Below are 142,391 nucleotides of genomic sequence, written 5' to 3' on the forward strand. Positions count from 1 at the left end.
TAGACAGCTTGAAAAAAAAAACCTTTTATCTCTGCTCTGCAGTAGAGGTGATGATCCCTTTGCACATCACAAATTGTGTTTCAGAATATGTCAAACCCTGATTCATTTACTGTCTTTTCAATTATTTTGATTTAATTCAGCCTGACCTTTGGCTTGGTTCAGGATCTTTTGCAGAAGATCTATGGGATAAAGGAATTAGAAAGCTAACATAACAGTTTGTTGAGGCAGGGCAGTACCCCCGTCTCAGAATCAGCCCTCTATTCAAAATCCTCCCAGTAATTCTACCCCTGGGTAGAAAGAATGGGATTTTGCAGGTGCCTTTTAACACTCAGTCCCTAAAAGACTCTTCATTTCAGTCAGCATCCAAGAACCTTCACAGATTTGGACTGCATGCACACACCTGGGATCCAGCCCAAAAAGGAAACCCACTGAAAGATCACACTTGTTTCTGTTGTCTGATTCTCAGCATCCATTAATCTAAAAGATCTCATTGCGACCTTTCAATACTCAAAGGGGGCTTATAAAGAAACATGGAGAGAGACTTTTTACCAAGGCCTGTAGTGACAGGACAAGGGACAATGGTTTTAAACTGAAAGAGGGTAGACTTAGATCAGACATAAGGAATAAATTCTTCCCTGTGAGGGTGGGGAGGCCCTGGCACAGGCTGCCCAGAGAAGCTGTGGCTGCCCCCTCCCTGAAGTGTTCAAGGCCAGGTTGGACGGGGCTTTGAGCAACCTGGGCTAGAGGAAGGTGACCCTACCTGTAGCAAGACTAGATGATCTTCAAAGGTCCTTTCCAACCCAAACCGTTCTATGATTCCATGTTCTTTAAAGCTCCCTTCCAACCTGAACCATTCTGGGATTCTGTGATTGTAATTCCACTGAATTAGGGCAAATGTTTATTCTCCAAAAAGTCTTTTGAGTCTTTATCGCAGTTCATGTTCTGAGCCCCCAGAATACTAGAACTCTGGTTTGTTTTAATAATGTTAAAAACTGTTTCAATTTTTAAGGGGTATAACTATTTGTGGAGCAATACTGTGAAGGGAAACAGCAGAAATAATACAGCTGCATCTTGTTCAGGAGGAGAGTGGGGAAACACTACAGGCTTGCCATTAACACTAAAAGAGACCATTTCTGTGCTCTCACTTTACTCCTCATGCTAACACATTTACTCGTACTTTAAAAATATGAAAGTTTTTTAACACAATGCATAACTGGGCATAATTCAACACTAGCAAATTTTAAAGGCAAATACTTTTCCACCGTGGAAGTAGATTGGTGCTGTTTATGAAGCATCAGCTATTCTGCAACACAGTCTCAGCTCAAGGCCATCGTTCAACACAATTGGTAGGAGCCTCAGACTACCTCCCTGCAAATCAGCAGGATTTTTTGCCGCCCAGAGAAATGCAAGGTGCAACAAAAAGATACTTTCTACCCAAATGGTCTTCTAGAGTAACTAATGCAAATTAAGTCTTCAAGTGACTGATGGTCCTACCTCAAAACAGTGCCCCATTTCCTGACAGTAGCACCCAGCGGGAAGGTGCTTGCTGCACTTTGTGGAGTGCTGGCCTGTGTTCAGGATGACCAAACTCAGCCTTGGACTGCAGCATAGCTCTGCCTTGCTGGGAGTCTTCCCTGTGGATTATTTTAATCATTATTTCACCCGATCTCTCTGCAGGGTTAGGTCCTGAGAGGAAGAGTTGCAAGACAGCACAGATAGTTATTCTTTTGGCAGTTGTTTTCCAGTGACACAGTTTCCCTAGATCATAAACAGCAGCTGAGCTTTGTGGCTGCAATCTCACTGGCAGAACTGCCAGCACCGACAAAACAGAGCCTCGCACATTTTTGTTAATCAGTCCTCTGTCTGCAGGTTTATCTGTGCTGCCCTTGCACACAGGCTTGGGATCAGGCCAGTACTCCAGCACACCTTGGCCCCTTTTGCTTTCATGGCTGAGAGCAGCTGGGGAGATTTTCAAGGCTTTTCTGTGATTCACAGAAAAGAGCATTCACACCAACCAATAAGCTAGCTTTGAGATCTCACAACCTCACACCAGTTACAGCCTAGACTTTGCACCTTTTCTTTTGCTACCATTAGTCCTGGTACTCTTTTTTTTGGTGAGAAAACCAGCCAATACTCTGATAGATTTTGTACTGTTTCAAGTTTATCTATCTTTTACATGTCTGGGGTAAACCTGATAAACCAGTTTCTGCTGCTGTTACACAAATGCTATGCATTGTTCTGCTGTACAGCACAGTAATTTTTATCACTGATCTTGCACTTTCATAGTGGTTGCTCTTAATTTTTAAAGCTTTGTTTAAAATGTGAATGGCAAACTTGTGAACAGCTCTGTGTGGAGACAGCCACTGAGGAGAACTGTCACATTTAGATTAGATACAAGAAAGAAATTCTTCACTGTGAGGGTGGTGAACCACTGGAACACATTGCCCAGAGAAGCTGTGGCTGCTCCCTCTCTAGAGGTATTCAAGGCCAGGCTGGGCAGGGATTTGAGCAACCTGTCTAGTGGAAGGTGTCCCTGCCTGTGGGGGGCAGTCTTTAAGGTCCCTTCCAACCCAAACCATCCTGTGATTCTATGACTCAGCTGGAGCAACAACCTACTTACAAGTAAAACTGGATTTGTAAAACAAGGGATGTTGTCATCTTTAAGGTTATATACATCTGTATGTATCTTCAGAAGTTTGGAGATGGGAGATCTTGCATCCTCCCAGCAAGGAGAATAAGAGTCAGAATTGCTCCAAAAGCTTTCTTGGTTAGCCTTAAAAAAAAAAAAAAAAAAAAAAATCTCATTTTTGGACATTTTCAATGCTGTGGGCAGAATAGGCACATTCTGCTTACAAGAGCTACTGGCTGAGCATGACTGAACAGTCAAGAATACAGAGTAGGTGTAAAGTAACTGATGTTCTCCTGTTTTCCTACAGAAGTCCTCTGTGAGGTCACTCACTGATAGCTGCCTCTATTTTAAACCTCAAGTGATAAATCTGTCTCTGAGCTGCTTTTTCTACAACTTCATTGTCACAGTTCCCTGGCAGCTAAAGAGGATTTACCTTCTAGCTGATGAAGTACCCACTTGTGCCAAGACAGCTCTAACATTCATCCAACCTGGCTTTGAATTGTTTCAGCCCACTGACCCAACACAGAACTAACCTAATTAAAAACAAAACAAAAACCAAAACCAACCAACAAATAAAACACTTTCTGACAGACAGCTAGCATAGCTCAGAGAAAGGTTAGACAGCAGCCAGAGAGAGTACAAGGGGCAGGTAGGAATGCAAGAGCAGGTGTAGTAGGGCCAAAATGCTGCAGCCAGATGTTAGACTGGCTCAGGCAGGGACACCCTTAGCTTCTCCTCAAGCTGAGCTTTGCTCACAAGAAAGAAATTAGGTCCCTGGGGTATGGCTGCATTCCCAGGAACAACAGTGCAGTAAACCTAGGATTACCACATGAGAACTAATACCTATTTATGAAGTATGAAAAGGAAAAATATCAGTCACGGACAGGACTCCATACTTTTAGAAGAATTTCATGTCAATGAACTTAAACATGTTTCTCTGTCATTATAGGTATGTGCAGCAGATGGAGAAGAAACAAAATTGACAGAGGATAGGAAAGCTAACTTTTTTCGCTATTGGATTTGAGGTGTCTCACTTACTTTCTCCATATAAGTATACTCAGTATAGGCACACTTCGAGATATGTTGGGTCTGGAAGTAGAGAACTCCACTGGACAATAAAAAGTGGCATATTTCTGCCCCTGTTGGGCCCTTTAGTGTTCACATGGGCACTGGGAGCACCACTGCCCTGGGAAACACTGGGCACCACCACACCGCAACCCCACATCATCAGTAGCCCTGACCTGAGGAGTCCAAAGGATGCACTTGCATCACTACTATTGTTATCTGGCAGAACATAAAATTCAGCCTCACATTTCATTTAAAGCACAAACATGACCTTTGAAATTGGATTTTGAACTGTACCACAGTCAAACCTTCCTGCTGCCATAGGAAACCTGCTCTCTCCTTATCTTAGGGCAGGTGTTCCTCCCTGTTGTTGAGATGAAAAAAGAAAGACAGACAGAAAGACAGACAGAAAGACAGACAGAAAGACAGACAGAAAGACAGACAGAAAGACAGACAGAAAGACAGACAGAAAGACAGACAGAAAGACAGACAGAAAGACAGACAGAAAGACAGACAGAAAGACAGAAAGACAGACAGAGAAAATCAACATTATGTGTCATATCCTACAACCGCTGTTCTTTATTTGCTGACCACCCTTGTCTGACACAGTGAAATGGGTGCTGCTGGCAAAAGGAGCATGGGAGGTCTTAAGCACAATTTCAGAAACAACAAGATGAAGATTGTAACACAAGAAGAATTTGTGCAAGAACACAAGAGAATGACTTGTAATTGGCATGCAGACAGAGCTAGGAGTTCACAGAATACCACATATACATTTATATATACAAAAATAAAACAAAAAAGTTATGTATATAGCCTACTATATAATTTAAGTTACATATACACATAAAACTTACTATATAACTTGGTTTAGTTATGTAAAAAACCAAAAAAGTTTCATATTTGTAATTGACTTTGGCCAGTTTAAGTGTGGTGCTTTGATGGTGTGGTATTTTAGTTCTTTATTCAGGTGTTTCACAATAAAACTTATTCATGTTTCATTTCAGAAACTATAAACCAACTTAGATCAAGAAGCAAATCATGCTCAGGCACCTTCAAGATGAGATTACAATATGTCTAATTTATAATCCAAATTTCATTTCTGCAATATTTTATTAATACCTGTTCTTTTTCTGGAAAATTTTCTGTTGTAACACTGTTTACCACTGATACCAGATTATACATGAAAATTAACAGTGTTTGAAAATGACTGAATTTTCTATAGGAGAAAATGAAATATTTGTAACTATTATTTTTAATGTTATAAATGTGATAATTGTTAACAGTAGCCACATAAGGGTTTCATTTTATATTTATGTTATTTTCTATTTAGTGATGCTCTTATCCACCTTTCTGATATGTTGTCACATTTGCTACCAGCACACCTAGTCCTTGTATTAGGCAATAATCTACCCTAGTCAAAGAGAAATCTGAGCTACTGCCAATCTAAGGCAGCATTCCTCCACCCCCTCCACAACTTTTGCTTACCTTCTAGGCTTCCCCACTGTAGGTGTTTAGAAATTTTTGAACACAGCCTTATCTTCTTGCTTAATTCTTGTCACCCACTTCTCTGATGTGTTTCTGTGCTCCCTGACTAACTGCAAACTCATCCACAGAGAAAAATATATTATAGTGTATTACAATATACCTTACAGAGAAAATGCCATTGCACAACAGGCCTTTTTCTAATAATACTTTCACATCATTCTCCATGAGACTGAGAGGCTTTTGCCATGCTAATAACAGTTCTATCGTCTTGCAATTTTTATGCTTGCTTGATAGCTTCCAGTCTCCTAGCACCACTTTTCTTTAGTGTCTGGAAATTGTCCAGATTTCACATTAGATAATCATACAGCAATACTCTCAGCACCAGAGAAAAGATCAGAAGAAGTGCATTTTCAAGAATAAGTGATTCAACAAAAAGATAAAAAACAGCTAAGGAGATACTGCATGCCTAACACTGTGCATTCATTTGCATAATTTTACCAGCTATTTTTATTCACAATACCCCATCAGAGCCAGAAAACTGCAGAAAAAATCAAGTGCGGTAAAATAAGGAGTGCAATTCATCTAAATACATGCAGCTTTCATCAGCTGTGAGCACTGGTGTCAGTATAACCAGTCCACTAGAACTGATAATGCAAACCATGAAAGAGGAAGAATCACATCTATAATTTGATGTTCACAGTCTTTATAACTAGGTATAGTATGAATGAAGCTTGATTTATAGGTTGAATCTATAATTCTGGAGGCTGAAGAAAATATTACATTGGCTACAGAAATGGACGTAAAACCTTGAAGGCATTTCCTAGTGCCTTTTTCATTTGGTAGTGTATTCTATACATTAGCTTCAACCACTTATTTCCTGCACTTGGGCAAGTTTTCTTGTTGTTGTTGTTTACAAAACCCAGGCTGCATAAGTCCCACTGGGCTTTGTGTCTCAACTAGTACAGCCTCAAGGCTACTTTGATATTCTGCCTATGGCGCACACCACCTCCAACCCTGCTTCATACCCTGTGTCACGGCTGGAACCAAGGTACAGTTTTAAGGCAGCTTCCACAGTGTTTGGGGAGGCTGCACGCACATGGCATATTTTAGCTCTTTCACTCCTGCTCAGCGACTTCATCACAACAGTATCATTGCCTGAACAAAGACAAAACTGTTTGCCAGACAGTACTGGCTAAGTACTAGTAATTCTTATTAAACTACTGTAGTGGAAAGGGGAAAACATGCTTTCCAACACGTGCACAGGTAGCTGAAATAGAGCTTGTGTTTGCACACTTGAAACAGATCTGGTAGCCTTGTCCTTCTGGATCTCTTTGGGAATTTTGCAAACAGCAACATGATTCAACCCAGGTTATATGCTATAAAACCCCATTTCCTTTGGTTTTATTTTGTTGATATGTAAACAAGAAAAGCACACCACCAATCTTAACTTTTTGGACAGATATTTAAGAAGAGTTCTATGAACTCACCTACGTGCTCTAATTACTGCACAGTTTTATATTATCTGAAGGAGTAGCTGACACTTGCCTGCTGCATCACAGCAAAGTATGACCTGATCTGATCCAACCATATTGAAGCAACTCCTTAAGGAGGAGGAAAAAAAAAAAAAAAAGTACACTGTCAAGCTTAATTACATGTAGACTTTTTTTCAGGTTAAGCCAAGACATAGCAGTATTTCCCATCCTACCCTTTTCCTACTTGCTCTACATTGAGCACAAGCTTAATCATCATTCTTAATTAGCTGATTTGTTTTATTCAGCAAGACCAAGTAGTAGTGCAGTGAAATAATTTACATGAGTAAAGTTATTAAAATTTGTATTTCAGTGAAATGCTTAAGAACAAAGCAAGATGGGGATCTCACAGGCTGAGGCAGAGTAGAGCAGAAGCCTTGCCTCAACCTAAACAGCAGTCCTACTGATGCAATCGTGGTAACATTAATTGTTTAGAGAAAAGAATCATACAGTTAAACAAAATTTCTTCACTTTGAAAAGCCTTATCAATCCTAGAATGAAGAACATCATCTCTGATTTTGACAAACTCAAGTTACCTTTAGAGAGAAAATTAGTCCTTGAAAGTTGCCATGACTAATTGCGCTGTTTAGAATCAGCTGCTTCTCTTAATACAGCATAGAAATGCTTATTAACATTTTCCAAATGAATAAATATATACTATTTTAAGACACTCAAAGAATTAAAAAATGGTTTATTTGACAGAATGTCAGCTTTTAGCTGAAATCAACCACATAAGTTTACAAGGAGAAAAAGAGAATTCTCTAAGCACTTCAATTTAGCTAATTATATTAACGTCTCTTACTGAAGAAGTAGGGAGATGTACATCTTTAATTAAATGAACACATGAGTATTTTTTGAATCTATCTAGGGCCTAAATTGCAATTTTTAGCTATAATAAGTTATTTTAGGAAACGCAATAATAGTTTTGACTAGACACAGACATTTTTTGAAATAAACAGTTGGGCAGAAAGAGGCTGAAACTTCTAGTTTTTAACAAAAATTTAATGGTACAATTTTAGAACATGACCGGCATCATATCAAAGACCTATTTTTGAAAAATTCAACACACCAAAGCATGTTTTAAAGTGTTCAGTTCTATCCCAGCTTTACAAGAAATGACTTGAACTAATAAATCTTAAAAAAGGGCAAGAGAAAACAAGTAGGCAATTACTTTTCTAAATAGTATTTTCTCTAAAGATTTTTCTTCCTCCTCCTTCAGCTGGCTGTTGATTATACCTGTAGAAGTGATGGCTCCTAATGTTTACTTAATTACTAAGGGTTTGTAACTAGAGCAGTTCATTTGTGTTTAACAAGGTCCTCACTTTCCAACAAGCACTGTCCACCAACCCTCCCTCCTCCTTACCCAGAGGAATTCCTCTTATCCTTTTGTCTTCAAAATAAACTGCTTTTGGCTACCATTTCCTTTTACTGCACACCTCCCCCTACCACTTTCTCCTTTAAGCAGGATACACTGATCTTGCAATATCCACATAAAGACCTCAGCAATTCAGAAGTATTACATACTTTTCTGGTACAGAACATCTGATACTAACATTCATTTTCCCTAGAACATCCAGGGCTGTGTCACAAATTCCTTATAAACATGGCTGGGTTTGCAGGGGATGAATGAATGGAAAAAGAGCCCTCTATTTAAACGACAGATGGAAGTACAGCCTGGAGCAGCATACTTGTAACAGTGCTAACTCCCAATGCAAGACAGGGTAAGTGGTTTCTCTGCATACTCAAACTGTAGCTTCTTTGTCAGCTGACACAAGTTTTATAAAGCAGAAGCAAATTACTTACCAAACTATTTATGCAAGCTTATTATTAGAGTGAAAGGACTGGTCATACTATACTCCAGAGCTATGCTACAAAACAGAGCACAAATCTCCCTCAAAAACACGGAGAAAAATAGTTTCCTTTTATTCGCTAACACTTTGTTGGGTGAATTCCAGTGGGATACCCTTTTTATCATAAAATCAGGTCTCAGGAAGGCCACAAGGTCATAGTCCCCAACACAATACTACCTTTTAGTGCAGCAAATCTCCCCAGGGTCTTCGCCCAATAGTCTCAGCTACCCTGAAACAGAGACAAGTATCATGCTTAAACGTTGCCTGCAGCTTCAAAACTCCAGCATGGGCACTCCCACATTGGATTGCCTTGGTGCCATTGCTGTGAAGACATGTTTTAGCGGTACCATGAATGACAACCCTTTTGCTCATACAACTGGGCACACAGGCAGCTATCTATACCTGCACAGAGGAAGAACCTGCGTGACAGCAGGGGGCGCTCCCTGAGAGCCCCAACCCAGGCTGTGGGGAGGAGGGGGCACCAGCTCCTGCCACCCCACATTTCAGCAGGTGACGCAGGCCACAGCCTGCCGGCAGGGCTGGCACACCTGCAACGGTGGAGCCTTAGAAAAACACACATGGAGATAGAGGGCCAACATCAAACCCACAGAGACCAAAGTCTTTCAAGAACAGGCGTGCTGCCCACCCCTTCATACTCCAAAAAGAAGCAGTAGGGCCCATGATGCCGTGAGCTCACAGCTGGCTTAGGACAGTGTGACCCAACGGCACCTCAGGGAAAAAGGGCTACCTGCCCCCAGGTACTCACGGCCCCGGGCTGGGTACTGGGGACCTGGCCTGAGGTAAGGTGGTCTCAGGGGTAGGAAGATGGCAGTGGGAACCTGCTCCGCCTCAGCAAGACCCCTGCCCAGCCCTCCCTCACCTCCCTCAGGCAGCAGCCCCTCAGTTGCGGGGCTCTCGAGGAAAACGCGGGGTCCGCCCCCACCCTTCCTGCTCGCTTCCTATTTGCTGCGGCGGGAAGGCGGGGCCGAAGCCGCGGGGAGTGATGTATGGGCGAGGGCAGGTCACGTGGGTCAGCCCCCTCCCCAGCTCGGCCGGGGGCAACTGCAACCGGTTGGCGGCCACGCCGCCCGCCCCCCCCCCCCCCCCCCCCCAGCACCCCGCCTGCCGTGCGCTGTCAGGCGGCCCCGGGAGTGGCCGCGGCAGGAGGAGCCTCGACAGCGCTGCTCGTGGCCCCGCACAAAGGAGTCGGGGAGCCGCATGCAGCGCTCGGCCAGGTCAGTCCGCGCCGCCGGCTGGGGGGGAGCTCGGTGGGGCAGTGCGGCGGGGGATGGTCGGACCTGGGGGGGGGCCGGTTCGCGTCGCGGAGCGGGGAGGGCGCTGGGGCAGCGGTGCTGCTTTCCCCGAGCGAGGTCCCGGGGGGCCAGCGCTCGGCACTCGGTGGGTGGCGATGCGGGTAACTGCTGGTGCGTGGCGCTGAGGAAAGACGGGGAGGGTGGAGCTGTGTCGCGGGCTGGCGGCCGCAAGCCGGCTGGTTCCCTCCGCGCCCCCGCTGCCCCCTTCAGCCGCCCCTTCCCACGGCCCCGGCTCCCCTCACGCACCCTTGCCTTAGCCCCGCCCCTTCAGGCCCCGCCCACCCCCGCTAGGCCCCGCCCACCCCGGCCCGAGGCTTTCGAGGAAAAGACACGGTCTTCCCCCGCTCTTCCTGCTGGATTCCTATTGGCTGCGGCGGGAAGGCGGGGCCGAGCCGCGGGGAGTGACGCGTCGGCGAGGGCAGGTCACGTGGCGCCACCTCCTCCGCCCTCCCCGGTTCGGCCGGGGGCAGCTGGAACCGGTTGGTGGCCGCGCCGGCCGTGCCCCCCCGCTCCCGCGCTGTCGGGAGGCCCCGGGCAGCGGCCGCGGACCCTGGCCGCGGGAGGAGGGGCGGGGCAGGGAGCCCCGGCGGCGCCGCCCGTAGCCCCGCACAAAGGGGTTGGTTGGGAGCCGGGAACGGCGCTCGGCCAGGTCAGTCCGCGCCGCCGGCCCGGTGTCGTGGTGGGGCCGTACGGCGGCGGCGGGGGACGGTTGGTGTATGCCCCTGGGGGGGACCTGGGGCCTGAGAAGTGCGTGGGTTGACGCTCCGCTGTGGGAGCGTCGCCGCGCTCCCCGCCGGCGGTCCCGGGGTGGGGGGGATCGCTTGTTGTGTGGCGATCTGAGGGGGAGGCGCGGCGCTGGGCTCCGAGGGGAGCTGGGGGAAGAGTGCGGGGTCCCGGGGAAGGGGGGGGCGGCTGCCCGCCCGGTGGCGGGGAGGGGCTGTGTGCCGCCGGGGGTGACCGAGATGCCGCACGACTCGTGCTGGGGTAGGGGGGGGCATCGTACCGGGAGGGCAGCGGGCCCGCCGGGCTTCCGACGCTACTGCGGCGGCCGGGCCCGGGCCGTCACCCGGGGAGTGCGGCTCGGCGGGCTGCTGGGCGGGGACACGCCGGCCCGGCGGGGCTGTTTATTTACGTCCTCGCCGAAAGCCGTCGCCCGGGGCGGTCCCGCGGCTACCGCATTATGCAAGCGGCCGGGAGGCTGGGACGGGGCGGACCGGCGCGCCGCCTCCCGGCCGGGAGCCGACGGCAGCGCTGCGCTGTGCGGGGCTGGCGGTGGGGCGGCCGCCCGCGGCGGGCCGGGAGCGCTCGGTACGTCCCGGGGTGCTGGGGGGGGGCGGGCATCCTGCCGTGCCGGTCGGCTCTGCCGGGGGGTGGGGAAGGCTTGCTCTGCTCTTGGGCTCTGCTTGGGACTGAAGGAACGTGTTATAATAGTAACGGCTCGCGATTCAGTATTCTCGATCCCGTAGGGACCACCGAGACAACTCTGGATTAACTTTGTTACCTGCTTCCTAACCAGGATGTTGCAAGAGGCACAGATTCATTTTCCTATTTTTTCTTTTTCCTTTTCAATCAATAGCTTGTCTTGCAGGGTGTTCGTGTTTTAATTCATTAAAGCATGCACTGTCAGGTGGAGATTAGCCTTCAAAGCATTTTAAATGTTCGTGGTAGAGTGAAATGGTTGCTAAGTGGAATTATTTTTTATTATAAAAAATATTTTTCCTTATAGATTTTTATGTATATTTCTATTGTAGCTCTGTTGTCTGTAAAATAACTACAGAAAATACTAAAGAATCAGGAGAATGCTGTTTGTCTTAATAGAAACTACTAAACTGCCACATAATTAATCTCTTAGTAAAGCAGGTTGCTCCTTACTAAAATGAATGCAGGCTTTCCAAACCCTTTAAAAAAAGTTGTTTGTTGTTGTACTGAGAGCTGTGCGGAGCATTATACGTGTTATTTGTCTGTGTCATTTCTAAGTGAGGAATGTTAGTATGATCACAAAGAGCTAAATTACTACCTGGTTAAGATGTTGTCAGCCACACTTCAATAATGAACAACACTACAGCCAAGAGAAGTCAAACTGAGGCTGTTCCGGTTTACTTGCAAATATGCTCCAGCCGTTTTCTGTCTTTTTCAAGAACTTTGCAAAACTGCTGGGACATAGCTAAGAAAGAAGAGTCTGCTACATGGACAGGTATTTTAGAAATGCTGAAAACCATTATGTTCTTGTTATTTAAAACAAAACAGGGCATTACAGGTGAACATAGTATTTTAGATAGGGATCTTGTGTTTGATTACCAGGACCGGCTTGGCCCTGCAAATGGGTAGTTAAATTGGTACTGAATATAGCATCTTAAAGATACTTTTCTCCATTGCTATATATTAAGGTGATGCTGTTTCAGAAATAGTACTTGGGCTTTGCTTCTTTCGAAATGTCAGCATGACCCTATTGGTAAAATTCCTGCCTTTAAATCAGAACAGCATGTCCAAATCTTGTATGCAAGTTTGTTCTCTGTCCAGTGTTAATACTGCAATGCAGTATGAGAGAGCTGCTGACTTTGTGACTGTCCTTCCTCACACAGTCAAGGTGAGGAGGGGGGAAGGAAGAACTTTCTGGTTGTTTGGGTGAAAATGAAGGAGTTGATGCTGTTTCTAAAAATTCTGCAGTTAGAGTGAAAGCATATACTCTGACCTTGTTCTAAAATCCAGGTGTTGTCAACTATTGTTACTTAATTTTAGTACATACCTAATTTGTTACTTTAGATGTACTCTATAATATTCTGATACTTTGTTAGGACCAACCACAAGCAACAAAAATCTTTCTTAATACTACAAGTTTAATTGGATTTGAATAGATATCACTTAAAGGTATAGTCTGAAGTAGCATGAGTTGATATTTTTATGCTCGAGAGTCTAAGGCTGTGATTAAAAATGACAAAACTGTGTCTTAAAACAGCAGTTTTACGTGATTAGGCTCATCTCTCTTTGTTCAGCATACCACCACGACACGTGGTGGATTTTCTATTGCTGCATATAGCACAGCTTTCAAGAAGGTGAAATATAAGTACAGTGCCTTCTCCTGCAGTGCGTGGTAGTGTTGAGATGCAGACTTCCCGAGGGAGGTTGCGGAGGGCTGTGGTGCCCTGCATCAGCCCCGCTCCTGCCCGCCTGCACTCGCAGCTGTCAAATGACTTGTCTGGGACTGGGGCACCTTTCCCCTGCTTCAGGCGGCCGTTGGACCTCTTCTCGGTGTTGCTAGGTCTCATGAGTCTGTACTTCAAAGGTGGAGAATGTCAGCTTAAAATCAGAAAAATAAAAGAAAAACCACTGCAGCCTTCTAGTCCTTACCCTTTTCATCTTTATATGCAAAAAAATGAGTGATATTTTAAAATAATTGAGCATGTATTTACTTTTGTGCAGTAGCAGTAGTCTGCACTGTGGTCTGTGGTGAAATGTAACCATATGAAAGAGCCTGTTTGTGCACAAATTATCTTTATTTTTCTACAGATAACTAACCAAATTCAGTAATATAGTGGTTAAAAATATTCTTAAGAACCAGATGTTTGAAAGTATTAAAATGCATTCCAGGAATATCATGATACCTAGGTACCTAGCTGTCTCATTTTAATTGTCTGTCTAATTACCTTTGAAAAATCCCATTAAGTACCTATAAAAAAATTGATATAACTGGATATTTTTTTAAAAATCACCCCTTAGAAAGATACTTTGTAAGTTGTATTTTACCCTCATTGAAAAATCTGTTTTGTGTTATCCAGTCATCATTAAACATAATGTTACCAAAGACAGTTTTGTGTTGATAGCTTTACATCAGAAATTTCTACTAATAGTTTATTAGACAGGGTTTGGGGGCTTTTGGGGAGGAGAGAGGGGAAGAAATGTAACACAATATATTTTGGTGTAAGTCTGTTGCTTTTTGACTTTCTCATCAGCATGTTGTCAAATACAGATTATCCGCAGTGGACTAAATCCCGGCAAAGGGTCAAGGTCTCGTATGACCTGGGTCGTCTAGCTTCTAAGAGCTTAAATGAAGTTGTTTTAGTTCACACTCCATTGGATGCATCCTAGAGAGAATAGAACTTGCAAAACTTTGGATTCCCCTCATGTACTGGAAGAGCAGCATTTTGCTTCTGCTTTAATCTTGAAGTTATTTTTGTTATGAGTTCTGATTATTTTCAATAGAAATCTTCCCTGTGGGCTCCCCATAATTTAGAAAGCTGGTGTAGAATTTCCTGAGGCTTGGTCTGTTTGTCTCCCCTCTCTTCGCCATTAAATGTCAATGCATATTTTTCCTTCTACTGCTAAGTATAACCAACCATTCTGCAGCCCTTAAAACCAACTCACAATTGATAAAGTCAGCTTTTCATTCAGATCTATCTTAATATAGTTGCCTAAAGTGTTTCTTGCCTAATTTTGAAAGCTGCCTGTCCATACAACAAAAAGAAAGTTCAAGGCCTTCAGGCTTGTCTCTGCAGTAGAAAAAGTATCGCATCGTACTTCAAGCCTGTCTCAGACATTACCCTTGGAGCGTTAGAAGTCAGAGTCTTGCAAACCTATTTGAGTTGCTATTAAAAAATCTCACTTGTATTGAGAGAGAGCATGTCATCTGGCTTTTTGAATGCTATGAATTTTTATGAGTCTAAAATTTCTTTGCAAGCTAGGCTATTATATTCCAGGATTGTCCTGGATTACTTGGTGTGTATTTATCTAAACCTGAAATACTGAGTATAAGATATGGGACAGAAAACAGCCAATACCTCTTAAAATATATTGGAAAGGTTAGGGAGGTTAAGTTGGGGGGGGTGGGAAATAATCTCTTGAAGCTGAAGGGTTGTGAAGGGGTTTTGTATACCACCAGACCTGTAAGCCAGAAGGTTCAAATGAACTTCAAACTTGAGTTACTCAACTAAGTCCATGTTCTGGTATATTTTGACTACAAGCAAAAATTATCTTGGTCTTCCCCATCCACGGTGACCTTTGCTACCTCATTTTAGAGGAAAGCTATGATATTTTGTGATGCATTAACAGTTGATAGTGTTATGTCAGAAGGAGAGTCTGAAATGTCTTCTTTTCTTGTCTTCCAAGTGCCTTTAGCGCTTCATGGCTGTTTGCCTGCATCTTCTATAAGTGCCCTTCTAGAATCAGGAGGGGAGAGCTTGGCTTCCCTATTATTTAGGGAAGCACATTAACTCCTGTCGCTCTTGTACTCCTTCAGGTGTCCATGAGCAGGAGAAAATTGTGAAAGGAAAGCTTTACAGGCAATATTAGAACAAAGAGTAAATTTTTTTTTCTCTTCAGCCTTCAGGATACTATGCTTAAAATCTTTGCTGCTGTTCTTTTGGGTGTGTGAAGGCAAGTAAGTGGATTTCTGAATTTACAAGATTCCCAGTTGCTTTTCTTCCCGTCTACGACCATGAGGAGAGCTTTTTCTTGTGGCAGGGGAACCAAGATTGCACATGATCCTACCTACTAGGCTGTTGCTCTTGGCCCTGCTCTGGAAGCCTTGCAGACAGCCTGTTTTATACAGTGAGGTTGGTTGATGGGCAGGGCTACCTGAGTTCAGGCTTTTGAAGGCAGGTCAGTACAGCCCCAGGACTCAGAGTGCTTCTGCTGGGCAGACACCATTTCTGTGGGAAGGAAACCTCCAGAGATTGTGAAAGGTAAGGGTTTGCTTTGCAAAAGGAGGAAAGTGTGAGAGGGGCTTGAACTGTGACATGGTGGGGGAAAGAACATGTTTCTGTTGTAAAAGCAAGAATCTCTAGGTAGATAAACACTTTTTTTTTTTTTCCAAGTGAAATGCTGATACCATTGTGTGAATATCTACCTGGGTGAGACCTCTCTCATGAGGAAGTGACTGAGATTCAAGCATTCATTGCTTGCTTGCATGCATGTAGTTGCAGTCTGTAAAAGCTGACCAAAAGGAGGAGGTGGGACATAGGATGAGGGGCAGTTGCTTGCACCCCAGGCTGGCATTTAGGCACATGTAGTTGCAGCAGATGTGAATTCAGCTTTAATACTCTTAAACCCAAATGTTGCTTAAAAATGGTTGCTGCACAAGGACTTTTAGTTTGTAAGTTGCTCGGTTGACGATTAGGAAGTGTTTAACATTTTTAACATAACTGTTCTAACTTGTTTCAGTTCCCCTAAGCAGACAGTTATGGTCCTCTGAGCTGAGGGTTCTTTACGTTCTCCCAGAGAGTTCATTGCTACAGGTGTGGTGAGCAGAGAGGATTTTGTTATTCTTTGGTGAGTCAGTGCTGAAAATCTGAAGGATGGAGCGTAGGGTTTAGAAGATCGCCTGACACCTACTGGTCAGGGGGTTTGATGGTCTAGGGTTTCTTGCCATTTCCCTCTGGGAATTAAATTACTCCCATTTCTCAAGAACCATCAGTAACTCTACAGCTAAACTTAGGCTTTTTTCCCCCTAAATACAGCATTTTCGTATTGTGTCTTTTCATATTGTGTAAAGTACAGAATGGATGTACATAAGTGCATGATAATATACAACATAGGTTTGATTCATTAACAAAAAGCAGACCTATTTTTTCCTTGCTGTGTGTTTACATACAGCTCTGCTGGAAGAGATGTTTCTTCAAAATGAGGGGTAATACTTTGACCCTAAACATGAGTGTAAGTGCAAGACCTGTAGCTGCAGTTCTGGTAGAAAAATCATGCCTCTGTTTGGTGATGTAAACTTGGAGTTTTTCTTCTGATATATCCCTTGGGCAGGTTAAATAGATCTTTGAGATAAAATGCCTTTTGAGCAGAATTTTGACAACTTTACAAAGTCAGTTTATCAAAATCTCCTTACAATTAACTACTGTTATATAGAGAAGTAATATTCTTTTGCTAGGTGGTTTAGAAAAGCCCACAGATGTCTTGCAAGTGGGTACACAGAATTTTTACAAGATTCGCTAAAAGCTTTATAGACTTAGCAGGATTTTAGATTTTTCTCTGGGAACGGATGGGTGGTTAATTAATTTGGAGTAAGACAGACATTGCTGGTTTTTGTCAAGTTTAATTTTGAGTCATGTTGCATTGGCTTTGGAAACAGCTTTTTATGACAAGGAAAAGCCTGTTCTTGCTTTGGGGAACTGGGTGGGGGCTTCAGCTGTCACTTACCTGCTTTGTAGTCTTTGGCAAGGCATTTTTGCCTACTTCATCTCCCCTTTAGCTCCTCTGCCTTTTCACTTAAAGGGTGTCTAAGCAAGAACAGTTGGTGAACACAGTCGAGGCCTTGCACTATCCTGTGTCATCATAAATGCAACTAGTAGTTTATATTCTCTGCTTTAAACTGAGATTTTTGTGTCATAAGTCCAGTTTTAGGTTCGGCACTGAAATGTGCTGTGCTTCTGTGTCTGTAAATAACTGCTAAAAATAACTGCTAGTATGTGTCACTTAACATACAGACCACCTAATGACATACATGTGACAAAGTTCATAAAGGGTGTGCCCTTCTTAGAATTCCTGTTTACTAAGTATGCTTAAAGTATATAAAGCTTCAGTAGATTGGGATTTTATCATTTATAGAAGTGTTATTTGTAAAACATTACATGCAGAATTGAACTATATGACCAGAAACATCTATATTGCTACCATTTTCTTGCTCTCATTTTATTCCTGAAAAGGGAAATAAGGGAGGAGAAAAAGGAATGTAAAGTACAACAAGAGTTAGAAAAGAAATAGATTAAGAGAGGAGGAAGAGAAGATCCAAAAGAAAAATTATAGGTGTTTAAACTTCAGACCTTAACTTTCTGATTGCCTGGGAGGAATGAGGATTGATTATGAGGTGGGGTTTTTTTTGTCCTACTTGGTATCTGACTTTCTTCAGCTTTTCTTGCTTTCATGCATGCCCTTTGAAGGCAAGGACTTGTAGTAGAGCTAATGAAAGGTAGATTTTTCTGGAGTGCTGTTAGTTGTTCTTGTCATTATTATTAAAGCTGTCACTAAAGGCTTGCTGACCAACATTGTACTGAAGTAAACTGCTTTTGTCCTGTTCAAAAAAATACAAACTTTCTACTGGCTTGGTTTAAAAAAAAGAAAACAAACCCACAGTGACATAAAGAAATTGATTAGTTGAGAGCATTGCAAAGTTAATTCTGCATATAATTAGTATGATTATTTTGCAGCCCATGTCCAAAGGAATATACTTGGGTCATGACAGTCTGACAGCATCCAGACTTGGACTTTGATAGGACTAATACTTTCATAAGTAATATAAAAGGATGTTTTACATCAATAGTGTTTCTGCTGTAATGGGGAGAATGGGATTCTGCCAGTTTTTTTCCATCAAGTTATTGTGTATTAGAGGAGGGTAGAAAGGTGAAGCAGGGTCAGTCTTCCAGCTACTGTCCTGGCTACAGAGGCTGTAGGCAGTCCCTCCCTGCTGGGATGTTTGAAGACTGCTTTATGCTTCTAGTTGCTGGTGTACCATGTCAAAGGTTGGAATTATTGGTAGGGGAGCAGACTCCAGGGTGGTGGACAACTCGCTGTTTGTGACAGCAGAGTGCTGTCATCTGTCCTGGGTTATTCCCCTTTTTCCTTCAAGGTGGTAGTGTTCATCTATGAAACCTTTCTTGTGTTTTGAAGAGGATGCTGAAGAATAGCGTAGGGAAAGAGTCAGAAGTTACTGCTTGCCAAAGGTCATAACTTTAAATGTCTTATAACTTCCAGTGTCCTCTTTGGGAGCAAAATTAGTCAAAACAGGTTTTTGAAAAGTCTCAGCTTAAGACTGATGAATGCTGTGTGATATTGATACTTACTTGCATATGGTATTTGATTTAGTAGTCTTTTTCTCCTGACAGTGTTGCAACAGGGTCTTCTGCAGCTGGATGCTGTTTTCTGGGGCTGTTGCTGGTTTTAAAGAGCTTTCTGTTTTTACTGCTCACTCAAACAGTAACATCACTAGTGGCTTGCTGCCCTGTTAAATGGTGGGATTTGTGTTTCCTCTTACTTAGGACAGCAACAGATGTTCCTGAAATGTAGTATCTTTTTCCTCCCACTACAGGAGATTTCAGCGATCCTAAGACAAAAGTTCTGCAAGTATGACTTCTCAAGTCACTTTTGAAGTGAGAGGACCATCAGTACCAGGTACCCAAATCATGCCTTCTCCTTTTTGTATGGTTTAACTAGAAAAAAAACGAAATAGAAGAATGTTCAAAGGCTGTCTTGTCTGTTTTCCTCAGAGGCAAAAAACCATTTCAGTTCAAATATCAAAATGGTAAGTCATTGTAAAATACATGAATTAAGAAATTTCACATAGGTATTTGAAAATGAGATTTGGGAATTAATTTTTATCTTGTTCTTCAGACAACAATTTCATAGTGTGCTAGAGATGATGATGGTAACTGAAATGGTTATGATTGTTTTCAAATCAGTGTTCTCTCTCTTTACTCCATGGAAACTAGTATTTACATTCTGGACCACGATAATCAGGCATGCACTGACGTGTTCTGCTTTTTTATTCTCTCTGCATCCCTGTTGAAAGTTCTCCGTAACAAGATGTGACCTCTACTAAGAGTTAAGAACAGGAAGAATAAGCAGCTTAATTCAATATTCTGTTGTGCAAAAATGTGTAAAATCACTTCTGTAATCTAGATGAGATCATGTAGAACACCATGATTTAGTGTTGACAAATTGTGTTTATTACTTTCACCTTTATCTTTAGGAACTTTGAAGGAAGGTCACTGTCCTGGTTTTGGCTGGGATAGAGCTAATTTTTTATTCGTAATAGCTAGAATAGTGCTGTGTTTTAGATTCAGTATGGGATTTGGTGTGAGAAGAATGTTGATAATACACTAATGTTTTCAGCTGTTGCTAAGAAATCAAAGACTTTTCAACATCCCATGTCCTGCCTGTTTGTGGGTGTACAAGAAGCTGGGAGGGAGCAGAGCCAGAGCAATGGACCCAAATTGGCTGGAATATTGTGGAATATTCCATATCATACAACATAGATGTATCAGTATATAGATTAGGGTTGGCAGGGAAGCTGGCTCTTCTGGGATTGCAGTTTCAGGATTTTCTCTCCTCCGGGATTGCTAGCTGGGATCAGGCTGGGCATCAGTCAGCGGATGGTGAGCAGTTGCATTGTGCATCGCTCGTCTGTATATTCTATTATCGTTATTATTATCATCATCATCATTATTTTAATTTTATTGTATTTGAATTATTAAATTGTCTTTATCTCAGCCTATGAGTCTCCTTATATTTACCCTTCTAATTCCCTCCCCATCCCCCAGGGCAGGGAAAGGGTGAGCGAGTGGCTGCATGGTGTTTGGCTGCTGGCTGGGTTTAAACCATGACAGTCACCAAAAGAGTAATTGGTGGTTGCCTAACAGAAGCAGATGAATGTGGGAGCATGTACAGATTGGCAAAATTCCTGTTACAGGCAAATACCAGATGGCAGAAGTGTCTGTTGTAGTTGGAGGGGGAAAAGATGATAAAAACATTTTTTTAAAGTTTTGACATCTGCCCCATGTTAGACCTCTCATGTGTTTCTCCCATTTGATTGGGAGTTTGGGAACTGAACACTGACACACAATGTGGACACAAAACCTTTAGTAAGGAGCAGTGTTTTTATGGCACTCTGGAGAAAAACTTTGAAGTTAAAGAATAAATTGACCTTAGATCAGATGAGGCTATAAAGCACTGGTATAGCTACACAATGGGAGCCATGCTCTTTTTGCCTCGTTTAGTGTTGCTTGTGCTGTTGTGATGACACTTTGCATGTGTAACTTTTTTCTTTTACTGATAATATCTGTAGCAAAATAATATCTGCAGCAAAAATTAGGATTGGGGAGAACTCAATCCTTCCTCAGTGGCTGGTTACAAAGCATTACCTGGAAATACTTATTTATGTATAATGTAAGGAGGTGACACAGAAGGTTGCTTCTGCTTATGACAATATTGATACTGTTGGTTTTGACTGGGGACAAGAGCTTTGAGATGCAGCAGTGGCAAGATGCAGTCTTGTGAAAGAGAGGTAGGTTTTCAGAGCTATCAGAGTTCTACAAGCAGCAAAATTTCCAGTTTATTTAGAAATGTCACGTACTGATTTTGTCAGATCACCATGGTGAGTAGTTAGTTGGTGAGACAAGAATCCTCACCTTGAGTGCTAACATGCTCCCTGCGTACTCATCATTGTCCCTTCCTGTTGATGTCAAAGCCAGTGAGGCTAACCTGCAGGATAAAAGGGCATCACCAGCATAGGAACAATGCTTTGACTCACTCCCTCTAGCCAAACCACTTCTGGAATTGACATTGGTGATGAAGCCTGACACATTGATGTAGGCTTTTACATATTTGTGACATGCAGTGCTTCCTTTTTGCCTCATCCTAGCAGGAGGAAGAGAGTCACTGGTCACAGGCTGTGAGACTCCTTTAGGTCTTCATCAGGACACAGTCCCATACCAAGAAACTGCTAGGTGGCCAAAGATTAGCTATTATGAAATAAAAAATGGAGATTATAGCTCCCAGCTGTACACTCTGCTCCAAGCAGAGAGATTGCAGCATCAGGGAGGCTGTTGCAAGCTTTGAGGCTGGGCAGAAGGCCCTGGAATAGCTTCCTCTTTGCCTTAGCTGAAGGAACTCTGCCAGTAGCAGCGTTGGATTCCCTGGCGAGGGCAGGGGGAGAAGTTCAAGACCCCTGAGCTTAAAACACAAAACCAAACCAAACCCCACTGAGTTTAGAATTGCCTTTGAAAAGGCAGTTCCAGTTTATCATGCCTTTCACTTGTGCCTTTCCTAGGATAATTTAAGCAGCATTTTACAAATCCCGATTCAGCCTCACAGTGTAATTGCTGAAGTGAGTTTAGGGGTGACTGTGCATCTTGTTCAAGTGTTGCCTTGTTGAGTGATAAGTATTCACAGAATGTTTACACGTTTGCTTAAAAAAGACCAGAAAACTATTCTAGCTAGCTGCTACTAAGAGGAACATAATTTATGTGGCATTTCAGAGGTTGGCCAGTGTGTACACTAAGATGTACGAAATGCTGCTATTTTAAAGGGATATTAAAAGAGTTTTAGCTTCTCTTTAGTATCTCCAGTCAGAAATTCTGCGTGGTATTCAGGTGGTCTTCCCTCCTCCCTGCAAAAACAAACCATAACGTGCCTCAGTACAGAGTGGAAAAGGTAAAGCACCTGACCTAGGCAATTGTGTGCAGTGAATTGCATAGTAAGTATACTCATACAGCTGATTTCTGTCTGCATTTATATGCTTACAGCAGGCATCCAAAAAGCTTGTTTTTTTTTAAAAAATGAACCTGAACAAAAGGTTTTATAAAAAAGGGATTGTAGTTCAAAATGTTATCTAAAATTATTTCCATGAGCAGTTTCTAGGAACAAATTATCGTACTTATTTCCAGACCTCTGTAGGTTTTCTGCAACCCTTGGGTCTGCAGGGGTTTCCTTCATAAACAGTCCTTACTAGGTTAACCTGCATAACTGGAAAAAATGGACACAATTTTAGAGGCATAAGGAATGCCTCAAAACTGTTATTTCAGACTTTGAAGTTCCAGCTATGGTTTGGCTTGATAAAAGGTTGTGTATCTTTGTTGTATATAGCTTGCCTACTTTGTATCTTTAGATTATTATTTAGTTACTATCGCTACTGCTTTCCCAGTTTGAGAACAGGAAAGCACTATCATAGATGCTTGTGTCTTGATTTTAAGACTTTTCAGTTATCGATTTGATCCTTGCATTTCCTGTTGATGAGGCATGCAGGGTAGTTCTGGATATCCTCTCCCCTTTTTCTTCAATGCTTTTGCCTACCCGCCCCACCCCCCCACCCCCTGCAATTAAGGGACTAATTTGACTTCAGCTGAATTCACTTATGTCTGCTTTGGTTTAAAAGTGATTTTGTTTGAAATGTTATACTTAGGCATTTCAAGTTAGAGGCTGAAGTAAATTTCAGTATTTTTTAATTACATTTTATTTAAAAGTTACTCAAATACTCTGGTAGTTCTTACATTTTGCATAGCAAGATTAAAAGGTTAAGCAGATGGTGCCTAAATATACTTTAAAGCTTCACGTTTTCTCCTTCTGCAACAGTGTTTTTTCTTGTGTCTAAAAATATTGTTGAAACCCTGTAAAAGCAAAATACTAACTTGTCCTTTCCATTTGTATTTATCATTGTTGTTGTTAGTCATACACATATAGGTTTTATATACAGGGGTAAGTTGCAATGTTAACTTTAACTCCTGGATATCCCAGAATCAAGCGTTCTTACACTACTATAATATTTTGGTTCTTTATGTATGTATGCAGTAGGGTAGACAGAGTGTGACAATTGCATGTGGTTTTTTTGTGTAACAGCATTATGCTTTTATATCCAATAAAAAAACTGAAAGTGTAGCAGCAAAATTCATTTTATTTCTCTCAGGAATAAAATTAATTGGATGTGTTGTCTTGGGAATAATACAACCTCCTCTTTGTGCTTTCTAGATTGTTCATGTGAATTTTAGAGAATATGTTTAGACATGTGTGTTACTCAGTACTCTGTGTGTATACGTACATGTATTAAAAAAAATACAGTATTAAGAAAAAACTAGCTTATCTTGAAAATAAGCATTTTACAGTGGAAATTTTCCTGCTGCATTTCCAGAGATTTTTGAACTGAAGGACGATTTGGAAACCAAACATTTTAAGGGCTGGGGTTGTCAGTACTCCCTCTCTGAGATCCTTATGATAGCAAAGAAAATGCTGTTGTAGTTTGGAGGGGCTGTGTGTTTGGAATTCCTTTCTGAACTGGAAAGAGGGAGTTTAAATGGGTGATTCTGGTATATATATTTAAAATATTTGGAGGTTTCACCATGTATGCTGTACTTAGTAATTCCATATGGGCTTGAGTAATGATGATTGTGGGGTTTTTCTGTTTGGGTTTTTTTTTTTTTAGGAGAGGTTTTTGCAGTATGTGGGAGCTGCAGTGCTTTGGGAAACTGGAATCCGCAAGTTGCAGTGGTCCTCCAAACTGACGATCGGTAAGTTGGGTTTTTTGGTTTTTTATTCCCTTTGAAGTAGCTGGAGTTCTGGAGCAACTAATTTATTCTGGCTTTGAGGCTGTAAACTATTGAGCTACATATACTATTAGTAAACCTGTCCAGAATTTCTTGTGCTACCCTCGAACCTTTTGAATGCTTAGGAACGTGTCTAAGAAAACGTTTAACTTGTGTATGCTTCTCTAATTACAGATGATGCTTCTACCATTGTGGCTGGCATATTTCAGTAGTTTAGCTGTAGACATTTTGAATAAGAAACTGCTATGGGTAATTTACAGTCCCATAACTCTACAGCAAGTTATAGGAGATGTTTATAGAGTTTACTTTCTTTTTAACCTATACAAGTTACTACTGTGGCTCTAAAGAGATGGGGAGAAGATTATTTAAAATGAGTTGCATTAAAACTCTTAAGTGGTTTGTGTGTATATAACCATGAGTGTACGTGAACGAAGTTTTAAATGGAGTGGAGGAATTCAGTGTTTTCTTGAAATGATGCTGCCTATTGCTGTGCGTGTGATGCAGGGCTTGCAGGATGTATTTTTAATTCTGACTTGCTGTGTGATCTTGGATGAGTCCCTAAATTGTTTCATCATGTTTTCCCCCATCTGTTAAATGAAGATGAGAATTTGAGAAGTCTTGCGCTAGTAGAGCACTTCAGATTAGAAAGTGCAATTTCAGTTCCAAGTATTTATTGTGCTTTGTGCATGTTTGGCTAAGTTACCTTGTAAAAACCTTTCTTGCAGCAATACAGGAAACTTTATTTTAGAATATCACTTAGGACAGACATATGTCTGAGGTGGCTGTTAGCCTGTATTTTGAAACTGTTTTTTTTCCAACCCTCCCCACAGTCAATTATGGAAAGCTACTGTAGAGCTTCCTAGAGGAGTTCCTGTTTGGTATCGGTATTTTAAAGGGTACTTCCTAGAACCTAAGGTATGTACAACCTTTTCTATTTTATGTTGGCTCATCCTTAGTAAAGAATTCCCTTATTTGAAGTAAAAAGGATTTTCTGAGTTAAACTTGAGTTTTTAGAAATCCTAAATTGCAACATTTGAAACATGAAAACACTTGTGGGTATACAAGCAGTTCACTTCTGGAAATACATGACCATCTGCTGTTAACTTCAATTATTTTTGTTAAATTGCCTTCTCTTACCAGTGTTAGTGTTTTTAAAATTCCAGTGATAGTGAAATTCCTGACATTATTGTAAAGTTTAAATGATATGGTGAAGTTCTTATTAGTTATAGTGGGGCTGTAACAACTTCTACACTTACAATTGAATACAGACTTCAGCAGGGTGAGGATCTCTAGCATGGAAGCAAGTGATAGCAGGAGAGAAATGGTTAGTGTGAGCAGTAGATAATTTGCCTTATCTACTACAATTTTAAAAATCACTGCAGATTTTATTGGTGAAGCATGAGAAGTATTAACTAGCTTTTGTGCTGCATAATTAACATATGTTAATTTCTTGGAGTGCAAAGGTGGAACAAGGAATGGGGCATCCCAGTGTTTTCTCCAGGTTTGTATATAGGTATTTGCATCACTTGGGGGAAGAAAACCCAAGAGACAGACACAGATGTGTTTTTACAGGTATTGATGTCATAGTTGCATGTGAGTTGAATGTATGCGGCAGTATGTGGCAGTATACTGGTCTGTGAAAATCATAATTAGGGTAAGGGGGAAGTTCTTCAGAGGAGGGATGAGACTGCATTCAGAAAGAAGTTGGACTAAGTTGGGAAAATAAGCAGCTACTCTAACTGTTTTTCTTAATAACAACTACTAACTGTAAGAAATAACCCATTTAAAGTTACCTTTGCCGTCTTTCTTGCTCTATTAATATCCTGTAGCTATTCACCCTGGGCTTTACTTCATTGAAATTGGGATTATGAAGGCTGTAGCTAAGTGTGCAAAGAAGTTATAGAATCATCTGGTCTATATCTTTTCAATATTTTTAATTACTGTCAGTTTTTTGTCAGCTGGACTAGTCTTTCTTTCACTGAAAAAATATTTGACAGAGATATCTCAGTGAAGGATACTAATTTTAAATGAAACACAATTCTGTTTTTTCATTACAGCATGTGAAATAGTCTGATCTAAAACTAATGTTTAAATTGTTATTCTGAGGCAAAAGAAGGGAAGGAAAAGAATAGATTTGTTTTTCTGAGGTCAAAAGTAGATCAGTTCTTACAGCCTAGCAGCTCTGATGGAACTCTTGTATTTTTTGCAAATGCCCATAAATTTAAAATGTAAGCAATAGCACACTTAGTGAGAACAGATGGGCAGAAAATGTGCTCATAGACAACACAGTTTCTGTTTTAACATTTGAAAAAGTTTACGATATGTATTGGTGAGTGTGTTTCTTTAAGTAGGTGCTCTGTATCGTGCACGCTTTATGTACCGTGTGATGCAGAGTCTGCCAAGGTAAGTATAAATTTTATGGAATACCAGCATAAAGAGCTACTGTATATAAAAAGGACGAAAAAAGAAAACCACCCTACAGAACAAAGTGTGTGAATTGCCAGGGTACATGGTTATCCACTTAGCGGTGTCTAGCCTGTACCTGTTAAGTGCACAGGAATTAATTTCTTGTAACAGAGTTTTGAAGAAAAGAATTCCAGCTACAATGCTTTCTTCCTCTTCTTGTAAATTTTTGGAAGAACAATGAAAAAGCAGGATCCCTTTATTCTAACAGGAATATAATGCACAGTATAGTACAAATGAGACAGTATATAGAGGGCTTTAGCATTAACAACTCTGATAAGGAAAAGATACTTCTGAGTTAAATTATCTTGGCTATTTTTATTTCAGTAATTTTTTTCATTAGTCATCTCATAATTAATCTAAATTTTATAGGCTTGCTATATATGATCCCTCAGACACTCTTATATTTTTATATCAGTGCAATTTTGTGAGTCATGGTCTGTATTAGGGTAACTTAAATACATGTGTGGTCTTAAATACATGTTAAAGCCTGAATGTATAAATTTGACACTACATAATTGAGTGAATCATGCTAAAGACAGATCCAACTGAAGTTACTGTTCCTTTCTCTATCAACTGCATCTTTGAAGGTGCTTGAGATAGACATGGTGACAAAGCTGGGGGTGATACATGTTTACACAGAGAAATTATAGTTCTCATATCCAAAATATTGCTACAGACTAGATGTGAAAATAGATATAATAATTCAAATTTTGGAAAAAAACAAATAGGAAAGTATTTTTCTCACCTCCCTTTAAAAAAAAGTCATCATTTGACCTCTGTTAACTTTTGCTTGAAGGATAGTACGATGTCACGGGAAGTTTGGTTTGTTTGCACTGAAGCATTTTGGTGTTAGCATGTTGTGGTTATGTAAACAGAGCATTTTTTTTTTATACCTAATATATTGAAATTTACAGGATTTTTGTAGGAATAGAAATAAATGAACGTATATGCAAAGAACATTTTACTATAAAACTGGTGCAAGTGTTGGCTCCTGCATATCAAGAGCTTTTACTGTTTGTAAACATTTTACGATAACATAAGAGTCATCTTAAGAGTTTGAAAGGAAAAATAAATACATACACTTGATGAAATAAGACAGTAATTTAAACTATTTTGCTTGAGGCTTGTTCTTTTCTTAAACATAGTCTGGTACCAGTTACTTTACTGGGAGGATCTTCCCATGTTTTGTTCTACATATACCTTTTGTTTGTCGGAGGGGGATGACACACCAAAACCCCCTTGTCTGGCATTTAAGTCTTCTGTATACCATATGTTTTAGGAGAATGTTTTTATATGTATTGTTTGCATGATGCATATTTGAAAGCCTTAAATACATACATACCATATTCTGTTAAGCTGTGTTCTATATTTGTTTTTCATAAGCATGCAAGTTTAGGGTTATTTCTTTCATGGAAAGTACAAAATAACTATCTGTGCATGTAGCAGGACTTTTAAAACTGGATTGGTGAATGTTTTTCACACTTGTGAGAATATTGTTTAATTACAGAGGTTTCAAATGAGAAATTACCTTTTCTAAAATGTAAATAAATCCATCTAGTGCCTGGAATATTGTAATAAAGGTGTAACTTAGGTCTAGACTCAGTAATTTCTTTAATATTGGAATGCCTTAAAGCTTTTGCTAGACTAATAAGCCATGGTTAACCTGATAATAACAAAGGAACACCTCTGCTGTGACTGCGCTGAGATAGCAGATTGTGTGTTATCGAAAATACTAGACCTATAAAATCCTTATTTAGCCCAGGACTTCCTGGCAGGTGGCTTATAGGTGCTGTTGCCTTGCAAAGTTAGTTATGATGGCTGAATGGCTTTGGTTGATTGTTTGGTTTTGTGCTTAATTATTCTCTCTTACATGGTACAGAAATCCAGAGATATTTTTGTCAGAAATCCAACATCAGCAGTTAAGTGTAATTCATTTAGCTGTTTCATGTTCTTGAAGTAGATTAATATTCTTGAAACATACTTTTAAGAAATAAAGTGCAGTTGTGTAAATGTAGTTGTGTGGTGTTTTTAAGATATTTTTTTTTCCTAATGCCTACTCTGTTATGTTGCCTTGCATCAGGAAGTTTGGAACTGGCCTCCTAAATTATCATTTAAACATCCATGGAAGTGTGTTCATTTTTTAATTGTACTGAGCAACCCAAGCACTTCATGCAGATTGTGCATCAGACTGCTTTGAACCTCTGGAACATGAGGCTACATAAGCATTTTACCCTTAATTACAAAAGTGCCTCATGACTACTGGGGCATCCCACAGCTTCTGACAATGTAAGAGGACTTGATTTTATTTTTTTTTTTAAGAAAACTCTTGAATGTCCTTTAAGAGCTTTAAAATGGCATCAGATGTTCACCTAAATACAAATCAAGCAACGTAATTTTAATGTATTTACTTTTTTAAAAAAAAAAAAATATTCTCTGTGTTTAGTAGAGAGGGATCCACGCCATACAGTGCCACTTACTATAATCTCAGTGTGCTGCCCACTGGGATACTTGATGTGACATTTGGATAGGTACCCTTTTAACACTGTCCTAGCAGAGGCTGACTTTTTAGGTAATGTTACCATACTATGAATATTGATGACACATAATTTACTTCCGCTACAGGCTGATCTGAGCTGGGCTGTTGTTCAAATGTGGTCAGTATATGCTACTGAAATTACTCGAGTATTTTAACCTCCTTGTAACAATGGCTTATGTTACATGTAATTAAAACAGTATTTAACTGCCTATAAACACAAAGACGGTCTGAGCAGGCATTGTGAGAGGGCTCTCAGTCATGTCTGTGCTTGTTCTCTAATCCATTGCCCTATTTTCCAGGTAGCTTTGCTTGGCTGCTCTTAGTATGGAAAGTGTTGAGGGTTCCTGGGATTAAATGCATAATCAGCCCACTGTATTCCTTTCAGGGGATGAAATTTTGCTGAGTGTATCCAGTGTGTTGTGCTTATTGTTGGGATAATGTTACTCAAATTCTCATTCATAATTTTAGAACCCATGTAGAATTAGAGTAGGGCAAGAAATAATCTGGTATTGGTATTTTAATATGCTATGTTGGGGGTTTCTACAAGGAAAAACCTTTGCTTTACCTTTTGAAGAAAACAGCTTAATCCACGTTAGGACAGACTTGTATTCCCCAGGTTCACAAGCTACAAGTTGTGTCTGTGTTCATGAGTCACTGTTGGAGAGCTTGCAGGCCAGCATAGTGTTAGGAAATGGCAGCCTCCCTGCTGGCAAACACAGGTTTCAGCTTTGGAAACTGAGATTGTGACATGCAAGTGTGATCTGCTGTGAAAGAAGGGGGAAGAAACTTCTCATTATTTACTTTTCTAGAAGTCCGTGTGGCAGCAATTGGAAGATGGGAATTAAAACTGCCCTATAACAGGAATAAACTGAAAACAATAGTATCATCTTATTTTATTTATATTTACATGCATTCTATCTTTAAAGCATAGTTTTAAGCATATGTATTTTATTCTGACATGACCCTTAAGTATAGACATCTCTGAATTTGTTAGAAAAATTAAATTGCTTTTAGCTAAGATTCACAGACCAAACCCATCCCTTTGAGCGATTTTTAAATATTTGGTGTCTGCTGTTAACTCATCCAAAAGCATAGTAGATTAAATGTATTTGATACATGTCAAGAAATCCCATTGTTTCTAAAGAATCTGTTCAATGAGCTGTAAGATAACAAAGCATTATGGTACTGTGTAATTAGACTGTTGAGTTTGAAGCTTGTCTGGCTGTCCCTGTTGATCTGAAATCTATTTAAACAAGAACCTGAAGTGCTGGAACAAGTTGGTGTTGAAACTGGTATGACTGTGGCAACAGTAGCAAGTCTTTTTGGAAATAAGAGTTACTTGGGCCCAAAACACCAAAATGACAAACTCTGCAGCTATTTGACAGTGGTTGTTATGACTGATATTAACAACCATGCAGCGTTAGGGGAAACTTCTTAGGGTGACCGAGCTGGGTATCAGACATGTTCTTGCTGTTAGCTGGCAGTTACCTAAAAGCTTTAACCTAGAAAGGTATTTCAAACTTAAATTGTTCTGAAAGAAGAGATTCAGTTACTGTTCTGATTATCTATCTGAGCCTTGGCTATATTTGTCAACAAATGTAGTCTTTTGAGGGACAATAATTATTTTTCTTTTTATGAAAGAATCTAATTTATACTGCTCCAAATGGAATAGACTGCAGGGGCTTCACTGCTAGCCAGTTGAATTGTATCGTCGTCTTCCTTCTGAGGCAGCAAAATTCCAAGTACTTATGTTTTAATTAGATGGTAAATAATTTGCTCTTCTGTACCACAACTAAAATAACTACGTTTTATAGACTTTGAATTAGTCAAGCAAATTTTGAGGGAGAACCTACCCCTGCAACTGTTAACTGCATGAGTAGATGCTGAGTGCTGTTTGGAGTTAGAGATGTGGGATATGTATTTTCATCAATTGTTGCTGTAGTATCCTAAGAAAAAAGCAAGCACACTTAATGACTTCAGAGGCACTTTTTTTTTTTCCTGTTGGAGACTAAAGTAGCCCAGTGGAGTAGCTGTAAGCAGTAAAGCTTTAACAATTTCATGTAACTTCTCCACCCTGTCAGACTTTTTCACAAGTCATATGTATACCTGACGCATCAGATAGTGTCATCAGCTGTTGCAGGGGTAAGAAACAAGCCTGATCTCTCTTCTTTCTTTCCCTTTCATTCTGTCTCCTTGTCCCCCTTTCTTCTCCTTTTTTCTTTCTTAAATCTGTAAGTTTAGTTCACAACCATCCCAAACAGCTTCATGGGTAGAAAATCAGATATACCAAAAGAAATTATTGCAGACATTTAACTTTTAAATTACAGACTATCGATGGTCCCTGCGAAGTCATAGTTCACACGTGGGAGACTCATCTACAACCACGATCAATTACCCCTTTAGGTATGGGCATCAACTGCATCTGTTTGAGGCATATGCATAAGATTGCTAATATGCTGCACATTGGTTTGGAGGGATTGATAACTATAGTTTTAAAATACTTAAGTTTATTAATGTGTTGGAGGTATAAACTTTTTCTTTGCACAACATGGGCCTTACTCTCAAAATATATGTGTGTATATATATATATAAATAAGTGGCTTCAAAATGGAGTGGATGTGACATTCTTTGCTGCCATCCTTAAGATTATGTGGGTTGTTTTTTTATTAATTGGGAATTGTAATAATTTTCTGTAAGTTTAATTCTTTGAGACTAAGGATCCATATTATTTTTTTCAGAGAAAATGTTGGGAGGGGGAGGGTGTGAAGTCACTGCTGTTAACTACTATTTCATTAGGAAAATTTTAAAGCAAAAATTCTTAATTAGGCTTCTTTAAATGGATTAATATTAATGTAAATGTAAATGGGCTTATTTACCCGGCAATTAAGCAGAAATATATTTTGCTGGAAGAAAAGGTGGCATGCAGACTTGCATACAAGTTCCTAATGCTTTTCTGAATAGGGAAAAAGTTGTTGTTTTTTTTTTTTAAGAGTGACTGAAGTAACCTTTGAATGTAGCTTGTAATTTAGATCTCTTATGCTGCTATGGGATGGCATGTTTCATGCGCTGTCTTTTCGAGGATATGAAAAATGTTATTTCCTCCACACTTAGGAGTTCACATCTGTTAAATACCTTCTGATGCATTGAAAGAATGTCTTTTAGAAATAAGTTGGTATTAAAGAAACTGCTTGCTAATCACAAATAGTACCATGATCACGTTTTTTCTTTTTTTCTTTTTTTTTTTTTTTAATTTCAATTGAATTAGTTGTGTTTCTATTCCTGTAACAAGATTGTTTCTGTATTTATCAGTAACTGATTAGGGAAGCAGCCTACTCTCTGTTAGAGTCTAGACTTTATCTCTAAATTTGGATAACTTCATTCCAAGCAGTTAGGATTTCTTTTTCCCAAGCAATACTCAATGCTTCATAAGTAGACTTTAAGAAAATGCAGCAAAACCAGGATGTTAGCACTTGGTCATTATGATCCTAAATTGTTGCCTGTGGTTATTAAAAATTGAGGGCAGGCCCATGATTCTTCGTAGAGGAAAAAAAAGGGGATTAATGACTGTAGAGACAAAATTTTGTTAAGATTTATGTTTTGAGAAATGTCTAGTTTGTTTAGACTACTGCAATTCTGTTAATGATGGTGAATTTTCTTAGTGCCTTAAGATTTCAATTATTAAAACTTTGGAGAGGGTAAGGATAAAAGTGTGAAATGAGTATTTTGAATATTTCATTTCTGTCACATGGGTAGAATAAGCATTTTAATTTTGACTAACTCAATTTAGAAGTTTTAACTATAAATGTGCAGGACAGCTTTCTTGTATGTTTGCAAGAAACTTTAATGTCTTTGACGCTAACAAAAGCATTTTAGGTTCTAGTAGGATGTAGATATCGGCAAAATACTGCAGCAAACTAGGAAATTAGGCAACCTTCTTGCTTTTCTCAGTTCAGATTACTTTAGGTAAAACATGGCATTTCGTGTGATGATTGTTTTTTGCAGAAAGTAAGAAAAAGCATAAATTGGGAAAAAGCTTTATAGAAGGTTGCAATAAACATGCTTATTCTTTGTCTTTCAGTTTTCCTACATTTTTTAATTACATACACTTTTTAGAAGTGAAATGGAAAAGTAGAATTAATTTAACTTAGCAATGATTCTTCATAATGTGAATACTAATTTGTTTCTTTAATTCTTTTCCCCCTCCTTTTAATTCTAGAAAATGAAATTACTATTGACGATGGATACTTTGGAATCCGTAGTAAGTGAGATATATTGACCTTTACTCTTTACCACATATTTTAAAAGATTAAGTGTTGTAGTTGAAAAACATTTGAAATACTAAGTTTTGACAGGAATTGCCTGTAAGTGATTGTTTTCTCTGCTTATGCAGTTATTTTTATATCCAGCATTTATGAATTCCCACTAAGGCTGTAATCCCTTCTAATGTTAATAAAAGACTGCTAGGAGGAGTTGAAATATTGTCAGTGTGCAGTGTTAAAGGTTGAAACTTGCAAACTTAGATCATGAGTATGTATTTTTTGGAAATACAGAATTAGACTGTTAGCTTTCTCTTAAAACCTAGCCTTAGAAAAAGCTCTTTGTGCCTAGAAAAATATTATCACTTACACTAAATGTACACAGTCTGCCTCTTCAGTTAGTCACATAATTGCCAAACCCTCTCATAAGCTCAAACCTCATGTTCTTGTCTGTGCGTATGTCTCACTTTTGGCAGTTCTAACCCACCTCTCACTTAACGCTTAGTCCTGTGGTACCTAAGGTAACTCTTTGTCATGTCTTACACATCTGTCTTGTCTTAAAGCTTTTCCATTTTCCTGCGTATCCTCATCAAATGATGCCTGTTGCTAGGAACTCTTCAGAACTGCTTCAGCACCTGATCTGGCAGCTTGTGCTTTCTGGCCATCCTGCTTGTAGGCTTTCCTTGTCCTGATGGTGAGGTGGAGGATTCTCCTCCCTGCTTCGTTTCCTCATCATATCTGCTGCTATATCCTGTCCTGCAGACTTACACTGCTTTACTGGTATTGGTTATGATAAGCTGATTTGACACCTGTATCAGTAGAAATGGGGAGTCTCAAATGGTATGAATCTTCAGAGTTTCTGTCAGTGTTATTCCATGTATTGAGAGATCCAAGGACAAGGGAATGTTATGTCTACCTTTGGAGACTTAATTTAGCCCTTGATACTGTAAATAAAATTAACACTGGAATACTTAGTGCTCTCATGCAGGCAGTTTGTGTGAAGCTGGCAAGTATCATTGTTCCTGTTTAATCCCCTTAAAAGCCAGCAAACAACTGCAGTATCTGTTGTCTGTTCTGGGTAGTTCAGAAGAGAAAGGTGAGAGGATGCACTCACCAATTGCTCTGGAAATATTGTTGAATAAGGCTGGTGATAAGGAGGATTGTCTGGAAGACGGTGTCAGAGGAACTGTATATTTTTGTGTATTAAACTGCCTAGATCTCCCTAAAATAAGTTATTAAAGTGTCTTCTACTTTTTGTTCATTTTTTGATAGATGGTATTGAAACTGTGGATGCTGGGTGGCTGACATGTCAAACAGAAATAAGATTACGTCTGCATTATTCTGAGAAACCGCCTGTAGTGATATCTAAGAAGAAATTTAAAACATCAAGGTTTAGGTAAGGGCCTGCTCATCTCGGTTTGCAATTTATCTCATGTTAATCGTCAGTACTAGTGATGCTTTTTTACTTAATTAATGCAGCCTTTAAATTAATTTTGGGTTGCTAATAGGGGTGTACTATCAGGCCAATTTCCAAGTATTTAAGCACTTTGTAAAAATATGGTGATATCATTCAGTCAGTGGTGTGTTTTAGTTACTTCATTTTATTAATGTGTCAAAAGAATTTCTTCTGTTTCTACAAAGGAAGACAAACAGCCAAACAGAACTGTTCTGGTTTCACTGCTGACTTAATACTTTTCAGCTCTTGCCTTTCTGATATTTATTAAGCTGTTAAATATGTATAACGCAGATGTGATAGCACAAGTTAAGCAGTAGGTAACAGGTGTCTTTCACAACTACTTATTCCATACTTGCCTTGGTGTCTCCTGCTTCTTGGCTGGAACTGTAGTGTTCTTAAGTAGTTATCTACTGTTACTTTCAGAGATTTTTTCTTCTTTATTCTTTTTTTTTCTTCTTGAAAAGAGCAGAATGGAAGCAGAAGTTGGGGGAAAGGAAAGGGAGAAGGCTTCCAGGTTTTTTGCTGCTTACTACTTTTTCTCCTTACCAAAGTAAACAGCCCTCTCCATTTAATATATGGTTAATTTTCCACTGGCATTACAGATTTCCAGTCAACATGGGTGGTGGAGATAACTTAATCACTTCTGTTGCTATTTAGATCAGTTTGATGTTTTTATCTGCAGAGGTGTCACAAAGCAGACATTATTATAACTATACGGTTGACTGACAGAAGTGGGTATCTTAGTCCTGATGTTTTGAGGAGTGTGCTATTGCCACGAGTGTTTGATCTCCTCTTCTTGAATTTCTGGGATCTAGAGCTTGCTCTCTCTTTCCTGCCCCACCCCTTCAGCCTCTTTCCTTCCTGCCTGTGGGGTTTTTTTGGAGCTCTGTGGTTGCCAAACTTTATCCCGGTGCACACCATCGTACTGTGTGATGTAGGCTTGTTTTCTGCATCTTTCATAGTTATCTTGGGGGGGGGGGGGGGGGGTAGAAAAACCTTGTCTCCTTAATTAGAGCCTGACACGTCTCTGAATGCATGATGACTGTTACTACTAACAATCCTCAGCAAAAGTGCTTTTTCACAACAGCAATTTTTAGGTAATATGTTAGCCATGTGTTACTCTTACCAATGGGAAAGAGGGGAGCAGGAGCGCTCAGATCCTTTGACAGACTAATGCTTCTCCCACTCCTGATCTTGCATACAACCCATCTTCTTTGGAAAGGATTGTGGTTCCCTGTTTTCTTTAATGGAAAAAAAAAAAAGAACAACCAAACAATTTTGTGTTTAATTGCTAGAAATCAAATTTTGAGCTTGTAACATATGAGCAACTTCCAGCATACTGCTGTCACAATGATTTACAGATCACTCTGTTAACCTGGGAGTTAATTCTGTACCGTGTGCCTTTTGATGGTCTGACACTTGGCTTTGTCTTTTTTTAAAAATTATTTTTATCCCTGCCCCCCCCACCTTCTGATGAGGGGAAGGTTTATTTAGTACAACATTCTTCAGTGAGAATTAATACTTATGTCCTGTTCTCTGCAGCTTTGCAATTTTTTGTCATGTGTTATAGCAAGTAGAGAGATTGCAATTTCTGAAGCCTGATCCTTGTCTAAATTGTCTGGTTGAAATTCAGACTTCATAAGCTGGATGCGTTCACTAGATACTGTTTTCCGCATGCTGCCTAAAAAGTTAGATCTGCCCAGGTAGTTTTTGTGACTGTCACTTGCTATGGCAGTGTCATTTTTCAAGTCTGTGAAGCATGTGTGTTGTGATGTCTCTTTTTGTGAGGGTATTAAGAATGTGGACTTAGTGTAAAGGATTTCTATGATTTGTTTCTTTGAAATATGGCTTCAGTTTTACTAGTGGATTGGCATCTAACTAAATGGTAACTCTTCATCCCATCTGCTGCTTAGGTGATTCAGAAGGGGATTTGAATTACTCATATATGCTTCTGTCACCGGCATAATTTCATTCTGTGTGAAAGGTTTGCTCTGTATAATAATGAATCCAGAGTCTTATATGAAGGCTTATTCTTCTCAGTCCAGGATTTTTCAGAAGTTGCATTCAGTTTACTTCTAAATGATCATTTAGAATTTCTCAAGGGACTTACTAATTACTTCAGGCTATCTTGTTTATGTCTAATAGAATACATTTGTTTATGTCTAATAGAATACATTTATCTGCCTTATCAGTGTTCAGAGAGACTTAAAGTTGTGTGTGTGCATTTTGTCAGCAGTCACCAATGTTCAAGTATTGATCTTGATGATTACTCTATTTTCAGTACTTTTCATTAGCCTTTCAGCATTATGGGTATCAATCTGTGGAGAAAAGCTATTTGGCAGCCCAAATCGTTAGTTTGGTGGAGTGTTGCTTGTCAGACCACTAGGACAATTTTCACATTTACCCAAGTTCCAGTTTTAGAAGTGACTTGAGCACTTAAATCTGACTAAAACAAGATTTAGACAACAGCTGCAAACTCTGACTCTTGTGCTGTCCTGTAGATGGTGGTGTTGAGCAGAATTCTTGTGTTGTATGAGCTTCTGCTCAAGCTTCTTTCTAATTCTTTAGTGTTTCCAAAGACACTCCTATGACTTAACCATTTGTTTTGTATTTCTGGTTGAGTAGAGTAAAATTGACTCTAGAAGGCCTAGAGGAAGATGAGGATGATGAAGAGGGACAAGAGAAAACATCCCCTACTGTGCCTCAGAAAATGGCAAACACTGTGGAGTTCTCCTTAATAAGTAACAACGAATATAAATGTCGACACTCTCAGCCAGACTGTGGTTATGCTTTGCAGCCAGACCGATGGATAGAATACACAATACAAACTATGGAGCCTGATAACTTGGAATTAATCTTTGATTTTTTTGAGGTATGTCTCTTTATCACTAAGAAGCAACTGGTGTGCCTTTGGGAGCTAGTCAATTACTGTCAAGATTTCGCTGTTGGGATAGGGCTATTGCAATATTTTTGACCTTTTGGACTTATGTAAACAACAAGTTATGAGACTACTGGCTACTACCCCATTTTGCAGAAAGGTTTTGTGAGTCTTCTGGATATGGCACAGAAAGTTTTGCAGTTTCTGCTTATTTAGAAGTCGGTAGAGATTAGACTCCAATCTTAGTGTGCAGAACCGCATGTAGTTAGGTTGGCTGGATTTTTATTCTTTACCAGAGCTAGGTTTTGCTGATTCTTCTTGAACCTGAACAGTATGTACATGAACTATCTACATCACAATTAATTGATCTTAATTTTTAAGTTATAAACAAAAGAGATTTCTCTGAACTAATTGGTGCAAATTAAAACTGGATATTTGTGGTTTCTCAATACTACATCTGTTATTTCACACTCTATTTTTTTCCTTGAAAGATCTTAATATTCAAAGTCCTTTTCAAAAGAAAGCAACTTTTGTCTCTTCATACTGTTTATGCAGAAGAAAGTTTTAAGCATTCTCTCTTTGGTCTAAAAATGCCCTTAAGATCACTTAACTACATGTTAGTTGCTCTCTTCCTTCCTTGCAAATAAATACAAAGTTATTTTAAGCATATGTGTTACTCCAGTTTATCTTTGTTCTAAATGTGACTTGGGCTTTTTAGAAGACAGACTATTTCACACATGTAATTTTGATCTGAAAAGCTTATCAAATCTAAGAGTTTTCAGAGACAAATGTACATGAGTTTTGTAGATTTCCATCAACAATTTCGTATTCCTGATAGTAATTTGCAACACACTGTTATATTAAACAATTTTTAGCCTGAAATTAGTATTTTCTGTATACACAGGAAGTTTCTGTTACATCAGTGCCTGTATATGTCTTCCTGAGGAGCAAAGAAGAGTTTATTTAGAATTCTCACCTACATATAACAGTAGGTGTTTTGGTTTTTTTGTTTGTTTTGTTTTTAGGAAGATTTAGGTGAGAAAGTAGTACAAGGTGATGTGCTCCCAGGTCATGTAGGTTCTGCCTGCCTCCTGTCATCCACAATTGCAGAACTCGGAAAGAGTGCTGGAATTCTTACACTTGCTATTATGAGCAGAAATCCAAGGAAGACAATTGGAAAAGTTAGAGGTACAGTTGATGCAAACAGATGTAGATAACTTTACTCAAAGTCATCCATTATCTATTGACATGTGAAGCATTTGGTATTTTTCTTGTAGTGGACTACATCATTATTAAGCCGATCCAGGGATATACTTGTGATATGAAGGCTTCTTATGCAAAATATTGGAAACCGAGAACAACTCTAGATGTTGGACACAGGGGAGCAGGAAATTCTACAACAACAGCTAAGTAAGTTCGTTTATATTTTAATTGGGGGGGGGCAGGGATTATGTTTAGTTTCACTGACATCAATTGAGGAAGTGGACAATTTAAAATAAAAAGCTACAACCCATAATTATTTAAGTAGCTTCAATATCAAATGTGGGTGTTCTCTTAAAGACTTCTGTTTTGTATTTCTGTTGTTTCAATGGACTCTTGTGATATGCTGCATCTAACAAAACCTTTTTCTTTGCTGTTGTTTCAGGCTTGCTAAAGTTCAAGAGAACACTATTGCCTCTCTGAGGAATGCTGCTAGTCATGTATGTATGCACATTTGCACACAAATAGTACCTGTATAGTTAAAACTAGCTTGTCTTATATGCTTAATTTCCATGACTCAGTACAATGAATGGTAATTAAATTGATATAAAATCACATCAAATGACTGTGGAAATTCCCTGAGAGACAGGAAGGGAAGTAATAGCTAGATTAGACTCTCATTCTCAAGTTCCTCAGAAAAAGCAAAACTTCCATCTGATATGTTCTGCTGGTGTTTTAAATACAGGGAAAATTTTAATCTCAATGCTGCAGAGACATAGGGTTGGAATAACTTTGAACAAATTCATAAAATTTTGACTCTGCTAGAGTCTGTCAGCATACTCTCAGGTGGCAAAGGTCTTGCTTGGGGACTGCTGAGTACCTAAAACTGGTGTCCAAAAGTGAGACTTGGGAGCTGAGCTGGTAGAATAAAACAATCCTTTGTTTCAGTGCTTGCTACAATGAAGACTAGGAATCCTAAAATGAGACTTCCAGTTTGGGAGATACTAGCTTCAGGTGCTTAAATTCTGTGATTGAGGTGGTCATTTTTATTTCTTCTGGTAATCTCAGTCACTGAAGTGATACGTGATAAGATTGATCTAGACAATCTAGTGAGACACTGCAGCAGAATAGCTGGAGTCAGAAGCACATTTGGAGGTTCCTTGTTTTCACAGTGAAGAACTGTGGTTACAGTCAGATAAAGATGTTGCTATGAGATCACCTGCTGCTTAACTTGTGGGGTTCCTAAGCCTTTTCAGGTTCTTCACTAATGTAGATTCTTGCCAAACATCTTGTGAAGCTGTTGAAGGGATGGGAGCAGAATCTGGAGTATTATGCTTATTGGCTACTGATTCTGGAGTACTGTACTCCCCAGGAGTCATAGCTGAAAGCTTTCTCTTGTTTGGGAGTCAGAGTATAATTTGAACACAGTGTCTGGAACATGCACTGACTAAAGAGCAAAAGAAAACTGCAGCTACTAAATTACTGTTTTGAACCGTAGTTCTTAATTTTTGGGTGGATGCTGCAGGTTTATAGACAGCTTTTAAAAAGCCCCCAAGAACTGTGCATTGAGGCAGAAACTTACTATGGAAGCTGTCACCAGCATCACCAGTACTTTCAGCCATTTGCAGATTGAAAAGACTGTAAGCCCCCACTCTAAAAATATTTCTGCTGAGAAAATGGCTGAAAAAAGCCTGTCCTATTTTCTTTTTGTACCGGTTGAAAAACAGTATGTGAGTCAGGATGATAATTTGATTAAAGGTATTTTTGGAGGTCTTTCAAATGAGTGATTTACAGACAGTCAAAATAAGTAAAAAAAAAAAAAAAAAAAAGTTTCTGCATGTTTCTTTATCTCTTTCTTTCTGGCCCTCCCTCTTTTCAAAAAGACTGTACTTAGAGCTTTTGATTGATCTTTCATCCTTTTTAAACTTAACAGAAAATAACATGTAGTTGAAAAGGACAGGAGAATACTGGATGCAGCTATTTCTGCTCTTGCACGTTATAACGCTGTGTTCACTATATATTCACTAGTGACTCCAGAAGCTTCTCAGTATATCCTTAAGCTTTGCCAACTTGTAGCAATCCCTTGTCTCTTGGGGAGGGGAGAGGAAGGGCACTGCAAAGGCATCTATGTTTAAAAACATCTTAGCCTTTCTCTGAAGTCAAGCTTACAATACTTGACTGGAGGGTTTACAAGGTTAAACAAGCTATAGATATCAGAGCTGCATTATGGTAATTAAAATACTTTCCCGTATGTTTTCTCTTTTTTCATTTATAATCCAGTGTTGAGTATGATCTAACTGGTAACAGCCAGTTGTGTTCAACTTCTGGTTGATGTCTAGGACCTGTGAATACTTAGTAACTTGTCTGCAGTTCTGTAGTCCTTGTGCATAAATAGTTAATGGCTTTTTATTTTGTTGCATGTGTTTTCAATTTTCTGTAGGGAGCAGCATATGTGGAATTTGATGTACATCTTTCTAAAGATCATGTGCCTATCGTATACCACGATCTCACGTGTTGCATGGCCATGAAAAAGGTAAAGATGATGATAGCTATATTTTGTCCTTAAATGTGACCATTCCAGAAACTAAAATGCCAAGTTGTCATAGAAATAATTGTGGGGAATCAAGGGATGGAATGGAAATAAATATGCAGCATTACTGTGTGTAGGGTAGGGAAGTTGAGTTTTTCCTTTTGATGTTGTAGCAACAGCATTTCAGATGCATGGTTGGAGACTCTTCAAGCCTATGTCGTAGTTATTTTTTAGTGGCTTTTTATTTACAGTTTGGAAGAAAAATGCAGACAACTCCACTATATTCAGTAGCACCTCTGGGACTCTTTCAGACTGTCAGAGTAAGAACTTCTGGTTATTTCTTTTCTGAGGGAGAGTTAGTGTGATTCTCAGCATGACTTTTCACTCCTGCTGATCTTTAAATGTATACTTCTCTTAAGCAGTATACTCACAACAGCTCTTTAGGTCAAACCAGTCTACCTTCTTTGGTATCCCAGTAGTAGTCAGTAGATGGAAAGCAGAAAAATGGAAGAAACAAGGATCTCCTTCATTTAGGGAGTTTGATTAGCCACAAATGGCTTGGCTTCCATTAGTTTTTCTAACTCTTTCTTTAACCCTATTTTACTTCAGCATTTTGCTCAGTCCTTTACCTGTGAGGTAAACAATATACTTCATGTCTTGAGACAGTAAGTGAGGCTGAAGAACTGCTTTTGGATTGCTCGGTGGAACAGAAGGAAAGGAATTAAGACAGAGGTTCTAGGAGCAGGACAATGGCTCTTGAAAGCAAGTGTCTCGTTCCTTTCCTTGCTTTCCTCAGTTGCAGTTGTTCCTTCTTTATTGACAAAAAACTGTTTTCTGCTGTTCTTGTAAGCGTCAAGAGTACTATAACTTAAGAAGCAGTGAACAGTACTGTTACTTGTACATACAGATGTTCCTTAAAAGGTGCTCTGAACAGTGTATCACAATACCTCTTAAATACCCAAGTTTCATGAAGCATAACAATTGGATGTTTTCATAAGAGCAAAGTGACATTACACTCCTTAATAACGAGAGAACCACAGGCATGAGGACTGGTGACTCAAAAAACCCACTGAAGTGCTTTTCCGTCTGGCCTGTTGCACCGAAGCCGGAATACTTGCGTTCAGCAGCAGTGCGAAGAGGGTGGACTGTCTTTTTTGTTCTAGTTTTCCTCCTTTGTAGTTCTGGCAGTGAAAACAAAGACAGCATGGCAGGGCAGACTGCAAGATAAGCTCTCTCTTTCTTCTTGGCACTAAGTCTGCATCATCAAACTCCACATCCATTGCAATATTGCAATTTATAAGAAGTTTGGCTTTGAACAGTTGTGGAAATGGGACTTTGACTAAGGGAAATACATATTCAGTGTATATTGAATCAGTATTGTCCTGTTCAATAAAAATTCCTTTATAGTGAAGAAGGGAAGTGAAAAATGGATTGACAGAAGTTTTTCAACACCAGATCTTTATTTTGGGGGCAGAGTGTGTGTGTGTCAGTTTTACCAGGCCACTTGTCTTTTTTTATTAGTTTCTGAGACATTGGATAGACAATAATAAACTGAACTGCCTTGGGGTGTTTTTTAATGCATTTCTTTACTTGTAGACTTTTTTCTGAATACATCAACTAATCAAGTTTTTACAGAATACATGTGCTAACCTTTTCTGAAGAAAGAATATTGAAGCCTCTGACTTGCGTGAAAGACCAAATCTTGTTTTTTCAAATTGACACCTGTTCTATGCTTCTGAGTAGTCTCCTGAAAATTGACCATCTTACTTATATTATAAGAAGATATCACTTGTGTTTTTATTGATAAAAGAGAAAAAAAATTAGTTGTCTTTAATATTACCATATTAAAAGCATGTAGGCTTTTTTTAAAGTTTTTGGTGATGCTCATGTATTATTTCTCTTCAAAGAAACTGGACACAGAGCCTTTGGAACTGTTTGAGATTGCAGTTAAAGAACTCACGTTTGATCAGCTGCAGTTATTGAAGGTATTGTTACTTTGGGTGGTATGGTCTGCTACATGTAGAATTTCAAATTGTGTATGTAGCTTAGATTTTTTGGAGTAACTATGAATAGTTTGGGAGAGCACAGGTTTTAAAAATTGTAGAACAAGTAGCTAATTCCAAGAACAGTAATTTTGCACCATCATTACAACTTGAATAAATTTCATTACTTATATCTTCTAGAAAGATGGTCTGACACCTTGTGTAGATCCATATCATTATACTAACACTGGTAATTTTTTAAAAATAAGAAGGCCTGAAAGTGGTAGTGTTCATTGAAAGCTAATGCTTTGGAGTCTTTGTTGAAGAAGGATAGGTATCTGTCACAAAGTCCATCTAATTTTCAAATGTTTCCCTGTTAAAAAGGGAGATCCAGATTATGTTGAACTACTCCGTGGAGGTGCATGTGAAGGTGTAGAAGGGCCCATGATTCAATAGTATTGATTGGACAAATTGGCTAGAACTAATTGATTATTTTTATTTAATTGGGTAGCACTCTTATCTTCTGAACAGAAGTGCCCTGCCTACATAAAAGGGGGGTCAGGAGATGAGACTGGGCCACTGAAGACCCAACTGAGATATCTGTCCTCAGTCAAGGACGCACCTGGCTCATCCAAGAACTATGTTTCTTTTTCAAAACAACTTAAAAATTATGTTGTTTCCTCTTTTTGATGGAGAGAGAATTTGAATGGAGCGAGGGAGCTGGCCCTATGCCTGGCCTGATTCTATCTCAGTATATGACTACATTATAAAACTGCTGTTGGCCCTCTGTCTGCACTTGATTGGAAACATGGAGTCTAACACCTGACAGAGGAGGGTTTAATGTTCAGAATTCTTCACATCTTAATGTTAAATTATGTGTGTTTCTACCCTTGAACATGTTTTCTGAATTTTCAGTAAGAACATTCTCTGGTTTTGAGATTTCCTTGGAATCTGTTTTAAAGTTTGAAAGAAAATTGTCACATGTACTAGGATTTCCTTTATTCTTTTACAAGTTGCTAAAATTGTAAGCCTTTAAACTTAAAAACAATTTATAAGGAAAATGAATTACATTTTTACATGCAGTAACATCTGTATGGGTGGAGTATTTGTTAACTTTACTCTTACGCTCTTTAGCTGGCTCACGTGACTGCCCTGAAAGTAAAAGATCACAATGGTATGTACTAGTTTGCAACAGTCTTGAGATTTATTTATTACTGTGTAACGATACGTATTCTGTGGTTGCAGTCACTTGTTCTAATCACATTTGGCTTTTTCCTGCACTTCTAAATGCTTATGTAGTTAATTTTGTTCATGCTGTAGAGTTCTTTGCTGGGAAGTTACTCCCTTGGGAAGAGGGGACAGGAGGGTAAAAGATGAGTGCATAGATAAATATATATTTATGAATATTCATAACAGTTGCCACTAATGTATCCATATTATGCTTCTCTAACTGTACCTCTCTGACAGCTCTTCAGAATTGCTAACAAGAACTTTGTTAACTGCTTTAGGGTGTCTTTATTTGTGCTGTAAATTCTTGGCCTTAATTCATCCCCTTTATAGGGACAGCAAACTGGCAAAGTATCTTGCACATCCTACCTGTCTGGGAAAAGATTAATAATAGGCCTTGGCAGGCAGGGCTGCTTCTACTGGATGTGCTTCAGTGATTGAAATGGTGAGGGATGGGAGAAGCTTTTTCTGATAAATATTCTGGGAAGGCTTTTAATGGGAGACAAAAAATTTTCCCACTGGCAAAACAGGAATTGCCGACACCATCGTTGGGAATAGGTCAGTGTTAAAGAGGGAAGGCTTAGGTAAGAAAAGATCAAAAGATAAGTCTGATTCCATTCTTTACTCTTAAAGGCCTTATGATTTTGAGCCAGTGTTTTCTTGCTGGGATTAGCAGTGCTGATATTTGTTTTGATTCAATATTTTGTTTCTTTTCAGCATCTTTTAAAGAAGAGGAGAACTCTGCTTTTGAAACCCAGCCATTTCCTTCTCTGCAGAGAGTAAGCAGTGAATATAAAGCAATAGAGATGATGATTGCGAAACATGAAAATATGCATTTTTCTTTCAGCTTTGCCCATGTAGCAAGGGATATTAATTTTTGGTTTTAGGCCTTTGCTGTCAATGCTGGAACTGAGAACATAGGCTTTATTGTTGAGCACTGGAGCCTTTTCAGCACTTGAAAGTAATAGTTTGCATATCTTTCAAGCTTCTTAATTCACAGACCCAAGTTGTATGGCTTAGGATACACTCAGTTTTACAGCTGGTTAACATCTGGGCATTGCATTTTAATGCATTGACAATTGTTTGCTAATTTTGAAAAAAAACTTGGCCCTTGGCAGTTCATCACATACTCTTGGCCATCTAGCAGAGCCAGACACAGAGAAATGTTAAGTGAATTTCTGGTATGATCTCAGTTATGACTATTTGCCAACTCAGGGCTTTGTGTTGGCTTATTTTTCACAGAAACAACTGACAATTGTTGACCAAATAAATTTTGATACCATTTACAGTGGGGTTTTTTTTCTAGAACTATTTTTTTTTTCCCCTCTTATTGTTTTTCCTAATGTCTGAACTGTCATTAACATGCCTTTTAGGGGCTTGTTTTATACAATAATAGTGCATTTTATTTGGATTATAGAGATGATTCATATCCAGTTATTTATAGGCTTATGTCAGAGCATGTATGAAATATCCATCAGTTACAGGTCATATGCCCCGCTGTATTTTTTTTTTTTACTGTCTTATCAGATTACTACATAATTACAGAAAATACAGAACTTTGTGTAATAAACTACTGACATTCAATTCCTCTACCTGTTTTGATTCCCCAAATTTAATTTTCTTCCTATAAGAAAGGGTATGTTACTCTCTTCTGTACCTGTTTATAGGGTTAAAGAATCATCTACCAACTCTTCCTTAATTTCATTAGCTGTTAGTTTCACCTTTCTAAGTCAACATACAGTAATTCTTTACAAGAATTTCACATACTTTTGTTCTCATCATCATAATGGCAAGCTCATGGATTTCATGCTTAGGACTATGTGTTACTTAAGATGCTTTTTGCACTCAAAAAAATTTCCTGGAGAAGTAAAAAATAATTTCTTCAGGAGTACAAATGGGTCATTTCTCACACCTGTTAAGGTGAATTGACTTGTATTTGTAATTTGTCAAAATTTTGTCCTTAAGATTTTATCCATTTTTATGTATTTCCTAACTTGAAACTGAAGTAGAAAAAGGTATATATGTAACTTGTGTTAAATGTTAAATACTTAAGGTTTTTTTTATTGTAGTGTTAGATCCCATTGGCGTTAAATCCCAGCGTATTCTCCCAGTAATTACCCTCATGGTACTTAGTTGTCCTCCTTTGCTGTGGGGTCTCTTCATAATGAAACTTTTTTTCAGGTCCTGGAGTCTGTTTCTGAAGATGTTGGATTCAACATAGAAATAAAATGGATCTGCCAACAAAGGGTAAGTAAATGTACATGTGATTGATACTTAGCTGTTGTCATGGCTAAAGCTTGTAATTTGACATGGCAATTTATGAGCTACAAACAAAGGCATAATTTGGGGGGGTTTTGTGACTTTTGTTTTATTATAACCTACTATCTTTAAAACTGGGAGTATAATAGCACCACTCTAGCAAATGAGCAAACTTTTTAAATGATAGGAAAGTATTTATAGGATTCATAATGCAGCTCAGACTGATTTTAGCAGAAGACCCTTTTTTAAAGTCAGTGGATCACAACAGGTCAGGGATGCTATACATGGGAAAAGTGACAAGAAATTCAAACTCCTGGCCTGGTGCAGGAGCAGCTACAATGCAGTGCAGAAATACAAGCAACTGTTTCCTTCTAGTCCACGATACTGTGGACTCAGCTGGATTGCTTAGTGCTCAGTCTAGAAGGAAATGGTCAAGGCTAGGACTGGAAGCCTGGAATGGGGGAATGAAACGAAGCAGAGTGGTAGGTGGAAGTCTGTATGTATGGAGACATACTAATGCTCTCAGAGACAGGTTGGCTGTGGAAAGATTGGTACCTGCTATTCTCAAAGACCAAGGATGTTGTATTTTTTTTCTACAAATCTTACTGTTGCATTTTTATATTTAGAAATAACAATGCAAAATATCTGTACTAGTTTTTAGTGATCTTTTATGGAATTCCTTTGTGTTATCAAAATTAGAAAAGGCTTCCTAGAAACTCTCTCCTTGGATGGGAAGACAGTGAATTTTTCAGTGAATCTTACTGCTGTTAGAATTCAGTTGCATCAGCACCATCTGCCAAGCATTTGTCTACTTCCACAAGTTTCTCGACTATGACAGATTTCTGCTTGTCACTGTAATCTTCACTCTCAACAATAGTATCATGCAGCTGGTTTACAAGCTGAGCAACAGCATAGCCTTCATTTATGAGATTCTTTGCCAGTGTTTCCAGTTTCTCAAATGAACCACTCTGGCAGACAGACAGCAGTTCATCAGTTGTTTCTTTAGGGATGGCCCCAGCAATTTCGGTGACTATGTTCTCCGTGATCTCTTTTCCACCCATTAGGCGAGTGGCACTTTGAAGAAAAGTAATTGCTTTTCTTAAGTCCCCTTCTGACACTTTATCAAGGTATGATACTGCCTCACTACTGATTTTCACATGTTCCTTCTCAGAAACGTCCAACAGCCTCTGCTGTTGGATTTTGTCTGACAAAGGCTTGAAGCGGAATTTGGAGCATCGAGATGTTAAAGGTTCAATTATTCTGCTGATGTAGTTACAAATAAGGCAGAAGTGTGTTGTTTTAGATTCTTTTTCCATTGTGCATCTCAGAGCTGCCTGGGCTGCTGAAGTAATTGAGTCTGCTTCATCCAGGATTACATTTTTAAAAGGAGGACAAATTTTGCCATCTGAATGGCTTCCAGTTAGCTGAGCAAAAGCCTTCACTTTTTCCCGAATCACTTGTATTCCGCGCTCATCAGAAGCATTTAACTTCAGGACTCTTTGCTGGAATAATCAGGCCCATAGAGTTCTCCAGCAGCTGCTAAAATAGTGAAAGTCTTTCCAGTTCCAGGTGGGCCATAGAACAGATTGGGAAGATTAGCACCTTCCAAGGACTTTTTCAGCACAGCAACAACTTCATCCTGGAAGGCGACTTCATCAACATTTTTTGGGCAATATTTCTCCGCCCAATGGATGGGTTTGAGCCTCTTGCCCTCCCTGCTGCTCCCCGCTGCGCCAGCTGCACCCCTCTCCTTGACAGCGAGGGGCTTGGTGCTGATGGAAGACGGGCCTTTGAGGAAGGCCTGCGTGGCTCCGGATGGGCTGGGCTGGGCTAGACTAGGCTAGGCTGGGCTGGGCCCAACCCGACCACCACCTTCACCTCACAGCCTCCCCACCTGCACCCCACCATTAGGCTGAGCCCAGCCCGCACACAGGCCCGTGGTGGAGTCCCCATCCCTGGAGGTGTTCAAGAGGCGGGTTGACATGGCGCTTGGGGATATGGTTTAGTTGGGATCTGTCAGTGCTAGGTTGACGGTTGGACTAGATGATCTTCAAGGTCCTTTCCAACCTAGATGATTCTGTGATTCTGCATCTCACAGACTGACAGTCCTGTAGAGCTGTAACTAGCCTTCAGTAGACTGAAGGAGTGACTTTGTATTCAGACTGGCAAACCGAATTCTCATTTTGCTTAGGTTGAATGAGACACCATTGCTGGTTAAAATAATTATAGTAAGCATTAATTTAAATGACTGAAACTTGTCCTTTCTTCTTCTAGGATGGACAGTGGGATGGCAACTTGTCAACTTACTTTGATATGAACATCTTTCTAGATATTATTCTAAAAACTGTTTTGATGAATGCTGGAAGAAGAAGAATTGTATTTTCTTCTTTTAATGCAGATATTTGTACAATGTAAGTTAAGAGATAAATAATGTATTTTCCTATTTTCTTTTTTTTAAATTTGGTAAAATTTACTTTGGACATAAAAATACCCAACAGGAAACAAATAACACATGTTTTGATTAGACCTAAACTTTGACTGCTAAAATAGTTGGGAATTGAAATGAGACCACTTTGCCATCTGAGCTGTGCCAAAAATAAGATAGGAGAACAAAGTTAAAGTACAGATCTTTTCAGGTGCCTTCCTGAATGCTTCAGTGTTTCTTGACACAACAAAAAAAGGTCAAGGTCAAGATTTCTTCTGGTATTGCTCACTTTTTGTTTTACTTGAGGGGTACAGAAGCCTAACTTACAAACAAAATCATCCTGTTTAGAATTTTTTCACTATATCTGCCTTTTAAAAAGGACAGAAGACTAAAGAATTTTGGATTACCTGTGTTTGATTTGGGTTTTTGTTTGTTTTTTCTTTAAGCAGTTTGCTTTCCTTTTGTGGAATGTCATATTGAAGGTATTGGGGCACAGAAAAATAGGAGTTGAACTGGGAAACAAAGAGTTGGGTTACATATGAACTAGCAATATGCTGTAGTACTTTGTAACAAGAAGTGATGTAGCACTGTCAGTGAAAGGCTTTACGGAAATCTCATCTGATGGGAGACTGCACTGATGAAATGCCACTGAAGGGTAAATGGGCAGAATAAAACCAAAGCAAGGTACTGGTAAAAGGCAAGTGTGTAAGAGCGTGTAACACGTTAACCCTGAAACTTTGCTTCCAACTACTGTCACTTCATACCACTGTACTGGTATCCAACTTGAAAAATACATTAGTAAGGTTAGGTATTGAAATTCTCATAATGAATCTTCATTTTACTCTAACATGCTTTTAAGAAGAAAATTACACAATTGGACAGTCTTTGAGGATTCCTGATAAATGTTTTGAGGATGTGGATCTGAGTTCAACTTGGAAGTCTAGCTTCCCTTAAACTGTATGTTAATCTCTTGTTTGCACCAGCTAGGAACTAGCAGAGCGTGCAGTAGCATTATTCTCCTCACAGTAAGATTGAATTCTTCTTTTTAACACATTTGCTACTTGCAAACTTTTTTTTGTAACAGGGTTCGACATAAGCAAAACAAGTATCCTGTGTTATTTCTTACCCAAGGAGAATCTAAACTCTATCCGGAACTTATGGATCTTAGATCTCGTACAACTCCAATTGCCATTACTTTTGCACAGTTTGAAAACTTGCTGGTAAGATGACAAGTTCTGGTATTAGTCTGCAGTAAAATGAAACAAAATTATTACTGCATGTTGTAAATCTATTGGTTTTGACACTAATGCTTAAAATGACAACCTCATAAAAGAAATCCACTAACATTTGATAACTGCCAAAGTAATGTCCTTTGTTTCAAATGTCTGTTTAATATATTGTTTTTAAAATAGTGCTATCAGTAATTTAATTGTATTAAATTATTTTTTATTATTATAGATTAAATTCTAAGGAGCTGCAAGTGTCAAAAGATTAAAAACAGGTTTTAGTTGAAGTCTTTTGTATTTCAGGGAATTAATGTGCACTCTGAAGACCTGCTGAGGAATCCATCGTTCATTAAAAGGGCCAAAGCTAAAGGCCTGGTTATTTTCTCATGGGGTGATGATGCAAATGATCCAGATAACAGGAAGAAGTTGAGAGAATATGGTGTTCATGGGCTAATATATGACAGGTACTTAATTGTGTTTTAAAAACAATAATAAATCTGAGAAACTTGTATCCTGATTCTTGTGAAATTTCACACTGCCTTTTGGTTGACTGGCTGCAGACTATCTTCCTTTTGTACTGTAAGTATGAGAAGCCCATAAACCCAGTTCAGGAACAAAACTAACGCTAATTCCTACTCTTTCAGCTGTATATATGAAGCAAAATAGCTTTTGTTTCTTCTGAGGTTAACATAAATGTAATTTGATTCCTTAAAGAACTAGTGCATGGAATACACATTTAACATGCTATTAGCATTCCTGATGGTAATTTTTAAACTTTGTATGTGACACAGTGAGGACAATGTTATTTAATCTTCAGCTTTTTACATTTAATTATAGAAATAGTTAACACAATTTAAATGAAGAATTTTAACTTAATTTTTTGCCAACATGCTGTTGTGTTTCCAAGCTGTGAATTCACCATTTTTCCTATTAAAATTAGCTTGGAGTGATTCCAGGGAAAACTGCCAAATGAGTCACTTCAGAAACTAGTTACTATATCCACACAATTCAGGTGGACATCAGAATACTGTACCACAAATCTTTGAACAAAAGTGTTATTTACAAAACCCTAAAGTTTTAGCTCTTTTATCATAAAAGATGGGAAATTCATTATTACAAGATGATGATTAATTTGGGAAGCTGTATCAAATTAGAATTTCTGACAGATTACAAAGAATATGTAATTGGGAAAGCAGTAAGTGTAACAGAAGTGTCAAATTATGGAAGACTTTCAAACCTTTTGCTTTTAGCAAGGGCATTGCTTTGTTTTACCTAAAAAAAGAAAAGAGGGGGAGGGGAAATCAAGTAACTGTCAAGGGTTGTGTTTTATAAAATGGAAGCTGAGAGTCAATTTAACATATCTAGAGGCAAGAAATCAAATATGTTCACTCTTAGAATTCTAGGCTCCCGGTGTAAAAAAACAGTCAACTCCATTCATTGTATTCTTGACTATTGAGAATCCTTCCAGAGTGGCAGGTCCAGTGCTGCTCTGGTTTGCCAGAGGTCTCACTTCTTGTACTGTATAGAATGTCTCCTTCTGTTCATTGGTGGTAAAAAGGAGTAACAAGAATTTTACATTGGGGATCAGCTTCAGGCTGAAGTCAAAGAAACGTAAGCCCTCTTTCCTGCTACAGCAGTGCTCCAGCCTCTCTTACAACTCAAGATTGAGGCCCCTCTAGTAGATGAAAAATATCTCTGGCCTAGTATGTGGACAAAATGGTACTCTGCCTCTTTAGTGTACAGTTGTAGGGTTGTGCTGAACTTTGACCCTATGGTATGCATAACTTGAAGTGATAAATTATTAGTCTCTAGACAGGTGGGGTCTTTTAATCAAATACTACTGCATAAAGTAGTATTTCTTCTAAAATGTCTGTTCATCTCATGTCTTCTAGAGTTCTTAATTACTCCTGATGTGCACTACTATGGTAAAATAGTAAAGCAAGGGGCAGCCTTATTTCTGACTTCATGTTGCTTTTATTACTTCAGATACTTAATTGCTCAACGCTACTTAGTTTCATTTATGTCAGGTCTGCAAGTCTGCTAAGTGTCACCATGTATTCCCTTTCCTACTGTTTAGTGCGTTTTAAGTTGCAGTATGATAGCAGAACACTTTTCACCTCACCTTTTGACTAACCAATTTGTTGGAATTGTTTATAGGCTGAATTCCCTTGTGGATTTAACTGAACGAAAAATCCTTAACCATCCTGCACTATTTAGACCATCTAGATTCTTAGCAGTATTCATCTCCCACTGCCTGCCCCCTGTATCTCTTCCACCTTGTTGACATCTTTCCATTTTGAGGGGAACCCCAAAATTAGTATTAATTCCCATGCTGTTTAAAAAAAGCAGTAGTTCAGTGGTGCATTTTTTCTTTGTTTTTCAAGTTACGAACTGCAGCTGAGTAGCAAACAATTACCTCGTTTCAGTGTAACTGTTGCAGGCTCATTAACTCTAATTTCTAAGCATTACTGACCATTTTTCTGTAGGCCAAAACAAATATGGGAATGCTCCCTTATTCTTAATTATTTTTCAAAATTTACTAATTTAATCTTAATATAGGTTCTTTAGAAGGAACGTGACACTATCTGAAAATTGCATCAGATATGTCAAGCTGGACATTTTGAAATGCGGGTGGTACCTGCAAGTCCTGAGTGGCATGTCTAAATGTAAAACCTGGCAGCTAGTGTTTCCATTCACAGTTGTAGCTGCTGGGTAAAGAGGCAGTCTTTCAAGTCATTTGAGAGTATGAAGTTAATATCAGGAGTTAAAATTGTCAGAAGTTTAAATAGGTATGGTGTAAGCATCCATATTTTGTGCTGTTTGATAAATTCAAAACTAGTGTGAAGCAGAAGTAATTAGAGAGAGATGTACATGCCTGTTTCAAGGTCTAGAAATCTGTTCATTAGTGTAAAGCCAGTTTATGCTATGGTTGCATCTACAAATTACAGAGTATTTCCAGAGCTGAATCAAGATATGCTTCTTCCATGGCTTCTGCAGAATTTTTGTACTCTGGATTTAAGGCCAAGTCCAAATATTTATCAAAAATCACTGTGCCTGGTGTTTTGTGTTGCTGTTTACTAGACATTTACTTAAACCACCTTAATAATTCTTATTTGTCTGAATAAGCTAAGAAGTGAATACAGAAATTTTAGTGACTTTTAGGTTGCTTGGATATGGCCCTGAGTTATTGTTATTGCATGTGGTAATTATTTCAAAGATTATGAACTGTCTGGGTAGAGATGATTTCTACAAGCTATTTTTTCTGAACTTTAATCATCCATGTAGAATTGAGCAAAACATTGTAGCCACTTGCGAAGATGACAGAAAAAGTGTGTCCTGAATACCAAAAGTTGCTGATATGAAGTGTTGGGCAAAAAAAAATGCAGGTAGGGGGTCTGACTTTGTTTTGCATGGAGAAAAACGGCAAGACTAAATCTGGGAAGCTTACAAATGCCAATGCTATTAAAAGAAACGATGTCACTGGGGCAGGGGAAAGAATTTCCACCCCTACCCCCCATCCAGTCCTTTCTCCACTTGGGCTGCAGATTATTAGAAATACCCAAAGTCATTAAACCAAACAGATGGTCTAGTGCAGTTGCTGGGACAAAATTCTGCTTTTTTCCTATGTTCAGCTAGCATTCATCTCAGCATCTAAAATATCCAAACTACTTGTGTTAAAAGGGCAACCTACAGAAAAGGTGCCACCTCTGCCTCCAGGCTTCTATTTCGGCCCTAATCCAGAAAAGTACTTTAAATGCATGACTGGCTATCTTGTGTTCACAAAGAAAATTACATCTCATGCTTAAAATGCTTCATTGGTTTGATGTTTAGATTTTATTTAGAGAAGAAACTTTAATCTATTATAGTGAAATTCTCTGAATCAGCAAAATTTATGAATTTTAAAGCAGGATTTCTGGGGTGATTTATCTGATATTTTTCTCCTGGATAAGCTTTGTAAACAGTCCAGGAAATATTTCTGTATTTGAATATACTTAGTAAGAACAATGCAGTCTTGTGTTTTTACACCAGTCGGCTATATATTAAAGACCAATGTGGAGAGGGGGTGGGTGCTAACTTACACTTGCGTTATTTTTTTTTACTTCACTTTACATTATTTGAGTTCTGTTTGTTGAATAATACATACAGCTGCATGAAAATATTAAACCAGTAATCTTCAAACATTTATGCTGAAAGCTTTTCCATGAGAATCTTTAGTGTGTTTGTCTCCTCTCTAAAGTTCCTTATGGCTGCATGTTGCATTTGCAGACTCCAGACAAAAGCTCTGTGCTCCATTAGTATTAGTAACTTTCCAAAACTAACACAAATTTAGCTGGCAATAAAGGTGAAACCATTCAAAACACTTCTCAAAACTAGAAGGCTGTCTAAATCTGTGCCATTTTATTTGTCTGAAGCTGTTACTTCAATAAATAACAGCATTGGATATATGTAGGGAGTTAACTAGTATTAGTTGATTTATAATTTAATCTAGTCAGTGATTGAATAAAGATGTTGTGCAATGGCAGTTTAAGCCTTTCCTGTTTTGTGAATTGCAAAGTAAACTCAGGTTTACCTTGATGTAAAGAAAAATGAAAAATTTTAATCAAAAGCTTCCAAAAATCTTTTTAGCGTGAAAACAGTATTTTGGTGCTGCTGACTCTCTGGTTTTGGACCAAGCTATAGCAGAGAAAACCAGCTGTGACTGAGACTTGCTGGATGTATGTGTTTTCAGAGTTTGCTAAAGCATCTGGTAGGAGCTAAGCACATCAGTTCTTTGCCCACTGCATAACCCTGGAATGTCCTGTGATGCTTTCTGTAGAAAGTGCTAATTTTAAAAAGTAATATTCAGAGGAGCTCCCAGTCTTCTGCAGGGCTTGCTTATTAATAGGAAGTTGAATGGAGGAACTTGGGTGCATAGTTACTTACAAATAATTGTCCTGTTGAAGAATAAAGGATAGGGAGATGAGAGTTTATTCCTTATTTTGATGGTGATGTTGGAAATAATTCGTAAGAGGAGTCCTGGAGCTATGCTCTGTTTTTGCCAACTGCTGGTATACTTTCATGGACCCAAATGAAAAGTGGAGACAGGAAGTTCTTAGGTACAAGGGTAGCCGTGCTTCAAATTGTCTTCTCTGCTTTTGGTTTAGAAGAAACACTGTATACACGTTGGAGCAGATTGGTTCCAGTGGACAGTCTGAAAGGAAATTGGAGGGTTGTGTTACCAAAAATCATAACTAAGAAAACTCTCTAAACCAAATGATAGTTTAGAAAGCTGACACTGGTTTATTGTAGCACTGGGTGTATGGGGTACTTCTCCTAACCTGCACACCAGTGGGACTTTCCGCACTGTATTTATACACAAAACTTGCAGAGTTAGTAACTTTCCAAGTCCATCCTCTCTATGATTGGTTAGTAATTTACATACAATTATAATACTGCTGACACAATACTTCTACTACTACGCATACTCAGGTGAAGGGTCTTTCTTTACCTGGGCAAGGGTCATCTTGACCTCTAGGTGTGATGATTTTTTTTTTTTTTTTTTTAATATTATAATGAGGGTAGTTCAGCTGAGGACACATGGACCTTGAGTTTGCTTGCCACGTTGGTATTGTATCCTTTTCAAGGTCTAACGGCTCCAGGATATCCTTGCTCAGAGAAGGCTAGCTACTTGTTCTTCTGATTAGGGATGCCTTTGGCTTTAACATATACAAAGGACATCTGTCTTGACCTAAGCATAATATTGCTACATTGTTCTAAAAGTTTAACCTTCAGCAGTTGGACTTTTCCAAAAATCTCAATTCAAAAGAATTGAATATGAAGCAAAATTACAGAATTTATGCTTGCTCTAGTAAAGAACTGGTAAAATACCTGCTGGAAGCTGCTTAGAATCATGCTTAGCCATGTGCTATGAACAAGGGGCTTAGAAACATGCCTTTGCTCTTCTAGTGTCTAACTGATGGGAAGGACTTAAGATTCGCAATTCCTAAGGGTTATTGCTGTATAGAAAACTCTTCTAATTTCAATGTTTTGTCTTGAATGCATAGAGAAATTGTGTAAGCTAACTTAACTCAAGAAAGTACAGGCTGTATCTGCATCCTGGAAGGAGGGAAGGAAGATTGGGCTTTTATTTATTAGGCAATATGGAGTCACGTCTTAGGCCTGTGTTGGATTATAGGTGCTCTGCAAGTAATTTAACTGCTGTGCCTTCTGTGCGTATTCCATAAAACTGGGCAGCATTTCTACTCACTTGTAGGAATTTCTTTACAGAAACTATCTTTGATCTTCTTGAAGGGAATGTGATCCATATCTGTATTTCCTGCAGAAGCGTTTCCTCATTTGAGCTGCATGTTATTTTTGATATCTTGGACTTGCCAACAGTTCACAAGTTGTCTTGCAGGGGTAAAATGGCACCTGGTACTGTATCATACATCACTCCATTATTTTGGTTGTAACACTGTGTTCCTTCTGGACATGCCTTGAAATTATGTTATGAAAGAGAAAGGATGATGCAATAAAACAAACCACTTCCTTGAGGAATCATAAGTGAAAGTATGAATATTCGTAAGAAACTAAGGCAGCAGCCACGGTAATTTCTTCTAGAAGTTTTCATTTGAGGGAGACAAACCTGGAGACCTGCAATACTTGAACTGTATATGCACAGTAGCTACAAGTGAGGGGAACTGGACGCCAGGATTTAAATTTTGGATATAAATAGCATACTGATGTTAGAAATTAATGTTGGGAGATCAGAATGTATCCTTGTAACAAAATTAGGTTACAGGAACATGAATGCTTTTGCTTTATAATGAATTACACCAAGATAGTATTTGAGTTATGCTCAGTGCCCTACACTGTCAAACTCAAACCATGTTTTGGATGTGGACAGTCTGATACAATGTTGACAATTCAACTCCTGCTTTGTTTACATGTGTGAAAAGAAAAAACTGAAAAGGGGATATTTAAAATAGTGTAGATAGTTAAATTTGCATTAGGTATGAATAAAGATCAGAGTTTTCTGTTTTTCACTCCTGAATTGGGGGGGGGTGTAAAATACTTCTTGAAACAGTAAGTATAAATTCCATTCAGTATTATGTACAAGTAGTCTATCACAGTTTCTTCAAATACTCTCAAGGGTCTGAAATTTCTTATGCTTTTAAGTTTAAAGCCTGGAACTCTGCTCTTACTTTACTGCTTTGTGCCACCTGTAACATCACATTTTACGGGAGACTGAGGTAAATGCCAGTGAGTAGCTTTTTAGTATATCCAATGAAATATTAACCATTGTGTAAAAGGAATACCATTTTATATCGCAAGATGAGTGGCAAAACTTAGGTATTAACCTCAAACGTACTGTTTTTATAGGCTTGCCAATACTTAATTTTACTTTAGTACGGGGAAAAAAACCCAGTTGCTTCATCTAGTTTACATTTCTGTGAACTGTCAGCTTATACTGATCAGTGTGTTTTTCTTTTTTTATTTATTTAGGATATATGATTCAAATCCTGAACAACCAAATATATTCCAGGTGGAGCAGCTGGAACGTCTGAAGAAAGAATTACCAGAGTTGAAAAGCTGTGTGTGTCCCACAGTTAGCCACTTTAAATCCATATCTCCATGTAAATGTCATCATAGTTGCCTGGAAGAGAAAGCTGTAGATAACTTGAAGAGTGTTCAAATGCAAAAGGACTGATTCTAGGCAGACTGCTGTTTTGTATCTATTTAACTTTTACCATTGGAACAGTGCTGTCTATGCCTTCAGATTTATTTATTTTATTTTTAAGTCCCCAAATAGCAATAACTGTGTTCCTCATTCCTGACAGTACTTGTTAAAATTTCAAACAATGTTAAAATACTCATCCAGCTATAGTTATTGTTCCAGTTTACATATGCAGTTTTAACTTTTTTTTGTATGATCAAGTCTTATATCTTGAAAAAGAAAATTAAGTATTAACACTGTGTTTCTAAAAATATTAAGCAGTCTGAGGAGTGGAAGCTCAGAAACTAACTTGTAGGGAAATTACAATGACCTGATACTGAATATGCTGAAAAATTGTTTTGACTTTGATTTTACTTCAATGCTACAGCTTTTCAGTCTGTATCTGACAACAGAAAACTGAGTGATTGTAAGATAAATACAATTAGATGTGGCCTGAATAAATTGGTACCTCATATATATGTATATGCACTGCTAGATCCACCTGTACAAAGCTTTGTGCCGTTTTAAAATCATAGATATTTTTAAGTAAACTGCATTGCATATTAACTCATTTTTTTCCCACTTCACTGGACACTTAGGCTGCTGCCATTATTTTCTGATTTGCCAATTCGTTGGTACAGTGTGTATGGCAGCCAGGGGTGAACCATGAGTATGATTTTTTTCATCTCACACAGGCCTGCAGAACTTTGGAAATGTTGCAAATAATTTTAACAGACATCTAGAAACATCTTCAGTGGTTGAGAATATTTTTTGCACAGTAACCTTAATAAACAGAATATGTAACATGCACAAACTCTACAAAATGCATGCTTTAGTTATTAAGCATGAAACTTAGGTGTTTGCTGAGGTCCTTGCATCTTTACGGTGCTAGTTATGTGTGCAAGGACTAACTCAACTACTTAATCTTTGCCTAAAACCACAAGCCTATTTACAGATGTTTGAAGAAAAGGCTATACCATATGTGGTTCGCTTATTTACATAATACGAATTAACTAGCTTTTGTATTTTGCAAGTTTTGTTTTTTTTTTTTCCTTGGAGCAAGAATCACAAATGTACTGAATTCAGATAATCGGTGTTCTGTTGGCTGGTATCTACCCTCTGTAATTTATTACAAAGTCATAGTTTAGAGTTCTTAATAGATATGTATGCATGTCCTTTTTCCTCCTGAAGTCATGCCAACACAACAGCTGTAACTTTCTACTGAAGTGTTTATGTATCATAAGAATGGAAAATATTTATTTTTTTCTTTTGTAAATTGACAATGAGAACAATAGTGTGTACTATATTCTTTATACACAGTCATTGCTACATAGAACTGATTGTACAGAGTAAAGCCATTGCAAATAAGTGCTTGAGCCTGCACTGCTGAGCAGTTTGAAACAAACAGCTTGTTTCAACTTGCCTTGTGCATTTTAGTATTTAAAGTGTTTGTTCTGCACAAACAGCACAGTAATGATTAGGTATCTGGAAGCTGTTTTTTATTTAAAAAAAAATTAAACCAAAATTTGGAACTGTGTGAGCTGTGTTTTTGGGAGGGAGGGGGCACTGAACCTGATCCTTGATATCAGGAACCTGTAGCTGTTATCTGATAGAGCAAGTCCAGATTTTTTTTTTTTTCTCATTTGTATGCCCCTGTGGTGTTCTCTTGGCAGATCTTGAGGGCTTTGCCAACAGATGTGCAACCCCTACCTGAGTTACATGTGTCACTGCTCATGAATGCTGGGCAGCACATCCACAGAGATATTTGACAGCTATTTTGTGTGAAGGTGGTTTAAAAGTTATGCTGTCTGAAGCACCCTCACCCACTAATCACGATGTGATGCTGGAAAGAACTTAGGTACCCTTAAAACCTTGTTTCCCAACTTTAAGGTGCTCAGAGAATAGCATTTTCCTATTCTGTTTGTGGGGGTTGGAGGTGGAAATGGGGATGATTTTACAACTTAGTTTCGAGCAGTGTTACAATTTTAATGTGTTCTTGCTGACCACCTTATTTACGTTTGTGGCAGTCCTGATTGGGCTTTACCAAGCTCTTCTGCTGTGTCACTTCTTAAAGCTGAGCTTGTAGATTGGCCACACACAACAGCTGCTTTGCCATAAGTGCCAGGCAATGCAGCAGGGAACCAGGGAACCAAAGAGCAGGGTTGTGGGACCTGGTGCAGGGGAGTTTGGTTCAGCTAATACCCTACTGTTGCATTTAAGGTGATGAATCAATTTGGTAAGAGATGAATTCCCTTGTGTTCTAGCTGGTCCTCAGAGATTAGAGGGGGTAGGGGCAGCTGGACTTATCTCTTAATAGGTATGGCAATTGGGGCTGTAACTATAGGCCTGACACCAGATGCACGAACAGCCCATGTGCTGTAGGTCTGGTTGCATTCAAGAGAAGCAGTCGGTTTATTTTTACACAACATCTACAGATTCTCTAAGATTGCCTGCAATAAATGCACAAACTGCAGGTTGGCTCTATAGCACTACACAAAAACAACTGCAATCACACACACTTAATTCCCAGGTAATCACTCAGTGTAGCCGAGGACTAAAATCTTACCAAAAGGCATCCCTTCTGGGGGGGTGAGGAGCACAAACCCGTTGATCTGTCCCTCTGATTTGGTGTCAGATTATCGTCCCTCTGAGTTAGACACAAACTCGGGGTAGTATTTATCTAAGTATGTATGGGTGAGTGGGTGGGACTGTCGTCCAGCCATTATCTTTTGAGTAACGACACAGCACATTCCTTGGTGCAAGGGGTGTGCTGGTTTTTGTGGGAAAAGAGGGAGGATGAGAGACAAGGTGGGCAGGCTACTGCAAAAACCGTCCTTGAGAGAAGGGAGAAAAGTGAAAGAACAGGACTGCACGGCCTCCACCTTGCTTCACATTCCTCCTTGGTACCACAACAAACACAAATCACTGGACCTCCATCCCGTCCTGTGTTTGTTCTGGGCACCCTGTATCAAGGAAATGTGTGTTTTACAGATTTTTCACTGTTTTGCTTTTTCTCACACTTCCAACACTTACCACACCTACCAAAAATCTCCTCTTGTAAGGAAATGCTGTGGTGATAAGCAAAGACAGGAGTACCCACCTGTATTGCTCTGTGGGTGTCCATCAGCTGTAAGGGCCGGGGTAAGTTTTATGAGACTTCATCTGAGGGGGAAAAAAAAGATTCCTCAAAGAGAGAGTTGCCTTGTTGAATGTAGAGCTCTTTAAGGGAAACTGTGCTGTTACCAATGAGGATTTCAGGTACTCTTGTGAAACTGTTCCATTCCTACACCCTGACATGAGCACATGGCTACTCTACCCTGATGCCCAGCTGAGTGAAGGCTCCTTGGAAATGCCGGATTTCTGCGGAGACTGTTACACAGCCCGACTGCCCTGGCAGCTGCTCTCCCGCATGGCAGCAGCTGGTCACTAAGGTAAGCATGTTGTCTGGTGACAGGCAGCCATCAGTTTTCCACTCCTGTTTCTGGAGTGTTTTCGTTCGGGGCCACCTAAAGACTAGACTATACGTGACTCACGACAGCTGTGTTACTCCATACTCTGTCCCCTATAAATAAGTGGGAAGGGAGGATGAGAACATTGCCCCATGCAACACAGCAGTTCAAGAATGTAAGTTCCTGCTCATCCCGCAGCAGAGAAGGTCTGTCGGGGGAGGGGGGAGCTGCCGGCTTCCACCTGCCCTCCTGGCGCTTCCCTCCGGGCTGTGGGTGCTGAATCGCTCACGGAGGGGGGGCGGGGGTCCTGCAGATTTTCCTCCCCTATGGTGTGGCCGCAGACCCCACTTCTGCGCCATAGCAATCCTCCTCTCCCATCAGTCCCGCGCGGGCTCTTACTGAAACAGGAGGAGCGAGAGCTGCGCTGCAATTCATCCCGCTGCCTGCGCTGACGGTCCCTCAGGGCGTCACCTCCTTCTCTTCACGGTGATAAACGCATTTAGCGCTGAAGCGGTCCCGTGGCGGCAGGGGAAGATTTGCCCCCCGAGCGTACAAATATACTCCGAACTTCTGCTTTTAAGCACTGCTCCCCGGTCCCGACGCAGGCAGCAGTGGGGCAGGGCTCACCGCGGGAGGGCCGGTCCCGCCAGGCCCCCCCCGGCCGGCGCTGAGGGCGGCGGGGCCGGCCAAGATGGCGGCGGCCGGGGGCGGGCGGTACTTCTGCACGGCGGGCCGCGGGCTGGAGCTCTTCCTCGCCCGGGAGGTGCGGGTGCGGCTCGGCGCCACGGAGGTGAGGGGGGGAGCCGGTGCTCACCCGGGGCGGTCCGGATCTGTGGGGAACTTGGCCTCGTTCGCTTCGCGTCCCGGAGCCGGGCGGCCGCGGCGTGGGGTTGTGCCGCCAGCTGCGTGAGGCCCCACGGGTCTGGCCTCGGTCATGGAGGGACCCCTAGGGACCGTCTGGTCCTGTCCCTGCTGTGAGCAGGGACATCTGCCTCGGTCAGGCCATGTCCCCTCACTACCCCCGGTGAGCCGCGGCCTGCGGTACCCTCCTCCCCGCGGAGGTGCGAGCGGGTGTGAAGGGCTGCCACAGGTGCTCACCCAAAACACCTTCCCGGTTTGGTTTGGTTTGGTTTCTGTTTGTCCCCCTGAGGTGGACTGCGTCTCAGGAAAAGTCTTCTTCAGCACAGAGGCGGAGCCGGGCGAGCTGAGGAAACTCAAGTCTGGAGAGCGACTGTTTTTGCTGCTTAAAAAACACCCCCCACTTGCAGTTTCTAGAAATAAAGGTGCGTCACTGACTCCTTTCCTCAGGTGCTCACGGGGTGTGTGTGCAGAAACGTGAAGCCCCAGTTCAAGTCCTCTTTGTAAAATTAATGCTTGGTTTATTTACTTACGAACATCTGTGGTTCTAATTGTCAGTAATCAGTTCTCAACTATCTTTCATTCAGATAAGTATTCAGTGCTTTTTTTAGTGCTGCGCATGGCTTTAAAATTGTTTTGAACTAGTTATCTTACCTGTGTGTGTTCTGCTGGCACTGTGCATATATTTATATGTGTAACACCAGCACCTGCCACCCCCTCCAAAAAAAAAAAATCCAAAACCTCAACAAAAAAACCCACCTCACCTTGAAACAGAAGTTTAGTTCTGGACCCCTTGTGTGCATTTTAACAGTGAGTCATTTTCTTTTAGGTGAAGTGGATCCAGATGTGTATCCTATGTTACTTAACTGTTCAAATACCTTGTAATCTCAGCTAATTGAGTCACATTCTCTGTCAGTGTTGGAATAAGAATTTCAAGTTAGATGGATTCATATCTGCTTGCTGGTGGGATTTTATCTGTGAGATCACAGATGGCCTTCAGCTTTGAGGATCAAATTTAACCATGATTCTAAAATTTAAAATGAGATATAGAAATACTTCTATTTTTTCTCCCTTGACCAGCTTCAAGGTTCTTAAGTGAATTAGCCTCTGTATTCCTCATGCCTCTCGTCATATGTAGCTTAGGAGGACTACCCACAGGTGTAAGTTTAGGTGTGTGTTGGAGACTTTGCAGGATTGAAGGTGGGTTGATGAATAGCAAGGAGAGATTTCCTTTATAAAAAATAAACTTGTGGCTTTTATTCTGAGCTCTATCAGTGATTCATGTTTGTGTCTGTCTTTCAATCCTGGAAAGTGTCTCACATCTCTAATCCTGGACCAAATGCTTTCTGGGGAGGATGGCTGGTCCGGTGTCCCTGGGAGTGGCTCTCAGAGCTGGTCTGGTTTTCTAGAGCTGCAGAATTCAATCCCTGCACAGTTTAATCTTGCTTCTACAGAGCTTCTAATCAGAAGGATGCCTGGGTTTCTGCTGGTGATGTATGTGGGTGTTGAGAGCTCAGATGTGTCTGCGATGTCTGCTGCTGCTGTGATTCCTCGATTCGCATGTTAATGGAATCTGAACACAGTCTATGTTAACAGCTGTTCTCAATCCATACAAAATCAAATGCTGAGACTGAACTCCTTAACCTGAAACTGCTTTTTCCTCCAGGGAAAATGCTGCATGAGATTAAAAGCCTTGTCATTGATGAACCAAAGTATTGGCTGGATGTTCTCTCTATTTGGAGAAACATTCATGGGTGTGAGGGGAAAAAAAATGATGTGACTCAAGAAAACCATTTGCCTCTCAAGAGAAAATCACAGGAAGAGACAAATACTGCAACTAAAAGGCAGAGAACAGAACAGACTGTGTCTGAGGAATGTCAAGCAGAAGCTGCAGAGAGGTATATGTTACCAGAGAGAAAGAGTGATCAAGACTGCTGGACTGAAAGTAAGACTTCCTTAGAAGACCCTTCCAAAAGCAGTGGAGAGAAGCCTATTGTGAATGAGAAGCTTAGTTTCAGAGTTTCTTGTCGTTGTAGTGGAGCAATTGCCAAAATACTTCATTCACAGGTATGCTAAAGTATCTGTGTTTTAAAAGCATCTGGCCAAGGTGAAGGGAGATCTGTAGTTTGTCATTTCAACTGTGTTGTGTGTTTTAGAATAACAAACAGATTTAGCCTTTTCCTGTATTTTCTCAAAAAAAGCCCTTAACCTGCATTTACCTTAAACAAGTGGAAATACAAGGGCTACTGTTAATTTCTGGGCACTATTACCCTGAATACTTTTCAAATCGTTGCCTTATATTGAGCCTAAGCACAGATAAGAGGTTGAGGTAGCTGGGCCTGTAGAGTCTGAGGGGTGATCTGATACTAGTTTGCAGCTGTTTAAAGGGTCATTGCAAGGATAATGGAGCCAGACTCCTCTCAGTTGTAAAGAAGGCACAAAACCAAAACTTTGCAGCTTCGGTGGGCTCTCCTTGGGTATTGGGGAGAACTTGTTCTCCAGGAGGGTGGTGCAGCCCTGGGATGTGTCCTGCAGGAGGGGATAGATCTTGGTCCTTGGAGAGAGTGGTGGTGTAGAGACCTCCAGGCATGCCTTCCATCCAGCCCTCTTCCCATCTATAATACCCTTCTACTAGGAGAAAAATAAAAAAAGAAACCCTGTGTAGCTGCAATTTAGATTTCTCTTATTTGAAGTTAACAGTAGTTTAACTAGATTTTTTTTTTTTTCCCCTTACTCAAGCTAGTACCTTGGGAAGGTGGGACGCATGAGCCTGCCAGTAAGAATGTTTGCTTAAATTTGTGCTGTGCATTTGAACTCTCATACTGTGAAGGTAGTCTGAGCTAGATGCCACAAAAGCATTAAAATTGTGAGTTGCAGTTGTGCATTCACAGATTTTCTCTTGGATAATCCAGTTTACAGACATCAGAAATATTTTGTGCATAATATATATAAACAATAGATAACAATATATAGAGAACAATATATAAAAGTGACAGGTTTTTTTGTAACTTGGGCAGGTCTTGAACTTCAGCCACACTCCTGATGAGTGACAGTCATTTTGTTCTGTGGTGTGTTTGCTCTCTGCCCCTCGCTCGCTCGCTGTGCCCTGTTGTACTTCTTCTGGTGTTTGTATGAGTTGTTCTGAGGGTGGAGAGAGGCTCTTTCTTTTCCCAGGTGTTTTTAAGGATTGTGCAGTCAAAGGCTATGATCTGTAGTTTTCTTAATTCTGTTAATTTTGCTGCCTGTGACTGTTCTTCCCCCTTGCAGGAGATTGGAAGAGCCGTTGGCATAGCGCTCATGAAGCAGTTTGGGTGGCGGGCTGATCTGCGGGACCCCAATCTAGAGGTAGTGGTGCTTGTCTGCCAGATGGCCTGTTGCTGCTTCCAGAATTGCCCCCGATACCTTTTGTTTTGTCCTCCGCTCCCTTTGCACTCAGGACTGTGGCCTCTTGTTTTTTTGCTGCTGAATTTAACTAGAAATCATCTGGTAGTGCTGAGCAAAGCTTTTTGGTCGACACTGTGTGTGCACCTTTTGAGAGCACTGAAATACCAGAACGGCCAGTGTCGGCCTGTACGTTGGGAAGGATCCATACAGGAGATGTCTCAGTGTCCGCTGGACTCTGTGTTGGAAATGGAGATCACCTGAGCCAGTGGGCAGCGTGTTTAGCCTCTGTAGGGGAAGAGAGCGAGTAGCAAGGTCGTGTCCTTGATGAACTCGACTTGTGCATGCTGTTCATGGAAGAGCTGCCTCCTAGACCCTGACCCTGGCAAGGAGCTTGATGCAAACTGTCTGGAGACCTTGGAAAAGACTCATTGCTCTTGACAAGCCATTTCTCCATCACTGTGCTTGGTGTATGGAAGCTGCTCTCGGCGCTGATGCTGGGAGGTCTGAGGCTGCCTGTAAAAGCTCTGAGTTCATCTACTGGCTCTGGTTTTCCCAGGCTGTTCATTAAGTACAGCTTTGTTGAGCCTCAAATGGGGCTCTTGTCCAGATTTTTGCTCTCAAACCATTCAGGTCCTGAGGACTGGGATATTGCAAAAGCATTGTTTTTCTTTTGGCTTCCTGGGGAGGGATTGCAGTCATGCAAGACCTGTTGGGGAGCTCAGTCATTTTTGGGGATGCTTCTATGGGACAGGAGGACAATTTATTTGAGCTGCCTGTATTTCTGGAAGGATTACACACGTTTGCCTTCCATCTGAAATGCCCCTTAGTGGCGCTCATGGGATTTTTTTATTGGTTTTGTGTTTGTTTTTAAAAAAGGAGGAGGTTACCTGAATAGCTCAGTGCTAGTATAATCTTCTCCTGCTTAGAGTAAATGGGTTTATAATTAAAAATATTCATTCGGTGTTACAAAAATTGGTTCTGTAAAGGTTCAGGCGCTTGTTGGTGGATTCTTGGCTGACAAAATTCCCCTCCCAGCTTGGTTAAATATTAAATCCTCTTTAAAGTGGCATTCAGATTATCTAGTGTGATTTCTTCCCATTGATCATAGTTGTCTAAAGCATGCATTTTTGTTGTTAAAAACTAGGATCAGAAGTTTATAGAAACATCTTCTGTGTCTGGTGTAAATGAGTTAAAGCTATTGTCATGTCAGGTTGAGGGTTTCTAATGCAATTTTTTTCCTCTTTCAGGTCTTCATACATCTTAATGACATTTACTCAGTGGTAGGGATTCCTATTTTCAGGTAGGCATTCTCCTCACCAGATTTGTCTTGGTAGTGTCAGAACAGGCATAATTTCTAAATAGTCTTGCTGTCCACTGTGAATATTTTCTGGTTTAATATTCACTGGACTGTCACATTAGTCTTGTGGTCTGTCTGGAGCTTATCTGAGCATATAGGCCAGACTTTGTGATTAAGTTGTGAATAAAAGCAGACTGGTTTCTATCTGTCTGTCTGCAGATCTGTCCAGTTCATGTGTTCTTTCATATTACATGGTCTTTTCTTGTGACTGTACCATTGTTTTACAGTGTGTTGTTTTTTGGTTTTTTTCCCCTGTTTGCAGGCTTCCATTAGCAAACAGAGAGTATATCGAAACAGCAGGACTGCGGTCAACAATTGCATGGGCCATGGCATCTCTGGCTGAAATCAGTGTAAGTGAATATTCATGGCAAAGACATAGAGTCTTGGTTGAAGGGGGTATTGCTGCTCATCAGGGTTGGAGCTGGAAGCTTTGAGGAAGTACGGTGATTTTAATGCCCTTTGCTCTGATGCATGTGTACAGGGGTTTTGCCTTATCTGTGATCAGAGTGTGCTGTCACCTGCTGTTCAACCAGATACCTGCTGTAATCCCAGGTTCTTCTCAGAAGAGGTGTTATTCCTTGTACAGATATCAGTCTAATTTGCAAGATTTTTTTCACTGGCCAGGCTTCAAACCTTCTTTTGGGTTGTTCTCCCAAGGGAAAACAGAAGCAAGCGTGATCTCTTCCACAGATTAATTTGGTACCAATATCCATCTGCAGTCTGCTCCTAACTTTTTTCCTCTAAATGTCACCTCAAGGCTGGATGCATTGTGTTTAGTGAAACTATGAATGCTTCTTTCTATATTCGCTTACAAGCAAGTTTGGCCTGGTAAGCCGGTGATTATTGTTACTTACTCTGAATTCAGTGGGCGTATGTAGGTGATGTGTACATCCCTGAGTAAGCTTGTCCTGGGAGAGGAGTCTTGTTTTGCTTGGGATGCAATAACCTCTTTATGTTTGTAGGCGGGTGCCTTTGTGCTGGATCCCATGTGTGGGCTGGGAACGATACTGCTGGAAGCTGCCAAAGAGTGGCCCGTGAGTATCACAAGGGCAACAGGCAGGACCTTTGCAAGATGGCTTGTAGTTGCATCAAGAAAAATCTGTGCCACAGTTATACCAAACTCCATTACTGGAAAGCTTGAACCAAACTGATCTTTCTAGGCAGTTGTTAAAACTTTCCTCCACAGGAGTGTGAAGGCAAGTCTTAAATATTTGTGCAGGTGGGTGCTGGGAGCCCTGGATTTATACCCCAGGGTTTTTGTGAGGCAACCATGTACTCTTAAAACTACCTGGGCTTATCCTGGGAATGGAGATGTCAGTGGGACAGTACAGTCAGTGTCAGTATTAGAGGCAGCGTTGCTGTCTGTAGCTAGCTGGGGTCTTGCTGTTAGGACATAGCCTCAATCTTTCTGTAAGTCAAGAGTGTCTTGAGGAGACCAGAACATGAAAGGAGTGAAGATAGCACAGACTTCCCTCATTCCTCTGTCTTCTGGGTCTGTGTATTGCTCTGTGTAATGCCAGTAGATATCCCAGGAAGGGGTTTGTCTTGGAAGAGCTGTGCAACAAGGCAGTTCTGAGAAGGGTTTATAAAATAAATTCACCTAGCTGTCAGCAAAATTACTTTTCTCTTTTTCTCTCAACAGGAAGCCTGTTACTGGGGTGCTGATATAAGTGATTCACAGTTAGAAGGTGCAGATGTGAATATTAGGACTGCAGGCTTGATGGATAAGATTGAGTTACTTAAAGCTTCTGTGAAAGGTATGTCTGTAGGCTTTCCAAGCAAGAGGGGTGAAGTTTTTTGTGGTTCTGGGACTGTACAGGTAATGTAGGTTCTCCTGGGGGGATGTGTAGTTGAGCTAACTGTCAACAAATAGCTGAGTAGTGACTCTGTAGTACTAGCAAATGGGTAATTATTTGTTCTCTCCTCCCCGCCCCCTGCCTCTGGGAACTTTGGCAATAGTAAACTCAGCAGAAGACAATGAAAATAATTGTCAGACATGGGCAGTAGTTGTCTGTCCTAAGGGTAAATTTGTGAATACCACAAAGAATGCATACTATGTCAGAGTTCTTTGTGTCTTACAGGAACACAGCAAGGACAAATCCAAATAAAATGTGGATTGTAACTTAAATGTAGCAGATGAGTAATAGTGGGCACTCAATAAGCTCAGCTGAATTGTTGATGTTTTGTAGTAGGAGTCTTTTAAATGACAATGCCTTTCTCCTGGAAGAGGTTATCTGTTTGCTCTCAGTTCATGAGCTAGTCTGTGGAGAAGGCAATAATTTTATGACCTTATTTGGACCCCAAAGCCTGAGTCTAAATTAGTCCTTTATGAACTTCATGACAGAAAAAAGCTGGCTTTTTTTCCCTGTGCAAGGGTGATGAAGTCTGCATATTTTTTTTACCTTGCAATGTCTGTTTCTTACCAGAACGCTAAGAAATATTATTTCCTTTTTGTAAGAATATATATAGCTTTATTTCTTACTTAAAAGCTGTGATTGGGCTTGGCTTCTAGGATAATGGAAGGTACTTTGATGTCAGGTTTTTCTAGTACTGAACAAGTAATTGGCGTCTTTGTCACTGGTCAGAAGCTGTTATTTCAGCTTGTCTTGAGAAAGACTGCAGGTAACTTGTCCTTCCATTTGTAGATAAAATTGTTATAAAATTGTCCTGTGTTGATCCAGGGATGGTCCAGGAAACATCTCCAGCCACTTCTGGCATAGAAGCACAGCGGGGTTTAGGTGGGAAGGGACTGCTGGAGGCGTTTAGTCCTGTCATCTGCTGGGAGTAGGGCTAACCCCAAAGCTGGGCCAGTTGCTCGGAGCCTTGTCCAGTCGAGTTTTGAAGCATCCTGACAGGTGGAGAACCCATAGTCTCATCCTCTCACGTGGTGGCTGCGCTCTGGCCAGCACAGCCCTTGTCACCACAAGGGTGCAGTGCTGCCTCATGATCAGGACAACTGCCTGTTCCCAGGATGCAGAAACTCTGGGGAGATACTTCAAAGGCTCCAACAGAATCCAAGTGATTCTGGCTGTAACCAGATTCTTGAGGGGGAAAAAAGTGGGATGGAGAGAAATTTAACATGTGTTTCCTTGCCATTCATACGTGTGTATCTGAACATCTGCGCTGTTTGCAAGCTTAGCTCTTCTTTTGCATTGTGCTTGTAAAGATGTGTGTTGAGAAGCAGCAGTTAGTTTGGCACCATGCAGTCCCCTGTTCTGAGAGTCCTACTCTCATACCACCAGTAATAGGGAATCTGCAAGCTAAACCACACTGTCATGCATTTGTCTTCCTGGTCTGCATTGGGTTGGTAGCTTTGTAGTGCCATTTGTGAGGAAAGGGACAGAAGGAGCTATGAATCTGGCTGCATAACCTGTGAAAGAGCTGGCAGACAGTTTTGTAAGGTGAATGAGGGCATAGCTGCTGTTCATTTTTCAGATAGTCAGATGTAAAGACCTGCCTTTCTTCTGCAGCATTGCCCTTGCCTTCAGAAAGCTTTGACGCTGTGATTTCGGATATTCCATTTGGGAAGAAGTTCAAGATCACAAAAGACATACAGCTCCTACCGGATATTCTTCAGGAAATGGAGAGGTACGTGTGGCCTTTGACGTGCTTGGAGTTTAGTGTCAATGTCATGATGGCTTGCAATCCTAAGCGTTCAGTCAGCTTCAGGTTTGCTTTATTCCAAACACTCTCCAGCTCTGTAATCTGATCCTGTGCAGGCTGTGAAAGTCTGAGTCCTTTATTTGTCCCTTAGAGGCTGTTGTGGCTTCTCTGGCAAGCTGTGGAAGTGCTGATGGTCGCCCAAGCTGACAAGGAATGAGCTTGTTGTGTGAGCCACACTCACAGATGTTCTTTACAAGGCAGAAGGGAGAAAGAGGAGAGGATGACCTAAACAAACTTAAAGCATGGCCAGGCAAATAAAGCAATAATCCTTTCTTGGTTGAGGTCTGCTTGTATAAAATCATAGGCTTTCCTTTTGGGTTCACACCAAGCTTTCACCAGGATCTCTGGCAGGAAGGATCTCAGACCAGAAAATGGTGGTACGTGTTTTCCTTTCTGTTAGCCTATACTGGCATATCCAGCTCGTCACCTGGTCTGCTTTTAGATGCCTCCTTTCCTTTCTTGCCCTGTCTGCGTCAGAGTTGAGCCAAGCTAATAGCAGGCTGCTTCTATGGGGCAGTTCAAACCATCTGCCCCTTTATTTCATTTCATGGCTGAAAACGCCCTTTCTGTAAGGTTGGTCTTCAGTGGGTGTTGATCTTGCTCACCCAGTGCAGGAATGCGGTGGGAAGATGGTGAAGAAGGTGAGGTAGCTCCACGTAACGGCAGGGAAATCTTATGTCAGCTTACCCTGACCCTGCCTCCCTTTGGCCATTCTTGTCTTCTGGTCTCATTTGCTCTGTTGGGCCATCCTAAGCAAAATATTTCCTTGGGAAGGTGGAGGTGAGGAAGGGACCATTGCCATGAGAGCTCCACGAGTAAGACTGTTCCATCCACTTGCTGTGAACAGAGCCAGGATAGTCTTTTCTTTCCCCTCTTTGAAAGCCAAGTGTAATATTCACTCATGTAGTATGAAAAACGGATTGCAAACAATGGTTACTTTTAATCTGCTTCCTGAGTTTGAAAGCCATTAAGGATCAGTGGAACATGGAAAGAACAGACCTTTTAAAGTTTCCAAAGGGAAAGGCCGGCCTCAGAATTGCCTTACCAACCTGAGAAGCTCTTACTGCTCTGGGAAGCAGTTCCTCTGCAGACTACTGGAGGCTCATGTGACCCAAAAATGAGGTTGAAGGTGATAGTACCCTTGATCCTTGGGAGAATACCAAGAGGGTAAAAAATTGAGTCCATCTTCCATGCTAACCCATTGGAAAGAACTCCCAAGGTTGGAAATGTTTGCGAGTCAGGACAGGGCCCAGTTCTCCCATTTAGGAAGAATTACAAAGATAGGGAATTTAAACTTCACTGGGAGACATAGCTTATGAGTTGACCCATGACCCTTAACATGCTTAGGTGTTTTATTGAATGCAGCTGTCATCTGAAGTGTCAGCAGTGTTGAGTTCTGCACAGATAAAAGAATGCCAGGCAGGATGAACACGTAATCTAATTTTCTTTTCTTGCAATTGCCAGAGTACTTCGTGTTGGAGGCACTATTGTATTGCTGCTGAGCCAAGATCTCCGTAAGCATATGGATGGCATTACCAAGTGTGCTGAAAATGACTCTCCTAGTGCCGTTTTTGATAGCACAAGTGAAACCGTCACTGCAAAAGCCCTGAATATGGACAGGGATTCTTCTTCCTTGATGAATGGTGTTGAAGAATCCTTTCTTGGCAGCCGACAGAGACAATTTGGGGGTCTGGTGCCAGATGGCGTCTATGGGGTTAGTCTTGGAAAGATGGATGCTTTCATATACAAATACAGGAAGATCTCTACTGCTGGGAATCAGCAGATTCCAAAGTGAACTTGAATCCCAATACACTTGAAAAGCAGCATGACATGGATCTGGTAGAGGCCTGCTGATCCAAACCCTGTGCCATTTGTTAGCTCACCTCATTTTCTGTGGATGTCCTAAGGTGCTGCTTTTCTCTCTTTGGTTTTTAGGAGAGGTGGAAGATGCCTGCTAGTGTTTCAGATGTTTTTACTGTCAAATATTGTAATGAGAGTCCTCAAATCCTTGTTTAGGCAAAGCCTCTCAGTATTGGGAGGAGTTTCTTTGGGAGAGAAAGACTTCATTTGCAGAACTGCAAAAACAAATGTGATAATACTAAGTGCAAATGGATTTTCACTTTCAGCAGTATTTTTTAGGAAGCACATCTTGTCTGAAGAAGTCTCCGGCTGTTTTTGAGGGCTGGATGTATGCTTTACCTTGCAATCTGGTATATTATTTTATAGCTTGTTTCTGCTGAGTTTGAAATGTCGCTATTCAGATCTCTTGGAGTGCAAAATAAACTATTTTCTGTATTAATTCTTTGCAGTGTTTGCGTGTGTCTGACAGGTATGCTTTAGCTTTTTAGGGTGATGAAGTGAGGAACCTTAACAAAACGGATGCAGGGCTCTCAGCAGGAGGGGCTCTTGAGATAGGGTAGGAGCTGCAACTACTGAGTCTCAAGATAAGGAATGGGGATTCAATGAATGCTGAGTTGTCATGACTATGGAAATGCTGAAAAGACCTAATTGGCTGAAAATTCACGAGAGGAAGAGGAGGCATCTTCAATCTTCATCCTGAAGACCCCCGCCTAAGACCACCAGGAGCCACTGCGCAGGCGCAATGGGGAGGGACTTGGGGCAGGATTTATGTTAATGATTTCTCAAAACTAATTGTAATATCTCTCCCTATTCTCGGAATTATAATGAATATGTAAACGCTTTACGCTATAGAAAGGAGCTGCTTTTTGCTCCAAGATGTGCACGCTTGCGGAAGAGCGATCCCCCTTGCACCCAAGGCTGAATAAACATACCTTCTTTATAACCTTACTGGTTGTAAAGTCATTACTCCGCATGTCATTTTGGTGACCCAGATGGGACTCTCTCTGCTCGGCTGCTGGAATGACTGAGGAACGGACATCCTAGCCGCGGCCCGGGAATTCTCAGAGGAACTCTGCTCTTAGCCGTTCACTGCGGGGGCAGACAAGAGCTATCTAAACTACAGACAAAGGTATGTTTACAGGGTAATGGGTGGCTGGTAAGGCACGCAGAGATGTCTGGCACACAGCCTAGAGGGGTACCCAGTCTGGTTAAGGCACCTCGGGAAGAGCTCTGTTTAAGGTGTTAAACGGGATAGCTATCGTTCATGTCATCTGTTGTAACCCATGGGAAATCGAAATATTGAAATTCACATCAGTGTGATTGTCGTTGCGGGCTCCTAAAGATTTTTTTCATCTGATACCGTCTTTGGGAGCTTGTAACGACTATTATAATATGTGTTAATTTAAGTTAACTGGCTTTATACCTGTGGTAAACGATTAATGGTTTACGATTTATGTGGTACACGAACTTGGCTATTGTCTTAATTGGTACACTTTTTAGTATGAGTGTGAGTAAAAAGCGTGACGGGCCCTTTAAGTACCTGTGTGACTGCTTGCAGAGTGTGAGTGAGGCGCAGCACAGCTGCGAAGCGAGTGTGGAGTTCTGATCCGAGGTTCCGTGTTCTCCACGAGGAGAGCGGCCGGAGACAAACAAAGCGAATTCAGCTGCCTGGCGAGCAAAGCGGTTGTAGGGGGATATCCAACTTAATATATTAGGAGTGAATGAGGCTGGTATGATGGGTTGGATGTCCCTGATGACCGTTGGTGGAATAGTAGCCGGAATAATAATTGTTGTGATCCTTTGTTGCTTTTGTTGCCGTGTTCTGTGGTAACACATCGACTCTGTGTATAGTGTAAAAGCCGCCGGGTTTCGGCTTGTTTCAATTGTAATAATTGCCTGTACCAATATTACAGTTGTTGCAGTTGAGATAGGTTGTGCTTTGGGATAAAATTGGGAAATTTCAAGCATAAAGAAAAAGTATAGGAGTGTCCCCATTTTGTTCCCACTTTAATCTCAAGCAAACTCTTTGGGATTGGGGTGGGAGCAGGATGGGAAATACCCACAGTAAAGAAGTCCTAAAGAAAAGCCCCTTAGGATGTATACTAACACTTTGGAAAGATATCACTGGGTCTGGGGGCACAGAAAATAAAAAGACCCTTACAAAATATTGCAATCAGTGGTGGCCACTTTATAAACTGGAAAATGAGGCAAAATGGCCACTAAATGGAACTTTGGACTATAATACCCTCCTACAGTTAATGTTGTTCTTAAGAAGGGAGGGGAAGTGGGATGAGGTATCATATGCAGACATGTTTTTCACTCTCCATAATCATCCTGATTGGCAAAAAGATTGCGGTCTAATCGTACCACGAGATCCCCTGGTGCTCGCTTTGGAGCGAGAAAACAATAAAGGATTAAAAGGAAAACTGAGACAATGTTGCTCAGCATGTAGTGTTGGCCAGAGATGTACAAAAATTGGAAAGGTGCACCAAGGATCACACCCCGACCTTACAGACTTATTTGAGCCTCCCCCGCGAAAGCAGTCTCCTCCACGGCCACAAAAACAAGAACAAGACTCAGATTCAGGCCTTACTCCTGCCCCCTCTCCCCCAGGTAGCCCGGTGTCTTCCCGCACACGGGGAAAACCTGCTCAAACAATTCTTCAGGCACCCCTCAGGGAGACAGTTGGTCCGGTAATAAAAATACTCTTTTCCAGCACTGACTTAGAAAATTGGAAAAGAGCTGTAAAGGAGTTCCAGAGTGACCCAATAAGCGTGACCAGACAATTTCAGTTCATACTGAAACAACATAATCCTGATTGGAATGATATACAGTTACTATTGGATTACCTAACAGAGACCAAGAAACAATTGGTTCTGAAAGCGGCAGGTGATTTGGCCTCAGACTATTGCAGAACCACGGGGAATGAGGTTAAGGATTTCTTTCCCCTTCAGGACCCAAGGTGGAATCCAAACAGTTCTGCTCAAAAGGACAGGTTAAAAGGATACCAGGATTTAATCTTAAAGGGATTGGAAAGGGCCATGCCCAAAAATATAAATTGGCCAGCATTATATGCGATTAAGCAGGGTCCTTTGGAATCACCTTCTGAATTCCTGGATCGGCTAAGGGAAGTGATGCATCGAAATACGCCACTAGACCCAGGATCCAAAGCAGGAATACAACAGTTGGTATTGTTATTTTTGGGGCAATCCACAGGGGATATCAGGCGTAAGTTGCAGAAACTACGCACCACGGAAAGTAGGAACCTAGAAGTATTACTGGATGAAGCATGGAGGGTGTTTAGCAACAGGGAGGATGAATATAGGAAGGGGCAACGAAGAGTGGTGGCAGTAATAGATGAACTACAGGGGAGAAAATTTAAGAAGGGGTTTCTGGATAAAGACCAGTGCGCATTTTGTAAAGAAAGAGGACACTGGAAGGCTGCCTGCCTGAAGCAAAAATGGAAAGGGAAAGTACCCTGGTGGATCCACTGGTTACAATGAAGCTAGGGAACGAACAAAGAGAAATAGAATTTTTAGTAGATACCGGGGCAACTTATTCAGTACTTAATCAAGCTCTGATGCCCCTAGGGGAAGAATATGTAATGGTAAAGGGAGCTACTGGACAAACTGAAAAAGCTTATTTTTTGTAAGCCATTAAAATATAAATTGGGAAAGCAAATGGGTATACATAAATTCTTGTATCTGCCAAATTCACCCACAGCTCTTTTGGGAAGAGATCTTCTGGAACAATTGAAAGCCATAATTAAATTCAAAAAAGGGGAAGTTACTCTGAAGGTAAATAATCAACAATATATACAAATGATGAGTTTACTTTTAAGGAATCTTCCAATAAAAAAGGAGTAATTAGTAAGGAAATTATGGACCAGGTATAGCCCAACCATACCCCAGAGTATGGGCAATGGATATACCAGGGCGGGCTAAAAATGCTATGCCAGTTATAGTAAAATTAAAAGAAGGGCAAAAACCAGTAAGGATAAAACAATATCCTCTAAAACGGGAGGATCAGGAAGGCATTCAGCCCACCACTGAGAGATTTTTAGATCATGGATTGCTGAGGGAATGCAAATCCGATTTCAATACCCCTATCCTTCCAGTAAAGAAACCAGATGGGTCCTACCAGGTGGTGCAGGATCTAAGAGCAATTAATAAAATAACTGAAGATCTATATCCTGCAGTGGCTAACCCTTATACTTTGCTCACCACCTTGACCCAGGAACTAGCCTGGTTCACTGTTCTAGATTTAAAGGATGCCTTCTTTTGCCTCCCTCTTCACGAGTCTAGCCAGAAATTATTTGCTTTTGAATGGAAAAACCACAAAACAGGCTGCAAAACTCAACTAACTTGGACAGTGCTGCCTCAAGTATTTAAGAACAGTCCCACGATATTTGGCAATCAACTAGCTAAAGATCTTGAAAGTTGGGACCAGCCACCTGACAAAGGCAAGGTTCTTCGATACGTGGATGACCTGCTTGTCGCTACGGAAGCCAGAGAAGGAGGTATCGCCTGGACGGTGAGCCTCCTAAACTTTTTGGGTCTGCAGTTGTACAGGGTGTCCCAGAAGAAGGCGCAAGTGGTACAACAACAAGTTGTCTATATGGGCTACGAGGTGCAGGAGTCCGTACCCTGGGTGTCCTGGTTTAGCCAGGATAGGGTTAAGTTTCCCCAGCAGTGGGGAGGGAGCTCTAGCCGGGTTATTCAATACCATGCTGATGTCAGGTCCGGGCGCCCAAGCGTGGGAAGAGCAGGGACAGCTTTTGTGCGGTTCGGTCCCCTCACTGCTGTATCAGTATATCTCTTGTTCTGTTCATTGTTATTACTGTTATTGTTATTGTTGTTGTTCGGTTTGTTGTTGTTACACTGTTGTATTAAAACTCTCCTTATCTCAGCCCCGGGGTTTGTATTTCACTCCCTGCCCCGTTCCAGTCGGTGGGTGGGGGAGGGGCAGCAGCAGCGTGGTCTCGGGTCCCGGCAGGGCCTAAACCACCACAGCCTTTTTGGCGCCCAGCGTGGGGCTCGAGAGGGTTGAGATAAGGACAAAAGGAGAAGGTGTGTTAGAGCCATCTGTTAGGTGCCATTTTTCTGTTTTTATTTGTATTGTTTGATAAGGAACATTTGCAGTGCTGGCCAACTTGCTTGTGTGGTGGGGCTGGATTAATCCTTATATCCCCTGTGTGTTCCCAGTGCTGGTGTTTGTTATCGGTGGAAAATGTGTCAAGGGTTTTATTTTGCTACACTGGCTACTGACTGCTTATAATGTGCTTGCATCACTGCTTGTGGGGGGGAACCGGTAGCTGTTTGCTGCCTGGGCTTTTGTTAGGGGTCTCACCCCCTCTGTGGGTGAGCCAGGGGAAGAGATCCTCTCGGTTTTCGAGCGTTTCAGCTATCCCTGGAGCACCCAGGCCAGTGTGTTTGCGGCACAGCGCTTTCTGAATGTCTGCCAGATCTTGTTCTGGGCCATGCGGTACTTCTCCAATAATGGCACCACCCAGAAACCTGCCCCGAGGGCAGATAGTTATGAGTGGCAAGGTGTGTGGGAAAAGATGGGCAAGTGCCTGAGTCAGTGGTCACCCCCAACGCTTTGGGATCTCACTCCCAAACAAGTGCAGAGTCCTGATAAACTGGTGGAGTGTTTGGAAAAGGTGTGTTGCCAATCTGACAAACCGCGGGAGACACAACTCACTGCGATGTGCTGGGGGCTTGCCCATGCCTGCCGTGTCATCTTTAACACTACTCGCTGATGCACAGAAACAAACTCTACAACTCGGAGAGAGTTATAAAGCAGGTATGTTTATTCTGGCCAGGGTGCAAGGGGATTTCTCCACAAAGCTTGCACACCGTCTCTGGCAAGTAGCCAAATATTTATTACACCAAAGCATACATATTCATTAGGAAAGGCCGGGTTATTACAATTAGTTCGGGGGATAGGCATGATTATTATAATTATTTCTTTGATGGTCAAGGGGAGAAGTACGTGGTCCTCCTCACGGTGTCCGCTCTTTCCAGGGCATGCGCTGTGAAGCAAAGTCCAGGTGTCTTCTTCCTAAATCTGCGAGATCATCCTCCCTAGATAGCATCTCTGAGTCCTTTTGTTCAAGTTTAAGTTTTCCTAAGTGCCCACTGAGGGCTTTGAGTCTGCTACCAGTGAGTTCTCTTTTTAATTCATACCCCAGGGCTACCTGCTACTTGTATCATAGCCAATCCCCAAACTATCTGGGTAAGCTACACTGGATCCACAAAACAGTCTGGGCAAGCAGGATTCTTAGGCAACGTTCAGAAATCATCATATGTTGTTATAAGTAAATAATTTGCAAGGAAAGTGGTCGTTTCTCTGTATCAATTCCCTCCTTTTCTTTCACCTATGCAAATTCTTTTGCTATATCATGCCATTCCCTTTATGGGTTTTGGCAAAGTATGCACCACTCTCCACCTTTTGGTGTAGCTGATGTCTTTTCCAATCCTCATAATGGTTGCTAGTATACTTGCATATCCACATAAAACACTGTAGCATGCAACATATCAATATTCCTAGAATAATTATTAAGACACAGGCTATAAAGAGCTGTTTTAACCATGTTAGGTCTGGTAGCCAAGATGTGAGTTTCTCCCATAGGTTTGTAAATCCTAATGATGTATTGTCCTGAGTTATTTGGTGTAGTATGTTTGACTGCTGCCATATTTGGGTCATATCTGTTTCAATTCTTTTACCTTGGTTGATGTATGAGCAGCAACTTTGATTTATTATCAAACATACTCCTCCCTCTTTAGCTGTTATTAAATCTAAAACCATACAATTTTGTAAGACTACTTTACTAAGTGAGGAAATTTCTACTTGTAGCCCCTGGATGGCATCTACAGTGGAATTTACTATTTTTTCCATTGTGGCCAAAATATTTACTACGGCCTTTTCTAATTCACTGACTCCTAATTGAGGAAAGACCCATCTTACAAAACTATGATAAGCTGTCTGTCTTTTTATAAGAGGGTTTTCTAGAGCCCTACACGCCTTCTGCCAAGGGGTCCGTATAAATCCAGGTGGGGGATGTGAGTGGTTATATATTTTGTCCTGGGGAATCACATATCCCAGAGTGCAATCCCCATCCCAGTATTTAGGCAGAGATTTCCTTGCCCTTCCATCCCCACACAACCACCAGTGACCATCAGGGATACAGTCATAAGAATAGTTGAACCATAGTCCTTTCAGTATAGCTGGTGGACAAGTGCTGTTAAGGGTGGCATGGAGGGTTTCTCTTATGTCACATTTGGTTATATTTTCTAAAGGAAATCTTCCAAACTTCAGGGCAGTCTTATTATTTCATCTGATGATGATTGGCTTTTCTAATATTTGCAAATCAAATTTAAGTGGATAGCCACTTTTGTTCCCACAAGAATGATTGGGGACTGATTCCTTAGCAGGCAGTGGGCTCTGGGAACCCCAACATATGGTTTCCCCTGAGGGAATTCTGCTGCCCATTGTGTGCGGGGGAAGGCTGTGCAAAGTTAGGCAGGTAAAGCAGCCGGCGCATGTGGTCAGCGTGGAGAACAGGAAGGAGGAAGCTAAATGTAAACTTTTCACTGAAACCAAAACAGAATCGTCATTATGAAACCGGCTGTAAGCTGGTTCTTTTGGTTTCTTTTTTTTTTTTTGTGTGTTTTTTTTTTTTTTTTCCTTTTTGCAGACCTTTCCCATGCTTTGAGGCATGGAGTCATTCTTACCTCATTTGTAGGGTGGCTGGACTCCAGCGGAGTGTTTTAGCCGTAGAGACAATGCGGAAGTGCCCTGGATGAGAGAGGTGATGATGCTGGTGCTAGCTACATGTTCAAGTCGTAATGCCTCTTTCCTAAGTTGTTGATGTGCAAGGCCTTGGTGTGGTGGCAGCTTTTGCAGTTTTTCTGATGTCGGCAAGCAGTTTATGGAGCAGTGACTTTTGCCAGAAGCATTTCTCAGTGAAAAAATGGTAACGGCAACACGTTTGAAGTCATTGTGCAAGGGGGGGGTCTGTTACAGAGAAGTTCCTGATAAGAACAAGGACTTGCTGCCCGAAGTAACTTAAACCGGTTGAACTGGCTTTGTGGTTTGGAGAAACACTAAGGGTCCAGGGGCAAGGGACAGAGGTGAAGAGTTCAACAGGGAGGTAGAGGAGTTACTTCATCTCCGAGAGCCCGGCCCACGTCCACCAGGAGACACCGCGCAGGCGCAACTGGGAGGAGACCAGGGCGGAGCATATGAAAATGACCTCTCAGAACTCATTATAATAAAGCCGGCCTTTTCGGGGAAAGGTTATGAATATGTATAGGCGTTTTTGAAACTGTCATGAATATGTAACACTTGGTTGTATAAAGCCAAGACAAGTTACCACGGTGGGTGCGCACGCTTGTGGTGGAGAGATCCCCCGTGTGCCTCAGCGCTGAATAAACATACGCTATCACCTTTCCCTGTAACTCCAATTTGGATTTTATTTCACGGATTCATTCAACCTGACTAAGCAGCTTGTACCGACTGGGTTGAATGTCATTGACTTACTGTCAGTGTACAAAGAACATTTGCTTCCCATTCCAAAGTGCCATTTGTTACATACGGATGGCATATTCTGCAATAGGAATTATTTCATTTGGTCGTAGCCAGATTAGTATGTAGTACAGTGTTGGTGTTGCCCTGATCAAATCCCATGACTTCTCGCCAAAAGAAGTTGTTGTTCTGCATGGTGGGTTCTGATTACTTTTCACAGGAGTAACACTTAGCAATCCAACTTAGATCACAAAAATAGGGAAACTGGCCCGTGCAACTTGCTTGGTCATCTTGGGGCTTTTTTGTAACGTATGGATGGAACTATAAATCAACTGTCAAAAGGAGAAGAAAACAAAACCAGCTGCCCCTAACTGTTCCCCAGTTGGGTTCCTTACAGAATGTGTATATATTGTTTAAGGACAAAGACTAGAGAATGATATAACATCAGAAAAGGGCAATTCAACCTTTCTGTTTTGCTTAAGTCTGATGTGCCAAATGTACCAAAATGCGTTTAAATGAGGCTTCTATTCCTCCTTATGTTTTCTGTTACATATATCTAATAAGTTCCATGTCCATCAAAAAAAGAGAAAACAACAAAAATATAATGGAAGTAAAGCTGAAAGGTTAGTGAGTTTTCTACTTAAAAGGTTGGAATTTGCTTCTTTAGAAAATAGCACTACTAATAATCTTAAATCCTCATATGCCATCAACACTATAGCAAATGTGTTAAGCTTTTTTTTCCCCCCCTCCTCCAAGAATGCGCTGTAGTTTCGTGGACATAAAGCTCAGATTTTTTTGTCTGTGTAATGGTTCCACTGCTGAATGCAGGAACCCCATCACCCAAGCCACTGCTTTGCTTGTGTCTTTGCAAATGTTGCAGCATTTGGCTTTGCCAACCACGTGTAGAATTGGTGGGGGTTTTTAAATCTTGACAGTTGAAAAGTACTGAAATTTATTTCCATTTTCAAAGAGTAATTTTGCAAAATCTGAACTTGCATTTATTGATTTCTTTATTAGCTGGTCTACTTCTGGACAACTGGAGGGCGGGGGTGCAAGTGGCAGCCCTGTGTGTGGCAGGCGGTGGGGAAGTGTTTTGCTGATTAGGGATATCAATTAAACTCAGACACCAGAGTGAAAAGAGCAGGTGTATTTTACTAGAAATAACTAAATAATGTAACAGAATAATACAGAAAACATACAGTAAGAAAAGAGAGAATAGTGCACTCAAACTAATAGGAAAATACAGGGTCATGCATCAAATCATTACTACCTGAGGGAGAGAACAGTGATTAAGAAAGATCCATCACCACTTGCACCCGTTCCCATCATCCAGACCCGCAGGCGTTGGGCAGCCCCGGTTGCAGCGAGGATTTGGAGAGCCTGTCCCGGCAAGTGGGAAATCCTACGCGGTGCGTCCACCCGTAGGTGAGGCTTCCAAAGTCGCTGTGAGCGGGTCCAGCCTTATATAGCCCAAAATCAGCAAGCCAGAATAGCTGGCACCTTTGTTTTAAGCGGAAATATCTGGTTTGAATTTCACATTAGGTTCCCCCCAGAGCCTGGCCAGGGCTCAAGGAAGAAACTAAGGGTATTTCTCTGCTTCTCTGATCGGATTATGTGCAAGGTCTCACATCAGGCCTCGAGGACAGGCACCTGCCTCCATGGCTCTGTTACTCCCTATACAAAGGAAGGGAAAGATACATTCATCACATCAGGTCTGGGAGACAGACACCTGCCTCCATGACTTTGTTACTCTATTCACATACAAAGGAAGGGAAAGATACATTCATCATAGCTCCTTCCTCCATGCATATTTCATTAGGGATTACATACTGAGTTAACAGTTTCGGTTCAGGGCCTGTTGCTCAGGCTTCAACACTTCCACCTTTTACATCAGACTAGGTGGTTTGTTATAACTTAGTATAATGCCTGTTAGCACAATGGTTATCAGCTATAGAATATACAGGATTCATCTATAGGTCAGCTCTTCTTGGGCCTATTGTCCAAGCCTTAGCACTTCGGGAAGGGGTAAGAGTTTGTTGTGAAAATGTATCCCTAAGCCGTGTTTTGGGGAGCCAGGCAGTAATCGAGGCACACCTGTGGGGTGCAGAGACAAAGGCTGGAGGGGAAAGGTTACAGCTCACGCCAACCCTTTTATTGACCCCCAGACCGGGGGTGATGCCCAGTCGGGTTCCCATCGGACCTGCGGCAAAACCAGCTTCCCCTGGTGCCCTCTCTGCCCTCGGCGGCTGCTGCGCGGTGGGGGGGGGCTGCACCAGGATTTCCTGCGGGAGGAGGCGCCGCCAACATGGCCCTGGGGCTCTGGGGGCTCATGGCCGTGCCCCCAGCAGGCGGGTGCCACCCACGGTGGGGCACAGGGGCGGCAGGGAAAGGCACCAGGAAAAGGGGGAGAAAGCAGCACCCAGAGACGGGGTCAAGGAAACAGAAATTTATTTTCTAGTTAATAAAGATTTGCTGCAGCCCTGCTAGTGCTGCCGGCGGGGCAGCCTCTTGCAGGGCTGGGGGGAGTCCTGGGGGCCGGGGGCCCTCCTCTTCGGGGCACGCCTGGGCCTCCCACGGGAGCGGTTCCTGCGCTGCCTGGGAGTGGAGGGGCTGCGGCTGCAGCCCCGGGCAGAGGGCCCTGCTGCCGCCTCCCCCAGCCCCTCCTGGGGCTGCTCCTGCTCTGCCAGGATGGGCGCAGATGGGGGGCGGCCGGGACCCTCGCGGAGGGCGGCCTCCGACATGCCGGCTTCCTCCTCCCTGTTAGAGGTGTCACGGCTGCTGGAGGGGGGGCTGCCAGGCCTGCACCAGGAGCAGTTGCAGCTGAAGAAGACGGGGCTGGAGTTGGCCTCAGGCGTCTCGTCCTCTGCCCCCACAGCCGGGGAGCGCAGCAGCCTCCGGGCCTCCTCGCTGCACTGGCTCGCGATGATGTCGATGATGCCGCGGGCCAGAGGTGCTGCGCGTTCCCCAAGGCCCGGCTGCAGCACCCGGACCATGGCCTCCTCCACCGGGCCGCTGACACACAGGGCGTGCACGATGTTGCCCACCGCACGTCGTGTGTGCCACCACATTGGCCCGTGTATTGTCCACAGCTCCTGCCGCAGCCAGGCCAGCACGGGATTGAGTAGACGTGCTTGGCTCTGGAAGAGTTCTGCCCAGACCTCGGGCAGAAGGCCCCCCACGGCCTCTGGCTCTGCAGCCCCCTGCTCATGTGGGGACAGTGTCCCCTGTGGAGAGGATGGAGGGGACGCCGTGGGGTGACGGGCGCTGTTCTCGGCCCGGCGGCTGGGAGCTGGGCCTGCCTGGTTGCTGCCTTCTGGAGACACCTCGAGGAACGTCACAACATACTGGTGGCCGCCAGATCTTCCCTGCCCGGAAAACTGCACAAAGTCCACCAGTCCTCTGCAGAGCGGGCACTCTGGTTTCATCTGCATCCACCGCAGGATGCAGCCCAGGCAGAACCAGTGGCCACAGGGCATCGCATAAGCGACATCACCTCGAGTGTCGCGGCAGATGGGGCAGATCTCCTCTGTCTCCGAGGCCATGTTCTCGTGCTGCAGGAGGTTGGGGAGCGCTGAGGACGAGGAGCTGCTCCTGCTCGCTGGCGCCGGCGCCGCCAAAGGGTGTCACGTGCTGCAAAAGTGAGAGCAGTCACTTGCTGTCCCAGCGAGGGGAGGGGAGGGAGGGGAGGAAGAAATGCCCAGGCCCTGGCGAAGGACACCCTCGCGGCTCCCCAAGCCCAGTCACCCGCCCCAGGGCCGCCCTGCACAGCTCACCTCCGCTACCGCAAGGGTGCCTGGCGGTGCCCGGCTGCCTGACCCAGGCAGGGCCGGGGAAACACGGGGGATGGCTCGGGAATGGGCACTGGGAGCAGCCTTGCTCGGCCCTTCAGACCTCGCAGGCTTGCTGCCAGAGTCCAGGCTCAAGCCAGACTGAGCCAGGCTCTGCCGGTGCCCAGAGCTTCGAGGGTGTGAGGTCACAGTCCATCGCCCGCTGACGTCACAGCCCACCGCTTGGTGATTGGACATCTACCCCCGCAGCACTGGTGCTTCCACACGCACCTCTGGGGCTACCGCAACCCCGCTTTCCTCTCCCTCAGCTCTGTCTTCTGCTTGCCACCGGTGTTTCATGCCAGTCACCGAGGCCTTGGCTGTCTCTTCTCTTCAGCCCCCTCAGATGCCCCGAACTTCACTGTGGTGGAGCACTTCCCCCCTCTGCCCCCTCCTCTGCCACTGGGGGATTAGTGTGATTCCTCCCCGCCTCCTGGGCCACAGACCAACCTGAGCAGTTAAGTCCTGCTGATGGCACTAAACAGAGTGTCAAGACGCTGCTTTCTGGCTCTGCCCTCCTTATCAGTTGGGGAGGGTTATGACAGCCCCTCACCTCCTAATGGCCTGGGAGAACAATAAGAGAATTGCACCCCCAGCAAGTTCTTGCACAGCCGGCAGAAGACACCAGAACACCTCATTGTCCGAGCTTGGCCGGAGTGAGAAGTATCTGACAAAAGTCAGTGGGAGAACTTTGTGGAGTAGGGCTGATGGTTGGACTCCATGATCCCAAGGGTCTTTTCCAACCTGAATGATTCTGTGATTCTGTATTTGGGTTGTTTTTTAAACAGATTTCACATCTTTGGGTTGTTTCATAGTAGTGTATAAATTTCAGCTTACTGAAATAAATTTAGCTGCTTGTACAGAGCATCCGCTCCCCAGTGCGTTTCCTTATGTTCGTCCAAAACTAACTTCCACAGCATGGTAGAAGACGCTTTTCTTCGCCCGTCTGGAACATAAAACCATCCATCTTTTCCTGTATTACCCTCCAAATCATTAATAAACCTTTGATCCTCCTTTGAATATTCAGGTTTCAAATCGGCGTTTCGGATTGAAAGTTTGACCGCCTGGGACCAAAGCTAACGCCATGGGTTCGGTCATTTTGGGTGCCCTCGGCAATGCACGATGGCTACCTTTCTGGGAGTCTCATGGCTTCTAGCAGCCTTCAAATTCCTCCCGCGTGTTTTGCTGCCCCGGCGGCAGCCGGAGACGGGAGGGTGCGGGGCCACCAGCCGCAGGCGCTGCGCGTGGCACCTCGCCCGGCAGAAGCGCGAGGAGACGCCGGTGGCCCCGGGCTGCGGCGCCGCGGCGGCGGGGCCGGTCCGCCCGACGGCGGGTGTCCGCCCCGGGGCAGCGAGGCGCCGGGAGGATGCGAGTGGGCGCCGCGGGCGGCGGCGTTGGGAGTTCCCGGCTCACCCGCCGCCGCCCCAGCCCGTCCCAGAAGAAGCGCGGTAGTTCGTGAAGCACAAGATGGCGGCGCGGGGTGAGGGGGGGCTCTTGGCGTTGGCCGGGTGAGGGCGGGTCCTGGCCGGCGGGGGCGGGCGTGGAGGAACAGCGCGTGTGTGTGTGCGGGCCAAATTGGGGCAGGTGTCTGCTTTACTCTTGTGGGGGTGTTGAAGGGAAGTTGCTACATTTAGTTTTAACGTTAGACATCACTTGTGTTTTACTAGCTTTTATTTTCCCCGTATTTTACTGTAATGCATATAATTTCATTTATAGCTTCTTGTAACTACCCTCTGTAGGAATTACCCGCTTGTAAGATGTCTTAAAACCTGTAGCTCCTTGCCTAGTAAAGATAAGACAGACCTTGGGCAGTCTGAAAAACTCCCTGAGTACCTCCCTAATAGCACGAACCTAAAAACCCAAGTGTCTAAGCAGACGCCAGTGTCCAGATAAGTGACTGGAAGCTGGTCTGAACTAACCTTGGAACAAACAGGAGCTGCAGGAGGGATGAGATAACCCTGTGACCAGGGATGGACACGAGGAACCTAAAGTTCACTCACGGGCAGTGAGAGAAAGGCTATGTGGACCCCTAAGGCGGGGAGCAGACCCTCACTCTGCTTTTACTACGCATGCTCAGACTAAGTAAATGAATTCTGAGAACCCGTTAGCGTAAGACTGCCTTTTGTAAGAAATCTGATGCATACGTATACTTTTTGTGTATATGTCACGTCCCGCTCAGATGAGGGAGACAAGTGACTCAGATTCTCAAATCCCCAGCGGAGCAGACCACAAGTCTCAAAGTCCAAACATTTATTAACTACTCACAGTGTACTAATTGAACACATGATAATTGGCTAGGTATATAGCAAGTTGTGGCAAGCAAAACAATATGCCTTGCGTTTCTTAATGGAAAAGGGAAAAGAGGGAGATAGAGGGAATAGGGAAATACAGATCACCGGTCTGGGTTTCTGCGTTGATCCCGCCAGCGAGGGTTCCAGGAGGCAGCGGTCTTCTTCGCTTCACTGCGCTCTCCAGGCCCCCCCCCTCCCCCAATTCTGAAATAACAGATTTGGGTGTTTTTTTCATTAAATGCTAAGTTTATATGAAAGACTTTGCTGCAGTAATTTTTTGAGAGGATATGAAGCTCAAGTTATCCGCAAGAAAAGCATGGCAGAGGGGAGCTTTAGCTTTGGAAGATGGTTCTGCCCCCCCCCACCCCCACCCAAGATCTACTTCTTGGTGTAGAAGCAGTCCAAGGCTTGCCTGCCATTAGGTGCAACACCCTCAAGTTAGGAGAGTTAAGGGAACAAACTTGCCTAAATGAGGCGCAACTTCCTTCTTAGCTCAACAGATATGGTTCAGGTAAATATGTTCTTATTTCCTTCTTTTCCTAGGAATTTTCCTCTGGCAAAATGGAATGTTTCAAGGGACGCAGTTTAAAATCAATGAGAAAAAACATGCCGCCCTGTTCAGACTCTAGCTTTGACAAATAATTAACGGCTCAATGTCTGGAGTGACCGTTTTCCTTTATTTGCTCACGGATATTAAATGTAAACCCATTTGAAGGAATATTTAGCTATTTAGGAAGTTTATGTTTATTCGTAAGGTTTTCTGCATTCATCCTCCTAAAAGCAAAAACCTTCTAGCTGCATCCTAAGTTAGAAAGTGCCTTTCTCTTTCTCCTTCATTCAAACCAGGTGTCTTCCACTCAACTTTGGGAAAGACGAGTTAAAGGGAATTCACAGGGATCGAATGAGAATTGGAGCAAGTCTGTCTGATGGTGATCCAGTGCAGAGAGATTGTTCGGTGAGTGTTTTCAGAGCATTGTCTCAGCGAGATGTTTCCAGGGTTTGTAAAAGCTTTCAGTAACGTGCGGTCTACAACCACCTTGGTTTACAGTTTTCTCTCGAGCAATTTGAGAATTGCCCAGAACGTTCCCTCTGTGCTGACGTGTGATTTCTGATGGAACCTCATGGAGGGCGTGGCTTTCTTTAACATGCAAAAATGTGTTGTGTTGACTTTCTCTTTAGGTCCGATTTGATGGTGTGGGTGGTCTTTCTGACCACATTGCAGCTTTAAAAGAGATGGTCATTTTTCCATTGCTTCACCCAGAAGCCTTTGAGAGATTGAAAGTTCAACTGCCAAGGTAACAGAGGTTGTTTAAAACTATAATTCTCTTGTATTCTGGAGAATATTTGACTGAGGTATCGATATATTTCCATGCTTCAAAATTTTCAGCAGTGTTGATGGGGTTTTTTAGCAGTAGCAAAAAGTAATTTGAAAACGGATCGAGTCCGGAATATATGTGGGTTAAAGATTGAGTGTGTGGTGAGAATACACTTCAAAGGTGTCTTGCCTTTTTAAAAGGTGGGGTTGTGGTGTTTTTCTTTTGAGTTCTATGTACAAGGCAGCTTGATTAGTTTATAAGCAGGAAGGGATTACCTACTGGTAGTCACCTGCAGTTTGTTGCTTGGAAGTCCACTTGTCTCTCCCACCCACTCTTTTTTTTCCAAGGGCTCAAGTAGCCATTTTACAGTTGATAGGACTTGCAACTAGAACCTTGCAGTGGGTGTTTGTGCTTGGGCTAAAATAAGAATGTGTCCACTTCTGACACAGCTGAATTAATTCTGCATTATGAGATGAAATTATTAGAGATTTAATTGTTAGCTTTACATACTCTTGGTCAGCAAAACTCCATCGTGGCTATTGAAATGTGACTTTAAGTTCTTTGCTGTCAGTAACTTACAACTACTACAAATCGTGCAAACAAAATCTTTCAGTGTTTTGCTTCTTTATTCACTGGAATTCTCCCTTTAAAGAGCGGTGTGTAGTTTTGGTTTGGTTTTTTTTTTTTTTAGATGAAGAGTATGATTATCTGGAAATGCCGAATACCCTCCCAGCTTTAGACTTCCTCCTCATTTAGCATCAGCAGTGGATGGTCTGGGAGACCAAATCCAGTAACGTAAAGCTTTCTGAAGGAGAATGAAATGCTTTACTGTCAAATCTTGCTTCTTGTGAAAACAAGAATGAATATGCGGTGCATCACTGAGAAACGAACTGGTGATTCACGTTAAGAGCCCAGTCTCATGCTTCACTGAAACTGCTTCTTGTTTGGCTCCCCCATGCTGTAACCACCCCTGTTGGTTTGTCAGCAGTTTTGGAAGCGTCCTTCTGGGACACTGTGATCTTTTCTCAAGGTTTTGTACGTCTGTGTTATCCTCTTTATTCATTTTGTTTGCTGCCTTGTTGAATTGTGTAGGAACACAAAACTTCCATCCGTTTTGTCTTTTCTCACACTTCAGCTGTTACCACTGTTGTAGAGAAGAAGTCTTTTGTTTAGGAGAGAAGAGTTTTGCGTTTTAGGGATGGGCGTTGTAATGGTTTTTTTTCTTTTTTTTTTTTTTGTGTATAATTGCAAAGGCTGCTTATTCTATGGTCCACCAGGGACTGAAAAGACACTGGTGGCTCGTGCACTTGCTAAGGAATGTAGCCAAGGTGACAGGAGAATAGCCTTTTTTATGAGGAAAGGTGCTGACTGCCTGAGTGAATGGGTGGGTGAACCTGAACGAGAGCTTCGTTTGTTATTTGATCAGGTAAGGTTGAAATGTGCCATGTGTTCTGTCCGAGTAGTAACTGTCATTTTCTGTGGTTGGTATTTCTAAGAACAGTTCACTCCTTTTCAAGTTTTGCCAGTTCCTTCCACTGAAATGGGATTGTCAGGGTTTCCTTTTCCAGTGGGTTTTTTTAGGGGCTTGAAATCTTGAGGTGTACTGGGAAAGATTAATAAAACAAACAAGAAAACCTCGCAAAGCAAACTCCCACCCTCCGCCACCAAAAAAGCCTCAAAACAGAGCACCAAAAAACCCCCCAAAAAACAGCCAGAAAAAGGGTTTCAAGAGGTGAGAGATATGGTGGCTTTAGATCAGAGGGAAAGAGATGCGGGCGAAAAGCACGGTCAATTCGTAACGGAAGCTTGCTTCCAGAACCTGTAGTTGAATTAAGTCCCGGCTCTGTTCTCAGGGGCTGCCAAAGAGCTGTAAAAACTACTGGTATGATTTGTTTCCTGTCACCCAGTCTCGGGGGTTGACAGAGGCCGCTGTCTTCTGTTACTTGTGTCACTTACTCCATTCACTCAATCAGTAGAGATCCCTGATGCTGGTCTGAAAAATCTAGTTCCAGTGGCCTTCCAAGCATGATGTTTTCCATGCATTTTCCCTTTAAAATAGTGCTGGTTTGCTTCTGTCAATATTCCTGTGTTTTCATTCCAGGCCTACCAGATGCGACCTTCAATTATTTTTTTTGATGAGATAGATGGTCTCGCTCCTGTGCGGTCCAGCCAGCAAGACCAAATTCACAGGTAGTACATTTTTTGTACCTGCATAGAGGCTGCTTGATCTTTGTGAAAAGAAGACCACAACCTATTTAACTTTGCGACACGTTCATTTATCCTGAAAACTTGTCATTCAGTGCTACTAGATTTCCAGTGATGTTTAAACAAGAATTGAAAACAATTCACTAAGCTTGAGATCAGCACAAGGCTTGTGTTACCTTATCTATTTTTGTTGTGTCTTCAAATGAGTCACTAATCAGTTAAAAAATCCATTAAAAGCTTGTCCTTTTGGAGTGATCGTTGGAGAAGGTCGTGTAGAACGTAACGAAATTTACTAAACCAGCGAATGAAAATGACATTTTCCTGTTAGTTCTGTTGTTTCAACACTTCTGGCACTCATGGATGGCTTGGCCAGCAGAGGAGAGGTTGTGGTGATTGGAGCCACCAACAGACCGGATGCCATTGATCCTGTTTTACGAAGACCAGGACGCTTTGATCGAGAGTTCCTCTTCAGGTTGCCAGATAAAGAGGTAAGAACTTCAGCTCAGTCTTAATGCTAATGTGGCAGAGTCCATCTTTATAACAAAACCACGTAACGGTGCAGTATCACGGAGCAGTGGAAGTCGAAACCAGTATTGTACAACTTGGACAAAAGAGGGATATCTGGAGAGACTGTCTTGCGCTGTGGAGGGCAGATCTGGTCCTGAATATTTAGGATGAAGGTGACTTCACTAAAGTTCTAGAATTACTTTTGGCTTCACTGTGACCAGCCAAGAAAATGGTATGCTTCTAGTCAAGGAAATGTTTGAGAAAGATTGAATGTATGAATTAGCTGTAAATTACTGCTCTCTCATCTTGAAAATGAAAGAAATGGTGTGCACACAAGCATTCCGTTTTTGATAACAAAAATGTTTATCAAGGTGCGGGAGTGAATGAAAATGTTTCATTCCCAAAGCGGTTCACGCTTGCTTACTCATTTAATCCACTGAGGCACTTTCAGCCTGAAGTGTTCTTGCTCTCCCTTCTTGGTTGGTGAAGGGAAAGCAGCTCTACCTGTGTTGGGTTGTGCCCAGGCTGGGTGTCCTGGGAGACACCTCTGAGCATTTGGGGATCTCTCGTTCTTCCTGGTACTTATTAACAGGGATTTGGACAAAGGGGTGAAGAACCCTGCACAGGTGGAGGGCTTGGGAAGCCTCTAGGTCAATGGCAATAGCTAAGCCATGAAAGAAGAGGTGTACAGCAACCAAAACATATTGAGGGCGTGAAGACAGCGTGCAACACTGGAACCCTGGTTTGGTGTTTTTTCTCTGGCTATCACTGATACTTCTTTTTCTTCTATTAGCGCTTTTTGGAAAAAGGATAAAATACTTCCTGGATTGAAGGCTGGTGAGAGTGCACTAAACAGTGCATTTAAGACAAACATTCGTCTCCAGTTTTTATCTGCTTTCAGCAACAGGAGAGGGGGTGCCATGGAACAGATCAAATATGTTATTCCCTACTATGGAAGAAATGTAGAAATCGGCCGCAATTAACCTGTGTGTCAGGAAATACTTCAGTGAAAGTCTTGCTCATCGGTGGTGAGGATGGGCAACATTTGACATTTCCTGGATCAGTGACAGTGGTTTGAGTCATAATTATTATTCTTTGTTACAACTCTAGCAATTTGAAAGGTCGTGCTAGGACTGTTTTCCTTGAATGAACCAGCAGAAAAGCAAATTTGGTGAACTAATGAGACTGTCACCATGAAGTTTTGCTGAATTTGAGAGAATTTTCTTTGGTGAAAAATCTCTTGTTTGCAAATAAGGTGGGTTTGTTGGTTTTTTTTTACTACCGGGTCTTCCTCAGGATCGTTAGGTCTCATACTTGTGGAAACTTACTTTTTATGGAAGCTATAAATGCATTTGATTTCCGTGCAGACCCCCAGGAAGAGTTTAATGGAACAAGTGGAGAATGATTAAATGTCCTGCTTGAAAAAGCAGAGAGCATATTAACCAAGCTTTCAAATTCTTAAAAGTTGAGCGGAGAAGAGAATTGTTTGCATTATTGTGAGGGTTTTGGGGGTTTTGTTTTGTGGTTTTGAGGTATTCTTAAGAGAAAACTTGGGATGAACTAAAAGGCAACCATTCTGTTTCCAGTCTAGAAAGGAGATTTTAAAGATTCACACGCAAGGCTGGGACCCTCAGCCATCGGACGTGTTTCTTGAAGAGCTAGCTGAAAAATGTGTTGGTAAGTTTGAAACCAAAAGTGAGTTACTGTATGTGACTGAGTGCCAAGGAGTCAGGGCTTGTGCCAGGCGGTACCCCAGCTCCTGTGCCGTGCTGCAGAGTGAGGCGGTGAGGCAGCTGGCACGTCTTGGGAGCAGACAAAGTCAGATGCTTCTTTTCTTTGGATTTTCTTTTTGTCGGTCAGAACATTGAATGGGTTTTGGGCATCTTCCTTGGGAGCAGAGTTTTGACTATGAGGCTGCTTCATAAGTGCAGGATATCAAGCTGCGAGCCACGTAACAAAACTCCTCCTCAGTGCAGTCACTCTCAGTTCTCTCTTAAGCGGTTAATTTTGGGCTGTATACAAAGTGTTCCGGTGTTGCACTTTAGAAACCGTGGCCTTGACTTCTGTGCTGCCCGAGACTGACCTAACGTTTGCTTCTTGTTTTGTTTATTAGGATACTGTGGTACTGACATTAAATCCTTATGTGCCGAAACTGCCCTCTGTGCTTTGCGCCGCTGCTGTCCTCAGATACACGAAAGTCATGAGAAGCTGCAGTTAGCTGTCACTTCCATTAAAATAAGAGCAGAGGGTTTTGTCACGGCTATGCAGAAGATTGTTCCAGCTTCACAGAGGGCTGTGACTTCACCTGGGTGACCGCTGCCCCCTATTTCCAAACCACTGCTTGAAAACACACTAGCAGAAATTCTGCAAGCCTTGCAGAAAGTATTTCCCCACGCAGAGGTTGCACTGAAGAAGAACCAACAGCAAGGTACAAGAAGAACATGGACTTCTTTAAAATTCTGCCAGGGCAAAAGTTCTGGTTTGTGCAATCAACACACGCAAACCTCTCGGCTGTAAGGACAGTAGAATGTTATAATATGCACGTGCACAGCGCTGCCTGGGAGCTGCGAGCGACTCGCCCTTCGGAGTAGAGCGCTGTGCGTTCTCTGCTAGAGCACCCTGTTTCTGACAGTAGCTTACATGGTCTTTGTAATTTGTAGAGACGGATCTAAAGTTTAATGTATGTTTAATGCACCTCTTTCAAAATCAATGTTTAAATGGGGAGACAGGGGTATTTTTACCTGAATGCTGCTAATTCCTGTCGGAAGAGTGTCAGGACCACAAGACAAGTGGTTTAAGCTAGATACTGGTTTAGGTGTCATGACTTTTAACCATAGTCTCTGGATTGAAACGTTTGTGGATCCCACTGTACACTTGCACGTGAGATCAGAATGTTTTAGGAGTGGATGCTTCGGGGCTTGGCTTGCACAACGTATGGAAGCTCGTGCTCGTGACTGCATCAGCCCTGATCAGGTTTAGTGTGTCAGTTGGTGTGAGCAAATAAATGTATAAGCTCCCTGCGCTCCTGATTAATGGAAATCTGTGAATAGTTAGTTATGATGCTAATTCCTGGAGAATGCTGCACCAGTATTGCTCCCAGTACAGCTGGGAGATGTATTTGCATTGGTAACCCAGAGGCAAAACCCCGCCAACAAAATCAAAGCAGAGAGGCTCGGGGACTGGTAATTGCATCCCCTCTCTGCTGCTCGCTTTCCCTTCTCTCCTCCTTCGCTGATCTTCAGGGAGCCTTGTTGAGCAGATGCATAGGGAAAACGGACAGAAAACCTTAATAACTGTTCATCACAATGTGAAAGAAACACAGGAGCTAAAGATCTGTACCATGAAGCCCTTGCCCGAGGCTGGCCTGTCACTAGGGAAATGTGTAAAACCTGCATATCAGCCTGTGAACAGTGCCATACACGTCTCGAAAGACACCCCTTAGAGGATGACCCTCTACACTTAAGAGAGGGTAAAGGCTTGTGGGATGCTTGGCAGGTAGATTATATCGGTCCCTTTAAGAAATCAGGAGGAAAAAGCTTTGTGCTGGTGGGAGTGGAAATAACATCAGGGCTAGTTCAAGCCGAAGCTTTTAACAAAGCTACGGGAGAAAAAACTGTGAAAGCCCTGCGTGAATGGTTTGGAGTTTTTCCAAAACCACAAGAAATACAATCTGACAATGGCTCCCACTTCACCGCCAGAATCGTACAGAATTGGGCACGAAGCGAAGGAATTAAATGGGTCTTCCACACTCCATACTATCCACAGGCCAATGGAATTGTAGAAAGAACAAATGGTCTCTTAAAACGACTTTTGAAACCACGGGAGGGAAATTGGGAAGTCCGCCTCTGGGAAGCTGTCAAAGGTGTAAATGACAGATGCGGGGTAATCGGGTGCCCCAAAATCACTGCCTTTTGCCCAAAGGCCCCCTCACTAGTCCCCTCATTGAAGGGACCAGATGATTCTAGGAATCCAGCACACTTCCCTGGACAACCTCTCCTAGTAGAACTTCCCACCGTGGGAAGTGTACCACTGGTACTAAAAACCCCACTGATTGCACACTCATGGGTAGCATCCGATGCCCTAGGGAAGGAGCATCGGATAAATACTCGCTGGATAATTCCATCATTCTAATTTTCTGTCTAGTATTAATTTCTTTTGCCTCAGAGAAGCAAGTTCTGTTGCTTTATTGTTGCAGAAGAACTCCGAGGGACGCCAAGAATAGCATGAATCATGAATCACTTAATTGGATTGGTAGTACTCTTCTGCATCTTACCACTAACCTGTAACCAAAAGAATACAGAATGGCCATGGTCCCAAGCTACTATCCAGCATACTAGCCGTATAGGACAGTATCCCAAAGACCGTCTCCCAAAGTTAGCCACTGTAGTAATGCATGATACTGAAGTGTACCACCCACTTGAATGGGGGGAATGGGACGGAAAAGATTGGGTCCGTGTCCTGACTGGAACGATTGGAGAAAAAATCCAGGTGGGATGCAGAAAAGTGGAAGGATCTCTTCGTGAGAGAGCCTCCTCAATTACCATCTCTGGAAATCTATTGGACCCTAATTCCAACATCACTGCGGAACTCTGTCCTACTACAGAATGGGGGTGTAACAAACAGGATTCTCTCATTATGTGTTGCCGTCAAAAGAATGTCGGTAACTACCCCCTAGACCCAAGTACCAACAATGTCGACATCACCAAGTCCTGTATTAAGGAACAGGGGGATTGTTGGTATAACTTCACTTTGACTAAGCCAGTCTGCGTGGTGTGCGACTGGCGACCTAATCCACCGGCAGGAGGCCTATTGGGCCTAACATTAAAATTCAAAATAAATGCTGTAACTAGGCCTCTGGTGATGCTTGTTGCAGCAGTCACACTCGATGGCATAGATACCCTCTTCACGCTAACTGACAAAGATGAAGTTATACCCTCTTTTATGGTGGTACAAGGGGATAAGATCACAACAAGATGCAGATTGATCACTGAATCCCACACTGAACCCACAAACAGTTATGCAACTGGACCGCATGGCCCTATTTTGTTGTGTAAAAATCAAAACCTAGATTGTTGGCTAAATTTGACTGCTGTACAATACTCCCATAAAGTTATGTGTGGTAAAAATAACACCAAATACTGGGGAGGACTCAAAATAGATGTTGTCATACCTACTACCCAACCAACTGTTGTGCTTAGCCCAAAAATCTTTGAAATTGGACCGATTGTGATCAGAAATATGGGCCAACAACAAATGTTGTTTAACCTGGCATGGTCTCACAAACGAGTTGAACTGCTGATGCAAAACAACGTTTCGGACATTCAGCCAGCTTGCTCACCTTTCCTAAAGACTTCTTACGAGGGATGGACAACCTGGCTGCAGAAACAAACTCTTCCAACAAGAAGAACACGGAGAGATCTAACTGGTGTTTTGGGAACAGGATTGGGAGTTTTAAATACCATTGATTCGGAGGTAATAATGAACAAATTACCTACTTCAATCAGCGATTTGGCTAACTTACAAGAGCCTTCTTCTTGCGATCTTCTTTATTGGCTTTGGGGACTAACCAGTGGCTGTTGTCAAACATATTACCAAAATGGGAAAAGGTAAATGTAAAGGACCACTAACTGATTACAGACGCACTTGGTGTGATCCAAAATAACCTCTCTTTGGCTCTCAGTTTTATCCAGGCTCAAACATGGATGCAGTCGGTTGTGGATGTAGTCAATTATAAGAGAAGGTGACGAAGGCACTCTCCCCACTGAAATTTGGAAAATAGTTTGGGACGGTGCCACTGATTTCGAGAAGAAACTCCAATCCTGGTGGAACCTGGCAAACTTTACCTATGACCCCGTCACAAACACAGCTACAACCTTTGTGCTTACTATATATAATGGTACCCTATACCCAATTTATCCCGTCATCGCATTAGGATTGAACCACAGCGGAACTATACTCTATCCTTTTGAGCATAGAGTATGGGCCTGAAAGGTGAATGAAAAATGGCAACCTGTCAATTTGGAATCTTGCATTGTACGAGACCAACAAGGATTTATCTGTGAAGGCAATGCAATTGAGGCACAAGATATTTGTTTAGATACTGAACAAAATATTTGTCATTTCGAGATTCATCCTAATGAAAACCCTGAAACAGTACTCATATATATTGGCAAAGGCTGTGTATGTTTGAGAACTGTTTGTTCTGATTTTTTATCCGTGGATAAGGTAGTTGTAGAGACTAAAAATCATTCAAATTTCAGTGCTTGTAATTTTACTGAGATTATCGGATGTGACTTTTCCTATTCAGCCCCAGTCACATCTCACCAACTTTTGCAATCTAATTACATGTTGATTCATGACTTGCTGCCTACACCCATTGGGATGAATCTCACTTTGGTAAAGCAGTTACTACAACACAAGAATTTGATTGAGATTTTGGAAAAAATTAGGGAAAACGGACAGAAGACCTTAATAACTGTTCATCACAATGTGAAAGAAATACACTGAGTTTTAGAAAGAGTACAAAAGGATGCAGAACATAGATGGTGGGACACACTTTTTGGATGGTCGCCTACTGCTACAGGCATCCTGAACAAGTTGTGTCACCCCATTGTGGTTCTCTTGATATTGGTTTTGATCGGTTTGGCTTTGTCAGCACTATTGTATGTCATAACCTGGAGAATGATGAGTCGGTTAACACGTTTGATGTCTGTATTGAACACACACAATATGCTTGATGATGTCCCATCCAATATGGATATCCCCAAATCAATTGATGTTTTAAAACCCATTAATTCTTCTCTTACATAAACAGCTTTGATTGTAATTGCTTCATAAATTTCATTTTTGTAAATAGTTTGATCACTGTAGTTTCCTTTCTGTCTTCTCTCCCTCTCTCTCTCTCCCTTTCTTTTCCTTTTCTTCTTCCTCTTCTTTTCTACGCTACCACCAAGTGGTCCTGACGTCCTGACGACCATGTTGAGCCACGGGGTGCTGTAAGAGTCGGTCAGAAAATCAGCATTGTCTCAACATTGTCATCAGGGACGTGGACAGTGAGGTACCCGACAACGGCCTGTTTGGAGTGCAGTTGCTGATCCAAGAGTGGAATGCGGTGCAAAGGCTCCTGAATACAGAACTGTGTAGTACAGAGAGTGCTGTGCTGTTCTTTGGGACCTGGACCTGGCCAGAGCTGTTAGAGATAACCGCATAGCTACTGTCAAAAAGGATGGATCTCAACTGTTGCCATAACATCGATGAAGAAATCATGAACTTTAGACAAACTTTGCTTCATTATAATACCAAAACACACCTCCTGGTTGAAGGCTACCCGCCTCCAGACTGACCACGCCTCGGACACTCCCCGCTGCGCATGCGTGATAGCCTTGCTCAAGAAAGGCAGAGGTATGATAATTGAATTCTGAGAAGGGGGGAGACCCCTGAGGCAGAGGTGGAGCAAGGTGTGTTACTAAGCATAAAAGATGACTTCTGAACAACGAAAATTTGAAGCTTCCCCACCAAGGACCACGACGATCGACGATGCAGCATCAGCTGGACCCAGGACCGTTAGGACGTCTTGAGATCAGCGGTGGTAGCTATAACCTCTCTTCCTCCTCTCTCTAAACTTTACTTTACTTTTCTCCTTTCTCTCACCCATCTCTAACTATCGCGTGCTGCTTCACGGGCAACACGATAAAGTTTTACTGTTTGTTTACTGCTATCCCCTTTGGTGTTGCGCACCTTAATTTTGCACTTTTGAGATCGTAGCAAACGAACCATCACGAGTCCACCGAGTGGACCGTGACAGAGGCTACAGGGAATTCTGCTGCCCATTGTGTGCGGGGGAAGGCTGTGCAAAGTTAGGCAGGTAAAGCAGCCGGCGCATGTGGTCAGCGTGGAGAACAGGAAGGAGGAAGCTAAATGTAAACTTTTCACTGAAACCAAAACAGAATCGTCATTATGAAACTGGCTGTAAGCTGGTTCTTTTGGTTTCTTTTTTCTTTTTTTGTGTTTTTTTTTTTTTTTTTTCCTTTTTGCAGACCTTTCCCATGCTTTGAGGCATGGAGTCATTCTTACCTCATTTGTAGGGTGGCTGGACTCCAGCGGAGTGTTTTAGCCGTAGAGACAATGCGGAAGTGCCCTGGATGAGAGAGGTGATGATGCTGGTGCTAGCTACATGTTCAAGTCGTAATGCCTCTTTCCTAAGTTGTTGATGTGCAAGGCCTTGGTGTGGTGGCAGCTTTTGCAGTTTTTCTGATGTCGGCAAGCAGTTTATGGAGCAGTGACTTTTGCCAGAAGCATTTCTCAGTGAAAAAATGGTAACGGCAACACGTTTGAAGTCATTGTGCAAGGGGGGGGTCTGTTACAGAGAAGTTCCTGATAAGAACAAGGACTTGCTGCCCGAAGCAACTTAAACCGGTTGAACTGGCTTTGTGGTTTGGAGAAACACTAAGGGTCCAGGGGCAAGGGACAGAGGTGAAGAGTTCAACAGGGAGGTAGAGGAGTTACTTCATCTCCGAGAGCCCGGCCCACGTCCACCAGGAGACACCGCGCAGGCGCAACTGGGAGGAGACCAGGGCGGAGCATATGAAAATGACCTCTCAGAACTCATTATAATAAAGCCGGCCTTTTCGGGGAAAGGTTATGAATATGTATAGGCGTTTTTGAAACTGTCATGAATATGTAACACTTGGTTGTATAAAGCCAAGACAAGTTACCACGGTGGGTGCGCACGCTTGTGGTGGAGAGATCCCCCGTGTGCCTCAGCGCTGAATAAACATACGCTATCACCTTTCCCTGTAACTCCAATTTGGATTTTATTTCACGGATTCATTCAACCTGACTAAGCAGCTTGTACCGACTGGGTTGAATGTCATTGACTTACTGTCAGTGTACAAAGAACATTTGCTTCCCATTCCAAAGTGCCATTCGTTACATACGGATGGCATATTCTGCAATAGGAATTATTTCATTTGGTCGTAGCCAGATTAGTATGTAGTACAGTGTTGGTGTTGCCCTGATCAAATCCCATGACTTCTCGCCAAAAGAAGTTGTTGTTCTGCATGGTGGGTTCTGATTACTTTTCACAGGAGTAACACTTAGCAATCCAACTTAGATCACAAAAATAGGGAAACTGGCCCGTGCAACTTGCTTGGTCATCTTGGGGCTTTTTTGTAACGTATGGATGGAACTATAAATCAACTGTCAAAAGGAGAAGAAAACAAAACCAGCTGCCCCTAACTGTTCCCCAGTTGGGTTCCTTACAGAATGTGTATATATTGTTTAAGGACAAAGACTAGAGAATGATATAACATCAGAAAAGGGCAATTCAACCTTTCTGTTTTGCTTAAGTCTGATGTGCCAAATGTACCAAAATGCGTTTAAATGAGGCTTCTATTCCTCCTTATGTTTTCTGTTACATATATCTAATAAGTTCCATGTCCATCAAAAAAAGAGAAAACAACAAAAATATAATGGAAGTAAAGCTGAAAGGTTAGTGAGTTTTCTACTTAAAAGGTTGGAATTTGCTTCTTTAGAAAATAGCACTACTAATAATCTTAAATCCTCATATGCCATCAACACTATAGCAAATGTGTTAAGCTTTTTTTTTCCCCCCTCCTCCAAGAATGCGCTGTAGTTTCGTGGACATAAAGCTCAGATTTTTTTGTCTGTGTAATGGTTCCACTGCTGAATGCAGGAACCCCATCACCCAAGCCACTGCTTTGCTTGTGTCTTTGCAAATGTTGCAGCATTTGGCTTTGCCAACCACGTGTAGAATTGGTGGGGGTTTTTAAATCTTGACAGTTGAAAAGTACTGAAATTTATTTCCATTTTCAAAGAGTAATTTTGCAAAATCTGAACTTGCATTTATTGATTTCTTTATTAGCTGGTCTACTTCTGGACAACTGGAGGGCGGGGGTGCAAGTGGCAGCCCTGTGTGTGGCAGGCGGTGGGGAAGTGTTTTGCTGATTAGGGATATCAATTAAACTCAGACACCAGAGTGAAAAGAGCAGGTGTATTTTACTAGAAATAACTAAATAATGTAACAGAATAATACAGAAAACATACAGTAAGAAAAGAGAGAATAGTGCACTCAAACTAATAGGAAAATACAGGGTCATGCATCAAATCATTACTACCTGAGGGAGAGAACAGTGATTAAGAAAGATCCATCACCACTTGCACCCGTTCCCATCATCCAGACCCGCAGTGGCTGGGCAGCCCCGGTTACAGCGAGGATTTGGAGAGCCTGTCCCGGCAAGTGGGAAATCCTACGCGGTGCGTCCACCCGTAGGTGAGGCTTCCAAAGTCGCTGTGAGCGGGTCCAGCCTTATATAGCCCAAAATCAGCAAGCCAGAATAGCTGGCACCTTTGTTTTAAGCGGAAATATCTGGTTTGAATTTCACATTAGGTTCCCCCCAGAGCCTGGCCAGGGCTCAAGGAAGAAACTAAGGGTATTTCTCTGCTTCTCTGATCGGATTATGTGCAAGGTCTCACATCAGGCCTCGAGGACAGGCACCTGCCTCCATGGCTCTGTTACTCCCTATACAAAGGAAGGGAAAGATACATTCATCACATCAGGTCTGGGAGACAGACACCTGCCTCCATGACTTTGTTACTCTATTCACATACAAAGGAAGGGAAAGATACATTCATCATAGCTCCTTCCTCCATGCATATTTCATTAGGGATTACATACTGAGTTAACAGTTTCGGTTCAGGGCCTGTTGCTCAGGCTTCAACACTTCCACCTTTTACATCAGACTAGGTGGTTTGTTATAACTTAGTATAATGCCTGTTAGCACAATGGTTATCAGCTATAGAATATACAGGATTCATCTATAGGTCAGCTCTTCTTGGGCCTATTGTCCAAGCCTTAGCACTTCGGGAAGGGGTAAGAGTTTGTTGTGAAAATGTATCCCTAAGCCGTGTTTTGGGGAGCCAGGCAGTAATCGAGGCACACCTGTGGGGTGCAGAGACAAAGGCTGGAGGGGAAAGGTTACAGCTCACGCCAACCCTTTTATTGACCCCCAGACCGGGGGTGATGCCCAGTCGGGTTCCCATCGGACCTGCGGCAAAACCAGCTTCCCCTGGTGCCCTCTCTGCCCTCGGCGGCTGCTGCGCGGTGGGGGGGGGCTGCACCAGGATTTCCTGCGGGAGGAGGCGCCGCCAACATGGCCCTGGGGCTCTGGGGGCTCATGGCCGTGCCCCCAGCAGGCGGGTGCCACCCACGGTGGGGCACAGGGGCGGCAGGGAAAGGCACCAGGAAAAGGGGGAGAAAGCAGCACCCAGAGACGGGGTCAAGGAAACAGAAATTTATTTTCTAGTTAATAAAGATTTGCTGCAGCCCTGCTAGTGCTGCCGGCGGGGCAGCCTCTTGCAGGGCTGGGGGGAGTCCTGGGGGCCGGGGGCCCTCCTCTTCGGGGCACGCCTGGGCCTCCCACGGGAGCGGTTCCTGCGCTGCCTGGGAGTGGAGGGGCTGCGGCTGCAGCCCCGGGCAGAGGGCCCTGCTGCCGCCTCCCCCAGCCCCTCCTGGGGCTGCTCCTGCTCTGCCAGGATGGGCGCAGATGGGGGGCGGCCGGGACCCTCGCGGAGGGCGGCCTCCGACATGCCGGCTTCCTCCTCCCTGTTAGAGGTGTCACGGCTGCTGGAGGGGGGGCTGCCAGGCCTGCACCAGGAGCAGTTGCAGCTGAAGAAGACGGGGCTGGAGTTGGCCTCAGGCGTCTCGTCCTCTGCCCCCACAGCCGGGGAGCGCAGCAGCCTCCGGGCCTCCTCGCTGCACTGGCTCGCGATGATGTCGATGATGCCGCGGGCCAGAGGTGCTGCGCGTTCCCCAAGGCCCGGCTGCAGCACCCGGACCATGGCCTCCTCCACCGGGCCGCTGACACACAGGGCGTGCACGATGTTGCCCACCGCACGTCGTGTGTGCCACCACATTGGCCCGTGTATTGTCCACAGCTCCTGCCGCAGCCAGGCCAGCACGGGATTGAGTAGACGTGCTTGGCTCTGGAAGAGTTCTGCCCAGACCTCGGGCAGAAGGCCCCCCACGGCCTCTGGCTCTGCAGCCCCCTGCTCATGTGGGGACAGTGTCCCCTGTGGAGAGGATGGAGGGGACGCCGTGGGGTGACGGGCGCTGTTCTCGGCCCGGCGGCTGGGAGCTGGGCCTGCCTGGTTGCTGCCTTCTGGAGACACCTCGAGGAACGTCACAACATACTGGTGGCCGCCAGATCTTCCCTGCCCGGAAAACTGCACAAAGTCCACCAGTCCTCTGCAGAGCGGGCACTCTGGTTTCATCTGCATCCACCGCAGGATGCAGCCCAGGCAGAACCAGTGGCCACAGGGCATCGCATAAGCGACATCACCTCGAGTGTCGCGGCAGATGGGGCAGATCTCCTCTGTCTCCGAGGCCATGTTCTCGTGCTGCAGGAGGTTGGGGAGCGCTGAGGACGAGGAGCTGCTCCTGCTCGCTGGCGCCGGCGCCGCCAAAGGGTGTCACGTGCTGCAAAAGTGAGAGCAGTCACTTGCTGTCCCAGCGAGGGGAGGGGAGGGAGGGGAGGAAGAAATGCCCAGGCCCTGGCGAAGGACACCCTCGCGGCTCCCCAAGCCCAGTCACCCGCCCCAGGGCCGCCCTGCACAGCTCACCTCCGCTACCGCAAGGGTGCCTGGCGGTGCCCGGCTGCCTGACCCAGGCAGGGCCGGGGAAACACGGGGGATGGCTCGGGAATGGGCACTGGGAGCAGCCTTGCTCGGCCCTTCAGACCTCGCAGGCTTGCTGCCAGAGTCCAGGCTCAAGCCAGACTGAGCCAGGCTCTGCCGGTGCCCAGAGCTTCGAGGGTGTGAGGTCACAGTCCATCGCCCGCTGACGTCACAGCCCACCGCTTGGTGATTGGACATCTACCCCCGCAGCACTGGTGCTTCCACACGCACCTCTGGGGCTACCGCAACCCCGCTTTCCTCTCCCTCAGCTCTGTCTTCTGCTTGCCACCGGTGTTTCATGCCAGTCACCGAGGCCTTGGCTGTCTCTTCTCTTCAGCCCCCTCAGATGCCCCGAACTTCACTGTGGTGGAGCACTTCCCCCCTCTGCCCCCTCCTCTGCCACTGGGGGATTAGTGTGATTCCTCCCCGCCTCCTGGGCCACAGACCAACCTGAGCAGTTAAGTCCTGCTGATGGCACTAAACAGAGTGTCAAGACGCTGCTTTCTGGCTCTGCCCTCCTTATCAGTTGGGGAGGGTTATGACAGCCCCTCACCTCCTAATGGCCTGGGAGAACAATAAGAGAATTGCACCCCCAGCAAGTTCTTGCACAGCCGGCAGAAGACACCAGAACACCTCATTGTCCGAGCTTGGCCGGAGTGAGAAGTATCTGACAAAAGTCAGTGGGAGAACTTTGTGGAGTAGGGCTGATGGTTGGACTCCATGATCCCAAGGGTCTTTTCCAACCTGAATGATTCTGTGATTCTGTATTTGGGTTGTTTTTTAAACAGATTTCACATCTTTGGGTTGTTTCATAGTAGTGTATAAATTTCAGCTTACTGAAATAAATTTAGCTGCTTGTACAGAGCATCCGCTCCCCAGTGCGTTTCCTTATGTTCGTCCAAAACTAACTTCCACAGCATGGTAGAAGACGCTTTTCTTCGCCCGTCTGGAACATAAAACCATCCATCTTTTCCTGTATTACCCTCCAAATCATTAATAAACCTTTGATCCTCCTTTGAATATTCAGGTTTCAAATCGGCGTTTCGGATTGAAAGTTTGACCGCCTGGGACCAAAGCTAACGCCATGGGTTCGGTCATTTTGGGTGCCCTCGGCAATGCACGATGGCTACCTTTCTGGGAGTCTCATGGCTTCTAGCAGCCTTCAAATTCCTCCCGCGTGTTTTGCTGCCCCGGCGGCAGCCGGAGACGGGAGGGTGCGGGGCCACCAGCCGCAGGCGCTGCGCGTGGCACCTCGCCCGGCAGAAGCGCGAGGAGACGCCGGTGGCCCCGGGCTGCGGCGCCGCGGCGGCGGGGCCGGTCCGCCCGACGGCGGGTGTCCGCCCCGGGGCAGCGAGGCGCCGGGAGGATGCGAGTGGGCGCCGCGGGCGGCGGCGTTGGGAGTTCCCGGCTCACCCGCCGCCGCCCCAGCCCGTCCCAGAAGAAGCGCGGTAGTTCGTGAAGCACAAGATGGCGGCGCGGGGTGAGGGGGGGCTCTTGGCGTTGGCCGGGTGAGGGCGGGTCCTGGCCGGCGGGGGCGGGCGTGGAGGAACAGCGCGTGTGTGTGTGCGGGCCAAATTGGGGCAGGTGTCTGCTTTACTCTTGTGGGGGTGTTGAAGGGAAGTTGCTACATTTAGTTTTAACGTTAGACATCACTTGTGTTTTACTAGCTTTTATTTTCCCCGTATTTTACTGTAATGCATATAATTTCATTTATAGCTTCTTGTAACTACCCTCTGTAGGAATTACCCGCTTGTAAGATGTCTTAAAACCTGTAGCTCCTTGCCTAGTAAAGATAAGACAGACCTTGGGCAGTCTGAAAAACTCCCTGAGTACCTCCCTAATAGCACGAACCTAAAAACCCAAGTGTCTAAGCAGACGCCAGTGTCCAGATAAGTGACTGGAAGCTGGTCTGAACTAACCTTGGAACAAACAGGAGCTGCAGGAGGGATGAGATAACCCTGTGACCAGGGATGGACACGAGGAACCTAAAGTTCACTCACGGGCAGTGAGAGAAAGGCTATGTGGACCCCTAAGGCGGGGAGCAGACCCTCACTCTGCTTTTACTACGCATGCTCAGACTAAGTAAATGAATTCTGAGAACCCGTTAGCGTAAGACTGCCTTTTGTAAGAAATCTGATGCATACGTATACTTTTTGTGTATATGTCACGTCCCGCTCAGATGAGGGAGACAAGTGACTCAGATTCTCAAATCCCCAGCGGAGCAGACCACAAGTCTCAAAGTCCAAACATTTATTAACTACTCACAGTGTACTAATTGAACACATGATAATTGGCTAGGTATATAGCAAGTTGTGGCAAGCAAAACAATATGCCTTGCGTTTCTTAATGGAAAAGGGAAAAGAGGGAGATAGAGGGAATAGGGAAATACAGATCACCGGTCTGGGTTTCTGCGTTGATCCCGCCAGCGAGGGTTCCAGGAGGCAGCGGTCTTCTTCGCTTCACTGCGCTCTCCAGGCCCCCCCCCTCCCCCAATTCTGAAATAACAGATTTGGGTGTTTTTTTCATTAAATGCTAAGTTTATATGAAAGACTTTGCTGCAGTAATTTTTTGAGAGGATATGAAGCTCAAGTTATCCGCAAGAAAAGCATGGCAGAGGGGAGCTTTAGCTTTGGAAGATGGTTCTGCCCCCCCCCACCCCCACCCAAGATCTACTTCTTGGTGTAGAAGCAGTCCAAGGCTTGCCTGCCATTAGGTGCAACACCCTCAAGTTAGGAGAGTTAAGGGAACAAACTTGCCTAAATGAGGCGCAACTTCCTTCTTAGCTCAACAGATATGGTTCAGGTAAATATGTTCTTATTTCCTTCTTTTCCTAGGAATTTTCCTCTGGCAAAATGGAATGTTTCAAGGGACGCAGTTTAAAATCAATGAGAAAAAACATGCCGCCCTGTTCAGACTCTAGCTTTGACAAATAATTAACGGCTCAATGTCTGGAGTGACCGTTTTCCTTTATTTGCTCACGGATATTAAATGTAAACCCATTTGAAGGAATATTTAGCTATTTAGGAAGTTTATGTTTATTCGTAAGGTTTTCTGCATTCATCCTCCTAAAAGCAAAAACCTTCTAGCTGCATCCTAAGTTAGAAAGTGCCTTTCTCTTTCTCCTTCATTCAAACCAGGTGTCTTCCACTCAACTTTGGGAAAGACGAGTTAAAGGGAATTCACAGGGATCGAATGAGAATTGGAGCAAGTCTGTCTGATGGTGATCCAGTGCAGAGAGATTGTTCGGTGAGTGTTTTCAGAGCATTGTCTCAGCGAGATGTTTCCAGGGTTTGTAAAAGCTTTCAGTAACGTGCGGTCTACAACCACCTTGGTTTACAGTTTTCTCTCGAGCAATTTGAGAATTGCCCAGAACGTTCCCTCTGTGCTGACGTGTGATTTCTGATGGAACCTCATGGAGGGCGTGGCTTTCTTTAACATGCAAAAATGTGTTGTGTTGACTTTCTCTTTAGGTCCGATTTGATGGTGTGGGTGGTCTTTCTGACCACATTGCAGCTTTAAAAGAGATGGTCATTTTTCCATTGCTTCACCCAGAAGCCTTTGAGAGATTGAAAGTTCAACTGCCAAGGTAACAGAGGTTGTTTAAAACTATAATTCTCTTGTATTCTGGAGAATATTTGACTGAGGTATCGATATATTTCCATGCTTCAAAATTTTCAGCAGTGTTGATGGGGTTTTTTAGCAGTAGCAAAAAGTAATTTGAAAACGGATCGAGTCCGGAATATATGTGGGTTAAAGATTGAGTGTGTGGTGAGAATACACTTCAAAGGTGTCTTGCCTTTTTAAAAGGTGGGGTTGTGGTGTTTTTCTTTTGAGTTCTATGTACAAGGCAGCTTGATTAGTTTATAAGCAGGAAGGGATTACCTACTGGTAGTCACCTGCAGTTTGTTGCTTGGAAGTCCACTTGTCTCTCCCACCCACTCTTTTTTTTCCAAGGGCTCAAGTAGCCATTTTACAGTTGATAGGACTTGCAACTAGAACCTTGCAGTGGGTGTTTGTGCTTGGGCTAAAATAAGAATGTGTCCACTTCTGACACAGCTGAATTAATTCTGCATTATGAGATGAAATTATTAGAGATTTAATTGTTAGCTTTACATACTCTTGGTCAGCAAAACTCCATCGTGGCTATTGAAATGTGACTTTAAGTTCTTTGCTGTCAGTAACTTACAACTACTACAAATCGTGCAAACAAAATCTTTCAGTGTTTTGCTTCTTTATTCACTGGAATTCTCCCTTTAAAGAGCGGTGTGTAGTTTTGGTTTGGTTTTTTTTTTTTTTAGATGAAGAGTATGATTATCTGGAAATGCCGAATACCCTCCCAGCTTTAGACTTCCTCCTCATTTAGCATCAGCAGTGGATGGTCTGGGAGACCAAATCCAGTAACGTAAAGCTTTCTGAAGGAGAATGAAATGCTTTACTGTCAAATCTTGCTTCTTGTGAAAACAAGAATGAATATGCGGTGCATCACTGAGAAACGAACTGGTGATTCACGTTAAGAGCCCAGTCTCATGCTTCACTGAAACTGCTTCTTGTTTGGCTCCCCCATGCTGTAACCACCCCTGTTGGTTTGTCAGCAGTTTTGGAAGCGTCCTTCTGGGACACTGTGATCTTTTCTCAAGGTTTTGTACGTCTGTGTTATCCTCTTTATTCATTTTGTTTGCTGCCTTGTTGAATTGTGTAGGAACACAAAACTTCCATCCGTTTTGTCTTTTCTCACACTTCAGCTGTTACCACTGTTGTAGAGAAGAAGTCTTTTGTTTAGGAGAGAAGAGTTTTGCGTTTTAGGGATGGGCGTTGTAATGGTTTTTTTTCTTTTTTTTTTTTTTGTGTATAATTGCAAAGGCTGCTTATTCTATGGTCCACCAGGGACTGAAAAGACACTGGTGGCTCGTGCACTTGCTAAGGAATGTAGCCAAGGTGACAGGAGAATAGCCTTTTTTATGAGGAAAGGTGCTGACTGCCTGAGTGAATGGGTGGGTGAACCTGAACGAGAGCTTCGTTTGTTATTTGATCAGGTAAGGTTGAAATGTGCCATGTGTTCTGTCCGAGTAGTAACTGTCATTTTCTGTGGTTGGTATTTCTAAGAACAGTTCACTCCTTTTCAAGTTTTGCCAGTTCCTTCCACTGAAATGGGATTGTCAGGGTTTCCTTTTCCAGTGGGTTTTTTTAGGGGCTTGAAATCTTGAGGTGTACTGGGAAAGATTAATAAAACAAACAAGAAAACCTCGCAAAGCAAACTCCCACCCTCCGCCACCAAAAAAGCCTCAAAACAGAGCACCAAAAAACCCCCCAAAAAACAGCCAGAAAAAGGGTTTCAAGAGGTGAGAGATATGGTGGCTTTAGATCAGAGGGAAAGAGATGCGGGCGAAAAGCACGGTCAATTCGTAACGGAAGCTTGCTTCCAGAACCTGTAGTTGAATTAAGTCCCGGCTCTGTTCTCAGGGGCTGCCAAAGAGCTGTAAAAACTACTGGTATGATTTGTTTCCTGTCACCCAGTCTCGGGGGTTGACAGAGGCCGCTGTCTTCTGTTACTTGTGTCACTTACTCCATTCACTCAATCAGTAGAGATCCCTGATGCTGGTCTGAAAAATCTAGTTCCAGTGGCCTTCCAAGCATGATGTTTTCCATGCATTTTCCCTTTAAAATAGTGCTGGTTTGCTTCTGTCAATATTCCTGTGTTTTCATTCCAGGCCTACCAGATGCGACCTTCAATTATTTTTTTTGATGAGATAGATGGTCTCGCTCCTGTGCGGTCCAGCCAGCAAGACCAAATTCACAGGTAGTACATTTTTTGTACCTGCATAGAGGCTGCTTGATCTTTGTGAAAAGAAGACCACAACCTATTTAACTTTGCGACACGTTCATTTATCCTGAAAACTTGTCATTCAGTGCTACTAGATTTCCAGTGATGTTTAAACAAGAATTGAAAACAATTCACTAAGCTTGAGATCAGCACAAGGCTTGTGTTACCTTATCTATTTTTGTTGTGTCTTCAAATGAGTCACTAATCAGTTAAAAAATCCATTAAAAGCTTGTCCTTTTGGAGTGATCGTTGGAGAAGGTCGTGTAGAACGTAACGAAATTTACTAAACCAGCGAATGAAAATGACATTTTCCTGTTAGTTCTGTTGTTTCAACACTTCTGGCACTCATGGATGGCTTGGCCAGCAGAGGAGAGGTTGTGGTGATTGGAGCCACCAACAGACCGGATGCCATTGATCCTGTTTTACGAAGACCAGGACGCTTTGATCGAGAGTTCCTCTTCAGGTTGCCAGATAAAGAGGTAAGAACTTCAGCTCAGTCTTAATGCTAATGTGGCAGAGTCCATCTTTATAACAAAACCACGTAACGGTGCAGTATCACGGAGCAGTGGAAGTCGAAACCAGTATTGTACAACTTGGACAAAAGAGGGATATCTGGAGAGACTGTCTTGCGCTGTGGAGGGCAGATCTGGTCCTGAATATTTAGGATGAAGGTGACTTCACTAAAGTTCTAGAATTACTTTTGGCTTCACTGTGACCAGCCAAGAAAATGGTATGCTTCTAGTCAAGGAAATGTTTGAGAAAGATTGAATGTATGAATTAGCTGTAAATTACTGCTCTCTCATCTTGAAAATGAAAGAAATGGTGTGCACACAAGCATTCCGTTTTTGATAACAAAAATGTTTATCAAGGTGCGGGAGTGAATGAAAATGTTTCATTCCCAAAGCGGTTCACGCTTGCTTACTCATTTAATCCACTGAGGCACTTTCAGCCTGAAGTGTTCTTGCTCTCCCTTCTTGGTTGGTGAAGGGAAAGCAGCTCTACCTGTGTTGGGTTGTGCCCAGGCTGGGTGTCCTGGGAGACACCTCTGAGCATTTGGGGATCTCTCGTTCTTCCTGGTACTTATTAACAGGGATTTGGACAAAGGGGTGAAGAACCCTGCACAGGTGGAGGGCTTGGGAAGCCTCTAGGTCAATGGCAATAGCTAAGCCATGAAAGAAGAGGTGTACAGCAACCAAAACATATTGAGGGCGTGAAGACAGCGTGCAACACTGGAACCCTGGTTTGGTGTTTTTTCTCTGGCTATCACTGATACTTCTTTTTCTTCTATTAGCGCTTTTTGGAAAAAGGATAAAATACTTCCTGGATTGAAGGCTGGTGAGAGTGCACTAAACAGTGCATTTAAGACAAACATTCGTCTCCAGTTTTTATCTGCTTTCAGCAACAGGAGAGGGGGTGCCATGGAACAGATCAAATATGTTATTCCCTACTATGGAAGAAATGTAGAAATCGGCCGCAATTAACCTGTGTGTCAGGAAATACTTCAGTGAAAGTCTTGCTCATCGGTGGTGAGGATGGGCAACATTTGACATTTCCTGGATCAGTGACAGTGGTTTGAGTCATAATTATTATTCTTTGTTACAACTCTAGCAATTTGAAAGGTCGTGCTAGGACTGTTTTCCTTGAATGAACCAGCAGAAAAGCAAATTTGGTGAACTAATGAGACTGTCACCATGAAGTTTTGCTGAATTTGAGAGAATTTTCTTTGGTGAAAAATCTCTTGTTTGCAAATAAGGTGGGTTTGTTGGTTTTTTTTTACTACCGGGTCTTCCTCAGGATCGTTAGGTCTCATACTTGTGGAAACTTACTTTTTATGGAAGCTATAAATGCATTTGATTTCCGTGCAGACCCCCAGGAAGAGTTTAATGGAACAAGTGGAGAATGATTAAATGTCCTGCTTGAAAAAGCAGAGAGCATATTAACCAAGCTTTCAAATTCTTAAAAGTTGAGCGGAGAAGAGAATTGTTTGCATTATTGTGAGGGTTTTGGGGGTTTTGTTTTGTGGTTTTGAGGTATTCTTAAGAGAAAACTTGGGATGAACTAAAAGGCAACCATTCTGTTTCCAGTCTAGAAAGGAGATTTTAAAGATTCACACGCAAGGCTGGGACCCTCAGCCATCGGACGTGTTTCTTGAAGAGCTAGCTGAAAAATGTGTTGGTAAGTTTGAAACCAAAAGTGAGTTACTGTATGTGACTGAGTGCCAAGGAGTCAGGGCTTGTGCCAGGCGGTACCCCAGCTCCTGTGCCGTGCTGCAGAGTGAGGCGGTGAGGCAGCTGGCACGTCTTGGGAGCAGACAAAGTCAGATGCTTCTTTTCTTTGGATTTTCTTTTTGTCGGTCAGAACATTGAATGGGTTTTGGGCATCTTCCTTGGGAGCAGAGTTTTGACTATGAGGCTGCTTCATAAGTGCAGGATATCAAGCTGCGAGCCACGTAACAAAACTCCTCCTCAGTGCAGTCACTCTCAGTTCTCTCTTAAGCGGTTAATTTTGGGCTGTATACAAAGTGTTCCGGTGTTGCACTTTAGAAACCGTGGCCTTGACTTCTGTGCTGCCCGAGACTGACCTAACGTTTGCTTCTTGTTTTGTTTATTAGGATACTGTGGTACTGACATTAAATCCTTATGTGCCGAAACTGCCCTCTGTGCTTTGCGCCGCTGCTGTCCTCAGATACACGAAAGTCATGAGAAGCTGCAGTTAGCTGTCACTTCCATTAAAATAAGAGCAGAGGGTTTTGTCACGGCTATGCAGAAGATTGTTCCAGCTTCACAGAGGGCTGTGACTTCACCTGGGTGACCGCTGCCCCCTATTTCCAAACCACTGCTTGAAAACACACTAGCAGAAATTCTGCAAGCCTTGCAGAAAGTATTTCCCCACGCAGAGGTTGCACTGAAGAAGAACCAACAGCAAGGTACAAGAAGAACATGGACTTCTTTAAAATTCTGCCAGGGCAAAAGTTCTGGTTTGTGCAATCAACACACGCAAACCTCTCGGCTGTAAGGACAGTAGAATGTTATAATATGCACGTGCACAGCGCTGCCTGGGAGCTGCGAGCGACTCGCCCTTCGGAGTAGAGCGCTGTGCGTTCTCTGCTAGAGCACCCTGTTTCTGACAGTAGCTTACATGGTCTTTGTAATTTGTAGAGACGGATCTAAAGTTTAATGTATGTTTAATGCACCTCTTTCAAAATCAATGTTTAAATGGGGAGACAGGGGTATTTTTACCTGAATGCTGCTAATTCCTGTCGGAAGAGTGTCAGGACCACAAGACAAGTGGTTTAAGCTAGATACTGGTTTAGGTGTCATGACTTTTAACCATAGTCTCTGGATTGAAACGTTTGTGGATCCCACTGTACACTTGCACGTGAGATCAGAATGTTTTAGGAGTGGATGCTTCGGGGCTTGGCTTGCACAACGTATGGAAGCTCGTGCTCGTGACTGCATCAGCCCTGATCAGGTTTAGTGTGTCAGTTGGTGTGAGCAAATAAATGTATAAGCTCCCTGCGCTCCTGATTAATGGAAATCTGTGAATAGTTAGTTATGATGCTAATTCCTGGAGAATGCTGCACCAGTATTGCTCCCAGTACAGCTGGGAGATGTATTTGCATTGGTAACCCAGAGGCAAAACCCCGCCAACAAAATCAAAGCAGAGAGGCTCGGGGACTGGTAATTGCATCCCCTCTCTGCTGCTCGCTTTCCCTTCTCTCCTCCTTCGCTGATCTTCAGGGAGCCTTGTTGAGCAGATGCATAGGGAAAACGGACAGAAAACCTTAATAACTGTTCATCACAATGTGAAAGAAACACAGGAGCTAAAGATCTGTACCATGAAGCCCTTGCCCGAGGCTGGCCTGTCACTAGGGAAATGTGTAAAACCTGCATATCAGCCTGTGAACAGTGCCATACACGTCTCGAAAGACACCCCTTAGAGGATGACCCTCTACACTTAAGAGAGGGTAAAGGCTTGTGGGATGCTTGGCAGGTAGATTATATCGGTCCCTTTAAGAAATCAGGAGGAAAAAGCTTTGTGCTGGTGGGAGTGGAAATAACATCAGGGCTAGTTCAAGCCGAAGCTTTTAACAAAGCTACGGGAGAAAAAACTGTGAAAGCCCTGCGTGAATGGTTTGGAGTTTTTCCAAAACCACAAGAAATACAATCTGACAATGGCTCCCACTTCACCGCCAGAATCGTACAGAATTGGGCACGAAGCGAAGGAATTAAATGGGTCTTCCACACTCCATACTATCCACAGGCCAATGGAATTGTAGAAAGAACAAATGGTCTCTTAAAACGACTTTTGAAACCACGGGAGGGAAATTGGGAAGTCCGCCTCTGGGAAGCTGTCAAAGGTGTAAATGACAGATGCGGGGTAATCGGGTGCCCCAAAATCACTGCCTTTTGCCCAAAGGCCCCCTCACTAGTCCCCTCATTGAAGGGACCAGATGATTCTAGGAATCCAGCACACTTCCCTGGACAACCTCTCCTAGTAGAACTTCCCACCGTGGGAAGTGTACCACTGGTACTAAAAACCCCACTGATTGCACACTCATGGGTAGCATCCGATGCCCTAGGGAAGGAGCATCGGATAAATACTCGCTGGATAATTCCATCATTCTAATTTTCTGTCTAGTATTAATTTCTTTTGCCTCAGAGAAGCAAGTTCTGTTGCTTTATTGTTGCAGAAGAACTCCGAGGGACGCCAAGAATAGCATGAATCATGAATCACTTAATTGGATTGGTAGTACTCTTCTGCATCTTACCACTAACCTGTAACCAAAAGAATACAGAATGGCCATGGTCCCAAGCTACTATCCAGCATACTAGCCGTATAGGACAGTATCCCAAAGACCGTCTCCCAAAGTTAGCCACTGTAGTAATGCATGATACTGAAGTGTACCACCCACTTGAATGGGGGGAATGGGACGGAAAAGATTGGGTCCGTGTCCTGACTGGAACGATTGGAGAAAAAATCCAGGTGGGATGCAGAAAAGTGGAAGGATCTCTTCGTGAGAGAGCCTCCTCAATTACCATCTCTGGAAATCTATTGGACCCTAATTCCAACATCACTGCGGAACTCTGTCCTACTACAGAATGGGGGTGTAACAAACAGGATTCTCTCATTATGTGTTGCCGTCAAAAGAATGTCGGTAACTACCCCCTAGACCCAAGTACCAACAATGTCGACATCACCAAGTCCTGTATTAAGGAACAGGGGGATTGTTGGTATAACTTCACTTTGACTAAGCCAGTCTGCGTGGTGTGCGACTGGCGACCTAATCCACCGGCAGGAGGCCTATTGGGCCTAACATTAAAATTCAAAATAAATGCTGTAACTAGGCCTCTGGTGATGCTTGTTGCAGCAGTCACACTCGATGGCATAGATACCCTCTTCACGCTAACTGACAAAGATGAAGTTATACCCTCTTTTATGGTGGTACAAGGGGATAAGATCACAACAAGATGCAGATTGATCACTGAATCCCACACTGAACCCACAAACAGTTATGCAACTGGACCGCATGGCCCTATTTTGTTGTGTAAAAATCAAAACCTAGATTGTTGGCTAAATTTGACTGCTGTACAATACTCCCATAAAGTTATGTGTGGTAAAAATAACACCAAATACTGGGGAGGACTCAAAATAGATGTTGTCATACCTACTACCCAACCAACTGTTGTGCTTAGCCCAAAAATCTTTGAAATTGGACCGATTGTGATCAGAAATATGGGCCAACAACAAATGTTGTTTAACCTGGCATGGTCTCACAAACGAGTTGAACTGCTGATGCAAAACAACGTTTCGGACATTCAGCCAGCTTGCTCACCTTTCCTAAAGACTTCTTACGAGGGATGGACAACCTGGCTGCAGAAACAAACTCTTCCAACAAGAAGAACACGGAGAGATCTAACTGGTGTTTTGGGAACAGGATTGGGAGTTTTAAATACCATTGATTCGGAGGTAATAATGAACAAATTACCTACTTCAATCAGCGATTTGGCTAACTTACAAGAGCCTTCTTCTTGCGATCTTCTTTATTGGCTTTGGGGACTAACCAGTGGCTGTTGTCAAACATATTACCAAAATGGGAAAAGGTAAATGTAAAGGACCACTAACTGATTACAGACGCACTTGGTGTGATCCAAAATAACCTCTCTTTGGCTCTCAGTTTTATCCAGGCTCAAACATGGATGCAGTCGGTTGTGGATGTAGTCAATTATAAGAGAAGGTGACGAAGGCACTCTCCCCACTGAAATTTGGAAAATAGTTTGGGACGGTGCCACTGATTTCGAGAAGAAACTCCAATCCTGGTGGAACCTGGCAAACTTTACCTATGACCCCGTCACAAACACAGCTACAACCTTTGTGCTTACTATATATAATGGTACCCTATACCCAATTTATCCCGTCATCGCATTAGGATTGAACCACAGCGGAACTATACTCTATCCTTTTGAGCATAGAGTATGGGCCTGAAAGGTGAATGAAAAATGGCAACCTGTCAATTTGGAATCTTGCATTGTACGAGACCAACAAGGATTTATCTGTGAAGGCAATGCAATTGAGGCACAAGATATTTGTTTAGATACTGAACAAAATATTTGTCATTTCGAGATTCATCCTAATGAAAACCCTGAAACAGTACTCATATATATTGGCAAAGGCTGTGTATGTTTGAGAACTGTTTGTTCTGATTTTTTATCCGTGGATAAGGTAGTTGTAGAGACTAAAAATCATTCAAATTTCAGTGCTTGTAATTTTACTGAGATTATCGGATGTGACTTTTCCTATTCAGCCCCAGTCACATCTCACCAACTTTTGCAATCTAATTACATGTTGATTCATGACTTGCTGCCTACACCCATTGGGATGAATCTCACTTTGGTAAAGCAGTTACTACAACACAAGAATTTGATTGAGATTTTGGAAAAAATTAGGGAAAACGGACAGAAGACCTTAATAACTGTTCATCACAATGTGAAAGAAATACACTGAGTTTTAGAAAGAGTACAAAAGGATGCAGAACATAGATGGTGGGACACACTTTTTGGATGGTCGCCTACTGCTACAGGCATCCTGAACAAGTTGTGTCACCCCATTGTGGTTCTCTTGATATTGGTTTTGATCGGTTTGGCTTTGTCAGCACTATTGTATGTCATAACCTGGAGAATGATGAGTCGGTTAACACGTTTGATGTCTGTATTGAACACACACAATATGCTTGATGATGTCCCATCCAATATGGATATCCCCAAATCAATTGATGTTTTAAAACCCATTAATTCTTCTCTTACATAAACAGCTTTGATTGTAATTGCTTCATAAATTTCATTTTTGTAAATAGTTTGATCACTGTAGTTTCCTTTCTGTCTTCTCTCCCTCTCTCTCTCTCCCTTTCTTTTCCTTTTCTTCTTCCTCTTCTTTTCTACGCTACCACCAAGTGGTCCTGACGTCCTGACGACCATGTTGAGCCACGGGGTGCTGTAAGAGTCGGTCAGAAAATCAGCATTGTCTCAACATTGTCATCAGGGACGTGGACAGTGAGGTACCCGACAACGGCCTGTTTGGAGTGCAGTTGCTGATCCAAGAGTGGAATGCGGTGCAAAGGCTCCTGAATACAGAACTGTGTAGTACAGAGAGTGCTGTGCTGTTCTTTGGGACCTGGACCTGGCCAGAGCTGTTAGAGATAACCGCATAGCTACTGTCAAAAAGGATGGATCTCAACTGTTGCCATAACATCGATGAAGAAATCATGAACTTTAGACAAACTTTGCTTCATTATAATACCAAAACACACCTCCTGGTTGAAGGCTACCCGCCTCCAGACTGACCACGCCTCGGACACTCCCCGCTGCGCATGCGTGATAGCCTTGCTCAAGAAAGGCAGAGGTATGATAATTGAATTCTGAGAAGGGGGGAGACCCCTGAGGCAGAGGTGGAGCAAGGTGTGTTACTAAGCATAAAAGATGACTTCTGAACAACGAAAATTTGAAGCTTCCCCACCAAGGACCACGACGATCGACGATGCAGCATCAGCTGGACCCAGGACCGTTAGGACGTCTTGAGATCAGCGGTGGTAGCTATAACCTCTCTTCCTCCTCTCTCTAAACTTTACTTTACTTTTCTCCTTTCTCTCACCCATCTCTAACTATCGCGTGCTGCTTCACGGGCAACACGATAAAGTTTTACTGTTTGTTTACTGCTATCCCCTTTGGTGTTGCGCACCTTAATTTTGCACTTTTGAGATCGTAGCAAACGAACCATCACGAGTCCACCGAGTGGACCGTGACAGAGGCTACAGGGAATTCTGCTGCCCATTGTGTGCGGGGGAAGGCTGTGCAAAGTTAGGCAGGTAAAGCAGCCGGCGCATGTGGTCAGCGTGGAGAACAGGAAGGAGGAAGCTAAATGTAAACTTTTCACTGAAACCAAAACAGAATCGTCATTATGAAACTGGCTGTAAGCTGGTTCTTTTGGTTTCTTTTTTCTTTTTTTGTGTTTTTTTTTTTTTTTTTTCCTTTTTGCAGACCTTTCCCATGCTTTGAGGCATGGAGTCATTCTTACCTCATTTGTAGGGTGGCTGGACTCCAGCGGAGTGTTTTAGCCGTAGAGACAATGCGGAAGTGCCCTGGATGAGAGAGGTGATGATGCTGGTGCTAGCTACATGTTCAAGTCGTAATGCCTCTTTCCTAAGTTGTTGATGTGCAAGGCCTTGGTGTGGTGGCAGCTTTTGCAGTTTTTCTGATGTCGGCAAGCAGTTTATGGAGCAGTGACTTTTGCCAGAAGCATTTCTCAGTGAAAAAATGGTAACGGCAACACGTTTGAAGTCATTGTGCAAGGGGGGGGTCTGTTACAGAGAAGTTCCTGATAAGAACAAGGACTTGCTGCCCGAAGCAACTTAAACCGGTTGAACTGGCTTTGTGGTTTGGAGAAACACTAAGGGTCCAGGGGCAAGGGACAGAGGTGAAGAGTTCAACAGGGAGGTAGAGGAGTTACTTCATCTCCGAGAGCCCGGCCCACGTCCACCAGGAGACACCGCGCAGGCGCAACTGGGAGGAGACCAGGGCGGAGCATATGAAAATGACCTCTCAGAACTCATTATAATAAAGCCGGCCTTTTCGGGGAAAGGTTATGAATATGTATAGGCGTTTTTGAAACTGTCATGAATATGTAACACTTGGTTGTATAAAGCCAAGACAAGTTACCACGGTGGGTGCGCACGCTTGTGGTGGAGAGATCCCCCGTGTGCCTCAGCGCTGAATAAACATACGCTATCACCTTTCCCTGTAACTCCAATTTGGATTTTATTTCACGGATTCATTCAACCTGACTAAGCAGCTTGTACCGACTGGGTTGAATGTCATTGACTTACTGTCAGTGTACAAAGAACATTTGCTTCCCATTCCAAAGTGCCATTCGTTACATACGGATGGCATATTCTGCAATAGGAATTATTTCATTTGGTCGTAGCCAGATTAGTATGTAGTACAGTGTTGGTGTTGCCCTGATCAAATCCCATGACTTCTCGCCAAAAGAAGTTGTTGTTCTGCATGGTGGGTTCTGATTACTTTTCACAGGAGTAACACTTAGCAATCCAACTTAGATCACAAAAATAGGGAAACTGGCCCGTGCAACTTGCTTGGTCATCTTGGGGCTTTTTTGTAACGTATGGATGGAACTATAAATCAACTGTCAAAAGGAGAAGAAAACAAAACCAGCTGCCCCTAACTGTTCCCCAGTTGGGTTCCTTACAGAATGTGTATATATTGTTTAAGGACAAAGACTAGAGAATGATATAACATCAGAAAAGGGCAATTCAACCTTTCTGTTTTGCTTAAGTCTGATGTGCCAAATGTACCAAAATGCGTTTAAATGAGGCTTCTATTCCTCCTTATGTTTTCTGTTACATATATCTAATAAGTTCCATGTCCATCAAAAAAAGAGAAAACAACAAAAATATAATGGAAGTAAAGCTGAAAGGTTAGTGAGTTTTCTACTTAAAAGGTTGGAATTTGCTTCTTTAGAAAATAGCACTACTAATAATCTTAAATCCTCATATGCCATCAACACTATAGCAAATGTGTTAAGCTTTTTTTTTCCCCCCTCCTCCAAGAATGCGCTGTAGTTTCGTGGACATAAAGCTCAGATTTTTTTGTCTGTGTAATGGTTCCACTGCTGAATGCAGGAACCCCATCACCCAAGCCACTGCTTTGCTTGTGTCTTTGCAAATGTTGCAGCATTTGGCTTTGCCAACCACGTGTAGAATTGGTGGGGGTTTTTAAATCTTGACAGTTGAAAAGTACTGAAATTTATTTCCATTTTCAAAGAGTAATTTTGCAAAATCTGAACTTGCATTTATTGATTTCTTTATTAGCTGGTCTACTTCTGGACAACTGGAGGGCGGGGGTGCAAGTGGCAGCCCTGTGTGTGGCAGGCGGTGGGGAAGTGTTTTGCTGATTAGGGATATCAATTAAACTCAGACACCAGAGTGAAAAGAGCAGGTGTATTTTACTAGAAATAACTAAATAATGTAACAGAATAATACAGAAAACATACAGTAAGAAAAGAGAGAATAGTGCACTCAAACTAATAGGAAAATACAGGGTCATGCATCAAATCATTACTACCTGAGGGAGAGAACAGTGATTAAGAAAGATCCATCACCACTTGCACCCGTTCCCATCATCCAGACCCGCAGGCGTTGGGCAGCCCCAGTTGCAGCGAGGATTTGGAGAGCCTGTCCCGGCAAGTGGGAAATCCTACGCGGTGCGTCCACCCGTAGGTGAGGCTTCCAAAGTCGCTGTGAGCGGGTCCAGCCTTATATAGCCCAAAATCAGCAAGCCAGAATAGCTGGCACCTTTGTTTTAAGCGGAAATATCTGGTTTGAATTTCACATTAGGTTCCCCCCAGAGCCTGGCCAGGGCTCAAGGAAGAAACTAAGGGTATTTCTCTGCTTCTCTGATCGGATTATGTGCAAGGTCTCACATCAGGCCTCGAGGACAGGCACCTGCCTCCATGGCTCTGTTACTCCCTATACAAAGGAAGGGAAAGATACATTCATCACATCAGGTCTGGGAGACAGACACCTGCCTCCATGACTTTGTTACTCTATTCACATACAAAGGAAGGGAAAGATACATTCATCATAGCTCCTTCCTCCATGCATATTTCATTAGGGATTACATACTGAGTTAACAGTTTCGGTTCAGGGCCTGTTGCTCAGGCTTCAACACTTCCACCTTTTACATCAGACTAGGTGGTTTGTTATAACTTAGTATAATGCCTGTTAGCACAATGGTTATCAGCTATAGAATATACAGGATTCATCTATAGGTCAGCTCTTCTTGGGCCTATTGTCCAAGCCTTAGCACTTCGGGAAGGGGTAAGAGTTTGTTGTGAAAATGTATCCCTAAGCCGTGTTTTGGGGAGCCAGGCAGTAATCGAGGCACACCTGTGGGGTGCAGAGACAAAGGCTGGAGGGGAAAGGTTACAGCTCACGCCAACCCTTTTATTGACCCCCAGACCGGGGGTGATGCCCAGTCGGGTTCCCATCGGACCTGCGGCAAAACCAGCTTCCCCTGGTGCCCTCTCTGCCCTCGGCGGCTGCTGCGCGGCCGGGGGGGCTGCACCAGGATTTCCTGCGGGAGGAGGCGCCGCCAACATGGCCCTGGGGCTCTGGGGGCTCATGGCCGTGCCCCCAGCAGGCGGGTGCCACCCACGGTGGGGCACAGGGGCGGCAGGGAAAGGCACCAGGAAAAGGGGGAGAAAGCAGCACCCAGAGACGGGGTCAAGGAAACAGAAATTTATTTTCTAGTTAATAAAGATTTGCTGCAGCCCTGCTAGTGCTGCCGGCGGGGCAGCCTCTTGCAGGGCTGGGGGGAGTCCTGGGGGCCGGGGGCCCTCCTCTTCGGGGCACGCCTGGGCCTCCCACGGGAGCGGTTCCTGCGCTGCCTGGGAGTGGAGGGGCTGCGGCTGCAGCCCCGGGCAGAGGGCCCTGCTGCCGCCTCCCCCAGCCCCTCCTGGGGCTGCTCCTGCTCTGCCAGGATGGGCGCAGATGGGGGGCGGCCGGGACCCTCGCGGAGGGCGGCCTCCGACATGCCGGCTTCCTCCTCCCTGTTAGAGGTGTCACGGCTGCTGGAGGGGGGGCTGCCAGGCCTGCACCAGGAGCAGTTGCAGCTGAAGAAGACGGGGCTGGAGTTGGCCTCAGGCGTCTCGTCCTCTGCCCCCACAGCCGGGGAGCGCAGCAGCCTCCGGGCCTCCTCGCTGCACTGGCTCGCGATGATGTCGATGATGCCGCGGGCCAGAGGTGCTGCGCGTTCCCCAAGGCCCGGCTGCAGCACCCGGACCATGGCCTCCTCCACCGGGCCGCTGACACACAGGGCGTGCACGATGTTGCCCACCGCACGTCGTGTGTGCCACCACATTGGCCCGTGTATTGTCCACAGCTCCTGCCGCAGCCAGGCCAGCACGGGATTGAGTAGACGTGCTTGGCTCTGGAAGAGTTCTGCCCAGACCTCGGGCAGAAGGCCCCCCACGGCCTCTGGCTCTGCAGCCCCCTGCTCATGTGGGGACAGTGTCCCCTGTGGAGAGGATGGAGGGGACGCCGTGGGGTGACGGGCGCTGTTCTCGGCCCGGCGGCTGGGAGCTGGGCCTGCCTGGTTGCTGCCTTCTGGAGACACCTCGAGGAACGTCACAACATACTGGTGGCCGCCAGATCTTCCCTGCCCGGAAAACTGCACAAAGTCCACCAGTCCTCTGCAGAGCGGGCACTCTGGTTTCATCTGCATCCACCGCAGGATGCAGCCCAGGCAGAACCAGTGGCCACAGGGCATCGCATAAGCGACATCACCTCGAGTGTCGCGGCAGATGGGGCAGATCTCCTCTGTCTCCGAGGCCATGTTCTCGTGCTGCAGGAGGTTGGGGAGCGCTGAGGACGAGGAGCTGCTCCTGCTCGCTGGCGCCGGCGCCGCCAAAGGGTGTCACGTGCTGCAAAAGTGAGAGCAGTCACTTGCTGTCCCAGCGAGGGGAGGGGAGGGAGGGGAGGAAGAAATGCCCAGGCCCTGGCGAAGGACACCCTCGCGGCTCCCCAAGCCCAGTCACCCGCCCCAGGGCCGCCCTGCACAGCTCACCTCCGCTACCGCAAGGGTGCCTGGCGGTGCCCGGCTGCCTGACCCAGGCAGGGCCGGGGAAACACGGGGGATGGCTCGGGAATGGGCACTGAGAGCTGCCCACGGGACCAGCACTGGGAGCAGCCTTGCTCGGCCCTTCAGACCTCGCAGGCTTGCTGCCAGAGTCCAGGCTCAAGCCAGACTGAGCCAGGCTCTGCCGGTGCCCAGAGCTTCGAGGGTGTGAGGTCACAGTCCATCGCCCGCTGACGTCACAGCCCACCGCTTGGTGATTGGACATCTACCCCCGCAGCACTGGTGCTTCCACACGCACCTCTGGGGCTACCGCAACCCCGCTTTCCTCTCCCTCAGCTCTGTCTTCTGCTTGCCACCGGTGTTTCATGCCAGTCACCGAGGCCTTGGCTGTCTCTTCTCTTCAGCCCCCTCAGATGCCCCGAACTTCACTGTGGTGGAGCACTTCCCCCCTCTGCCCCCTCCTCTGCCACTGGGGGATTAGTGTGATTCCTCCCCGCCTCCTGGGCCACAGACCAACCTGAGCAGTTAAGTCCTGCTGATGGCACTAAACAGAGTGTCAAGACGCTGCTTTCTGGCTCTGCCCTCCTTATCAGTTGGGGAGGGTTATGACAGCCCCTCACCTCCTAATGGCCTGGGAGAACAATAAGAGAATTGCACCCCCAGCAAGTTCTTGCACAGCCGGCAGAAGACACCAGAACACCTCATTGTCCGAGCTTGGCCGGAGTGAGAAGTATCTGACAAAAGTCAGTGGGAGAACTTTGTGGAGTAGGGCTGATGGTTGGACTCCATGATCCCAAGGGTCTTTTCCAACCTGAATGCTTCTAGTCGAGGAAATGGTTAAGATTGAATGTACGCATTAGTTGTAAATTACTGCTCTCTCATCTTGAAAATGAAAGAAATGGTGTGCACACAAGCATTCCGTTTTTGATAACAAAAATGTTTATCAAGGTGCGGGAATGAATGAAAATGTTTCATTCCCAAAGCGGTTCACGCTTGCTTACTCATTTAATCCACTGAGGCACTTTCAGCCTGAAGTGTTCTTGCTCTCCCTTCTTGGTTGGTGAAGGGAAAGCAGCTCTACCTGTGTTGGGTTGTGCCCAGGCTGGGTGTCCTGGGAGACACCTCTGAGCATTTGGGGATCTCTCGTTCTTCCTGGTACTTATTAACAGGGATTTGGACAAAGGGGTGAAGAACCCTGCACAGGTGGAGGGCTTGGGAAGCCTCTAGGTCAATGGCAATAGCTAAGCCATGAAAGAAGAGGTGTACAGCAACCAAAACATATTGAGGGCGTGAAGACAGCGTGCAACACTGGAACCCTGGTTTGGTGTTTTTTCTCTGGCTATCACTGATACTTCTTTTTCTTCTATTAGCGCTTTTTGGAAAAAGGATAAAATACTTCCTGGATTGAAGGCTGGTGAGAGTGCACTAAACAGTGCATTTAAGACAAACATTCGTCTCCAGTTTTTAATCTGCTTTCAGCAACAGGAGAGGGGGTGCCATGGAACAGATCAAATATGTTATTCCCTACTATGGAAGAAATGTAGAAATCGGCCGCAATTAACCTGTGTGTCAGGAAATACTTCAGTGAAAGTCTTGCTCATCGGTGGTGAGGATGGGCAACATTTGACATTTCCTGGATCAGTGACAGTGGTTTGAGTCATAATTATTATTCTTTGTTACAACTCTAGCAATTTGAAAGGTCGTGCTAGGACTGTTTTCCTTGAATGAACCAGCAGAAAAGCAAATTTGGTGAACTAATGAGACTGTCACCATGAAGTTTTGCTGAATTTGAGAGAATTTTCTTTGGTGAAAAATCTCTTGTTTGCAAATAAGGTGGGTTTGTTGGTTTTTTTTTACTACCGGGTCTTCCTCAGGATCGTTAGGTCTCATACTTGTGGAAACTTACTTTTTATGGAAGCTATAAATGCATTTGATTTCCGTGCAGACCCCCAGGAAGAGTTTAATGGAACAAGTGGAGAATGATTAAATGTCCTGCTTGAAAAAGCAGAGAGCATATTAACCAAGCTTTCAAATTCTTAAAAGTTGAGCGGAGAAGAGAATTGTTTGCATTATTGTGAGGGTTTTGGGGGTTTTGTTTTGTGGTTTTGAGGTATTCTTAAGAGAAAACTTGGGATGAACTAAAAGGCAACCATTCTGTTTCCAGTCTAGAAAGGAGATTTTAAAGATTCACACGCAAGGCTGGGACCCTCAGCCATCGGACGTGTTTCTTGAAGAGCTAGCTGAAAAATGTGTTGGTAAGTTTGAAACCAAAAGTGAGTTACTGTATGTGACTGAGTGCCAAGGAGTCAGGGCTTGTGCCAGGCGGTACCCCAGCTCCTGTGCCGTGCTGCAGAGTGAGGCGGTGAGGCAGCTGGCACGTCTTGGGAGCAGACAAAGTCAGATGCTTCTTTTCTTTGGATTTTCTTTTTGTCGGTCAGAACATTGAATGGGTTTTGGGCATCTTCCTTGGGAGCAGAGTTTTGACTATGAGGCTGCTTCATAAGTGCAGGATATCAAGCTGCGAGCCACGTAACAAAACTCCTCCTCAGTGCAGTCACTCTCAGTTCTCTCTTAAGCGGTTAATTTTGGGCTGTATACAAAGTGTTCCGGTGTTGCACTTTAGAAACCGTGGCCTTGACTTCTGTGCTGCCCGAGACTGACCTAACGTTTGCTTCTTGTTTTGTTTATTAGGATACTGTGGTACTGACATTAAATCCTTATGTGCCGAAACTGCCCTCTGTGCTTTGCGCCGCTGCTGTCCTCAGATACACGAAAGTCATGAGAAGCTGCAGTTAGCTGTCACTTCCATTAAAATAAGAGCAGAGGGTTTTGTCACGGCTATGCAGAAGATTGTTCCAGCTTCACAGAGGGCTGTGACTTCACCTGGGTGACCGCTGCCCCCTATTTCCAAACCACTGCTTGAAAACACACTAGCAGAAATTCTGCAAGCCTTGCAGAAAGTATTTCCCCACGCAGAGGTTGCACTGAAGAAGAACCAACAGCAAGGTACAAGAAGAACATGGACTTCTTTAAAATTCTGCCAGGGCAAAAGTTCTGGTTTGTGCAATCAACACACGCAAACCTCTCGGCTGTAAGGACAGTAGAATGTTATAATATGCACGTGCACAGCGCTGCCTGGGAGCTGCGAGCGACTCGCCCTTCGGAGTAGAGCGCTGTGCGTTCTCCGCTAGAGCACCCTGTTTCTGACAGTAGCTTACATGGTCTTTGTAATTTGTAGAGACGGATCTAAAGTTTAATGTATGTTTAATGCACCTCTTTCAAAATCAATGTTTAAATGGGGAGACAGGGGTATTTTTACCTGAATGCTGCTAATTCCTGTCGGAAGAGTGTCAGGACCACAAGACAAGTGGTTTAAGCTAGATACTGGTTTAGGTGTCATGACTTTTAACCATAGTCTCTGGATTGAAACGTTTGTGGATCCCACTGTACACTTGCACGTGAGATCAGAATGTTTTAGGAGTGGATGCTTCGGGGCTTGGCTTGCACAACGTATGGAAGCTCGTGCTCGTGACTGCATCAGCCCTGATCAGGTTTAGTGTGTCAGTTGGTGTGAGCAAATAAATGTATAAGCTCCCTGCGCTCCTGATTAATGGAAATCTGTGAATAGTTAGTTATGATGCTAATTCCTGGAGAATGCTGCACCAGTATTGCTCCCAGTACAGCTGGGAGATGTATTTGCATTGGTAACCCAGAGGCAAAACCCCGCCAACAAAATCAAAGCAGAGAGGCTCGGGGACTGGTATTGCATCCCCTCTCTGCTGCCCGCTTTCCCTTCTCTCCTCCTTCGCTGATCTTCAGGGAGCCTTGTTGAGCAGATGCGTCGGTCTCTATAGTCTGACTCCGTAGTCTGAGATAAATGGAAGTCTGTGGCCATGGCATCCACTTACTTGCCCCATGTCCAGTGGAGGAACCTGCTCCAGAAAGAAGTAGCCTTCTTGGGTTTTTCACATGTCTAGGAGCTACAGAAGTTGTTCCTAATTGTTTTTATTCTGAGGAAAGTACCTCCAGGTTTTCACCAACAGAGGGATAATAGCTTACGCAAATCACGGGATGTAGGACAGCTTTGTAGAGACTTGTACAGTCTCCTTAGATCTGTGGGAGAAGGAACTCTTCAGAAAACAGCTTTCAGCGCATGCCCTCCAATACAAGTGGTTTCCAGCACTGATTTAGAAGATCTACTAATGTGAGAGCGAGCTATGGACTATTCAGGAAAGTTAACAAAAGACTCCAGACCGGAGAAATGTGCTGTCTGTCCTTTTAGCTAAAAAAACCTATGGATTTGTGTAGCCGTCTTTTGACCTTCTACCTTCCCAGATTGTTAACCCAGTAGCAAATCCTGTAGCAGAAACAAAACTGAGAAATGGTTTGTTGAAACACTGTGAGAAAAACATAAATGATGTCTGCATTTTGTACCTTTCACTTACTGAGTTTATGTTAATCTTTTGACATTTTACTGTGGAAGTCGTATAAGCCAAGAGCTGACAAAATAGATTCCTGTCGTCACTGTAGGGACAGTTATTTTTCTCACTTTCTATCACTGTGCTGTCCAGAAAATCGTTGGACTTGCTGAGCTCGGTTAGGTCTCTGGGATCTTTGACTTCACCCAGTAAAGGTGCCAACAGTATTGGGGTGGAAAAAGCAAATGCTCTTCCCAAATGTGTTTTGTGTGAGTAAAGCAAGATGACTGGGAAATTAATGCACAATTCAAAGTGAAACAATTAGAGTGACTGAATAAATGTAAATCTTCTACGTCTTCAGTGTACCGCTGTCATGTAACCAATCCAGTTGTGTACTTCAGATAACAGCTGATGTGTTTCAGTGCCCGTGTTAATTTTGTGGTTCTGCCCCATCCTTCCCACCACCTCCAGTAACCATGGCCAAATTTCAGCTAAACTCAACCGATGTAGAGATCTCACAGTTACTTAAACTCAAGACCTACTGAGAATTGGTGTGTAGGGGCGTGAAGAGATCCAGATTGGTGGGTGCTGGAGGAGAGTTGTTTTCCCCCATATCAGGTTACTGACCAGTTGTCATCTGTGTATTGAGCTGGACGGTGCCCCTGTGGGATTTAAGAGCTGGTCCTTAACCTCGCCCAGCGAAGAGCAGACGGGCTGGGGGGTTGGCAGGTTTTCTTAGGGGAAGTATGGTACCAGTTTGTAATAAAACGGGCTGTGATGATGTTCCCGATCACAGACCGGCTTATTATTTGCTTGAAGATGGAGAGTATTTGCCAAAATAAAGAGGGTGCGTAGGAAAACCCTTTACCATCTGTGTGCCTATTCATCACTTCCTTTTCAAACTTACTTTCTCCTCACTGTTCTAGAAATGTTTATGATCAGCCGACATCTTGCAGGCCACGGTTCTTACTAGTCAGAGAGCCAGGATATGGGCAAGCGTCTGATCTGGCACCTGCAGTAATACACACCCTGGAAAAGTTTCCAGTGGACGCACTAGACCTCCCTGCTTTGTTTAGTAGTGTCACGTCTCTGGAAGCAACGTGTGCACAGGTATCTGTTTCCTCTTTAATCTCCTAAGATTCGTGAACTGTACGTAAATGAGTAAAGTCAGCAAAATTCGTTGTTAATGGAGTTGGCCTGGCTTGAATGTATATATATTATGTTTCTTTTTGTCTGAAAATCTGCTTTTCTTCTAGATCAAATGACACTGACTAAGGATGTTGTACATGCCCGTATTTTCCATTTCAAATGAAACAGCGAGGATGTTGTTAGCAGCTGGGGAGGATGGGACGTGCTGCCAATAAACCTCTCTTTATGGCCAGAAATCCTGCCCGACTTGGTGGGATCCAGAAAGTTGTTCTCATTGTGCTTAAGGCTCTGTGCTCCCAGCAGATGGCTCTGCATCAGCCTGACTGTGTGCCGTGCACTTTCTGAGCCGCCTTTTATACTTGTAACGCAACCGAGGTTTTAGGGAAAAGAAGTGTTTCTTTTTTATACGTATACAGCTGTCCTGCTGCAGTAGATGCAGTAAAATCATTAAAATTCATGGAATGCTTACATTGGTACTATGGTGAGGGTTTTTTAACTAGGGAGTCAGCAGATTTAGTGCTGCTTTCCTTTTCACTTGTAGGCAGGAAATCCATTTCATTGTTTGACATCGCTGTATTAAAATATTCTGACCTTTAGTAACAGCGTTTCAGAGCTGTACAAATAAGGACAGACACGTTACGTGACTGGACCCTCTTTGGTGGCATAAGAGGAGCAATTCCTTTCTTGTTACAGGATGGTTGCCTCTGCAGTCCTATAACTGGCATGTCTAGTCACTGCCCGGATATACCACGTGCACTTCTCATCTTGGGACAGGAGCTCCCAGCATACTGAGAATCCCAAAGGGTGCACAGAGAAATTTGCCGTGCGAAAGGACTGTTGCCGCTTTCCTCGTGCAGTAGGTGCGTGTCTTCCTTTGTGGCTGAGGCACCGCCTGTGGGCAATGGCTTGTGGCCTTTCAGAGCACGTGGTCTGCTCTGACGGATCCTTTGGGAATGAGAGGCTGTGTGTGGCTGAGCACAGGTTTACTGCCATTCACCGACCATTGCTCATTATGCGCTAGCACAGGAGCTTGCTCAAATCCATGGTAGGGAAGGGGTCAGGGTATATCAATATATTGACAATGTTCTCATTGGTGGCTCTGATGCTGCTGCAGTGGGACGGACCCAGACAGAGATAATCACCCACCTAGAAAATTTAGGGGTCCAAATTCCATCTGAAAAGGTACAACTCCCATCCTCCGAGGTAGTTTCTGGGTATTTGGTGGTGGGGAGGAACAGTGTGTATTTCCCCTGAAACTTTAACTACCCTGGAAGAGGTAAAGAGCCCTGGAAATAAGAAGGAGCTGCAACATGGCCTAGGTTTGCTAGTATTTTGGAGGAAACATATCCCCGATTTTTTCATCATAGCTCGTCCTTTATAGGATTTGACACGCAAAAGGGATATTTGGGACTGGACTCCCATCCATGAAGAAGCCTTAAAGCTGTTAATCTTTGAGGCTGGAGTATATCAGGCCTTAGGGCCGATACATCCAACAGATCCATTCCAAATTGAGTGGGGTCTTACAATTCATGGACTCTCCATACATATGTGGCAACGTGGGCCAGAGGGTACAACCCACCCTATAGGGTTTCATTCGCGCAGTTTCAAAGATGCAGAAAAGCGTTACTCGATCTGGGAGAAGGGTCTTTTCATGGTTAGCCTAGCTTTGCAGGAAGCTGAAAAAATCATATGGCAGCAACCAATCATTCTGCAAGGACCCTTTAAGGTCCTGAAACCGGTACTGGCCGGAATCCCCCCTCCTGTGGGCGTTGGCAGCGAGAGACAGTGAGGAAGTGTTATGCACAATTAGATCATTACTGCCACACGCATTGGATGGAGGGATCTGGAGGAGGGGGGGTGACCCCACAGCGCGCGGCCGGGTGGCGGCGGCGGCAGAGCCAGGCGTGGGGTCAGTGCGGCTCCCCACCACGGTGTTACCGATTTGCTCTTAATTTGAGCTGATTTTAATGATTTTTGGTGATTTGGATTTGTCCTGGTTTAACCAGGATAGGGTTAAGTTTCCCCAGCAGTCGGGGGGAGCTCTAGCCGGGTTATTCAGATACCATGCGGACCTCACATGCTGGCAGGTCACATTTTCCTGGCGTGGAGCTCGGTGCACTCGTGGTTTTGTACATCGTGCTTCAAACTGCTGTATTTGGTAGCTATTTTGCTCTGTTCATTGCTATCACTATTACTGTTATTGTTATTGTTGTTGTTGGTTGTGTTGCTGTTGCACTGTTGTATTAAACCTTTCCTTATTTCAGTCTTGGGGCTTTGTATTTCACTCCTTTGTTGGGGAGGGGCAGTGGCCATGTGGTCTCAGACCCCGGCAGGGGCTAAACCACCACAGGATTTAAATAAGGAATAATTTAGACTAACCAAACCACCAGTTGTGCTGCTACAAAGTCCTTTTTAAAGTCCCAAGCTGAGGCCATGTAGACTAGTAATCATCATTAACCAGGTTTCCAGTCAAAGAATAAGACCCGTAATGAGGTACCAGTGTTAGACTGTGCGGTCAGGACGATTTATTGCCCTGCAGACCAGGTATTCTAAAAGTTACACTGTGAAAGGGCCTCGAAGCACGTTCAAATCACCATGTGAGCCCAAATCCTTGGGTCAAGGGCATCGGAGGGTCTTTCAGGTCAGTAATCCATGGCGGTCTCAAAAGCAGCCCCCCAGCTTGTTTCAGGACTGAAGTGCGCATGACCAGAAAGAGGTGGGAATAAGAAAAGGAGTGACGGGAATTCCACGTTTCCATAGGAGAATGTGATGAATATGTGTTACTGTATCCTCTATAATCAGCCTGCTCCACGAGGCGTATCTGCTTATCTCCATCCCACTGGTGTCAGTAAGTCCTTTGATCCCGTTTTGGTGACACTGGCAGTCCTGCGGGGCCGTGCCGCTTGCATGCCCGGCCCGGCAGCCTGTGAAAGCCTCTGCCGCCACCCCCTCCCTTCGACCTCAGGGACTCCAGCTTCGAGTTCATCTCCTTAGAGTCCCCCTCACTCAGCAGCCGCTGAGCAGATATCAAGTGCTACAATAGAGCTTTACTCTTAGCCTTTCTAAATGCCTAATTTGAAGGGATTTCAGAAAAGTACTTAGTCTCAGGAGTTGCCTCCTCTAGCATACAACTCCACAAGCTTTTGCCAGCCAACATCTGGCCAGAAGTCCTTGTCCTTAGGAGTTCAGTCCTGATGGAGAGACTGTTTTGGCTCTGTCTTGGTGAAAGATGCAGTGAATCCATAAATTCACACTGGAGTTCACTGGGAGGCCAGAAGGGAGAGGGTGTGCTGGGTTTGTGTGTGTGGCAGGGTTTTTGGTAGCAGGAAAGGGGGCTACAGTAGTGGTCCCTGTGAGAAGCTTCTCAAAGCTCCCCCAGCTCCAAGTTGGACCCGCCTCTGGCCAAGGCTGAGCCAGTTAGTGACGGTGGCTGCACCCCTGTGATAATGTATTTAAGAAGGAGGAGGAGTTGGAGTTGTGAGGTGGAGTTGTGAGGGAGACACCTCTGCAAACAACAAGGTTAGTGGAACAAAGGAGGAGGAAGAGGAATGTGGGGAGGTGTGCCGGAGCAGAGACTCCCCTACAGCCCATGGTGAGATGGCAGGGCCACCCCCCTGCCACCCATGGAGGTCACCGGTGGAGCAGATGCTCATCTGCAGCGCATGGAGGACCCCAGGCTGATTTTAGGGGGCTGTGGGTAATTGTCTGGGTAAATTAGCAACAGAGGAAAGAAAAGATCAAAACCAAAATACCAAGAAAACTGAATACCTAACCCCAAGGTGTACTGACAACATGGGTCACAGATCCATGTGAAGAGTGAAGAAGAAAAGGAAAAATCAAAAGATAGAGGAGCATAAACCCTAAAGACTTTTTCTTATGCTCATAGTTTTAAGGTGAAAGTCAGTGTTTTCCAGCCATTTTCAAGCTAACTGTCTTCCACCTACAATCAGACCCTTTTCAAATCTGTTCCAGCTACACAAACTTTGGGTTCTCAAATGCCATACAGAAATCTAGCAGATGCCCAAAAAATCACTGCCTCAGCTGTGCAGATGAACTGTCTCTCTACTTGCTTGCACAGATGAAGAAGTATTCAAAAGAATTTATATGAAGTATATATTCATGGTATGTTTTGCTTGTCAGTTGTCTGCAAATGGTTCAGTTCATTCACCATTCAGACACAATTTGTGAAATAAAGTCCTCATTCATTCTCAGCCTGGGGTTGGTTCCCTGGTAATTCGTTGTGAAGATGATGGTCAAATATTCAAGCTGTAGCAGTGTCTTTTCATCATCAGGTAGAGTATTTGACAGTGCAAGCATTCTTGAAAAGCTGTAGGCTTTAGCCTTAGATGAAGAGAACCTGAACATTGTTTTGTGTGTACCGCTAGAAACAAAGATGCTGGTAACAGACAGTGTTCCCCAAGGAGACTTTTAGATTCCTAAAATCCTCACACTCATTCCCAGAACTAAATCCCTCGAAGTTTCTTAAGCTTAAATTGTGATAATCCTATATTTGTTATACTTCCTTGTTTTCTCATGAACATTTCAGGAATAAACATCTATGAGATTTTAGTCTGCCAGAAATCACATGTGTCATGCACTTCGCCTGTCTCTTCTGCTAAGAAGATGAAGTTAACTTTCAAAGAGACTTCGCAGAATTCAGACTTTTTTCTGTTTTGACTGGTTGTGTTGAAAAGCTGGTCTATGAGGGGAAAGTCCACTGCTACCGACCAGTTCTAAGAGAACTCTTGTATTGAGAGCCACCAACAAAACCAGGTCTCAAGTTTACAGTATTGTGGCAACTCCCAACAGTTTGATAGTTGCTTTTAGTTACATGCTGCTTCCCAGTCAACAGAGGAGGACATGAAATAAAATAGGAGAAGCCATACCTTCAAGAAATTATATTCTAATAACAAGTAAAGAAAGGGTTCTTCAAAGCTTACTCAGCCCAGCTGGACTGAACCAAGCACCAGTGTCCCTGTCTCTCAGAACACAGTTGCTCCTTCCTCATGCCCACCACTGCCACTCCTGTCATCCCAGGAATGGAAGGGCTATGTAGCTTCAACTCTATCCCTTACAGAGATAGCTAGACCCCCTCTGGAGTTGTCTGTGCAGCTCTGTGCCTACACTCCCACTGCTTTCTGCTTTACTTGTTTGCTGACTGGTTTGTATGTCTGCCACATAGGTAAGTTTTTATACATATGTATACCTATGTAATCTTATTGCACATGTTATCTCACTAAAGAAGCAGGAAATTAGGTAGATACAGCAAAAACACTCTCACACCTTTGAAGAAGAAGTCATGAGGCCCCTGCATGGTACTTGGGGCAGGAGGTGGTCAGCACAGGCTCTGCATTTAAGTGAGAAAAGGTCATCAGAAATATCCACTTAAATTGTCTTGCTTCAATGAACTACTTGGAGGGAAAAAAAAAAGGGGAGCTCAAGGTCTCATTAAAGGGTATCCATCACACCCCTTCACATCCCCACCAACTCTGGGGCTCTGTGCTTGCTCTACCACCTAACTGTCACCCTCACCCCCTCTTCGAGTACCCCTGGAGCCTGTCTGGCATGTCCTGCCAAGGCTGCCCAGGGACTTTGCAGGTGCTCATTGTCCTTGCAAGTCCTAGTGATGATTGTTATTCAGACAGGTTTGATACTCCAAACTCCTGGGACCCAGGCACATGACAGAGGATCCTTCTCTTTCTGGTCATGTTTTTGTGCATGTTGTATAAAATAAGGTGAGGAGGTCCGTAAAGTGGGGACCATCCCCCTCATTTAATTTGCTTATTAAAAGCATTTGTCCAATTTTTTGATTTTGCAGCCTCCTCCAGCCATCTGCCCTACTGCTTCCTCTGTAAGGGAAAATTTTCACACTGTCTTCCTTTCTTGCATTTGATGCCCCCAGACTCTCTGTGTCCCTTGGATTCAGAGCAGGTATTTATTCCTTTTCTCCCTACAGAGCTCTCCCCATTTCCTCCAGCCTGCTGCAAAATAAACCCATTGTGCTCCCAGCCAGAAGGGTCTGCACTGATGGTAACTGGCTCATGTAGCCTCGCCACCACACTCAGTGCTGCCCACGTGTTGGAAGTGTTGGGAGCACAAAACAGTGAAAGACTGCAAAGCTCACTGTTGCTGAACAACTGGTGCCTAGAATAGGCACAAGACAGGGTGATGATCCAGTGTTTTGTGTTGCCATGGTATTGAGGAGGAACGTGAAGCGAGGTGGAAGCCACATGGTCCCATTCTTCTGCTTTTCACAAGAACAGATTCACACAACTGCTTGGAATTTAGATCAAGAAATGTTTTGTGCTACAACTCAAGGAACAGTGGCTTGACCACACACACATACACACTTGGCACGATAGTCGATAAGTACTACCTCGAGTTCATACCTAACTCAGAGGGATGAGAATTCGATAAGAAATCAGAGGGACAGATCGTGGGTTTGTTCTCCTCCCCCCCCCCAAAAAAAAAAAAAAAAAAGGGATGCCTTTTGGTAAAATTTGTGACCTCGGCTATGCTAAGTGACTACCTGGGAAATTAAGCTTATGATTGCAATTGGTTTCATTTTTGTTTGTAGAGCTATATAGCCATTCTGCAGTATAGTGCATTTATTGCTGGCAAACTCAAAGAAACTGAAATGTTGCATAAGAATAAACGATACTATTCGTGCATCTGACTGCTTCTTTTGAATGCGACTGGACCTACAGCATACAAGCAGTTCATATATCTGGTTTCAGACCTCTAGTCACGGCAATAATTGGCTTACCTATTAAGAAATAAGCCCAGCTGCCCCTAGCCCCTATAATCTTTGAGGACCAGCTAGAACGCAAGGGGATTCATCTCCTACCAAATTCATTTGTCACCTTTATATGCAACACCAGGGCACCCCATTCCTGCCCTAGGGCTGTGACACCGGCTGATGCACTTGCAGAAAGCAGAGCAACAACAACTGAACATGCCCCTTGTTGCAGTTGTGAGGAGGCTGGCTGGAGGCTCCAGGCCAGAGCTGATGGTGGCAATTATTGGAGCTGTGTGTACCAGGCACATGGGGCCAGGAACGAGGCAGTTCCTCCTACCTCCTGCTCCAGACCCTGCACCAAAGCCTCATGCATGGGAGCAGCTGCGGAAGGGCAAGCACCATATATAGGGCCTGGCTGAAATGGGCACTTCTTCCACGGGTCACTGGTCCACAGCAATGTGTGTTGCCACACTGCTCCTTTTCTTTTCCTGATGTTTCATGCCTTTGGCCTTAGCTTCTGAAGTTGTGTGGTTTTGTTGGGTATCCAAATGAGCATGTTAAAAAGAAGTGAACACTCCATAGTATGGAGAGGGGAATGACTCACTCCCATAGACTCCAGGCTAAAAAAAAAAAAAAAGCAAAAAAAAAAGGAAGCCAGATGGCTTGGGAAATCTCATTCTTTTAGGTAATTTTTGTTACCTTGGCATATCCAGTCTCCTTCTGAGACAACAGAAGTAGTTCACCCTGCAATTTGACTGCCCTCGTCTTGGGATGCATGTCTATCTGTGAGACATTTCTCACAGCTGTAGCTGGCGTGTCCTGGCTCGCCCTGGCCGCCAGCTGCTCTTGTGCCCACTGCTGTGGCCAGCTCACATGGATGCGGGACAAGCTGACTTACTGTGCAAATAAAGGGGATAAGAGGGGACCCAGCTGGATAGGTAGAGGTCTTCCCTGTTGTCCTCAGATTTAAGCCAGTGCAACTCACCACCGCCCTGCATGGTCAGCTTGTGTAGAGACATCTCTGCTCAAAACGCCTCAGGGCTGCCTGTATCTCCTGAAAACCTCACATGTGGCTCCTGTCAGCTACCAAGTAGCTCCTGGTCACAGGGTTTGGCCACACCTGTGCCACACAGCTGTCTTCACCTGCCACCAGGAAGGAGGGAGGAAGAAGGAAGAGCAGGAAGAAGGGGAGGGAATGAGGAAGAGGGAGAGAGAGGGAGGGAAGGCTGCATTTAGCAGCTACCTCCAGCAGCTAGAGCCAGAGCGACTGATAGTCACCGTGGGAGAGGCTCGCAATGTCCTCGGCAACTTCCACCACCTCTTTGCCCAGTGGCCTGGCCGTCCTGACGACTTTCCCAGATGTGCTCTTCATTCCTGAAATTGTGAGTGCTGGTTTTTCCCTGGGGGAAGGCAGATGCTGCTTGTGGGGCATCCAGCACACTTCATGCTGCAGGTGTCTGAGGGATGAGAATTGATGCTAAGCATGTGGTCCAGGAGCCACACCAAGTCCCCGAGTCACAAAGGTCTGGGGCCAGCCCCTGATACCTAGCACACCCTCAAAGAAAACCACAAGCCCCAGGCTGGGGCTCTGAAGCTCTCCTTCAGTCTGCAGGGGATTTCTGCGGTGCTCTGAAAACCTTTTGTAATTTTCTGCCTAACAAAGTTGAAGGGGGTGCTGGTGGGTCTAAACTAGGTTGCCAAACGGCCAGTTAATTAACTGGAAGATGATTTTATCAGCTGATACAGGCAGAGGATAAATTGCTTGCTTAAAGCAGGGAGTAAAGGCTTGCTGAGGTAATTTTTTGCAGCAGCAAAGAGCCTAGGGCTGCTGAAGCTGTACTGCTCAGCTGCAATGTGCTGGACCTGGGTGTGTGGGCAACAGTGGATAAGCAAAGGGTGAACAAACACTTTGTAAATTCTTCCTGTATTGTAACTTCATTGAGCAGGAGAAGATCATAATCTTTATAGATTTGGCACAGGTGATTAAAAGCGGTTGCTGTGAGCACTGACTAATATGGAAAGTTTCAGAACCTTTTTCCTGTGTCCTCTGCCCCCACCCATGAAACCTGCTCTTCTCACAACAGTTTGAGATACTTTTTCGAAAGCCTGGGCACTTTCATCCAGCAGTGAAGGTTGAGTGTTGTAGGATGGTATTCAGATTATTGCATGCTAAAAACTTCAATTTTGCCATCTGGGGCCAAATCCTTCCCTGTAGCACAACTCAGTCCACGCTCCTGGGATTTACAGCATTTCCTTCATTCTCCTAGTGATAGCAGTCAAGCAAAGAGGAGTTGGGTTAAAGCAGGCATTACCAATGTGTAAAGAAAGGCTTTCCTTCAGCTCCTCCAGATATGCTCTAGGGACTCAGTCTCTGTGTCCAGGCCCTAAGAGCAAGCTCCAGGTTTCCTGCAGCTGCATGAAGGAAGGTGAAAAGTCCCTGTGAAGGTTCTGGCTGGGCAGACGTTTGCCAGCCACCCCACCACAGGGTTGTGTTAGTTCTGGTGCTGCTGGGCTCAACATGCTTACGGTAAGGTCTGTGCCTTGAACTGCTTGTTTGTAATCTCTGTCTCCAGGGGATTTGGTAAGGCAGCTTGCTTAATGAGACAGCAATAAGCACCCTATCCTTTGGTTTGGGTAAATTCTGGAAATGTGCATCCTAAAGGCTCAGTAACCACCCGGGGAAAGAGGAATGCTGCATAACTGGATTCCTCCATCGCTGGAGGTGTGTGTCCCTAGGTCATGCAGCTGTATTATCTCTGCTGTGTACAAAGGAGGCGGCTGCCTTGAATCACAGCATTCAGAAAGATAAAGAGTTTCTCAATCTTTAGTGGAATCTGAGGTTGCCTGCAGTGGGTTCGTATGGTGACTACAAAAAAAAAAAAAAGGCATTTCAAATGCTAAGACAGTTACAAAAATGCCAGAAGGTCTTGCCTGCAGCTCAGATGATCCTGACACACTGCGTGTGAAGCAAACGCCCTTCTGAAATAAGCCTTCCTGTTCATAGAAACCAGCCTTCAAAAATGTCTGAACCAGCCTCCTGAGCACACTGATGTGGGAAGGGTGTGACACCAGAAGGCAGGGCTACAGCAAGATTTTTTTGGGGTCAAGATCCGAGGCAGATGCTCCCAGCTAAATGCCCAGTTTCAAGTGGAGGCTGGGAAGAAATCAAAGGCATCCCTGGGCTATTGCCACGAGCAGTGCCAGTGCCAGAGGTGTGCACGGTTTTTGGCTCTGCTCTGGATAAGCCAATTTATTCCACACTTTCCCTCTCTCCCACTTTCACTTGCAGATCTTTGGGGGCCTTGTCTGGATCCTGGTGGCATCCTCGAAGGTCCCATTACCCATCCTGCAAGGCTGGGTGATGTTTGTCTCTGTGTTCTGCTTTGTTATGTCCACCACTCTTCTGTGCCTTGACATCTGCGGGGTGCATGGGGGCAGCAGCTCCTGGGTCACCTTGGTAAGTGGATGTGACAAACCTCAGGGCCTCTCCCCTCCCTGGTATCACTTGTAGACAATTGTCTCCTTGTTACAGCACTCCAAATTGCAGGCTGGTGCTTGCTTGTGTGGGTTCCTTTTTTTTCCCCTTTGCAGTGTGCTCCCTCCTTGGAAATGACTGCGTGATCCTTGTTTCTTAGGATGTCATCTGTCAGGAGACAGCAGCTCTGTTCTACCTCAGTGCTGCTGTGTTGGAAGCCTACTACACCTATGCAGCTGGCTTGTCTACCAACCCTCTGGTAACAGCTATCTACCGGGAGAACATCGCTGCTGTGGTGAGTGCCTGGCAAGCAGGGGAAGGAATGTGAGGGGGTGACTGTGGAGCGGCCTCAAGGGCCAATCTTTACTTGCACCAGCAACAGGAACAATGAAACTAGTCCCAGTCCTACTATGCATGAATGTCTCCAAACATGCAAGAGTCAATAGAGATATAACGCATCACAAGGTATTTGCTCAGTGCAGGAACTCATGCCATGTAATAAGTTAACTGGCTGATGTGTTTTTCCATTGTAGGTATTTGCATTCGTAGCTACCCTGATGTACGTGATCCATAAGGTGTTCTCACTCCTGCGATGGAAATCTTCCTAAGGGCCTCCCCTTGCAAGTGTGTCTTGTGGTCACCCCATGAACACGAAAGCTGTTTAACAACTGCAATTTCCAGGCTGGGTTTGGGGTTTGTTTTTTAACGTATGTACTATGAACAAGAAGCTTTTTATGTGCGACCATGGCAATGAAGACAAAGAGCCTCCCAGAGGAAGCTACATCCTGGCACAACCTGTTTCCCTTCAGTCTCTTCTTGGCTGGGTACAGTTTGATGCTGGTAATTTGGGCCCAAATAGAAAAACATCCAGCTTTAAAAAGAATAATATAGTTGGGTTCAAAGTGATTAAAAATCTCCCTGAACCACACCTTTATGCCTCCAGGGTTGTTACTGCTATGATGGGAAGCCTGAACAACCAGCATGAATAGGAAAGCAGGTCATTTTAATTACCAGCCCTCCATGTAAGCCTAGTTCCCTCCCTAAAACTGCTGTGCCAAAAGAACATCTTCATCCAGTTTCTGGAAATGCCATCTCTTACTTGTCATGAGAAACAGGGACAATATCTAACTTGCATCAGGGGCAACATGAGTTATTGCAACTCCTGAAGAGTATTGCTGAATTATGAGGCACAACCATAATGACAGGAATTACCATTGTCTTTAACCTCCCTACAAAACACAACTTAGAAAATGTGTGGTAGGCTGTAGGAGAATTGTATGGATGATTAGATTAACATCTTGAATAAACCCAGGCAATCAACTCTTGTCCTTGGTGCATGGCTGCTCTCACATGCACCAGCACAATGTCGCTGAGAAAGATGGGCTTGCTGTGAATTTGCAAATAGACAAGAGTAATTTCTGCTGTTTTCCCTTTGCTTCGCACAGGTACACAGCCTTGTACAGCCTCAGGAGCACTGTAACAGGGCAGTGCCTAAGGAGGCACAGACTTGGGCATGAATGAGCGGGCTTTTCTGGCAAGGGGAGCCTGTGGGAATCTGTAGCCAGGGCCAGGGGCTAAACCAGCTTGGGTCAATCTTAGTGATGACGTTTATCTGAATGCTTACATTACTCCAGAGTGTTAACTTGAGTGAGTGTGCTGGTTTTGGCTGGGATAGAGTTAATTTTCAGATTTGTGCTGGAAATAGTGTTGCTAACACAGGGATGTTTTAGTTACTGCTGAGCAGGGCTTGCACAGAGCCAAGGCCTTTTCTGCTTCTCACCCATCCCACCAGTGAGTGGGCTGGGGGTGCACAAGGACCTGGGAGGGGACACAGCTGGGACAGCCGACCCCAACTGACCCCAGGGATATCCCAGACCATGTGACGTCATGCTCAGCATATAAACCTGGGGTAGAGAAGGAGTAAGAGGGGACGTTCAGAGTTGTGGCATTTGTCTTCCCAAGTCACCGTTATGCGTGATGGAGCCCTGCTTTCCTGGGGATGGCTGAGCACCTGCCTGCCGATGGGAAGTGGTGAATGAATTCCTTGTTTTGCTTTGCTTGTGTGTGCAGCTTTTGCTTTACCTATTAAACTGTCTTTATCTCAGCCTATGAGGTTTCTCACTTTACCCTTCTGATTCTCTCCCCCATCCCACTGGGGAGAATGACCAGGCAGCTGTGTGGTGCTTAATTGCCAGCTAGGGTTAAACCACAACAGTGAGTTAATTTAAATGGGGTTTAGACCCAAGAAGGGGTATTTTCATGTGTTAGAGGTGCCTAATAAACTGTGGTACCAAATCAGCCCTTCCAGCTTGTGGGGCAGAAAGTGCTTCCATTTTGAGTCTGAAGTTCCTAGATAATAACACGGACTGGAGACTGGAAGGGAAATAAAGATTGCCTTGGAGGCACCTCTGTTGCTTCAGATCCAGGGGGGACTTCTGAGGCTTTTTTATTGCAATGAGGAAAACATTTGATTTCTTTTTTCTTGTTTATTCCTTGCTGAAAACCAGCCTGACCTGTTTTGCTTGTGTTAGTGTGACAACAGCAAGATGATTATAAAAAGAAAACCCTTGTCAGAGCAGGAAGGGAACTCACAGCCGCTTTGGACTGGCGCTTGGTTCTGAAGGCTTAACATGCACCTGGTGAAACTGGTTTCAACATCACATCACCGGGGGGGGTGTGTGTGGGGTGTGGGGGGGGAGTGTGTGTGTGCGCGCGCGTGTGTGCATGGTTGGTGCCCAGATTTGCCCTCTTCTATTAATGCCCCTGAATTTAGCACTGAAACACAAAGACACCTTTCTGTTTGGGTCTATCTACCAAGGCAGACGTTTGCAGTCATACCCTGGCCCCTGGGATGTGATAGCTCTGTCCACGTTCTGTACCCAGGTGTGGCCAGCACCTCTGCACTGAGCAGTGCTGTCTGTCTCCTCACACCCACATCCCTGTGCCTTGTGGCCACCACGTTTGCAGCCTATGTCTTGGCAGGGCTTCCATCTCTCCTCCCCAGTTCTTTCTGCCTTGCTTTACCCTTTGCTTCACCCTTCCCTGCCACACACCAGTTCACACCAGTCTGCACTAGTTCACCTCATCCCTTTCCTTCTGGCCCCACCCTGTGTGCTGAGATGCCTTTCCCCCCAGCCTTAGTGTAACCTTGCTGTAAACCAGCACTGGAAAAAAACAGCTGGGTGCTGCTGGCATGGGAGTGCTCACCAGCCCCAGCGTAGCCGGGGAGTGGGCTGAGTCAAGGTTGTGGACATGGCCCTGGGACGGAGACCCTGTGGCCCCAGTGTAACCCGGGGCCAAGTCTTTGCCTGGGGAGAGGTGGGCAGAGAGAAGGGCCACTGCAGGGTCAAGAGCATCCAAAGTAACTGATAAAAAGCAGTGCTGCAACTTTGAAACCCTCCCAATGTGGCCCCAACTTCATGCAACTGAACAGCTTGCAGATGAAGGAGGGTCCCTGTTCGGCACAAGGCTGCTGGGCCCCAGCTCAGGACACTGACACAGCGAGATGTGGTGTTGTTGAGCCAGGCCACTGAACTGCACCTCATGCCAGGGGAGTTGCAGCAATATGCATGTTCCCTGCCTGGTGGGAAGAGGAGAAAAAAAGAGGAGAAGAAAATGAAAAAAGCACCCTGAGGTCTCCACCGCCCATCATGCCCAGCCC

The 142,391-nt window shown here is 43.6% G+C and overlaps 3 protein-coding genes, 2 long non-coding RNA genes and 1 pseudogene across 10 annotated transcripts; 5 read left to right on the forward strand and 1 right to left on the reverse strand.

Annotated features, from left to right (window-relative positions):
* The first annotated feature begins 9,774 nt into the window (after positions 1 to 9,774).
* On the forward strand, positions 9,775 to 59,573 carry GPCPD1 (glycerophosphocholine phosphodiesterase 1). Of its 3 annotated transcripts, XM_074817354.1 has the most exons (21): positions 10,307 to 10,523; positions 18,900 to 18,982; positions 23,784 to 23,868; positions 24,735 to 24,819; positions 31,234 to 31,309; positions 33,123 to 33,164; positions 34,435 to 34,558; positions 37,244 to 37,490; positions 38,522 to 38,684; positions 38,774 to 38,906; positions 39,142 to 39,196; positions 41,137 to 41,229; positions 43,134 to 43,211; positions 44,343 to 44,382; positions 45,153 to 45,214; positions 46,617 to 46,682; positions 48,969 to 49,105; positions 50,204 to 50,339; positions 50,649 to 50,809; positions 53,631 to 53,731; positions 57,831 to 57,966. In XM_074817354.1, the coding sequence occupies exons 2-20, from the start codon at positions 18,937 to 18,939 to the stop codon at positions 53,683 to 53,685; spliced, it is 1,884 nt and encodes a 627-aa protein (XP_074673455.1). In that variant the 5' UTR covers positions 10,307 to 10,523; positions 18,900 to 18,936; the 3' UTR covers positions 53,686 to 53,731; positions 57,831 to 57,966. The 3 variants fall into 3 exon arrangements, with proteins under 3 accessions (XP_074673454.1, XP_074673455.1, XP_074673453.1); XM_074817353.1 differs by lacking the exons at positions 10,307 to 10,523; positions 53,631 to 53,731 and adding an exon at positions 9,775 to 9,796 and having other exon boundaries at positions 57,831 to 59,573; XM_074817352.1 differs by lacking the exon at positions 53,631 to 53,731 and having other exon boundaries at positions 10,308 to 10,523; positions 57,831 to 59,573.
* On the reverse strand, positions 46,769 to 48,647 carry LOC141921845 (replication factor C subunit 4 pseudogene; annotated as a pseudogene).
* Positions 59,574 to 62,091: 2,518 nt separating the features above from the next.
* THUMPD2 (THUMP domain 2 tRNA and snRNA guanosine methyltransferase) lies at positions 62,092 to 73,051 on the forward strand. 4 transcript variants are annotated; one of them, XM_074817356.1, is made up of 10 exons: positions 62,092 to 62,280; positions 62,641 to 62,773; positions 64,015 to 64,415; positions 65,616 to 65,693; positions 66,980 to 67,032; positions 67,352 to 67,439; positions 68,052 to 68,123; positions 68,732 to 68,846; positions 70,560 to 70,677; positions 72,217 to 73,051. In XM_074817356.1, exons 1-10 carry the CDS (start codon positions 62,182 to 62,184, stop codon positions 72,545 to 72,547), a joined length of 1,488 nt encoding a protein of 495 aa, XP_074673457.1. In that variant the 5' UTR covers positions 62,092 to 62,181; the 3' UTR covers positions 72,548 to 73,051. The 4 variants fall into 4 exon arrangements, with proteins under 4 accessions (XP_074673457.1, XP_074673458.1, XP_074673459.1 ...); XM_074817357.1 differs by having other exon boundaries at positions 62,162 to 62,280; positions 62,678 to 62,773; XM_074817358.1 differs by having other exon boundaries at positions 62,173 to 62,280; positions 62,673 to 62,773.
* Positions 73,052 to 88,154: 15,103 nt separating this feature from the next.
* Positions 88,155 to 90,060, forward strand: LOC141921670 (uncharacterized). Its single transcript, XR_012622731.1, has 3 exons — positions 88,155 to 88,214; positions 88,439 to 88,554; positions 89,267 to 90,060. It is a non-coding gene; the product is annotated as an uncharacterized LOC141921670 (long non-coding RNA).
* A 17,106-nt stretch (positions 90,061 to 107,166) lies between these two features.
* On the forward strand, positions 107,167 to 109,072 carry LOC141920514 (uncharacterized). The gene is made up of 3 exons (XR_012622362.1): positions 107,167 to 107,226; positions 107,451 to 107,566; positions 108,279 to 109,072. It is a non-coding gene; the product is annotated as an uncharacterized LOC141920514 (long non-coding RNA).
* A 27,408-nt stretch (positions 109,073 to 136,480) lies between these two features.
* Positions 136,481 to 139,658, forward strand: MAL (mal, T cell differentiation protein (MAL blood group)). Its single transcript, XM_074820589.1, has 4 exons — positions 136,481 to 136,637; positions 138,545 to 138,712; positions 138,891 to 139,025; positions 139,264 to 139,658. Exons 1-4 carry the CDS (start codon positions 136,551 to 136,553, stop codon positions 139,336 to 139,338), a joined length of 465 nt encoding a protein of 154 aa, XP_074676690.1. The 5' UTR covers positions 136,481 to 136,550; the 3' UTR covers positions 139,339 to 139,658.
* The last annotated feature ends 2,733 nt before the right edge of the window (positions 139,659 to 142,391 follow it).

The sequence above is a fragment of the Strix aluco genome, chromosome 3, assembly GCF_031877795.1.
Source record: "Strix aluco isolate bStrAlu1 chromosome 3, bStrAlu1.hap1, whole genome shotgun sequence".
Classification (NCBI taxonomy): domain Eukaryota; kingdom Metazoa; phylum Chordata; class Aves; order Strigiformes; family Strigidae; genus Strix; species Strix aluco.

Excerpts from the sequence above, each read along its gene's own strand:
- MAL (XM_074820589.1), top strand. The coding sequence starts at position 136,551 with ATGTCCTCGGCAACTTCCACCACCTCTTTGCCCAGTGGCCTGGCCGTC. Across the intron at positions 138,713-138,890 it reads GCAGCTCCTGGGTCACCTTG|GATGTCATCTGTCAGGAGAC; the intron begins GTAAGTGGATGT and ends CTTGTTTCTTAG. Across the intron at positions 139,026-139,263 it reads GGGAGAACATCGCTGCTGTG|GTATTTGCATTCGTAGCTAC; the intron begins GTGAGTGCCTGG and ends TTTCCATTGTAG.
- GPCPD1 (XM_074817353.1), top strand. The coding sequence starts at position 18,937 with ATGACTTCTCAAGTCACTTTTGAAGTGAGAGGACCATCAGTACCAG. Across the intron at positions 37,491-38,521 it reads TAATCTTTGATTTTTTTGAG|GAAGATTTAGGTGAGAAAGT; the intron begins GTATGTCTCTTT and ends TTTTGTTTTTAG. Across the intron at positions 38,907-39,141 it reads AATTCTACAACAACAGCTAA|GCTTGCTAAAGTTCAAGAGA; the intron begins GTAAGTTCGTTT and ends CTGTTGTTTCAG.
- THUMPD2 (XM_074817355.1), top strand. The coding sequence starts at position 62,425 with ATGGAGGGACCCCTAGGGACCGTCTGGTCCTGTCCCTGCTGTGAGCAG. Across the intron at positions 67,440-68,051 it reads CATCTCTGGCTGAAATCAGT|GCGGGTGCCTTTGTGCTGGA; the intron begins GTAAGTGAATAT and ends TTATGTTTGTAG. Across the intron at positions 68,124-68,731 it reads AAGCTGCCAAAGAGTGGCCC|GAAGCCTGTTACTGGGGTGC; the intron begins GTGAGTATCACA and ends TTCTCTCAACAG.